At 46.0% G+C, this 119723-nt stretch overlaps 1 protein-coding gene across 7 annotated transcripts; it reads left to right on the top strand.

Annotated features, from left to right (window-relative positions):
• The first annotated feature begins 13633 nt into the window (after window positions 1-13633).
• Window positions 13634-111962, top strand: SCML4 (Scm polycomb group protein like 4). 7 transcript variants are annotated; one of them, XM_024552157.3, is made up of 8 exons: window positions 13634-13825; window positions 53591-53805; window positions 68155-68284; window positions 70736-70936; window positions 75167-75361; window positions 95825-96115; window positions 103888-104033; window positions 106618-111962. In XM_024552157.3, the coding sequence occupies exons 2-8, from the start codon at window positions 53650-53652 to the stop codon at window positions 106741-106743; spliced, it is 1245 nt and encodes a 414-aa protein (XP_024407925.2). In that variant the 5' UTR covers window positions 13634-13825; window positions 53591-53649; the 3' UTR covers window positions 106744-111962. The 7 variants fall into 7 exon arrangements, 6 of the variants coding, with proteins under 6 accessions (XP_024407925.2, XP_045044588.2, XP_045044589.2 ...); XR_006654179.3 differs by lacking the exon at window positions 13634-13825 and adding an exon at window positions 27380-27522 and having other exon boundaries at window positions 95825-96120; window positions 106618-106756; XM_045188652.3 differs by lacking the exon at window positions 13634-13825 and adding an exon at window positions 27388-27522.
• Window positions 111963-119723: the final 7761 nt, after the last annotated feature.

The following is a 119723-nucleotide window of genomic DNA, read 5'->3' as shown; positions in this document are numbered from 1 at the left end:
TTTCCATAAGCTGGCTCTAGTAACACTTAGGTGTCTTTAACTTCATTCAAAACAATTTTGTTAGATTGTATTGTGACAGCTGTCATATCAGCATGCATTTTTAAAAAGCGTATCAAAATTGGTGAATTTTTGTGTAGCCATTTTAATACTGAAGATGGAGGAAAATATGCAACTTTTTCGGCATACTATGCTTTATTATGTCAAGAGAGGTAAAAATGCAACTGGAACACCAAAAAATATTTGTGCAGTGTGTATGGAGGAGGTGCTGTGACTGATCAAATGTGTCAAAAGTTGTTTGTGAAGTTTTAATGCTGGAGATTTCTCCCTGGATGATGCTCCATGGTTGAGTAGACCAGTTGAAGTTGATAGCAATCAAATCAAGACCCTGAGAACGATCAACATTATACCATGCGGCAGATAGCCGACATACTCAAAATGTCCAAATCAATAAGGTTATTGTTAAAAACAAAAACTGGGTTTTTTATTTTATGGAAAAAACTGAACGGACTTTTTGGCCAACCCTAGTTTTCCCTACTTGGTTTGCACCGCCTCCCTGCCTGTGCCCACCCTGTGGCTTTGTTTGTTTGTTTGTTTTTTCTCCCTCTCTCAGGGGTAGGGAAACTCTGGTGCAGGTGCCAAAGTTGGTCAACAGGACATCACCAGCAGCCCTGGTGCCATACCTGCCCATCTCCTCATTTGTGGTCTTTCTAGCTCTGGTGAGAGCAGGGTGTGGCGAGGTCCCATTCCCATCGCCTTCAACCTGATTCAGGACGTTTAGGTGGGCAACAAAAGTCTTCCCCTAAGTTGTACATGCCTGTGGGTGTACTGCTCGTCCACAGCGCCCTCTGCAGGGCCCGTGGAGGTAACAGCACAGAAGTTACTGCTGGTGAGCAGGGACTTGAGTGGAGCAGGCAGGCGGATGAAGAAGGAGGAGAAGTGTACTTGGGTGTGGTTCTCTGGGTTACTTTGAATAGGGCACTTCTCTGTGCTCTGGAATACCTGGTAGTCGACGGGCATGTTATTGAAAGTTTTAGGATTTCTGCAAAAAGGTTGTAAGTTTGGTGAAGTCAATTTTATGTTGTTTTATGTTTAAATTGGATAAATGACCTTCTCAAGGGGCACTAAAATAATGTTTCTGACTACTCTTGGAGAGTTTTCTGCCTTCCCCAGGGAATGTAATCTGCCTTTTTTCTCTGGTTGCCTTCAAGATTTCCCTTTTGTCTCTTATTTTCAGCAGTTTGAAAATGGTATACTTAGGTGTGATGTCTTATTTGTTTTCAGCTTGATGTTTCTGAGCTTCTTGGATTTGTGGTTTGGTGCCTGTCATGAATTTTGGAAAATTCTCAGCCAATAGTTCATCCAATATATATGTTTTTTGACCCATTCTCTCTCCTTTCTCCTTTTGGTATTCCACTTGCATATGTATTAGACCATGTGCTGTTATATCACTTTTTGTATAAAAACAGAGATACAGCATGAGTAAAAGTATAAAAATAAATATCATGCAAGCACTAGAGAAAGCTGAAGTAGCTATATGATGTTAATATCTGAAAAAAGCAGACTTTAGAATAAGGAATATTATCAGGGATAAATGGTGATGCTACATAATGATAAAGGGATGAACCCTCCCAGAAGGCATAACAATGCTAAATATGTACATGCCTAACAGTAGTGCAAAAACTGCTAGAAGTAACAGGTGAAAGAAGCAAACCTACAGTTACAGATGGGGACTGCTAGGAAAAGGAGAGTATCAGTAGACATGGAAGATCTGGGCACTATCATTAGCCTACTTGACCTACTGTAATTTTTATTTACAGAATTCTCTACTCAACAACAGCAGGTACATATTCTTTTCAATTGCACACAGAACGGTCACTAAGATAGACCATATATTGGCCCATACAGAAAACCTCAACATGCTTTTTAAAATCAAAACCTCTTCTTGACTCCTCCCAGAGCAGCAGCCCATGGGAAAGAGGGTGACGTCATGTGGGGATTTTGAAGGGCCCCCTGCTGGGCCAGGGGCAGTAGGCAGGCCAAAGGATTAAAAAAGAGAGAAAATATCGCACAGTATGTTCTTGGAGCATAATGGAATGACACTAGAAATCAGTAACAAGGTATCTGGAAAATCCCCAAAGACTTAGAAATTAAACAACATGCTTGTGTATAACCCATTGGCTCAAAACAGAAGTCTCAAGGCCAATTTAAAAATACTTTGAACAAAACAAAAATGAAAATACATTATTTCTAATTTGTAGTGCTTAGAGGAAAATTTATAGCATTCAAAAGCTTATAGTAGAAGAGAAGTCTCCAATGAATAAGCTACTATTCTAAGAAATGAGAAAAAAATCAATTGACACCAAAGCAAGCAGAAGGAAGGAAATACTAAAGAGCCTAAATCAGTGACAATGAAAAAACATAAACCTTCCTACTTACCCTCCCCACCCCCAGAAGAGTCCTAAGCCCCTGCGTACCTCAGTGGGTGCAAGTAGAGACGGGAGGAGGAGGAGGCGCTCATCAATCACACAGGTCACATGGGGCATGTCAGCTAGCTCTCCCCCCGCCCAGGACCTCTGTGAACACTGGATGTTATAAATGCTTTAAAAAATACTATAAAAATATTTTAGGGGTATGTTTGTCATTTTTAAAGCTAATGTATGTTGAGAGATTATGACATGCCCGAGCAGGTATTGTGTAAGCACTTTTAACACATTAGTTCATGTAATCTTTATAAGAAACCTATATCTATCCCCATTTTACAGAATTAAAAACTGGATCGCATAGAAATTTAATAATCTTCCAAAAGCTACTCACCTATTAAGTGACAAAGTGAAGATTTGAATACAGTCAACCTGGTCCCAGAGCTCAGATAAAAAGATTGTTTTTGCTCTGCGACTGTAGGGTTCAGGATGGAAAAGATTGTGCTTGTCGCCTCTGTGCCCCACCCAGTGTCTGGCATACAATAACTCTGGATGGGTGTCAGTTGGTTGATTTACAACTTGAGACCATTTTAGGAAAAAAAAATGAAAAGAATCTTGGCCTATTAGAAAGGTGGAAATCTTTTTTGACTTCAAAGTTGCTAAGAGCCCTGGCTGGTGTGCCTCAGTTAGTTGGAGCATTGTCTCTTGGGCCAAAAGGTCATTGGTTCAATTCCCGGCAGGACACATGCTCAGGTTGTGGGTTCAATCCCCAGTCAGGGTGTGTACAAGAAGACAGCCGATTGATGTGTCTCTCTCACAACAATGTTTCTCTCTCTCTCCCTTCCTGTCTCTCTAAAAACATTGAAAAAAATTGTCCTCAGGTGAGGATTAAAAAAAATCAAAGTTGCTAAGAGACTAGATCTTAAATGTTCTTACCACACACACCCACGGAAATGATAAGTGTGCGATGTGACACTGGTGTAAACTAAGTCTACAGTGGTAATCATTTTGCAATACATAAATGTAGCAAATCCACGTGTTGCATGGCTTAAACTTACACAATGTTACAACTTACATGATTATATCACAAAAAAGGTGATGACTACATCTCTACATTTCAAACAGTTTATGAGTTATTGACGGTGGACAATATAGACGACCCTTCACTTCATATGTTGTGACACAGTGAGTGACAGCAGGGACAGGGTGTGTTTGGGGACTAAGCAGGGAAGGTGGGGAGGGAGGTTTCTCTGATAACACTGCAAAAGTTGGAGACGAGAGCGAAGGATTCAGTCTCTGGAGTCTTCACACCCAGTCTGTGAGTTGACTGTCATTGCTCTCAGTCTGCGGGGCCCAGAGAGGGGTCAGGTAACTGTCCAAGGCTGCTCTGCCAATGGGCAGTGGGTGTGGGGTCACCAGAGCAGGCCGATTCGCCACACTGCCTCATCTCTCCATCTCCCTCCTCCTACGCATCCCATGGAGGAGCTGAGGCTCCGATGGCTCCCCACTCAATGCCTTCCAGTCTTAACATGACTTTGCCTCCGGGAAACTTTTCCTGCTGCTCCAAAACTTCACAGCCTTAGATCATATTCCACTGAGAAGGGAGGGTCACATGGTATTGTTGGGAGGAGTGTGGCATTTATATCCCAGACAAATACCCACATATGTAGGACTTAGCAAGACACACCTACAAGGGCATGGCCAAGCTTAGGCAGACTCTAAGTGAGCCCTGGGATATGGTGGTCCTGACTCTCATTTTTTTTTTTTGAGAAAGGGGGAGCTTATGTTGTACAACGTGAATTATACTTGTTCTATACAAACTAGTTATACTAAAATACTGACTACAGAGGTCAGCCCCTGTTTGAAGGGTTAACCCACCTACCTGGGTGACCAAATGTTATTAGTGGGAAAGCTACTCCCATGCTTGACCAAAGAGATGGATGATGATGTATGTGGTGGCTGGGGCAGTGCTTGCATGACAGGAGGTGGCGGGGGGTGGTGGTGCCAGAAACAGCGAGGGTACTCCTCGAGTTGGTAAGCCCTGGGTTGGAAAACCCCTAGGTCTTTTGATGCGGTTGGAGGTTCAGTGTCTGGAAATTGGACCATACTTAAAGTGGTCCCTAAAGTGTAGTTTGATCAGTTAAGATGTTGATGAAGTGGCCTCTGGGTGGGTGAGACACAGCTCTGAGCATAAGGAGATGGTGCCCCTCTGTCCTGCGGACTCATCCCCAGGTCAGGTCTGAGCCCATCTGTCCGCCTTCAGAGTAGTTCCCCTACGAAAGAGTTTTCAAATAGGAGAGCAACAACATCCCCATTAACACGCTTTCCCCAAACAGTGTGGTTTCTTAACAGTATGTATAAATTGGCTTTAAGAAATTTATTTTATGCTTCTAAAATACTTCTTAAAGTACAGGAACAAAATTGCTGCTATCAAAATTACTTAAGATTATTTACATCAGCAAAATGCACTAGGAAGCTCCAAATCCCTTATTTCTCTAAGATGGCTAAATACGCCAAACCTGGCTGGAATAAACATGTAGGAGGGGGAAGCCAGCAGGGCCGCGGGTCTCACTTCTGTGAGCCCCAAAGGGGCTGGCCTGCCGTGCATCTTCCACCCTGATCTGTAATTTCTTCTGTTTCCCTTCTTTTAGCCTTTTTCTCTATTATCTTGGAAGTTTCCTTGACAATATCTTCTGATCTTTCTATTAAATTTTCTATTTCTACTCCCATACTTTTAATTGTAAAAGCATTCTTTTATCCCCTTAATGTCTTTTTTAAATAGCAACCCAGTCTCAAATTATTGATGCCATATATTATATTATGTCTTCCAGAACATTAATCATAATTTTTAAAATTTATTTTTTCTCCCGGAGGCTTGCCTGTTTTGATCAGATTCTTTTTCTTCCTGTTTCTTGGTTTTGGTCTCTGTCTTCCATGCCAGCAGCTCGAGTTTAGGGAGGCCCTTAGAACGAGAGTGTGCAGGCTTGTCACAGGTGGGCTTCACTGAAGGGGGCTGGGATTTTGCTGGGCTGACCCCTGTGACCCCCCACCTGTCAGTGTGTGCAGATCCTTTCTCCAGGCTGGTCAGTTTCCCCAAAGGGACGCTCCGATGCTGCCTGGGGGTGTTGACTCGCTGTGGATGAGGTGGGCGGTGCGGCGGGTCTCACTGTTACGGATGAGAATTTTCTGCGAATGCTGTTTTCCATACAGAACCTCTGCCCTCAGCTGTGCCTGCGCCCTCGAGAACAGAGCAAGGCTTCCTTAGGTCAAGGCTGAGAGGCCGTCATCCACAGCACAGGGGTGGGGAGGGGTCCGGTCTTCTAGTTCTTCGCTTCCCCCTCACTTTCACTTTTGGAGATTCCAGGTGCTTCCAGTTTCAGTGTCTTCAGTGTAAACCATGTGCTTGTTTGGATCCCCCACTTCAGACTAAAGGGTCAGTTTCTTGGATAACCCAGGTCAGTTCCCGCTTCTGCAAAGCGTCCATCTGCTTTGCAGCTTCTACACTCCTGTTGCTTATCAGCCCTTTTCCTTCTGTGTCTCATCGTGTACAGGGTGGGGCAAAGTGGGTTGGTGGGTTGTGAGTATGTGAAACACAGACTTTATTCCTGTATTTTTATTTATTAATTAGTGTTATTTTCCATATGAACAGCTGTACTTTTGCCCCACCCTGTAGTTATGCCATTTAGGTTTCCTCTTCCTTATTAGAGCACCTAATATATGTATATGTATGTATGTGTTTACCAGGTACTGTTCTAAAAGCTTAGCATTTTATCTCACTCATTTAATCCTCACAGTGGTATTTCGATCCCCGTTTACATAAAGATAAACTAACGCAGGGAGGGTAAGCCAGAATCCCTATTGCGAGCCTCTGAGGCTCACAAAAACTTGCACATCCCTTGTGAAATTTTCTTTTTCATTTCAGTTTTTGCTGTTCTCATCGCCTTCAGTATTTCTGTGAATGTAACTCGGGGCTGGTCTCCTTCCCACCAACCAAAGGAAGTCAGGATTCCTCTTGGGAGAGTCCTCCCAACTCTCCGGGTTTTGTACCTCTCCCAAAGAGGACACTCCTGGTTCAGGTCACTGGAGGGTCAGTAAAGGACCCAATCCCAGAGGGCTCCCTGAGTCTCCACAGTGTTCCCTGAGCCCCAAACAAGTTCTTTCAGCTTCCGCCTGGCCATTGTCCTGATCCTGAGGCCCGCCTGCAGCCCTCACACGGTGGAAGAGGACAGAACCAACCCTCCACCAAGTCCCTGAGCTCAGGGCCTGGCTTCAACCCCCACCCGACAGCACACACGCAGCTGGGAGACGAGCTGCACGGACTGATTAAGGTAATGCCAGGCCTCCACAACACTTCTCTTAAAGTGTGAATTATTTAATCTTCAATAACGCATCTGGAGAGTACTCATTCCAGTTGTCTTCCTCTCCAGAAGATCCCTCTCCTTTATTAAAGGATGCAGTGCAGCTAAACACAAACCCAACCTAGATGGCTTTAGCGCCTTTGCCAGCTGGCTGCCTTTCTGCCCTTTAAATCCCCAGTTTCCACATCCCAGGGAAGTCCTCCTATGCGGCTACCTATGTCCCCAGGCCCAGCAGTTTCTGAATCCCTTTGGTCTTGGCCCCTGGCTTCTCATGCGCTATCTTGGTTTCACCTGCATCAACCCAGGATGCAAAACTCAGCCTCTTCACCAGCTTCTACGAGAAATTCAACCACATCAAGCACTGCACACTTTCTGTGGTCTTTCCTGAAGTTCGTGTCTGAGAGCGCAGCAGAGGTGGGGGTCATGCGCACCCAGCTCACGGCCTCCTTCCATCTCCCCACCCCCCTGCAATCTGCTCTTCTCCCAGATCTCACCGCCCTGCCTTCTACTAGTCAGTCACTTGTTGCTCATTTTGCTCCTTTAGCAACCATTCCTCTTCCTTTTTGCCAACAGTACTGACATTATTCAGGTATCCACCCCTTCTCACGCAGCTCTTATGCCGGGTGGGTGTGTGGAGGGGGAAGCAGAACCTCCCCTCCCCCACCCCTTCAAAGGTGGATCATGTCAATCAGCATATCCTAGTGACAGTAACTGGTACAGGAATGAGTGTGGCCTAATTTTGGTCAATAAGATGAGAGAGATGTTGGCAGGTGGCTGTAGGAAAGAAGTTTCTTAGCTCCTCCATGCCAGATACCTGGAGCGGCTCTCCGTGTGGTGGATGCAAGTGGGGAAGTCTGCTGCCCAGAAGCAATGGCAGCCTTGTCGTGAGCATGAGGGAAGCCAGGCCTAGGATGCCTCAGGTCAGGTCTTCCGTGACACCACTGAGTGCTGGGGGTCAGCCTCACCAAAAGCTCACTGGACTCCTTGCCAATGAATGCTCTTTATTTTTAAGCCGATTCGAATCATTTTTGCAGTTACTTGAAACTATACTTACTTCTTTTTTTATGTTGGCCCCAGACCCAGTTTTCTGGGTTAAGTTTCTACCCCAAGTGGGATTATCAAAGGCAAGGTCCACACTTAAAGTGTTTATCCTTAAGGGGAACTCATCATTCAGATTCAGATGCAAGTTTTAGTTCAAGGACAAACGTGGTATTCTAGCCTTTTGGTGACTAAGGGGCCCATGTTCCAGAGCTTCCTTCAGATGAAGGGAGATGGAACCCTGGGCGATTGATGACTTTATTCTAGAAACTGAAACTGCAGGTGCCCCCCAACAGGCTATTTTCTAGATGAAGTTTTTAAAAATGTAGAATTTCTCTTAGCTGGGCCCTGTGTTACGGTGCTGTATTCTTCCTACAACCGCTACACACACACACACACACACACACACCCCTTTCTATACAAAAATTGGGCCCAGAAGCAGTAATCAGCTGTTATCAGCTGAATTTGCATATACTCTTTACTTCAACTGAAGTCTCTTTCTCTGACCCTTTGGAGGTACGTACAGGTCTGGCTGAGGTTCACTCTCTCTAGTTCCAGGAGTTTCTCAGCACTCTAAGGCTGATCTATGGTATTTAACTTTGGGAGAGTATTTTGGGAAGAAAAGGGAAACATAACAAATAGCCAAAACTGCTTGGAGATCCCCTGTGTGAATTTTGAATGAAGGTTTATTAGTTTCACACCAACATGGCACAAAGCAGAGGCGACCCTAAGGAGATAACATTTTAAAGAATATAATGGAGGAGGGAAATAGGAAACAGAAGTCATCCTTTCAATTTTTACAAATTATTATATGAAATGTTTAAGGGATTTATCTAATAAATAGAAGAAGATCAAAAACTATGAACAGTAAAATGATAACAAACTCACAACTATGAACAACTGAACCTAAAAAAACAAATACAAAAACTAAGCAAACAACTGAAATGGGAACAGAATCACAGAAATGGAGATCACATGGAAGGTTATCAGCAGGGAGGGGGAAGGGAGAATTGGGGGAAAAGGTACAGAGAATTAGAAGCATAAATGGTAGGTACAAAATAGACAGAGGGAGTTTAAGAATAGCTAGGAAATAGAGAAGCCAAAGAACTTACATGTGTGACCCAAGGACATGAACTAAGTGGAGGGAAATGCTGGTAGAGGGGGAGGTGCAGGGAGGAAGGGGGGAGGGAGATAAAGGGGAGAAAACAATTGGGGCAACTGTAATATCATGATCAATAAAATATACTTAAAAAAACAAATTAAGATTTTTTCCCCAGTGACTGCATCCAAAGGCTACCCTTTTTTTGGTGTGGGGGACTGAATCAAGTGTACAAAACCTATACTACATTGATTAGGTCACCTTCTTTAACCTCTAGGATCAAAGATTTCATTCATTTAGCAATAATTATTTGTTATAGCTCTAATTATTTCCTTCTACAGAGCAGACACTGAGTTACATGCCGGCGATTCAGTGGAGACCAAGGCTGGTTTCCTGCCATCTTGGAGTTTACAGCCAGTTGACCAAAGAAAAAGTCCCTCCTGTTGTCCCCCTTGGCAGTCAGGGCTGTCGGCACATGCCCCACCATACCAGCCCCGTTACCAGGTGCTGCCCACGGGAGGAGGGTCTCTGAGATTGCTGCCTCCCAAACTGCTAGGCCTTGAGACAAATATTTCCACTAAATCAATCCCTGAATATCCGCTGGGGCCACAGGCCCAGAGGCACAAAAAGAGGAGGCCCCATCTGAGAGGAGCCAAGGTTAAGGCCCCAGAGAACTTGGATGAGTCATCCTTTCCTTGGATGGGAGTGGTTTTCACTTCATTCAATCACCTTACCCCCTCCCCAGCAGCATGTCTTTAGCCCATGTCTTTACTAAAACGAGTCTGAGAATTATCAGCTCTGACAGGACCCAACAGACTGTGGGAGCCATTGGAGGGGAAGGACAGGGAGTCTGCCCTCATTCTGCATTGGCTCAGCTGAGCACCCTGCATTGGCTCAATGGCCTCAGGTGATGGAGGAGCCCAGGGTGGGGGACAGTAAGATGACTTGAGTGAGTTGGGGACAGTCTTCAAGCTTGCACCATTGGCTAAGGCCATGGCTGAATGTAGCCTACAACCACCAGGCAAAGGTTTTATTTTTATTTCATTGATGACAAATAAATTTAAGACTTAAGATTTATGAGAATTATAAGCAAATATGTTTGCAGATGTTATAAGGAAAAGTTCTGTTACTAACCAATCAATTCATGTAATTTTAAATTATCATAAAAATATAAATCTTCCTTTGTATAAAACATAAAAAAGAAAGATTAAGAAAATAAAAATTACACATAATCCTATCACCAACAGGTCATGTCTCTAGTATTACGTAGCTCATTATATTCTTTCAAAATAAGATTCTAACCTGCAATTTTTAGCAAGTATATATTGAGAACATCTTTTCCTGTCATTCCGTAGCCTTCTGTGACATTCTCTTTGGTAGATACACTGCATATTCTATGGTGTGGACACAAGATACACTTATTAACCTCTTTTTATTGGGTGTTGAGGTTGTTTCCTGTTTATCTTTACTACAAAGAACAGTCCTGGTTTTGATTTAGATAGATCCCTGCTTATGTAGTTTAACTAAGCTCTGGCCCCACAGAAGGCAAGGCTTTGAGTTGAAGAAATGGCAGGTTGGGGGAGCCCAGGGGTCTGTTCTGCCCTCCGTCTTTGGCAAAATGGTGATCATAACCCTCACGCTTCCCAGAACCCTGAAACTTCTCAAACTTTCAGGAACACTTAAGGAAAAGTCTGTGTTGAATGATGCGGCGGCAAAGTCAGGGGCCAGGTACGTGCATGTGGGAGACTGGTTTCCTCTGCTACATCGGGAAGGGGATCCTGGCCTTTAAAACTTCCCTGTTCTCTCCCCATGCTCTCTCCCCCCAGTTTCCACCCCAGCTTGACCGTGCAAAGCACTGGTTTGCCAGCTCTTATTCTGTTGGCAGAGATGGTGCTTTTTGCCTGTGAGTAGTCATGGGTGTAGCCACAACCGCAGCTGGGTTCTCCTCCAACACGAAGCACTGGTCTGTTCCAGCCCAGCAGGTAAAGCAATTCATTGAACTGTAGAATGTCAGAACCATAAGGGACTACAAAGATGATCTAGTCCCCTATCCCCCTCCCCCATGTTATAAGAGCAGTGATTTCAACAATGGCATTGGGTTACTGGCAGAGGTGGAACAGGAGGTAGTGCCAGGAAGCCATGTGGCCACATGATTAATTACTGTGTATTTGGGGACAGACTGTCTGGGTCAATCCTGTACCCGACACTTCTGAGCTGTGTGACCTTGGGCAACTTACTTAATATCCCTGAGTCTCAGTTTCCTTATCTGTAAAAGGGGAATGGAACTTACCGTACTTACATCATAGGTGGTTGTGAGATAACATATGAATAGGATATGTATGTAGTATTTCCCTGTGAAAGGTAGCTAGGATTACAGTAACAAGGGTTGTTTTTGCAATGGCATTGACTCCCCTGCCCAGGACACAGCACTCTCCACCCGATGCTTGGGTTAGAACCGCAGCTCACTACCAACAGCTGACAGAAGGATGACTCTTCCAATACAGACTCCTTTAAGTAGGTTTGGGGTTAGAACGCCCCCACATTAACCTGCTTGCTCCCACTGGCCACCTTCTTTTGCTAACTGCCAACCCAGCGGGCATTTGTGTGGAAAGAGTAGAGCATGCTGCCTGTGGTCTGCGACACGAGTGTAACCACAGGGCCAAAGAAATTTAAAAACCTTGTCATAGCCCAGGGATGTACGTGCAGATGAACACCTTAGCTCGGAAGGACCCCTTTTCTTCCTAACAGACCCCTTAGCTTGTATACAGCCATCCCACCACATTTCCTCTCTCTGGCATGTTTAACTTAAAATTTTTCCTGAAATGAAAAATAGTTAGGATTTTTTTAAAACACAGATTTTGTTTAAGGCCTATCTATAGTCCTGGTTGCATAAAGAAAGAAATCCCAGTAAGGCTGTCTATCTATGTATCTCTGTATCTGTCTATTTACCTATCGTGCATCTATTTTTTTTAAGCAAACCAGCTTTGGTTAATGTCTATTTAAGCCTCATTTTGTGGCTGACTCGTGGTGCCGATGCCTGCGTCGGACCACACCCAGCCTAAGGACAGGCCAGATAGGGCATCTGGGACGAGATGAGGAAGTGCGGACTCTGAGGATTGAATCACAAATTCTCAAAAAGCTGGGAAGAAAAACCCAAAACTCCTTTCTTTCAGACAGATTCTGTCAAGTCTTTTATAGGATTTGGGAAACATTTTGATTATTTAAGGAAGGTTTTTTTAACCTGAAGAAACATTTTCAAGTGCAGACTGGCTTAGCATCTCAGACCACTCAAGGTGCTCTGCTGGGTGTAGTGTGAGCTTGTGTCCTTGGCCATCGGCACACAACAGCCACTGTGGCCGAGACAGAGGTGCTGCCAAATTAAAACCCTCCACTGGGTCCTGTTTTCTTTACTCTCCTCTTCCTCTTGCTTCTTTCCCTCTGACTCCTTTGATGAAATTAACTTATATTCAATGACCAAAAGGAAAAGCGACTAAACTTGCCTTTCCTCACACAAAGCAAAACAATAAAATTAGATCATTAAATAAATAGCTAATTTACTTTTTGCTCAATAAATACAATGCTTTGACTTAAAAAATTTTTAATTTTTCCCCTTTGGTCATAATTTAAGCAGAGAGATTTTTTATTCTTTCTAATACGATTCCGCCTATATATGCAGAAAACCCTCAAGTTGTAATTTTATTTTTTTCATTCCTGGTAACCGTTCAAGTTGTGGCCGAAGCCTTAATTAGCCCTAGTTGGTGTTTACTCCTGGCTCAGTGTGCTTGCTGCTCAGCCCCAGGAGTAAGCCTGCAGGTGGCCACATATTTGTGGAATGAATATTTCTTCTTGTAGGAAATATGTGGGAATAATACCCCAGAATGGGGTGAATGAAATGGGCAATGGGGGGCCTTCCTCCACTTTACAAAAAAAAGGAGAAGAAAAGTCCCTTTTCCAGTGTGAATCGGTTTGCCACAGAGAACACTGGAGAGCGTGGAGGAGGAACAGTAGCCCTCTCCCGTGGAAGGACCCTGCCACCCCATGCGGGCCCCGACCACGTTCCTGGGCGTAGACGCACTTCTGCACTTACACGCACAGATCTGGAGCCCAAGTCAAAAAATGAACTGACCACATTTGTTGTATGCAGCCGTGGAGTTACTATGTATGACCCCAGTGTGTTCACCTGTGTGGGCACACTCCTCTGGCAAACACAGTCTCTCCTGAACAACGATGACATTAGAATATCCCTTTTTTGTCTTATTTGTCCAAAGTCAAACATTTACTCCCTCAGCTCACCAGTTATCTTGTAAGCCGGTGCTGGCCCACACTGCCGCAGGGCTGGGACAAAGAGATGATGTTACAGTCTGGTTTCTATGGCAACAGAGGAGGGGTAATGAAAACTGAAATGCGGGAAACACCCCTTCTGACAATTGTGACATAATTCAGTTTATTACAAGAACGTAACTACCAAAGAAGCAGAAGTGTCATCACCGGGCAGCTCATGTCGGCGAAAAGCTGCACTGCACATTTCTCTTAGGCGGGCTGCTAAGAGGAAGGAAACATGAAACGCACACACGCCTCGTTTTCTGCATGTGAAATGTGTGTGTTCTTTAAAAGCCAGTGGTTGGCTGGTTTTCCGGACATGATGTGGTTGAAGCTGTCACCGTAATGGAAATTCATTGCTGTAGCTATGGTAAATCGAGTTTTCTGCCTGTGCTGAATGCATTAGTCTAATGAGATGTTTGCAGCCGGGGAGCAAGGCTGCTGGAGCCTAACTGTGAGCTACTAACACACGGGTGGAAGATTAGCTTTTGCGGTACTCGGTTTGCAGGTACCGAAAGTCTTCTGTCTTCTGAGTCAACATTCCTGGCCTGGTAAAGAACCCGATCAGGGCTCTGGCGAACAAGCCGTAGGTAAGGGAGAGGCACAATTGGAGGGCGTGCCGTGGACACGGGATCCTTCTCTTTCTACTGTCAGTATGGCAGGCTACCTGGTTCAGTTTTTCTGGGTTGCATGCCTGCCTCTGTGCCGCTGCATGAACGGGCTGCACTGAAACCACTGAGGGCAGCAGGGAAACTTTAGCTCCTTCTACTCAAAAGACAACATTCGATTTCTTCATCAGACCTCAGAGGGGAAAGATGTAGTACAGAATTATACAGTTTATAAATTTTGGATATATACGTGTTCACTACTCTTTAACTCTGCATTTAAATATGTAGAAAGTTGTTTTTTTCCCCAAATGTAAACTCAAATAACTGGTTAGCTTTTTCTTTTTATGGTGATGATTTTGCTGTGCTTTGTTTTTTTAATTAAAAATGTTTTAGTATATCTTGGGATAAAAATATTGACCTAAAATTTAATTTTTAAAATCAGTGTGTGGTGAACATGCAAGAATGGGTTTTTGAATTGAATTTTATTTTTTGCACATCAGATGGAATATTTTAGGTGTCTTTGTGCTGGTGTTTCCGAATTGACCGGGATGGATGAGAATACTATTTACTGCTGGTTGCTGGCGCTGGTTAGTTTCGGGGAAAAAGAAAAACAAACAGGTGAACATGCAGTGTCAGGAGCAGTCTTCCTAAATTCTAATACACAGAGGCACCACCTTCCCAGGTGGGGTGTTGTGTGACTTGAACCCATTTGCACGTGTCCCTCCTAGTGGCACAAGGCTCCCTCCCCAGGTTGTTAGCTGAGCAGGAGAGGACCATGGAGGAGGGTGAGGTGCCGGCTTCACGTAAGTCATTTCACTGATAGTTGAGGTACTAAGTCAATATCCTTTCTGCTACCTGCCACAGTGAGGGAGAGGCAGCTCGTGGTGGTGTTTCTGTGCTCCGTGGTGGTACTCAGGAGGGCTAGCCGATCAGTACCTTCTGAGGAAATGGCTTTTTGGTTGGTCTCAGACATGGTGGCTTGGGAAAGAAATCCAGGAGCTTCAGAATCGAGATGTTGGTTGTGTCCTCTGTGTTTCTTCCTTTTCAACAAGAGGATCCATTTTTAAAGAGTGAGAAACATAGCTGCTTCCCCACTACCCCCCCCCACCCCTCCCCAAGACTTTTTTCTTTTTAAATAAAACAATATTGGGAGTGAAAGCATAAAAATAACTGTGACGGAATTTACAGTGTGGGTAGTTTACCGGGGTACCATACCTGTGCGGAGTTTGTTTGTTGTTGTTGCTTGGTAGAACTAGTCTGAAAAAATGAGGTGGGTATTTAAGCAAAACCACCAAGCAAAGATTATCTAGAAAAGCAATAGTGATCACGTAATCTCAAATAAAATATTAATATAGCACTGTCAGTTTTAGGGGAAGTTCTTTGGTTGCCTCAACATCTTTACCTTTTCAACATGTGTTACAGATAGTTTTAAAAATCTGAAAATGTTTTCTTTAGCTCTTTAAATTATGTATGTGGAGGGACTCTAATATTTTGGTAAATTGATCCATCTGCTTGATTTGTGGAATTATAAGAAAAGGGAAAATCTCACAAAAACCCAGTTCTCATATGCTTAACATGTTTACATTTCTTCCCCATGCCACAAAAATTACTTTTATTTTGCGGCAAAAAGCGGGGGAGGGGGGGGAAGTAAGTGAACGATAATGGATAGAAAAGAAAACAGTGAGAGAAACCAGGATAAGTTGCTTCCCGTCATTTATTTGCTTTTGGTGGTGCGTTTTCAGACAAGTGAAACCAGCGGAAGCAGTTTCGCTTTCTGGTTCTTGACTCCTGGGCGCTGGGGTCCTGGGTGTCCCCCGCCCCCACCCCAGCTGCAGGGGAGACAGGCAGACCAATGGCTGGAAACCGAACCAACTCAAGGACTGTCACCCTGCTTTAAGAACTTTTTTAATTGAAAATTTGAAAAAGTAATGACTTTTAAAAATGTTAAATAATATGTTTATTATGAAAATTCAAGCAATGCCTCAACGTACAAGGATAGACATTTTTAAACTTTTTTTTTAAGTGATGTAAAAATCAGTTTGTATTCAAGCTCTCAGAAAGTGGTGGCCTTTTTTTTTTTTTTTAAATTTCAGTTTTGGATCTCAAATACTTGAAATTCAAGGAACACATGACTAAAGTTCCCTTAAATCAAAACAAGAGGCGCTCAGAGAGAAACAAACTTTCTGAACATTTGTGGGGGTTTAGAATGTTTTGCTGGTCTGTTTCCAGTTTGCGTGCGGGGAGGACACATCACACACCCTCGCCTGGTGAGAAAGGGTAGAACCAGCGTTGGGTCCAGCAGAGGGTGAGCCGCAGCTGGGAACTCGTGCCCTGGGGCGGGGGCAGAGCTCCGTGGGACGGACGCCAGTCCTCCCCAGCCGGTAACCTTGGATGCCTCAGCATCGCGCTGACTCCAGGTGGCCCTGGCGCGCTTGCCTCAATCTTCGGGTCCTGAAGAAAGCAGGAGGTGACTTGCTCCCATGTGGGGATGAGGGCTTCAGATTCCACCTGCCTTCTGCTTTTCTCCCTTGCCGCTTCTCTTTCCCCATCCCTCTGTTTTTATTCCGGGATGTTGTTGGAGAGAAGGGGAAAAGAACAGGAAAAACCCTCTTCCCATCTAATTATCAAAGAGTGTAAAATTCAATCTCGCATTTTGGAGATGAAGTTTGTGAAACCTTCCCATTTGCTGTGATTACATGGGTTTCTTCATTTTGGTGGGCAAACTTGACATTTCTAGGAATGAGTTTTGATTAAGTGCCTTCTTGGATATCTTCCTAATCCTGCAATTTCCCAAAAGGCTAGTTTGAGCTTTAAATGTTTTTAATGTTTTTGTTGCCTTCAAGGGCAGACAGGTGAGGAGAGACCAGGGGACTAAAAACAGCCCCTGGGAGGAAACTCAAATGGTCGAGTACATATACAGTGTGACAGAAGCCACTACTCTGTCTAGTCAATTACTCTAAATTTTAACTAATGAGCCACAAAAGCCACACCATGAGCTTTAAAAAATTACCCCTTTATCAATAAGGTGATAATTAACTTGCTCTGGAATGAACAATTCTCTTAGCCCCGGGCAGTATGCAGCCTAGTAAGTCGTCTGGAATGCTGCCAATTTTAAACAATTGGTCTTTTGGCAAACTTACTGGATTTTAATTCAAACATCTATTGTGACATTTTCCAACATGGTTCAAAGACCATTAGCATCACCCAAATCCTGGGGGAATTTCTGAGGTTGAAAGAGTGGCTCAAATGTTTAGATTGCATTTAACTCTGTTGTTTCTCTTTCTTTATTTTCCTTTTCTAACCCCACCCCAAACCTCTGCATTTTCAAGAATGCCACACTCTGGTCTCTGCTATAAATCTCTGCTATAAGTTGCTGTGGCGAATCCTTCGTTTATTTGTTGATACGTGTATAACCAAGTTCCAGGGCTTTGGCTGCAAGTCCACGAGGTCCTAAGTGTCTTTGATGGTTGTTGCCTTCATCTCAGTTTTCGTTCTGGCAAAGGTTCATTCCTTAATATTTCTGCAAACGCTCACCGAGGTTTGTCAGATGCTGAGATTTAGATTGAGACTTGAAGCAGAGGAGCTGCGGCAGAAGGGCCATTTCGGTCACGTCTAGGACTATTTGAAATTTGGCTTATTCTGACCAGCACATACTAACGTCTGAAGAAGCATAGGAACATTGGGCATTTCGGAGCAGCCTGCTCCACAGTGAACCCCCTCAGACTCTCTCTTTTTCTCTCTTTCTCTGTCTCATTCTCTCTCTGGCTGTCACTGGTGGGTGGCGCTCAGGGGCAACCTGATGAGGGACACTGCCAATGGGCCCCAGTGCACAGCATCTGGAAGGCAAGTGGTGACGGGTACAAATCACCACTGACTTCAGAAGTCAGACCTCTCTCTCCTCTCTCTGGATTTTCAACGTTAGCATTGGCGGGCTCCTGCTTCTCTCAGCCCGGAGATTGGCTCGGCTGGGATGCTGGTGGCCAAGCTTTCTGCTGGGTGAAACTGGCAGTTCTGGGAATCAGGAACATCCCTGCCTTCAGGAGGGTGGGATAGAGATGAGCAGCGAGCAGGAGTTGTGCATTCTGGAATAAATACAAATTTTTCAATCAGAAGAGGCACTTTCCCACCATTGAGGAGATAAAATACCTCTTGCTTCTGGCAATGATTACTTTGTGGACTACTATTTTCAGACAGAGAGGAATTTATTACCCTGTGGCAGTTCTCACTTTGTGTCAAGCTAAAAAGTCATTCCACTAAGCCTATGTCACACCCTGGAGTAACAGGAGTGCATTCTGGGATGCACATTGCGAGCTTCCCTGAGGTTGCTGTTGTTGCTGTTCGGCCATTTGTGTGTTACAGAGAATCCGGTGGCACAGAACCTCATGAACTCCTCTTTACCCTCCCACCGACTCAGACATATTCTACCTAGATTTTTGTTTGGGGGGAGGCAGATGTGCATTTCCCTTTCGGCAGCTGCATTCTTGATCAGATAAATGGACCTTGGTCCCAGTATTGCTGATTTTCAAAAACGGTGGCACTCCCCTGCGGCCAGGCTGTGCCAGCCCTTTCCTCACACAGCGTCTGATACAGAGTCCAGGAGTGGGGGTGGCTGTTGGGGAAACCCCTGTGCCAGGGAAAATGTCAGCGCTGTGCTTTGACAGGTGGTGATGTCCGGGCAGCCCCGTGATGGTGACTCAGCTTTTGAGAGCTGAATATTTGGTAACAAAATTTTGTCTTTCTGGGCTGATCATTACAGAGCAAAAGTCCTCATCCTTTCAAAATGAAACAAAATATGACTTGAAAGTAACCCTGAAGAAATATGGAGGCTTTTATAAAGTGGAGACTAAATTTGGAAACACACACTGAACTGGGCAGAGCCAAGAATTACCCGGGTTGGGTCCCAGTCCAGCCAAGGGGAAGTGGCACTGGACACAGAGGTGCTGGGATAAAACTCAGAAGAGAGAGTTCCATCCCCCCTTCCAAATGAGGGCTTGACCGTGACTGTCCTCCCCATATCCTGGTGCAGTTCAGGAGGGGTATAGTGAGAGCCAACAGTCGCATATGGCTGTCAGCTTGTAGCCTGTATGGGCCATTTTCTTTTGGATCGAAGGAAAGATTTTCTTTTTCCCCTTTCCCAATTGTCCAGCAGTCATCCCGGGATGTCATTGTTCTGATGAGGAAACCAGGGTCGGACACCAAGGAGTGTGTTTTTCCCTTGGGTATGGAGCTAGCCCTCTGGTCAGGTGGACGTGAACACTCGAAGCAGCCGGGTCTGCGGGTCTGCGGCGGGTGCAGCCCTCCCGCCACTCGGGGGCTGGCCTCAGGGTTTTAATACTGTTCTGACGGGCAACTGTGGCCTTGGTGAGTGAGGAAAGGAAGAACTGAAGAGGAAAACACAGGTGAACACCAATGCCGGGGCTTCAGACTTTTTGTTTTGGAGACAGGGTCTGGCAGTTGTGTAACTGAAACATTTCTTTTGGGTCTAACCATTTGTAAACGATTACGATCCAACAGGAATTATCCTCCTTCTTGATGGCCTTCCAGACAAAGAGGCTGGCCTTTTTCCTTCGCAGTCCTTTAGGACTGAGTACCCTCACTATCGAAACCATGGTGATATCAAGGCTCAATCAAACAACTAGTGATTGAGATATGCTGTTCATCCCTAAGAGCATAACTAAAAAAATGTCACTGATCAGTAAGGAACTCCGCTGTGGGAACAGATTTCTGTCATTATTCAGCCTTCAGAAGCCTGTGGTCATTGGTGCAGGCTGTCACCATTGCTGCCTGTGCTGGGGAGCTTGCCGTGAGATTTGGGGTCAAGTCAGTCGTCTGTGTGGTTCCCCTCACATAAGGACCTCTCCCTTTCAGATGCCAAAAGATGTGCAAGTGTACTTAATTACGTCACTTTAACAGCTCATTTGCAAAAGCACTTCAGGTGGAACGGTGTAGACAGCTTTGCATGTTGGTGCACAAATTCCAAACCAAGCATAAAAACATACAAAAAACCTAACTTGTTCTAATGTCTGAAGTCACCACCCATGATGTGAAAATAGAGCTCTTGTTTTGAGTGTCTGTAACGTAATTAATATTAAGTACTTAACATAAATAGTGAGGGCCAGCTGTCTGGTGGGGTTACTGGGGTGCCCATGTGGAAATGGTTAATTGGTCCCACAGTGAGAGACTGTCTGTGTGTTGCCTTAATGAGACCAGGTGAGTGTAAACTCTCTCCAGGGAATGGAGTGTGTGACATATGTGACAATGTGTGGGGGCCAGCGATACGTGGTGGTGTAGAGGACCATCCTTCCTTTCTGTTGCCCTCCCTTTCAGTTGGAATTTGTTTAGCAGGAACTCAGTAAAGAAAAAAATAAATAAATAACAGAACTAAAAGTTCTTTGATAGCAGAGTAAGGGAAAAACATATTCAGAAAAGTTCATCTTGCACATGTTTTCTTGGAATTAGCCCAAATCCCTGTTAAGGTCAAGTGCTGAGAAATTGGGTTCTTATTAATTATCTTGAGACCAGAGTAATATAGAATAAACTGGAAGTATAATCATTTAAAAATATATACATTTCTGGGCACAGGTGAGGTCACTGGTTTTATGACTATATTTGGCATTTTCATGCCTGAAGAAAAAAAATTTCCATGCAACCAAAGACCGAGCTGGTCCTTGTAGGTTTCAAACAGTGGACAGTGTGAGTCACGTGACTTCCTGGACAAAGTTAAGCAAACCCAGGGCACACTTTTACCAAGATTCTGCCTGTGTATTTGGCATGGGTAGATTGATTACCAGTGCCCAGGGGTTTGCACCTCATCCCTGAGCATGCAGGTTTAGGGCAGGGTAGGAGGGTTTACGCCGGAACCGTGGGACCATTTTCTATCAGGCCACCCCTCTGTGGAAGCTGGAAGGTTAAAATTCTAGCCAAAATAATGAGCTGGAAGCAAAAATGTTTGACATTTGAAGGGAAAAGTTGAAAGCAAAAACCCATACTCTAAGAAATGTCTCTAAGTGAGTCCCAGGTTCTTGGATTGAATGGGTTTTGAAGGCTCTCTCCCAGGGCAAGCTGCCTGCTCCCTCCCGGGGTCTTTGAAGGATGCAGACGGCACAGCCTTTATCCTCAGGAGGCTTCTCTTCCACTGTTGTGTCTTTCCCTGCAGAGCTTCCCCAGCTTCCTCCTCCAGGAATGTCTTCCTCCCCCTGAGGGTGCGCTTTTGTCCTTGGAGCTGCACAGAATAAATATAAATGGAGAAGCCTGGAATTCAAGTGGCAGAAGCCAGTTTAAAGGCTACCAGTGTGACTGGGCAAATGCGGTAGCCATGCTGGGCCTCACCTCCCTGGAGACGGTACTCCCAGCAGTCCCCACTGCTGAGGCCCAGTGCCCCAAGTGTGGCAAGTGCTCTGTAAATACTTGTCGAATGAATGAGGGATAATGCCAGCATGGGTAGAGGCAGCATGGTGTTGTGGAAAGAGCATGCACACTCTTCGTCGTTACCCCTACTTTATTAGACCTTGGGATCTAATATTTCAGAAGTTGGTGGGTGGGCTCCTTGGATAATGTACATAAAGCTCAGGGAAACAGTCTATGGGAAAGGGCTTTGTAAGCTGTAACGTGCTGGGCAACAATAAGAAATACACGCTCCCATTTGTGGAGCATGATATGCTCAGGGCGGCAGAGGGAGGCACGAAATAGGCTTTACCTTGTTTATCTGACTTAATCCACACAGGAAGTCAATATGGGAGGGGCTATTTTTATCTTCATTACACAGTGAGGGAAACTGAGGCTCCATTGAGCGATTGTCAAGGGTCACATGGCCGTGTGAAGTTTGCTGAGCCTTTCCTTCAGTTTTCAAAAGCGCATGGGGCTTCCGTGCCTTCCACCTGTGACGGCCGCAGAGAAAGAGCTCTTTCATGCCTCCGACCCAGCTGCCCCTGCTCAGCCCTGCCAGGCTGTTCCCAGGCCCAGCAGGTTCCAGAAAGGAAATGATTCCCTGGTGTTTCCACTTGGAAAGACAGTTTTGATCCACAGCAAATTTCTTTTAAAGCAGGAGGCTCACGGTCCGGTCAGACTCCACCCTCATTTCCATGACAAATGTTTTTTAACTCCCCGTGTACAATCCTGAAGTGAAATTCCCAGATAATATAGCCCAGTCACAACTGTAATATAAGAAAAATCAGTGTAATGTCATAACTGAACCATAAAGATTGCATGAGGTCCACCCATGTTAGGGAGGGAGCTCTGCTTTACTCAGTCTACCGATTCAAATGCTAGTATCACCCAAAAACACCCTTGCAGGCACACTCAGAGTAATGTTCGACCAACTCTCTGGGCTGCCATGCCACGGTCCAGTCAAGTTGACCCATGACATTAACCGTCACAGGCAGTGTCCAAACCAACATTACAAAGCAGGTACCTGAGGATCTGAGGTTTGGTAAGCACTCCTTTGACCCTGTCTCTGTTCTGGGGGTTTGGAGCTGACTTCCTGGGTGGTATTGCTCAGTTCATAGGGACTGTGATCCTCTGAGACCTTCCCAGCCTTTCTCCTCAGAAAATTATCCTTCAGCTTTCAGAGCAGCTTTTAGAGAGTGTCACTGCTAGGGACACTAATTCTGGGGAGGTTTGAGCCACCTTTCAGTGGGCTGCCTGCAGCTCTGCAGCCGCAGCTCAGGCTCCCTGCTGGCCCCCACACGGGACCCTGAGTCGCAGCCAGCTCGGTCCCCTGGGGAGAAAACGTCTACCCTGGAAGTCAGGGTCCTCAGACAGCCTGTCTCGCTAACGTTAAGTCTGGCTCTGTGGTGACAAGGAGCTCAGCTGTGATGTATACAATATGACATCACAGGAGTTAGGACAGGGCCATGCCTCATGGCCATGAAGGCAGCTGGACATTTTCATGAGCCCTCTGGGCCCTGCTTGTTGAGAGGATGTTGTGCGGCACCATCAATTTCACTCACCCCCTGTCCACGCAGTGAATTTGTGTCCACACTGCCCTCAGAAGCAGGATAAAAATCTTTTGAACGGCAGTTTTATCTGTTTGGCCTCTTTGACCTGAAGTGTCACTGCAGAACAGAAAATCAGTGACAGGCGCCTCAGAGGGATTGAAAAGACATCTTTTTCTGGGGCTGATGGCTTCCAAGTGGGGCGGTTTACACAAAGCGCTGCAAGTCAGCGCAGCAGCCGGTGTGCCCTCGCACCCACCCCCACCCCCAGCTGTCTGAGCTGGTGGGGGCCCCACCCTGGGACAGGGTGAGTCATGCCGGACCACAGAGGGGTGGGGTAGGTTGATTCAGGAGTAATACCAGGCACAAAAAAAGCACAGAATGCAAAAAAGAAAAGCAAGTTCATGAGACAAGTGGTACCTAGTCTGACCACACATTGATGGGAAGGAAGCAGGAGGGACCTGTCTCCCGTGCTGGAGGAGGACATGTGTCCATAGCGCCTGCATTCGTTTGCCGGGCGGCCGTAATCAAATGCCAGAGGCTGGGCGGCTGGCACAACAGAAACGTATTTTCTGACAGTTCTGGAGGCTGGGAAGACCAAGCTCTCTTCTTTTTCCTGTGGCCTCTCCCCTTGGCTTCACAGTAAGCGGTCACTGTGCCGTCCTCACGGCCTTTCCTCTGAGTGCCTGCACCTCTGGTCTCTCCCTCGTCTTATAAGGACACCTATTGGATCAGAGCCCCACCCCTACGACCTCATTTAAACTTCATTGCCTCCATAAAGGCCCTATCTCCAAATGCAGACACATTGGGGGCTATCCAACATTCGAATTTGGGGATACATAATTTAGTGCATAACAGTGCTTGTCTTCAGTTTTATCTGGCAGCGTTCACTTATTTCCCTATAAACTATCAATAGTAAATGTGCCTCATAATGGTCTCTTATGACTTAGTAAATACCCACATTTCTTTGAATTTTAGGTCAGCCACATTTCTGCTGTACCCACTCCAGGGAAGTACTTCACAAAGCTTCCAACTCTGCCCTTGGGGCAGAGGAGGTCTGATGTCTCCAAATCGCCCCCACCCCGTGCATTTTTTAAAAGATTTATTTATTTTTAGAGAGACGGGAAGGGAGGGAGAAAGAGAGGGAGAGAAACATCAATCTGTTGCTTCTCACACACCCCAACTGCAACCCAGGCATGTGCTCTGACTGGGAATTGAACTAGTGACCTTTCAGTTTGCAGGCTGGTGCTCAGTCCACTGAGCCTCACCCTCCAGGGCTCCAAATCCCTTTTAAGTGGCAACTGAAATCTCCCTCTCTGTCCTCATCCCCCAGCAGTGCAAGTTCACTGAGTCCATTAAATGATGAAACTCAACAAGGAGGATTGTCCTGGGCGAGTTAGTCTGACCCCGAGCTCACGCTTGCTGACAGTGCTCCCTCTGTACATGCTACCCCCACCCCCAGTGGTCAGGGACGCCCTAAAATGCCTTGTGCACCAGTTGGGTGGGAGAATCTTGAGGATACAGATTCTATTAGAGTGAAATTTGTTAAATCTTCTTTTCATCCTTTAACTATATTTTCATCCTTTAAACTTTTCAATCTGGAATTTTCCTGTAATCCTTGAGAGATTAACCTATTGAAAATGCATAATTACTGTGGCCTGAAATTTAAAACTGATGTTCAGATGCATTGTATTGCTTCTGCATGAGGTAGTTAGCACACCTCATTGCAAGGAGACTCAGGGACTGTAAGTTAAATGCCTTGCTTCAGGATCAGGAGCAGGGTCAGGACAAAAACCCTGCTTTCCTGAACCTTAGGCCAAAGCCATCCGCAGCTGGCCTGTAAAGCTTTCCTAGAATCCCCAGTCTGAGGATGGGCAGTAGGTGATGCCTGAGCATGGAGAAGTTTGAAAACACGTTGTTTTTAACATATAACTCAAACTGTCTCCTTACTCATCTTTGATGGTGTGAATGGGGTTCAACTCCGGCCTGTCACAGTTCTGGTTGACATCCCAGGCACTGAGAGAAAGCACCAGTGTTTTTGGAGGGGGCTTTGTCGGTGGCTTTGTTTATTCACATATCATCCAATGCCGTGTGACTGAAGATTTCCAGTGGATTCTCGGTCCCAAAGTGGCAGGCAGTGTAGAGACAGCCCTGGTGAGAGGTGTGAGAGCAGGTGCCCTTGGCTTTGGGTCCCTCACTGAGAGAGATGGCATCAGGATTATTATGTGAGTCTCCAGGGCAGAGGTCCCCGCCCAAGTGTGCAGCCCTAGGGATCTGCCTCTTCAGTCCAGGAACAGCCCCTGCTTGTTAACTGCCCCGACCCCACCATGTGAGCCTGGGGCCTGCCATACAGAGAAGCTCTCCAGGTTTACTGGATGGATTAAGTATATATGGACGGAAAAAGGAATGGGGATTATAAGAGGAGGTTATGTACCCTAAGACTAAGTCAGCTAGCTCCCCAAGTTCCAGGTTGAAATTTCAACTTTTAATGGATATCTCCATGTACATGTTCCACAGGCACCCTGAGCTCAACATTTTCAAAATCAGACTCATCATTTGCATCCTTCCCCACATCATCTTCTCCTTTAATCTGTCTTCATGAAAACGCCTTTCTCATCTATCCAAAACAACAGTTTCAGAATCCCTCGCACCCTGCCTCGGAACTGAAAACCAAGTCCTACCTGATGCTACTTCAAAAAGAGTTTCCTGCACCTCACTTCTTTCTCCCTCCACCCCTCTGTTGCTCTGTTCAGGCCTTCCTTAGCGCCCGCACCTGGACCACTGCCATGGCACTCAGCCCCGCCTCTCCGTCTGCAGTTCCCCTCCATTGGCTCACCTCGTGCATTGCACCTAGGTGGAATTCCATTGCTTACATCAATGGTTGTCAAATGTTTGGATGGTGTTCTTCATAATAGCACACCTCCAATTATGTATACTCATAATTATATATACACAACTATATTAATGCATTATATATATGATAAAACATATGCAAAAATCAAAATGAAAAAGGCCACATGAGCCTTTGGCCATTCCCCATACATTCTCACAGCTTCTGTGTTTCTTCACTTCCTATTTTCATGTCCTGGAATTCTCTTCCCTCACTTCTCCAGGTGATAAAACTCTGTGTCTTTCAAAACATTGCTTTACATCACTCCCCTGACCCTGATTCTTCACACAGATTTCCTCTGTGTACCCCCTTTAAGTGATATTTAGATCCTTAACCTTCTCTTGTTGAGTAACTTCAGAATATTTTCAGGCAAAAAGAACGTATCAGGATGTAGGGCCATGTGGTTGCCAAGAACAAAATTGTAACACTAACATATCTTTCCTTCCCTGTCAAACATTCCAAAATGGTGGGGGTTTTTTTCTCTCCTCATTGAACTTTCCTATTCCTCCCAGTAAAATGTTTCCCCTGCGGATGACGTGGAAGCCTGCACCAGACAGCCACGAAGTGGGAGGGAAGTAACTGAGGGAGACTGCAAAAGGAAACACTTCTGATACCAAGCAATTGGGCTAATGTGATTTACACAAGCGTCTGGGGTGAAGTTGGTGTTCGGTTTCTCCCAGACCTGTAATTAATTCATGGAAATGCTGTAGGTTCACTTTTTTTTTGTTAGTAAACTAAGATAATAGAACTGTTATTTGAAATGAAAGCGGTGGCAACAACGTAGTCATTTCACAGTAGCATGAATGGAAGATAATTACAGTTTGAGAGAACGTCTCCATCCAGGCCAAGAATGAACACCTATGACTTGTCGTGGGACCGGGTGGAGGCAGTTGTGAGTGCAAGTTGCAAAGTTTCTGGGTACCACAGGGAGAAGGCAGGCATCCACTCCCCCACCCCCAGCCAAGGAGAGAGCTTAACTCACTTTGTAGATCTTCCAACCAGTGCCCTACAGGGAATTGTGCAAATAAATATGACAATAACATTGTAATGGGACAAGAAAGGCTGACACAGCACTTTATTAATTTGTGTTCAGCATTAGCAGGGAGCTTTGCAACCCCTGGGCAATGGAACAGGAGCACATTGGTCGACTGCAGGCATTTTAATTACAGGTCCTGGGAATATTTCGGTGCTGTGGCAGCTGAGTGAGACCTGGTCGCACAATGTTTACCCAAGCCGTGCTTTCCTTCTTGCCCTTGGCAGCCATTAAAAGGTCTTACTGGAGGCCAGGGGCTGGGGGAGGGGAGGAAAATGTTTGCTAGAAGAGGAGGACTCCTGGTGGGCTGGCGTCCAACACCAATTAGCTGCTTGGCTGTCAGCACCCAGAGCCCTTGTTTTAACAAAGTGGGGGCAAAGACGGACAGAAATGGCCTGACCCCATAATGGATCTCAAAGCATTTTTAAAAGGCTCTTTTTACTTTTGTTACTTTTTCATAATTTGGCTTAAATACAGTGCAAAAATAAAGACGTCATAAATCAGAAGCTGTTAGTACCACGGCCCCTGAAATTTATGGGTATTAAGCAGAAAATGCTTAGAAACATTTCACCAAATAATTTTCCAGTCCCCTAAGACTCATTTAAATGTCCTTGCCCTCCCTCCCCTGGCTTATGAATATTCATTCACTGACTGCCAGCTACTTATTGCACAAGAGCACCTGAGCCCCAGGGTAGGGGTACCAACTCTTTCTTTGCCATCGGACTGGCTGGTTGATCCTTATGGGCTGAAGCTCTGCCTGCCTACCAACACCTCATGGACGAAGAGCCAGGAACCATGAGAAGGACGTGGCCACCTCCCTCAGGTCAGTGAGGAGTCCATCAGCACCGAGCTTCCGTCCCCATTTCCTCCACCTTTAGCCTGGGGTTGGAGGGTGGGAAGCTTCCTTGGGAGATGGTGGGATTAACTGGAGGTAAGGGACACGCTGCGAGGCTAGGATGGGGACTTACTACTCAAAGCCAGACACTTCCATGGTGCTTCAGAGAGGCGAGTGCTGGCTTTGGAGGCCCAGGGCTAAGTCCTGGAGCACAGGTGCGGATTGGTGAGCCCTCCAGGAGCCGGCATTGTGGGGCGGAACTTCCTGGTTTACGCCCTGGATGGCAGTTATTGGGTCTTTCTTTGTTAGTGAAGAAGTAGAAACCAATTGGTGGTGTTCCTTACATTTGTTAGCGAACCTGACAGATAATTACTGAGCACCCCTGATGGGTGAGGCACATGGAGTCATCTGCTCCGGCCATGCAGGCAGACAGAGTCAGGTGAGAATGTCCCCAGAGTCCGAGGTGGATCACGTTCAGGAACCCTCCCTGCCCTCCTCCTGCCCATGTGCTTCCTCTTGGGGGCCATTCAGGGCCTCACCTCAACCCTCTGCCCCCATAGGTTGGGGTTAACTATTGTGCGGGCAGTTGCGTGTGGTTGTGTCTTCTCCTCCCTGAGGGCAAGCTCTGTGGTGCTGCCTCGGCGTCCGGGCAGCCCAGAGTTTGAATTGCAGCCTCGCCACTGCCGAGGTGGCCTAGTCACCTGTTTTCGTCTCTCTGAGCCTCAGCTCTCCCACTCAAAATGCAGACAGTAGCACCTATGTCACAGGTTGCTCTGAGGAGCGAATGAACTAACCCGTGTCTGTGGCCAGGCCCACGGGGAGTGCGCAGTACGTGGAAGCTGTTCAGGTTATCTCATTTAGCACATGGATTGTCACCTGGTCATTGTCCACGGGAACAAAAGCTCTTCAGGACTGTCCCTGAGTGGAGAAGGGGCCCTCTACGTTGAAAGCTGCCTGGGAAAACAGGCGAAGGCAACAGGCACAGGACTCTCTGTGGTGTCACCTGGCTGTTGAATAAATCTCCTTTCATGCAGCAGGGAAAGAAAAGAAAAGAGGGGACATCTCTTTAGACAGTCTTCTGAGGCCGGTGGAGACACGGAGATCCAGAACTAACTGTGGCCTTGTGCACGGGAAGCCCGGGCTCGCCGGCTCCAACCCCGCACGGGTCCCGGCTCGCCCAGGAGATAATGCCTGTCACTTCCAATGCCCGTGTTCTTATTAAAATTGGGGATGTTGTGTTTCAGAACCAGGCTCATTTCTCATCAGGTCTCATTGCCAATGTTACAGCTGCCATGCGCTCTTAGATCCAAGGGCCCATAAACTAACTCATCACATGTGAAAGTTCACATCCCTCTTTGCTGAGCTAAGTTGGAAAATTCATAGTTTAGAAGGGCACAGTCAAGTCGACAGTGTGGCATTGGCTGGGTCTGGGCATCATGGGGTTTTCAGGTACAGTTTGGCAGCTTTCACCTGATAGAGGCATCAGGGCCTGTAAAATCAGTGCAGGGGCAGAGGTTCAAGGTGCTATATTAAGTATTCCTGCAGTGGCATTCACCCCTCACCTTTTGAAAACGAGGTCATAAAACTTATAAGGTGTGTTGCGGGATAAGGCCACAGTCTCAATTGCCCTCCCAGTTAGTACAGCACGGTGTTGCGGAAAATGGTAGCAGATGTTTCTCATTCGTTCTCATTTTCTTACAATCTATTGACATCCCTGTATTTTAGGCACAGTCCTGAAATACCCAAAAAAAAAAAAAAAATTAAGATGTGGTCGTCATCTTCGCAGAACTGATGGCACGTTAGAGGGGCTGGCAAGCATTTTCCGTAAAGGGCCAGATATGAAAAGTTATAGGTTTCAGCGGTCACATGGGTTTGATTGCAGCACCCTCAGCAATGGTTCCACACCCTCTCCACACCCCTCAACTCTCTGGTCCCCACTCCCTCCCTCAAGCCTTTGCCACCCCCCCTTTTCTCCCTGTGCCCATTGTCCACTCGCCTGCAGGACGGCTAGTAATACACCCAGCACAGGCTCACTGTGAGGATAAACTCCACTGACATGTACAGAGCCCTCACTCAGGCTCCAGCTGCCACTTAAAAATGTTAGTCCACCTCCCTCCTTCCCTCCCAGATGAGTCTGAGAACAGAGCCCCTCCTGTTCCAGGAGAGCCCAACTACCTGAGCTCCCACTCTCACCGTTATTCTCTCAGCACTTCCTTTCCAACATGCAGCCTTCTGTCCGCCTTTCTACTCTTTGCCTGCACACACACTTAGGTCTCCTCTGAAAGAGGGATTTAAAGAAGAACACGCTGAGGGAGGAGGCGGAACCTCAATTTGATCTTATACTCTCCTCCAGCCACCATTCTTATTCATCCAATAGGCCTCCAACTGCCTTCCCTTTCCCATGGTCTCTCTTCGTTAATTTATATTTTTTAAAAAGATATTTTATTTATTTATTTTTAGAGAGCTGGGAAGGGCGGGAGAAAGAGAGGGAGAGAAACATCAATTGGCTGCCTCTCGCACACCCCCAACCGGGGCCCTGGTCCACAACCCAGGCATGTGCCCTGACCAGGAATCAAACCAGTGACTTTCCCGTCTGTGGGACGATGTCCAACCCACTGAGCCGCACCAGCCAGGGCTGTGGATTTCTTCCTTCCTCATGTTTTTTCCTTCTTGGAGGCATACTGTGCTGTGGAAAAGGAGGGTTTGGGGCCAAGCACATGTCTCCGCTGTCTGACTTTCATCTCAGCACCAACGTTCTCCTCCACGAATGGGAGCGACGAGGCCGCCCTCCTGCGGGGTTATGAGGGTTCAGCCAGGTGGACAATCAGAGGCACTGCGACAGGGCGTGATATGTGGCGGGTGCCACTCAATAAATCTCTGTTCTCTTTCTCCTCCACAAGCTGCTTAAGGAAGGTCGGGGGCCTCTGTCCTCATGGAGGGTAGGGAGAGGGTGGATAGGGGCTGTTTATTGTCCCCAAAGTACCAAACACAGTCCTTGAGGTGGGAAAATATGCCCAGACCATTTTCCCATCTTTGTTAAAACTTGGAAAAAAGGAATGTGGGATTCTAGTTATGAAAAACTGAATAGGTGCCCAGTTGATTTCAACAACGAATTAATTAATCTACTCAATATATACTTATTCAGCATCAGCTATAAGTTCACCCCTGTGAAAGGCCTGGGGGATATCAAGGGAGTTTCTGCTTAGGAGAAGCTCTCATTCTGGTTGAGGGTGCAGAGCCAGGCCAGTCCCCAGATTCCTGTTCACTGAGCATGAGCTGTAGGAATACCCACCAAGTGCCCGTGAATGCAGCACGGGAGTGGCCCTCTGCTGGATGATTTGGGGAGGGCAGCCTGTCAAGGAAAAGCCCTCTAAGCCACCTGGAGGGGTGACTTTGAGTGTGCCAGGCCGGAGGCGAGTGGGAAGGGGTTCTGTGCAGGGGGTTGCTGCTGTGCATCAGTGGAGCACGCCCGGGGCCCGACTGCAGAGACGTAGGTGAGAAAGGCAAGCTGAAGGGGCGATCTCACCTAATCCTCCTCTAGAAACATCAAGGCTCATCCTTCCATGTGGAAGGGAAAGTGGACTGCGCCACGTAAATCCAGAGGAGAGAGGCCAGAGGCCAGAGAAGAGATATTTCTGGGAGGTGGAGCTCAGCTCAAGATTAGGAAGAAGTCACAGTCGGTCAAGTCCAGCAATAGAGCAGGCCTCTACCACCCATGTGCGCAAGCAGGAACCAGGGCACGGGCCTCCTCTGCTAAGTATAGAAGGAATTCTATATTTGTGGGGGGAGAGATGCACTTGATTCCCAGCCCACACCCCACCCCCAGATCACCTCCCCCTATTGGCTGGCCTGTGCTGGCTCTCACACCTCAGCTGGGGAGGGAGTGGGGTTCACATCCAGACAAGGCCTGGTGTGTGCCTCAGCTCTGGGAACCCCAGAGAACCCCAGTTGTGCTACATTGTTGTTTTTCCTTTCGAGGAATAGAAAAAACAGGACAACTGGATGCAGAAATTTAGATGTGTGTGTGTACACACATATACACATATACATAGGTATAAACTATTGTCTTTTGATTTCAAATATTAGGTCTACTTAGAACGCTCAAACAACATACTGCAGCTTGAATCTGGCCCACGCCCACTCCTGTCCCCTCAGGGCTCCCCTTTGGACAACCTGCATCTGAAATGCTGAGATTGAAGCTGAGAAGCCGAGTCCTGGGCCGTCTTCACTCCCCATGGGGCCTGGCCTCCGACAAATGGGCATTCTGCCAGGACTTAATTTTGTAGCAAGCTGTTGAGGATTATTTATTTATTTTAATTATTTTTTGACTTATACAAGTTGTACATACACATAGCCATGTTTAGCATGAAAATTAGTCAATTAGTACAGAACCCACGCAGCTGAGCTCTCAGCCGAGCCTCTAGAGCAAGCCTTCAGAATGTGAGGCGCATCACTCCGCTCGGCGCCGCAATGTCCAGCGGCTCCGCAGCTCATCAGGGAAAGGACCGGTGCTCATCAGCTACCTGTAGGGCACTAGATGCTCTGCCCCCACTTTCTCTTTCATCTCATCTCCCCTCCCAGCCCCGCCACGCCCAATATCCTGGTCTCCTTGCTGTCCTCGAGCACATCAAGTGCACCCCCACCACAGGGCTCTTGCACTTGCTGTTTTCTCTGCCTGGAACCCTCATCACTCACAGAGCCCCATGTCTCACTCTCCAAGTTCCTTGAGGTCTCTGATTAAGTATCCTTTAGGGAGAGGCCTTCCCGGAACACCAGTGTAAAATAACACCTTCACTGCCATCAGTGACCTCCCTCACCTGGCGTGTTACATATGTTTGCTCGTTGTCTGTCTCTCCCCACTGGAATGTAAGTTCATGAGACTGGTGACCCTTTGTTTTCGTTCACACTACATTCTTCGTGTCCGGAACACTGGCACATAGTAGGTACTTGAGCACGTAATATTTGTTGAATAAAGGGATGAATCAGTGAAGATTATAATAAAATGTAAGAATTTCTTTTTCCATCCTTTAATGTGCTACTCACTCCCATTCCACACTTCTCAATTCTTAGCACTGTTACAGCACATCCTTCTAAAATTTCCCTTTGCATCTGCAAGAATACCTAGAGGCTTCTGCTTCCAGGTAGGATATAGGAGGGTGTGAAAGACTTTTGGTCGTGGGAAGCAATGAGAATGACCTGGAAAAATGAAACCATTCTTTTCAATGGGACTGGTGAAAAGTGGTGGATACAAAGAAATCTTTGCGAACTGCATTGCAGGGAAAAACCAGCCCGTCCTAGGTGTAGCAGAGAACTTGAGCTTTCACACCTGGGGAGTGGGCAGGTGGAGGGGGGTGTGGAAGCCTTCTGGAAGGCTGACTCTGAGTGCCCCAGGCCAGGGAGGGAGGAGGAGCGGGGACTGCAGGAGTGAGGAGCAGCGTGTGCAGCGCCAGTGCTGTCTGGGGACAGTGAGAGTGTGACGGAGGAGTGGACCTGCATATGACAGGGGATTTACAGGAAATCAATCCGGCCTTTTCTAACACTGCAGGCTGCTTTGGGGGGCTGGACTCTGAAGCTCCCCTGGGTTCAGTCAGAAGACCTAGAACGCACCAGGAATTCGAATAGGGAAGATTTAACATAAAGAATTGGTAACTGCACAAAAGGTGGCTAACGAGTGAGAGAGGGCAAGGAGAACTCTGAAGTAGTCACTGCAGGAGCAGAGACTATCCCTACAGCTGAAGGGAGAGGAAGTAGTGAGGAAACTTAGGAACTCAGCGGGGGGCCCCTGCAAAGCTGAGACCCAGACCTCCGCGGAGGCCGTGTTGACACAGGGTGCGAGCGCGCTGCTGAGCCAGAGACCCGCCGTCATCTCTAGGAAACGCCGCCGGACCCCTGCATGCTGACCCACTCGCCACAAAGTAGCAAAACAAAACACTGGAGGAGGGAAAAGTCCCCTCTTTCTCTTCCAGATCGCCGTATTCTCTAGTGCCCTCTGTTGACAGGGCCTAACATTCAGCCAGCTGGCCCGGGAGAAAGGTGGTCTGCAGAATCCAGCCCCAGGATCACAGAGCAGAGCAAAGGAAGGTGGGTCTGATGCTGACAAGCAATAAATAAATCAGTGGCACAAAAATACATACATTAAAAACCCCAATAAATTCATCTCCCCCTTTCTTTTTCTTTCTTTTTTTCTTTTTGGCTCATTTCCCCCTTTCTGAATCTTACTGAGACAGCATCAGTGCAGGGAGGGGCAGCTAAGCAGAGAAAAATCACGTAGCTTTAGGCATTCTAGTTTGTTGATTCTGGGGCCTTGTAACAGTTGAATTCAAAAGTAAACAAAAAACAGAGGAATCGAGGTGGGAGTTGGGCAAGCTGCGGGCAAACCCAATCTGAATAATGCTGCAGCTCAGTTCAAGTCCGGGTAAAACTAAAGAGCCATCCGACAGAGGAAACGCCTTGCAACCCTGGGAAAGAAACAAAACTAAGACAAAATCATGTTTCATTCTCCATTATTTTTCTACCCATAATTCCTGGAGTAAAATCTTTAAAAATAGATATGTAAAGAAGCAGAAAAATGTTACTCATGATAGAGAAAATATAGACAATAGGAACATATCTTCAGATGGCCCAGATATTGGAATTATCAAATAAATAGTTTAAAATAATTATTATAAAAATTTTAAATAATATAAAGAAAAACATGGATATTTTAGGAGAGAAATGGAAACTAAAAATAAAAAGGAAATACAAATTTTAGAACTAAAAGTAAAATATAAGGCAAAACACTTCTGAGGAAGACTAAAGAAGGCATAAATGAATGGAGAACTATACTACGTGTGTGGATTATAAGGCTCGATGTAGGTCAAATTTCAGTTCTCCCTAAATTGATTTATGGATTCAACCCATTCCCTATCAAAATGCCAGCAGGTTTATTACACTTACATGGAAATTTAAATATAAACTATGAAATAACCTTGGAAAAGGAAAATAAAGTTGGAGAACTCACACTACCTGATTTTAAGACTTATTATATAGTAAATCAAAGAGTTTGGTATTGGCATGAGTGGTCCAGGAACATTCAAATTCATATGGTTAATTGATTTTGACAAAGGTGCCAAAGCAATTCAATGGGGGAAAAAATGAGTTTTCTAAAAATTGTTTTGAGATAACTAGATATTATATGGGGGAAGAATGAATCTTGAACCTTATCTCACGTCACACCCAATACTTAATTTGAGATGACTCATACACCTTAAACTAGAATAAGCTAAACCACAAAGTTTTTTCAGTTAGAAGGAAACAGAAGAATAGCTTCACGACCCTAGGGTAGGAAAAAATTCTAGGAGAGGACACAAAAACTACTAACCATAAAACAAGAGGTTGCTATTTTGGACTTTGAAAACATTTTTTATAATTTGCTTATTAAAAGACACTATTTAAAGAGTAAACAGGCAAGTCACAGCCTGGGACAGAAGTTTTGCAGTTACTGTATATTAGACAAAGGACTTGCATCCAAAATATGTAATGAACTTCTACAGCTCAGTAATAAAAAGGCAAACAACCCAATAATTATTTGGGCAAAAAGTTGAACATGCAGTTTAACCAGAAGACACACAAATGGCCAATACACACGTAAAAAGGTGCTCATCACTTTGTCCCCTCACCCAGGCAATGCAGATTCGCTCCACCCACTAGACCTACCGCACTGGTATCAGGTGAAGACATGCAGCCCGTGGCTGGGAGGGTGAGATGGGCGACTGCTGGAGAATTGTCCAGCAGTTCTCGTAAAGTTAAACATGAACCTGCCCTGTGACCCAACCATCCTACTCTTAAGTATTTATCCAAGAAAATGAAATCGTATGTCCACAGAAAAAAAAAATACCGTACATGAGTGTTTCTAGCTGATTTATTAAAAAATCTTTAAAGTGGAAACAATCCAAATGTCCACCAACAGGTGAATGGATGGACAGGTAGCGGTGTGTTCCCTCTGTGGGATGCCGGCGACCAGCCACCAGAAGCTAGAAAGAGGCGCGACACAGATTTGCAGATTCTCCCTCGGGGCCCCCAGAAGGTACCAACCCTGCTGGATGCCTTGATTTCAGACTTCTGGCCTCCTGCACTGTGAGACAACACATTTCTCTAGTTCTAAGCCACCAAGTTTGTGGCAATTAATCAGGATAGCACTAGGACACGAATACACTCCTCAACCAGGTTATCAAAGAATGCAGTTCTCAGTACTCAGCCATCTGTTTGGCACACTCAGGTAGAGATTTTAATCAACAAACTAAACAAAATGTGCTTAAAAAATGTATGCCTTTTCTTATACACGTTGGGTAACACACAAAAGGGGGAAGTGTACACACTCTTTGGCTACTTCTCATTGCTCTTTTCTAATGGACCAATAAATCGTGGAGACAGTTCTCTGAGAGCACACGGAGAAGCCAGACTGTGCCCCGCTGGGCTGCTCAGGGAGCAGGAATTAGTCTTTCTAAAGACTGCACCGTATTCCAGGATATGGGTTTACCATGATTTATTTTGCCAGTCCAGTTCAATTAGATGAAGGTTTATTAAATGCCTCATCCTGAGCACTTCAATTTAAATCTGCTCAATCCAATCCAGGGCAAACCAATTCAGTAAGCATCCAGTGAGTGCCTTCTTTGTGCCAGTCACTCTGCTGCAATCACATTGGTTTCATCTTAATTGGCTACCTCTGCCCCTCAGGTCTCATAGCAAAGATACTTCTTGAAAATCTATTATGCAATATAACAAGAGACTGATAATAAGACTGTAATAAAAGAGATTGATATTGGGATGGCTCTGATGTCCTTACTAAATTGGGCTGCTTAGAATTTGGGATTCTCCCCAGGTAGACAGGAGTCACTCATCCTGAAAGAAGTGGCAGAACAGATGAGAGCAGAGAGAACGGGATCCCATCTGGTTCACGGCGGGAAAGACAGCCGCCTAGAAGCAGGCGGGAGGAGCCCGAATGGTGTGGCCTGCAGTTGTTCGGCTTGTGTTAAGTATTCATTCGTTGTCTCACATGTTTCCCAATTATTGGCTCTGTGTCTCATATGCGTGCAGGGGCTTCCCGTCCTGTAGAATAAATAGCCACTGGCTATAATACACGGTGTCTCATTCAGGTCTTCTTGCTGCTGATGTAAGGAAGCACATTAAACTATTATTCTCCTGCTTTTGAGTTAGGCTGAATCTTAGATAATGAGAATTCTGAGTAATCATCCTTGCAATTAACTTGACACAGTGTGAGAGTGGACTATGCAGGAGATGGAAATCATTGGGAACCGCCTTGGGAGCCGCCAGCTATATCCTGGCTCTGCCTTGCGGTGCCACATAGAATAATCTGTCCCTTCTCCAGGCTAAATGCCTTCAGTTGTTTCAGCTGTTCCACAAAGGAGAGTTCCCAAGTGCCTTTCTCCCTTCATTTTGGATCCAATATTGACTTTCCTTCTTGTCCCCAGAAACAAGTGTAAAACTCCAGATGTCCCATGAACAATGGCACTATACAACCTACATTCCCATGAGCTGTTTGGTGACATGGCCCACGTCATAGCCTTCAAGGAGACTTGTCATTAACTACAGTTCCTAGATCTTTTCACCTAGGAAGCCCTTCCTGTAAGTCTCTCCTGTACACCTGGAAATGACATTTCAGCTATTCTGTCTTTTTAAACTTTCATTTGATTGGGTCCATCTGGCTAAAAACATTTTGAATTTTACTTCTACCATCTGTAGCATTAGTGGCCCCTCCCAGACTTGTATCATCTGCACCTTGATAGGCCTGCCTTCTAAATCTTCATACGTGTCCTCGGGGAGAACACAAGGAAAACTAGACGAGGGGCATGCCGCCGGAGACACCCTGCAGATCGCTGCTGTCATTTGAGTCATGCAACTTGGAACCTGGGTGGTGTCTCTGTGCTTACGATTCTACCCCAAAGTAATACCCTCTGCTCACATGTGCCATCTGATCCGGGAAATTATCTTGGGAAATGTTGTCACATACTTTGCAGTAATCAGGGTAGTCCATAGTTACAGCAGTCGTCTGATTTCCAACTCCCGGTGCCCCTCCCCCGCCTAGTAAATCTAGTCAGGCAAAGCCTTACGCTGTAGGGATTAGCTCCCGGGAGCCAGTGTTCCAACAGTGACTGCCACGTTCGTTGTTTTCCCAGAACTTACCAACCTAACAATCAATTCTGGGACTGGTTATTTATGATCAGAATCCAACCTGTTTTGAAAATTGGGATTAAAATATACCCTTCTGTTCTTCCGGTACATCTCTCTTTTGTGCAATTTCTCAGAAATTTCCAACCACAGCTCTGAGACCCTCTCTGTGAACCCCTGCTCTGGTAGCAGGGTGTGTTGTTGTCGGAGCCGGGAGAGGTTGAAGCTCACTGTGGTGAGCAGCAGCTGTCAAAACCTCAGCTGCCACCTGGGGCTGCCATTCTGGCATCTCGCTGCCACCTGTTCATGCCCTAGTCTACTTTAAGCAGTAGGTTAATGCTGTCCTTGTCCTTGATCTGAAAAATAAAACTCCACCCAACGACACACCCCTGTACTTTAGTGCCCTTCGGCACCCGCAGCTCCTCCGCACTTTGATCGCCGCGGAGACTTTTCTTCCTGGCTCCTGCACGCTGTGAGGATGCAGGGTTCGTCCCAGACCAGGCGTGCCTGCCGCCTGCACGCGCTGTTCTACTGGTGCTTGTCCTGCCGCCCCTTTGCATCTCCAGGGCCTGGCGCAAATGCCTCGCACCTAGTAAAGCGTTCAATAAATATTCATATAGCTATAGATTTTTAAAAGGTAAACTTAGAAAGCTAATTAAGAATTGATTTAACTGCTGTTGCACAACCTCAGGAGAACTTTGAGAAGGGAGAAGATCTGGAGAATCGTCCAGGAAGCCTGTGCTTGCTGATTGCTAACCCACTGGAGAGGGAGCAAGACAAGAGTCATTTTTTCCTTTTTTGACCTTTGCTTTAGCAACTAAAATGTGGAAGGCCACAATTGTACCTTGTATCATTCCCCTCCCTCCTTTTCTTTTTGTGAGTCAACCAAATCGTGCCTGCTGAGGACTCCCCTGTCCGCAAGGCGCTGGGAAGTCAGGTACGTTTTCACGCGGTCCAGATCCGGCAGTGGCGGCGGTGACATCGCGGTCTCAGCTGGGGATGTCACGTGAGGCTTCTAGGGTTTTTGGCCTTCAGCAGTCCGCTTTAAAAATGTAACGTCTCCCAGCCAGAAACAAAAGCCCTGGGAGATGCCACCCCTTGAATCTCGCAGCTAACATCTTGTTAACAAGGTGCTGGTGGAGGGAGGCTGGGCTGGGTATTGGCCACACACCCTCTGGCAAGACAGGGAGCCCTTCTGAGCTGTGGGGCACGTGATAATACTTGCCTCAGAGGCTCGTAGTGAGAGTTAACAAAGGAATGTAGGTATGTCTGTGTGCTTCATTAGTTTGTTTAGTATTTACCCGCCATTTGCTGCCTTGTTGGCCCTGTGAGCTGGGCCCTGTGTGTAACTGTCTGCTGGGGGCTGCGCCCGAAGCACGGGGACACAAGTGTGAGGGCAGTCACTGACCAGGGCTGGAAGGATTGGGAATCCTGCCTCACGGACAGTTCAGGGAGGACCCCAAGATAAACTCGGCTGTTCTGCTGTGGGCTGCTGGGCTGGAGGGCCGGCCCACAGACGCTCTGTATTTGTGGTTGGCCAGCCCTCCCTGTTAGACTGAGTGTGTGGTATGACTGCTTCCCCTTCTCAGGCGACTTGCCAGGGTCACCAGGCTCAGTGCCATCCTGGGAGACTGAGGCTGAGAAGCTGCGTGTTGACACCACGGACATGCACAACATGCCAGTGTGTGCGCATGTGTGTGTCTGGTGGGGTGTACTCGAGCAGACACAATGACCCGTAGATGGTCTGCTGCTCTTCCCTCCTCCCGAGAGTGTCTGGGTTCATGTTCACGTCCCTGGTGGGCTCTGCACAGGGACTGGCACACAGCAGGCACCCAGAAAATATTCGCTGAAAGATGGGAGGGATGGGTAAGGGGAGAAAATCTGTTGCTGGCCAGCACTTCTCTTTTGAGGCTAGAAAGTTGTTTTTGGCCCTGGTCTTGTAGTGTTGTGAAGGCTACGGGGCCGCCATGCTGTGTGGTGTTCGGGATCACTGGTCAGAGAAATAGTGACCTGCCCTCCGCCACCCCATCACGTCCCTGGTGGGCTGATGCTGTGATGGCATTAACAGGACAATGAGAAGCCTTTGTGATCCTCCTTGATGAGAAGCAAATTAGGACTGCATTTGGTTTTCCTGCCTTTAAGTTAGGAAAGAACGACAGAGGAGAGTTTTCCTGTACTCCTTGTTCCAACCCCCCTTCCCTTCACCCATTCTATTCCCTGACCCAGTAATAGTTTGCCGTCCTCATATTGGAAGACCCAGGGGTTCTTCTTTGCAAAGTGGGGAGAGTGGCCCAGTATGCAGCAGCCACATATACGGATGATGGATGGGGACAGTGTCAGGCACCAAGCACCCTACCTTTCCTCCCAGCATCACAGCTTCCTCGAGACCTCTGAAGCCTCCCCATGCCAGGGTGGTGGTAGTGCCCCCCCAGCCCCCTCCATGAGGTAGGTGTAGTCTAGCTGGGAGATAGGCTTATTGTGATGCTCTGCAGGAAGGGTGTGGAGCGTGGTTTTCTCCAGATGCATTTGTGTGTATTTCTTTAGCTTGGTAAATAAAAAATAAATGATTTTGTATTGTGTTGTCTTCGGGGTCCCTGCAAACAAATTGGTTGGGAAATAGAGTTCTTATCAACTCTGTCCTTTGCAAAGGGAACAAAGACAAGAATCATTTGGTTGGGATACAGCAGCAATTTGTATCAGACAGGACTTTACAGATTACAATGGGCTCTCATGGTCATTTTCTCACTGGGTCTTCAAGGCAGACTGGGGACGTGACCCTGGCAAGTACTGGCGTCTCATCTGATAGGTCAGGACTCCGGTGCCCACGGGTCACATTGCTGTTCCTCACTGCTACTCAAAGCCGGCTCTCCTGATCCTTGCTTGCCGGCTCCTGACCACTTTCTCCCCCCACTGGCCTCTTGGCCACAGAAACATGGTTCTTAGCTATTGGGGAAGCAAAGATTTCAGCTACTAAACATGGAGAGACAAAATCAGTTTCAAGATAACCGTGCACTTGCTCTTGACTTTCACCTCTAAAATGCATCTCTCCTTGACTTGCCCATGAAGGGAGGGCGTTGATTCCTGGGTGGTTCGCATTTGTTTTCTGCTGACGGCTGTATCGTGTGCACATGGGTCCAAGGTGGCGCACCTTTCTTAGGCAGTGAAACAGTGAGTTCTTCGAGGACAAACATTGAGTTGCTAGTCTCTTTACATAGTGCTAGCAAGTGCCTTAGATACTTCAAGGTTTTGCGAAGAGTATCATAATGAAGATATCATAGTTACACATTTCTCTACTTCAGCCTGAATAGATTTGCTTGACAATGTTTGTGTTGGAAATGTTGCTGCCTAAAGAAGCGCTGGGTGAAGTCCTTGAGGAGTTCACATATCCCCAAGGCTGGTGAATGGAGCCGTGCTGTGTGAGGCATTGACTTAGAGGGCTGTGACTGGTGTTATTAGAATCTCGTGGTTTTAATGTTAAAGCTTTAAGAAGTTTTCTTGGCAAAGTGTTTTAAAGGAATCTAGGTGTACAATCGGTTTATATTATAAAAAATCATCTTGAAAAGGGATTCTCTTTGTAGATAAAAATTGAGTCAGAAACAACCAAAACACCAAACCACCACTGCTTTCTCAAAACTAAATGTGAAGTATAAATAGAGAACAAAACAGGAAGTAGCGGTTTGCAAAAAAAGAAATACTTATAGCTGCTCAAAAATGTGCCTTTCCTTACAGTGTAGAAAGTGAGTTCAGAGACTGGTGACGAAAGTCACCGGCTCCACCTCCCAGCAGGGACTCGCACCTGCCAACAAACGTTGCTTCATTGCTACCTGCAAAACTTTTCATTAATCTTTTAAAATTATATGGACCAGTCCGTATGCCATAGGCACTGACTAAAGAAGTGTGTTCTCCTACCTCTCCGGCATCACGTGCTCTGCGAATTGATCGGGTGGCCTCAAACCCCCGAAGCTTTCACTCTGTCAGTATCTTCCCTTTGTATCCACAGGGACTTGGGAGGGTGGCTTGAAGGGTCAGGCTCCCTCCCATCCCTTCTAACCAGCTCCATTGCCAGTGCTCCCCCATGCACCCCAGGGCTGATCCCGGGAGTCAGTGGCAGGATTTGTGCCAAGAGCCCCGTGGTGGAGTCTGAGTCCTGCCCGCTAATGTGCGACCTCACAAAAGCTCTCCGGGGCTCAGCTCCCCCACTGTAAGTCCAGGGACAACAACGCTCATCTTACAGTGTCGTGAAAACTAATAGAGACGAAGTAGGCGGAGGCCCGTCTCAGAGCACGAAGTACACTGTGTCTTATTGGGGAGGCCTTCTGCTTGGAAAGTGGCTAGCATGGGACAGACTTCTAGGCCTGATGGTGACAAACGCCTTGGCCTGGCTCTTGTTGCCTCAGTGCTGGGGATGGGGGTGGATTCTGGAAGAGGGCATGGGTTGCTGATCATTCGTGCATTCATTCTCTCAGTCATTATGCATCATTTGTTTGATAAACATTTGGTAAGTCCCTGAGATGTGCCAGATGCTGAATTAGGTGGGGTACATTGACCAAGACATAGTTTGTGCCTCCTTCAAGAAGCTCACATATATTAGGAGAGACAAGAGAGGATGCAAATAAACAGAATGGCCGGAGATTCTCTGATCAAAACTGTTCCATCGCAGCTACAGGGAAGGATGTTGAATATAAACGTTCTGTCCAGGCAGAGCTGTGGTGGAGGAGTCTCTGGCAAGCTACCTCCTTGCGGAACAGGTCTTTGAAGGTGACTTCTTTTCACCGAACTGAGGGGAAAGGCCTCACGTTTCAGGCAGAAGCTGCTGCCTTTTGGGGAGCAGATAGAGCTTTCTTTTGAAGAGCTGAGCAGATCCAGTAATGGAACCTGTCTGCCTCCACCTTAGAGGAAACCATGAGTGGGGCACTTACCTCGAGTTCTGCCCCCACCTCTGTTCAAATTGGAAGCAGGTCAGTTCCATGGCTATGGCCAAGACCACGAGTACCTCCTGGAATGAGAGAAGAGCAGGTGATGGGGGGAAACCCCAGGGTCTACATATGGGGGTTCCCTTCAGCGTGGCTGTCCTCTGGGATCTGTAGTAAAGGTGGAGGGTGCAAAGACTCCCTCAAGGAGCACCAGGTGGCAGGGACCTGGAGAAGGGCAGAGGAGCTGGCAGGCCCCTCGCTCTGACTTGCCTTTCGTTGTCCTGTGGCCCCCAAGAATCTCAGCCCCACAGGACCTGTGCTCTCTGAGTGTCCTGGGCTCTTTGGTCCTCATCCTTGAGGTGCTGGTTGCCTCAGACCTGTCCTCCCACCACATCCTCTCTCTCCTCCTCTGCAGAGCAGGAGGGAGGGTAGGGGACGGTCTCCACTCTGGCACCCGGCCACCTTGCAGGCCCCCCATAGGTTGCACGGACAAGGCTGGCCCGCAGTTCATCTGTCTTCACAGAACCCCTGTGAACCTCCTGGAACACGACAGCATGGGCGGCCTGTGAAGAGCTGCTGCCAGGCCATTTGCCACTTGCCGCTGTCTGTCTCAGAGGCTGCTCTAGAACAGCATCTCATTTCTTCCTGGTGCCGATGAGCCCGGGGGCCTTGCCTGGCTCTCCCTTAGGGGGCAGCTGTGGGCTATGAAACTGCTTCACTGAAGCAGGATGACTCCTCAGTCCCAGGGTACCAAACCTCTCGGATAGCTGTCACCTGGCCCCTTTCGTTTCTGTGTCATCCTGTAGGACAGAGTAGGTCTCTTCTTGCTTTTGCCCTCTATGCGAGTAAGAAACTATCTAAATCTAAGAAGGGCTTCTTGCCACTTTGTCTACAAATCTGGGGGTTTTGCTCGATAAGGAGTTTAGAGATCCAGACCTGTAGAGACCGCAAGGCTGAGGCCCAGAGCCAGTAAGCGGCTTGTCTCCATCTCTCAGCTGATTAGGAGTGGAGCCAGGACGGGGTCATTTTCACCAGCACCTAATACAGTGCCTCAGGTGCTGCGAACACCCACGGCAATGGTCGCTGGTCCGCTCAGTCAGGTCTTGGGGGTTCTTAGGCATCCTGGTCAAGGCCAATGCACCCAACTGTGTTGCATGAGGTTCTCCTGCCTCCCACAGGCCAGTGCAGCTGGCAGAGCCGCCCACCCACTAATCTCTGGAGTACCAGGCGGAAGATCAGGTTTATTGATTTGTTTGTCTATATTTTTTGAATACACACAAAATACAAAAGGTAGGAAATAGCATGCAGAGAAAAGTCTTTTCCCTTTCCAGCCCCTGGAACCCCAGTCCCCGCTGCCTTCCTCCAAGATGATCGCCACTGTTTTTAAACACTTCCAGAGACTATGTATGCATGCGTATGTATGTGTGTGTATGTAGCACATATCTTCCTCACTACCATATGGCAGCATGCCACAGATGCCACCGTGTAAACTTACACCTTGATCTTGAAGATCTTTCGCTCTCATCTCTCTTAGCTTTGATTCTGCTGACCGCAGCCACGGCAGGTTCCTCCGCACAGCCGGTGGGTTGGCACGTGGGCTTGTCCCCAGGTATGGCCACAGACAGGCAGGTCCCATCTTTTGAGACAGCAGGAAGGATAGGAAATTTCCAGAGAAGGCTTTCTTACAAGCTTTCCATTCTGCTGGGTCATTAACTGACCTGCCTAAAGGACAGGCAGATGCCAACCTTTTCCATGTCTGTCTGTCTGTCTGGCCCTAACTAGGAAATCGCTTTAGCATTTAAGACACTAGGTTTGTAATGTGGGAAACAGTCACATGGTGACGGAAGAGCACAAACAGGAGACTGGAAACTAGCCACACTCCCTGCAGTTGCAACCGCCCCTCAGCTAGAGGGGCAGAGGGAGGAGGTGGGGTAGCAGAGGGCAGGGCCAGGTCACCCAACAGGGTGTGGACCACGCGGCTCTCCAGTGGGAGCTAGCAAAGCAAAGAGAAAGGGTGATCGCTTCCCTTGCTTTACCCATGCCAACCCCACCCTCCAAACTCAGATGAGCACCTCTCTTTGGGCAAACCCTAACAGCCAGCTGTCACAGAAACCTTGGAAAACAGCTTGAGGGGGTGAGGGGCATCCCCTTTCACACAGAGAATTGCAGGGACAGGGTGAGGGATGGAGCTGAGAGAGACAGGCCCAGGGCCAGCCCGCAGGAGTCTCTCGAGGGCTGTCTTCTGCAAGGACATCACCTCCCGGGGAAGGCCCGTCAGTATGGGGGACATGATTTAAAGGATAGGGGTGGATGCCTGAAACAGGAAGGTGGCAGCTAGACCCTCCTGGGCCTGGCACCCCTTTCTCTTGCTCTCTGAGGATTACGTTCTGAGCAGCAGCTCCAGGCAGGCGGGCCCAGGTGTGGCGCTGGAGTGAGAAGCAGCTTCTCTCTTTTTCCTGTGATGTCTGAGGGCACAGGCAGGCCCCAGCAAATAGGTAGATTCAGGGTACAGCTCAGTGGTGGCCAGCCAGTGAATTAGTCATACCTCTGATATGCCTGTCTCTCATACTTTCAGATGTTGCAACGTTTTTCCAAATCCTGCGGGTTGTAATGGGTGTTTCCCGCACAACACTACACATAGTCTCTGCTCTTGGTTCATGTATCTCTCCTCCTTCCCCTCAGATATGAGTCTTGGCTCTCTGTCACCCTGGCTGCTGCGCCCTGACTGGGTGCAGGAAAGGCTTCAGTACTGGGAGGGGACTTTCATACGTTCAGCTAAAGGTAGAATGGGTTTGACATGCTTTTAGCGTCTCCTTCACAGCAGATGGCCCATTAGGGGGAGGCAGGATGCCCTGCACCCTATCGAATGACAGAGTTCAGAGTTCTCCCTGTGACGGACGAGGCAGCTGTGTCTGGACTCCTTTGGGTACCTACTAGGCACATCTGGAACCTCATCTCCCAGGGGTTGAGAGGACAAGTTTGCACATCACAACTCCTCTGAAGACATGTGAAAGACTCATCACCCTTGAATATTCTATTGGTCCCACTTTTTACCTGGTTATTATTTGGGACAACTGGGGCTTTTCGATCCTAAGTCACTTCCTATTTTTCCGTGATAAGTTGGCTTGTTTACAGTTTCTTTGTACTCACCCATGTCAATGTGGACAGGTAGAGACAAGAGCATATCAGTACTTAACAGAACAAAATAATTACAGATAAGCTTTCCCTACTTACTCAAATCAGCAAAAATAAATGACATTTTATTCTACCTACCCTTCTTTTGTATTAAAATGATTACAACTACAGTCTGGTGCACCTTACCACAGTCTTCCGAGTCTCGAAGAACTCATAACCTTTCACAATTGTTTCAGCTCATTGTATTACCATTGTTGTTGTTGTTAATGATTCATAAATTGTTACAACTTGCTTCTTTGTCCTATTAGCACTACCCGCCATGTTCTTAAATCATTCTTGTTCTTTTAAGAATAAGACGTTGAACGTGAATCCTGATCTTTCTCTTTCCCCAAGATATGGAATCAATCATCTCTCAGGAGTCCTGATGTTATTTGGGGTGGAGAACAGTATCAGAGGGCAAAGTGTGAGCACTAGGTAGGAGTGAGTACAGAGGGGTGTTGGCTTTGGCTTCTGTTGGCCCAATTTTCATGTCAGAATTGGGGAAAAATGTATATAAAGGGGCTGCATTTTCTCCATTTAACAGAATATATTGCTGTCCCTCTTCTTCTTAAGGTATGAAGGTTTCATTGACCATCAAAGTGTTCCTTTATATTGATATATTTATACCCAAAATTAAAAAATATGAAGGTGCACCTCTGGCCTCAGCTGTGAGCTGTTCCTAGATGAGATGAGCAGACTCCCTGGTGAACGGCGTTGCCACAGGTGCCAGGTGCACCCTGCGGGCACAGTACCGCACCAGGTGCTGTGAAGAGCAGAGTGACATACGAAACATGGCCCCTGGCTTCCAGGAATGTACAGAAATCACTTACGTGTGTGAAACAATGAGAAAGTGATGCAGACCATTCACTTAATCGGCGCTTGTTGAACCTGGTGGTGCAGGCAATAGATGGCGAAGGAGTTGAGAGAAGCGAGAGATCCGTGTGAGCAGAAGCAGGAGGACGTGGGCCACCTTGAAGAATGGTTGAATTTTAGATAGATGTCCAGGTGCATTCTTATCACTAGAGACCACCTCACCTACAGACCTAAGCATCCCATGGAGCACGAGTATGAGGGTGCATACAAGGCTGCGGACAAAATAGTCACACCAGCGACACTGGCTGACGGTGTATTCAACATGGTGCCCAAGAATGAGAGAAGAGAGGGTTCTCTCGTACTTAGGAAATGGCAGTTGAGAAAGAGCATTACAGCAAGGTCAGGAGCCCATTCCATGCAGTTCACAGGAGGAAATAATTTAGAGTCCATTAAGGACTCTAGAGGTCCTTGTAACTATCACTTCTTAGTGCTTTTGGAAACAACAGAAAGCCATTGATCCTCCTTCCAGTTGAGCTGACCCACCCCTTCTCCCTGCGCCACCAAACCTCCCTGCATGTACTTGTCCTATTGCCAGCTCTGTGCATCTACCTTCCTCTGCTCTGCCAGGGAAAACCCTACCTCTGCTGTCGCCTTCTTGTGCTTTCCTGTCCCCACTCCTCCTGACCCTGCTAAGAGAACCAATTTCTTCCCTCTCATAGCATTTCATATGAAACCTCTGTTATAGAATCTATTTCCCATATTATTATTGCCTCTATATTTGTCTGCTTCTCCAAAGTTGGTGACTACGTTAGGAGATGTGTCTTATTTATTCTCATCTGCAATCCAAGTGTCTAAGCACAGTATTTGACACTCAATGCATGATCAACAAATATCTGTTGGACGAATTAATGAGAGAATGAGTGAATGAATGAGTGGATACGTAAATACATGCCTCAGGATAATTCCTAGGTGACTCAGTGGCATTGGTGTATGCTTTCAGAGTTGGTAATCCCTTGTTCTTTACCTTGATAGAGAACCATTAATTTATATGCATTAAATTTGCAAGACCAATGGGTGAAATGTTATCTCTAAATTCATAGACCGGATCTTAGGTTCTCTTGGTTTTAGTTGTAATATTTGCCTTGTTTTGATAAGAAAAGGGAGACTTAGGAAACCAGCCGCAAATCACTTTATTTAATATGTCAGGTCAACATTTGATGACAACATAGAAGTGAAACTTGGAGATCCAGAGACTTGATGACTAGGCTGTTCTAGGGACAGAATCTTCTAATGTTTACTAAAGTTCTGTGCTCTGAGTTGGCTTCCAAATCTGACCTGAACTGAGGCAGCCGTATTCACAGAAGTGCACAATTGAAGGCAGAGAAATTCAGAGGTATCACGTACACCTCCAGGGCTTTGACTGTTCTGAAACGATTTATGTATTTGGTTGTATCACATTGTGTGTCCATGGCTAGGGTGTCTTTGGACAGCGTTTGAGGTCTGTGGAGATGATGGGGGAAGGATAATAACCCAGCTGCCACCAGGTCCTCCCTGGAGGGAGGTGGTATCAAGGAGGGTGAGGGTGGTGAGCGGGTTCTCTTGGGGGTCCAGCGAGGCACCCCTGTTCACCATCTGTTTATAGACATTCTTTTTAGCTCTGAAACAATCTTCTCTGATATTTTTGGTGATAAAGTCTTTTTTGCCTTTTTGTTGAAAGTTGTTTGGGATATTAAAGCAGGGGCCAGTGAAGTTCTGTGGACGAGGAGCTAAAACCATTAGAAAACAAGGAAACAAAAGGCCGTATAAGAAGCACACATTTCCAATAGAAGCTTCCAGAGAATGAGAATTGTTCACTCATTGTTAATTTTCCTTTTTATACTATTTTTCTACCTATGGTTTAAAAAATTGAAATAGTGAAAAATGGTATAAAGAAGAAAGCAAAAACATCTTTTTAATATTTTACTGCCCAGAGACAACCCCCAGCAGCCTTTTGATGACTGTTTTCCCCAGACCTCTTTCTATGCCTAAACATGTGCGGACTTATGTACAACTACATACAAACATATATGACCACAATCATACTAGGTATATTATTTTCACTCTTCTTGTATACATGCATATATGTGTACACACACATATATACTTAAAATTAGAAAGTATTCCATGTTACGAATGTGAATAACTTACTAACTTAAGGCTGTTTTGAGAGATATTTTGATTGCTTCCAGTATTTCACTATTATAATTAATATGCAAAGAATACCCTTAGCCATATATCTTTGTGTTTTTCTCAGATTATTATCTTCTTAGGAGAAGTCCTTAGGAATAACGTAGCTGGATCAGGGAGTGTGCATGTATGAAGTTTTTAAGTGATTTTCAAGTTGTCCTCTGGAAGGGTCAATGGTGAGAAGGAGTGCCTATTCCCCGACCACCAGCAGACTGTTTGTTGTTCTCAGGGTCATTCACGTTCATCAGTCTGAGAACCACCAACGGTATCTCAGCTTACTCCTTCGGGAGGTTGCCAGCAAAGTTTAGAACACTTTCTTGTGATAATTGACCATTTCTTTCAGTTTCTTCTCTCTCATTTTTGTAAATTATGCCTGTACTCATCTTTTAGAGAGCTTATTTTTATTTTAATAATTTGAAGAAGTTCTTTGTATCAACATTTTTTTGTTCCATATGTAGCAAGTAGTTTCCCGAGGTTTTCATTTATTTTCAACCTCTTTCATGATTTTACTTTCACTGTATGAAATCCTTTGAGTTTTATATAGTCATGTCTATCAGTCTTTCCATCATACTGAGGTTTCCTGAGCTTTCCATCAGCATTAGAAAGTCCGTTACCAGGTCATCTCAAGAGTATAAAATGCTCATCTATATTGTCTTCAGTACTTCATGTTTTTAATTTAAAAATATATTTTAGTCTTAGATGCCTCTAGAATTTAGTTTGCTGAAATATAGCTAAAATTTTAATTTTTTCCTAAGTGCCAGTTGTACACAAATCATTTATTCACCTTTCCTGTATTGATATAAAATGATTCTAAAATTCAAACAAATGGAAACTTAATATCTGTTTAATTTCTGGGCTAACTTGTTTATTGGTCGTATTACTTATTCCTGTACCGTACACTTGCCATTGTTACAGTTTCATAATAATATATGTTAGGAACCCAGAGGGCGAGTCTCCCCTGCTGGCTTTTGTTTTGTCCTTTTCCTTAAGTGACTGGATTTTTTATGTGATTGCATTTAATTTAGAGAATAATTTAGGTAAAAATTCCATTTCAAAATACATCTGTCCAATAATAGAATAATTTTTTTATTTACTCAAGTCTTTTAGTACAAGTAGGATTTTTAAAAAATATTATTTTTTTCATTTAAGTCTTTCTACTTACTAAATCTATATGAAGAGCTGTGAAGGGTCTGAGGTTTTAGCCTCCGCAAGCTAATAAGTTAACCTGCCTCGATGTCATGGTGCTGGCAGAAGACAATCAATTCCTAGGTCAGGGGCACAGCAGGTGAGATAATCTTCATGCCCCGATCTGCCTCCCTTGTCGGGATTCCATGGCGAATGCTGCACATGCAGGGGTTTGAGTCACAGCTGGGGAACTCTGAGCTTCGGAAACAATAATGAGAGGTCAGGCCAAGCTTCCTTGAGCTAACTGTTGAAGAATGAAGCTTGAGCTAACTGTTGAAGGGGAGTATCTGAGAGGGGAAGACAGAGCATTCTGGGCAAAGGGAACCACACATGCAAAGGCCTTATACTGAGAGTCTATAAATATCTGGGAAAAAAACCCAACATCGTGGCGACCTCATTATCTTCTGGCTAATGATGCTGAAGAGAATTAGCCTGTTTATTTTTCCCATTGTAAATGATCTATTTGTTTTGCCTAAATTCTTATAGATTTTATCTTGTTGCTTTGAAGTATGTTATTTTATTGGGATGTATTGCTATTCATTTTTAAAGAAATTTTCATAAGATACAGAGAGCCTCTTTATTCCGGAAGATGGCTCCTTAATATATCTATGAGTATTTCCCTTTTCTATTGTTTTGACCTTTTCTTTAAACATTTGATAATTTTTTCATAATTTTCACAATTGTGGTCTCTATTTTTCATAATTGTGTTCTCCCTGAACATGTTCCACCTGCTTTGTTTCCACTGCTTCCCAAGATTCCAAGAGTAAGGACGCTTCCTGATTTTCAGTATTGGTCTTTGCTACTTTTACTGTTTGCAGGTCATGTCATCCTTTTGGAAAAGGAGGTTTAGGGGGATCCCGAACTTTTGCCACCATCTTTTCCAAAGTCCGTTACTGAAACACCATTTTGTAAGTGCTTTCCCCAACTCTTTAAAATTATTCCAAGGAGACATTTAAAGGATTCCCATGGTTAAAATAACCTCTTCAATTTTTAAGTCTCCTATCTTGTTACTTAAAAGTGTATTTATTTGCCATACGGAACTGGGACATAGTATGTTCCTGATTAATGGTGGAACTATGTGATCACCCAGGTGTGGTGAATAGGAGAGACTATAAGAAGACTTCCTATCTCCAAGTATTTCCCCATTGCTGAGGTACCTCATATGCTACCAATAATGGTTCATTGTTTCTCTATTAGTATAACATTTGTTGAACAGATTTAATTATCTGGAAAGGTCCTTCATACTCCTAAGATGGATATCTTCTATGGAAGCAAATGAAAAGTAGCCCAGGTCCTGGTTTTTCCACCCAGTAGGGAGAGGAAAGTAGGAAAACAGAAAAACCCAGTTTAAAAGATGACATTTTCCCAAGGAAATATTTTTCTGACATATTGAGAAATTTGGGGATAGTTAAATGTCTTTTTGAGTGATACAAACTTATAGGATAAGAAGTGAATTAATTTGTTACCCTTCCTTTACTCTTCAAAACCTACTCAACAAGAAGAGTGTTGTGAGGGGTTAATCTCAGTTAGTACGGTATCCTAGCTCTCCAGTGACAGAAGACAGCAATGACCCTTCCAGAGGACCTGAGATTCAGTGGTATCCCTGATCATGGGTTTGTTGGCTTTTGATCTTGATGTTAGTTGATACATTGCTGACCTCCTTGCTAGAGGCAAAGTAGAAAGATAGAGAAACATGCTTCAGGCTAGGAAAAATTCCTATTTCTGAAGTCTACAAACAATGATGAAGGAGAAACTTGATTATGATAGTTCAAAGTGGGACTCAGACCAAATTTTACGTAGTAAAAATCTTACTGGGTAAATTTGGTGGTTCTTCAATGTTTTTGGATGCACCATTTTTGAAAATGAATATTTTAGATGTTTGTTGATATTGTGGAGTACAGACATGAAGTCTAGAAAAGCAATAATGTCGATGGGTTTATCTTCATCAGCGTAATCCCTTGACTCTAAAATGTCTTTCACTGTATCCTATGTCACTATTTCATGTGCCACTAAGAAAGAAAAAAGGCTCCATGTAGGATTCTGACGTGCATGCAGTGCACCCTAATCTCAGAGATGTTCATGTGTGAAAACCTGCATCTTAGAAACAATGAGATGTGGTATTTCTCCTACACTGACAAAAGCAGGGAGAATTTATATTCTCAAGAACACTGTCACCTATCTGAACTATTTAACAATGCTTTGTGCTTTAAAACTGTGTTTACTAGGTCTGATACTTGCAAGAATAATCAAAATTGTTGATAGAATATGGTTAGTGTTCAGAGAACTGACAAAGTGAACTTACATTCAGAAAGGATGCCCAAAATTTCCCAGATCAAGCTTTTAAGACTTTCTATTATTGGGTATTTTCCTCCTTGAGCAAAGCAGCTGGGTTCCTGCAGTACTGCCCAGTTAGGGTGTAGGGACTGCTTCTCCCGTCTTTCCCAACTCTTCCTGCCACCTTTTGAACAAGAGCTTCTCATTTCCACTGTTAGGTACCACTAATTCTCAGAAATTGACTTTATTACCTAACATCATCCCTGAGTTAAAGTCAAAAGTTCTGTCTCATTTGTCACATTCCAGAACATTGCAGGAAATCTAACCCCTGAGCTCATGGTACCAGCTATGCTCTCTGGGTCGGGGATGACCAACTAGCTCTTGCTGAAATATTTGGCCAACTCTACTTGAGAAGCTTATTATTAGTATCTTTAATGCTGAGAATATTACAGTATGTGAGGTGTCTGCTTGGAGGAAAGGATTTGAACATGGTAACATTTACCCAGAGTCCTACTGTCTTTGCCATTGGTAGCACTTTAGCACTTGCCTTCTACTTTTCCACCAAACACACTTTTACATAATAGAGACCACATTTATGTATAATTTGCGTGATGCTTTGTCGCTCACCCTCATGTTAATAAGAATGTTTTTAAAGGCTTCTAACTAGTTGATTGTTTTATTTTGTAGATAAATCAACTATTCCCCTCTTGCTTCTTATTTGGGCTATATCCATTTTACGTTTGCAGTTCTAAATCATGTTCAAATAAACATTCCTGTATGTAAATCTCTCCCCACAATGTGACTGAGGGACACAGTTGACTCTGATAACAGTTAATTTATACTGTTAAATTTCTTTCATGGAAAAAAGTTCATAACAATTTATAACCAAACCAAAGGAATAGAAGTGAGTATGAGAGAATGGTTGTGTTTATTTAATACTGTTATTATATTGGTTCAAAGTTGAACTAACTGGGGAAGCTGAGACACAGACAGATAAAGTGGGCTTGTTGCAGGTGACACTATGCATTGTATTTGGAGCTGGGAATCTATTGTCTTGTCCACTAGCCAGTATCTTTCCTACCTTACTGAAGTCCCGTGGAAATTTGTTATCCTTGAAATTATACCAGGAGCTCAGCTCAGCAGCACCATAGAAGCTCCCGCTGGTGCCTGGCCCTCTCCTGTCTGGTCTTCCCCTGCACTAAGGGGTGGTATGACCAGAATCGCCAAGCCAGATCCGTGTTTGCCTTGCACACCAAACAAACACTTTTGTTTTTGTTTTGCTTTGTGTCTGGACTAATTCTTAGCACCTCTTCTGCCGGTGAACGATTTGTCACTTCCTTCTGTAAGACTGGCACCAGCAGAAATGCAGTCTCAGAGGATCCCTGGGAGAAAGCGAGGCCGACCCCCACTTCACTCAACACCTGTGAAGATGGCAGTTCATAACCTTTATTCTGCTTCAGCTGGTTCTTTACCAGCGGTGAAGATCCCAAAGAAAAGAGGGCGGAAACCCGGGTACAAGGTACGGCTCCATGATCTCCTTTCTCTGCAGTGTTATCGGGCTGGGGCACGGGTGCTTGCGCAGAACTCCAACTGCAGAAAGTGAGGAAAGGTTGGGAGCTGGGTAGACACGGGGCCTGTAAGTTTCTGTCACTGGAGCTTGTGCCGCACGAGGCCTCACTGTTTACCACGTGGTACACAACGCGTGCTGTTGCCGTCGCTCATTTTCACAAGCGGAGAAAGCGAATTACACCAGATGGGGAGAGTTGTAAGGCGAGCAGATTTTAGGGTCAGAGCTAAACACACATTACTCAGCCTCGCATCTAAATTAATGTTTCAGACACTGAGCTTTCCCCCGACTGTGCCTTTCGGGGCAGCTCTCAAAACCGCTTTCCAGAACTCATTCGTCATTTATTTTAGTAGAAGCAGATGATGTTCCCGAGACATTTAAATTAATAATGCGAGCAGTCTAGTGTCAAAGGACACAGAAGAGTTTTCCCAGATAGAGACACAACAAGGGACTCATCCTGAAAATGCTGGTTGTTAATTCATAGTTTCCTGCTTATAAAAGGTGCTGATGTCAAGTTTAGCTCCAAGGAGGCATATCAGGCAAAATTAAAATCCCGTGACCCTTTTAAGAATTAATGACTTGGAGAGGCTGGGGGTGGAGCATAAATTCTCCAGTGTAACTGCAGTCACATGAAGCAACCAGCCCCAAGGACTAGCTTCTCCTCCGAGATGTTTTTGAAGAGGTTCCTGGAGAGGAAAGACTGAGCTTTTCTCCACAAGCCTTTCGGGCATTAGAAAATGAGCCACAGAAGTTTTCCTTCATTTACTTGTCTTGAAATAAAGAGCTTATGTTTCCATTTTGAGATCTGAATGCTCCGACCAAAATGCAAATTGGCAATTAACTCCCATAGATTTAGGAAAATGTATGGAAATTATTTCAGGTCAGCAGAAAGACGAGGCTTCCGGAAGAACTGGTTATGAATTCAGCCTTTATCCCTTTGGTTCTCTGCAGTTCTTCCAACTGCTGGAAAAGAAAAATGGTAGGTGGGGGGAAGTGACTCAAAGTTATTTGGGGGTCATTGGTTTTAGTGAAAGGTTTTGGGTGAAGTCTTTTGTCACTGGTTATTATTCTAACAAAGAGGACCTCATTTTCCTCATGGGCACAGCTACTTTGGAATTGTGTCTCTGAAGCTGGCACAGGGCTGGTCTCTCTGCTCAGCTACCTGTGCAGTTGCCGGGGTCTGGGAATTGCATCTGGAAGGCTGGAGCCGGGCAGCCTCTCTGTTTGTAGAGCCAGGGAGCAAATCCAGGAGCTAAAGAAACACACTGCAAACTTTTTTTCTTCTGTTTGGCCTTTCTCCTACTCCCCTGGGAGCCATGACCCAAGAATGAAAATTACTGACAGACACAGCATTTCTGGGGCCAAGAAAAATGAAAATTCACTCCACGGAATGAACTCGACTTTGCAGTTTTCCTGCCTCCTACAAAGGGCAGTTTTCAGTGCTCCTAACACTCAGAGACACCTCAGGGCAGGAAGGAAGCTTTTGGGATGTTTAGCAGACGATGCAGGCCCTGCACAAAGCAGGCAGGGCCCATGCCTGCTTTGACAATTGGCCACAGCTCTCCTTTGAGTCCATCGCCTGTGTATTTGGGAACATGAGTGGGAATTATTCCAGCCCAGCAGCTCCCAGACAGCTTTCCGAGCATTCGAGAAGAATGGCTTCAAACCACATGCCAGTCTACACGAAGTTCCAACCCACTCGTGACATGAGGAAAATGACAACCATTTAACCATCTTCATAAAGCTAAAATGATTTCACTGAAAGGATTATCCTTTATTCTGAAATATCTAGTTCCCTCTATTTTGGTGTTAAAGTTTATTATATCTTATAAAGTGTCATATATTGTCAGGATTTGCTAATTTTTAAAAAGTCCTATTTGGCAAAATAAAGTTGGCAAACCATTCAGCCTCTCCAGTTTTATTTGAGAATGTCTTAGATCCTGAGGCCTCACTTACCATTACCAAAAGGGTTTTCATTGTGGAGAAGCCAGCAAGGAGACTGTACGGTTTCCTTCCATGTACCAAACGCCCACTCATTTGGCAATTTCAACAATTTGGGTCACAGCTGGGGAGCCAGGCTGTTAAAAATGCTGAGCAAGCAAAATAAGATATTACTTGGTCTACTCTTAAAGGTCTCGTATTTTAAGAAAATGCTGTTGAGCCCTCCCTCAAAGTTTGGTTACCTATACTATAGACACATTTCTTACAAACTCAATTATAGCCGTTTATTAACAGCCATAGATTTGAAGGGGAAAACGTTTTGGGGGAGAAGGCTATGCACACACCTGGCCACCGAAGGGATAATAATAATAATGTCATAATTCTATGCTAACATATTAATAATATAGAACAATAAAATATGTAATATTAATATTATAAAACAATAAATAACAATTTTCATACCAATAACATTATGATATATTTATACTAACAATATTATCATAATAAAATAAGTGTCTGAGTCTTTGATAGTCTCGTCCCCAGGAGATTCCAAGAACTTCTGGTTGTGCCAACCTTGTCACAGGTCTAGGGTGGTTGATGTTTGTCACTTCTTGCCTGGCACAGTCCCAAGTTGCTCTGTCAATCACTGTGCTCCTGCACACGTGGAGACTGTCTCTGGTCCAAGTAGGGAACGAGCTTCTCCTTTAAGACTAACTCAGGTGGCGACATCTAACCCTTCTCTGGGTCTTGAGAGTAACATGACTGAATTATAGGCAGAAAAGGGAAAGTTCAACTGGCAGCCAGATGTCAGCGCTCCAGAGTTCATAGGTCATGCCTCCTCCCAAGGCCCATCTGGCATCTGTCTCTTGGCCCCAGCTGACAGCCACATTGCTGGCACATGCTCACTGCTGTGACAGCATCATCTGATGGCTTTGCTGTGCTTTCTTGAGCAAGTCAAAGGAAGCAAACACCTCTTATCATTGCATTTTTCCTGCAGAGCCGTACTCTGACTGCCACAAAAGAGTCTTCTTCATTATCAAACAGAATCTTTACATCTCATTTGCAGCATCTGCTACCAATTTAGGTTCTTCATTCAGAGACTTCCCAAGGTCAACAGGTAGATTCCATGACAAAAAATAAGACCATGGAAGACTTATTTTTTTTTAAAGATTTTATTTATTTTTAGAGAGAGGAAAAGGGAGGGAGAAAGAAAGGGAAAGAAACATCAATTGGATTGTTTGCCTCCTGCACACCCACAGCTGAGGACCTGGCCCAGAATCAAACTGCAGACCTTTTCATTTGCAGGCTGGTGCTCAATCCACTGAGCCACACCAGCCAGGACTATTGAAGTCTTTTCAAGAGGTAAAGAGTGAGGATCTACACCAAGGAAACACTAGCTTCCATTCTGTAGACACAGATGACTAAATGTCTCCATGTAGTGGGATTTCCAGTTTCTGTGTCTTTATAATTAGAACTCTGATTTAAGCAAAAATTAAAAGTACTGGATTTTTGAAATGGCCATTTGTCCCCAATACATAATAATAACTAATACTAATAGCAACAATATGTAACATTTATTGAACACCTCTAGGTTTGAGGCTTTAGGCGAATTTGACCCCTGATAGTTTGATTGTGACGGGCATTGGAAACATTGGAAAAATTCAAATTTTCTTAACTCCCAAAAATCTCAACTAAGAGAATGTTCAAACTTTCAACACTTATTTAAAATGTGTTTTCATTAGAAACGTTGAATTGGCTTTAATGCTTCTTTGATTATCCAGATCTTATATTGTGTTAGAATCATATATGAACACTAAATGTAGCTTCCTAGTGGGCCAGGGAAGAATGAATATCTAATAACTTCCTGTGTCTATTTTCAGGGGCCCCCTCTTCCTGAGGGTAGGTGGGGAGTGCCACCTGTGGTCCACAGTGGACACGATCACACAGGCACAAGGCAGGAGCCATTCCCTCTGGCTGAATGGTGTGCCACTCTGAGGCAGGGACTGTCTCTCCTTTGGACTTCTGTTGCCCCGCACCCCCAGCCCCCACCCCAGGACTGCAGCAGGGTCAAGGCCTGGGGTCAGCAGTAGGTCGGAGCAGTGGTATGCCCGTAAATGTCTCCACCATCCTGAGTGGACCTCCCAGGTGAATGCTAGTTGATGTTTTGACTGACATTAAGGAATAAGACAAATGTAAACAGTGAAGTTGTATGTTGGAACTTCTTTCATCTGTCAAGGATGTGGCATCTTTGCTGAATTGGATAATAGTTTTGAATTCAAAATACATTTCATTTTTGTATTATTTCCAGCGTAACGGCTACAGACAAGGCATACTTTTAAGTTTCAACTGCATTTTAAACATTTTCTTAAATCTATAAATTAATAAAATAATAAATCCAGCCCTAATTTGTAGCATTTGCCAATTTCCGAAGTCTAAATATTCCCAATATGGCCAATTTCAAGTCACCAATGTGACGTTTCTGGACGCGATTTTGGGAAAAGATGTGCCGGAACACGCCGTTTGCGTCTGTATTTCCATGATTCCACACAGACGCAACAGCGGAATGATTCGAAATGGTGTGTTTTAAATATCTTTTACCCTTGGTTTTAATATACTTTAGTTAATACTCTAAGTATACATACATTTGTTTTTAATAATGGCTACATTTAACAATTAACTCGTGGCGTTCCTGAAAGCCTAACGATCGTCTCAGTGAACCCATATAAGCTGGCTCCAGCTCCCTCTGCTCTGAGTTCTGCAGCGCACGGATGCCTGTAACTGGAGTCCCATGTCCCTTCTTCATCCGCAGGGCTGCCTGCTTGGCCCCGTGCCTGCTGATACATACAACATCCCCCTTAATCGGTGTCTGTAAGAAATCACACACAGCATTCCTTGAAATGTGTGGTCTTTACCAAAGACTGCTGTGGTCACCAGATGCAGAGGATGAGATTCCATTAAATAATTCTCACAGATAGATCTGGGTTTTTGAATTCCACTTAATCTACTGGTAGAGTTTTTGTTTTTCTTTTTTTCCCCTTTCTCTGACTACGCATGGAATTTTCACTGCCTCCTCTTTCGGCTTCCCTCTGTCAGGAGGAAATCAGACCATTGTTTCATCTCTCCCCCAAATGCAGGGAGGAAAAAGTACCATCAGACCCAGAAGCAGGCTGACTCCTAGCAATGAAATTAGCTCGATGGCTACAGACTTGTTGTTGGAGCTGATTTGTATTTCCAACAGGCAGGGTTTTAGACTAAACTCTGAGGTTAAACACTGTGAGGTGCTCAGATTTCCCTATCTCTGCTCCCCTCAGCATCCCCTCAGAACCCTGAGGGAGTTTGATGTGGAGGGAGAGGGAATCTGAAGGAGGGACACGCCCCCAAGGAAAGCTGTGGGCAGGGACATGGACAAAGCTGCCCTTACCACACAGGTATGGGGAGAAGAAGGAAGGGAGGGAGAACATGATAAAAAAAAATCTGGCATATTAGTTTCCTAGGGCTGCCTTAACAAGAAAAGAACAAATTGAGTGGCCTGGATAATAGAAGTTTATTGTTTCACAGTTCTGGAGGCTAGAGATCCAAGATCAAGTTTGTTGGCTGGGTCCATTCTTGCTGAGGGCTGTGAGGGAGGATCTGTCCCAGGCCTTTCTCCTAGCTTCTGGAGGCCTCGGGCATTCCTTGGCTCTGTCGTTGGTGTCCTCCCTGCGTCTTCCCATTGTCTTTCCTCTGTCTGTGTCTGTCTCTGTGTCTAATTTTCCCCCTTTTTAAAATAAGAACCACAGTCGTATATGATTAGGGATCACTTTAAAGACTTCTGCTTCACTTGGTCATCTGCAAACACCCTGTTTCCAGAGATAACACTCACAGGTATTGGAGTTAGGACTTCAGCATCTTTGGGGGACACACTTCAACCCACAGTATCCAGTATACTAATAGTCTGTGTCTTTTAATTAGGCATTTAGTCTATTGATGTTTAAAGAAATGACTGGCAAGTTTGGATTTAAATCTGTGTCTTGTGTATTTTATTTGCCTCACTCATTCTGTGTTCCTTTTACCTGTTTTTCTGGCTTCTTTCATATTTCTTAACTTAATTTCTTCCCTCCTCATCGAAAGTTAAACACTCTGTTTTCTATTGTATTATTGGTTGCTCTAGAAAGTATAGCACACGTACTTACTGAGGTTTTATAAAGTTAACCTCACTGTTACTTCCTCCTGGGTAATAAAAAGACCTTAGGACATTTTAATTCTCTTTTGCTTTTTTAATTCCTCAGGACAGAATTATTTTTACATAGTCATTTTCACTTAGATTCACTTGTGTATTTACCACTTAACAATTTTTTTTCATTCTTTTTTGCCTACCAGACCTTCCACCTGTACTTCTGTTCACCTGAAGTACATCTTTTACAAATCCCTTTATTATAGGTCTTCCAGTGATGGATTCTCTAGCTTTTGTTGTCTGTAGTATCTTTATTTTGTTTTAATTTTTGGAAAAAATAAGTTTTCTGGATGTAGAATCCTAGCTTGTTGGTTATTTCTTTGCAGCATGTGGAAGATACTCCATGTGTTAAAACTTCTTGTTTTTGCCATGTCTTTTAACCTCTCCTCCATGATTTCTATATGTTTGTCTCTGTGCTGCTTCCTGGAAAATTTGTCTGACTTATCTTCCAGCTCACCGATTCTCCCCCTAGCTATGTTTCATGTACATTAAATCTGTCCATTTAATTGTTAATTTTAGTTATTGTGTTTTCATCTGTAGGAGTTAAATTTGTTCTTTTAAAAATTTGCAATGTTATTTTGTATAGTTTTCTCCAGGCATATTTTCAAGCCTGTGCTTTGTATCTTTACCCATAATATCACAGTTGCTTTTATCATATAAGTCTGATAATTAAAATTTTTAAAGTGGTGTGGGTTTTTTTTTTTCCTGTGTTTTTTATTGCTCATTCTTGCTTTGGTTCCTTGCTTTCTTGTGTATTTGGATATTTTAGACTCTGTTATTCATTGACTTAAAAAATTATTTTAGGGACTTTTTTGAGACCTTTTTCCAGAGATGATTTGTGTTTACTTTTCCACGTACCTGGGAACATTGCCAGGCTGGGTAATTTTTTTAACTAAATTCACTGTCTGTCTGAGGTTTTCTTGATTGCCCAAGTTCTATGAATTTGGGCTGCAAATCTGTGTGAGATCCAGCTATGGCAATATCGTCTGAGGAATTTTGCATACCCCTCCCCCAGTTTCAAACAACGTTTCTCATAGTTGGTATGGGTGGGGGTAGGCAGGACAAGTTCACTCTTACTCTGAGCCTACAGCCCTTTGGGTTAACCCTGGGCTCCGCAGAGATTCCCAAAGCCTAGGTCTCACCTACATTTTGGCCTGATTATTCTTCATATACTGTCAGCTCCTCTGTATTTTTATTAATCTTATATTTCACTCATTATTGGCAGCATGTTTTCAAACGATCTATATAACCTAGTTTTCTACATTCCCAGAAACAGAACTCCAAAGAAATTTAGGATGCCACATTTCTTCCATTCCAAATATGGCACTGACCCTGGTTTTGTCTCAAATTCTTTAAGGTTTTCAAAAGTAGTCCAAGGCAAGGGGCATATACAACATTATTAGTTGAGAAAGAACTTATAAACCAAGAACTCTACTCCATTTGATGGCTTTGGAAGATGAAGCCCAGGGGCACTGAGTGAGTAGCTCAGAGTCCCGTGTGAGTTGCTAACAGAACCAGGATCAGAACCCCAGCCCTGTCTCAGAGTCCTGTGTCCTCGCCACTCCCCGCCCTGGGTCAGGCAGTGTGAGCGGGTGACTGTTCTCAGTGCCCATTTTCCAGATGAGGAAATGGGGAAGCTCTCCTTCTCTCTGTGGCCTTACCTGGAAGTTCTGCAGAAAAGTCCTGTCCCATTCTCAAGTTTACTGCTTGAGAATTGAAACTTAGAAATAAGCCAGGATTATTGCTCTCCCAAGGTTAACTAAATCAGCAACTAGTAATATTTAAAACAATATTTTAAAACTAATGTAATAAAAACATACTATCAAAACAAATTTATGTGAATGAATCTAGAAAATACCCTTGATTTTGTGCTTTCTCTCACCTAGCACCTTAATCCTACCTCCAAAGTACATTCTGAATCCAACTAATTCTTTCTGCCACCACTACTTCCACCCTAGATCAGTCACCTGGGCCATGCGACAACCTTCTTACTGGTGTTCCTTCCCTACGTGCCTGCTCCCACTCATTCTCTTATCCTGAAAAAACAAAACCTGGATTGTATCTTTCCCCACGTACAACTCTCAAATTGTTTCCATAGCTCTTACACTAAAATTCAAACTCCTTAATCTGACTATTATTTACTAGTGTAATAAAGTACCACAAACCAGGATGCTTAAAACAACAGCTCTCGAGGCTAAAAGCTTGAAATCAGGTTGTTGGCACGGCCATGCCCTCTCTGCAGGCTGTAGGGAGGGTCCTTCCTCGTTTCCCCTAGGTTCTAGTGGGTGCTGCCAGTCCTCGGTGCTCCTCGGCTGTAGGCGCACCACTCCATCTCTGCCTTCATTGTCACATGGCATTCTCCCTTTTGTGTCTGATGCATTGTGTCCAAATTTTCCTTCTCTGGTAAGGACACCAGTCATTGGCATTAGGGCCCACCCTAATTCTGTGTGACCCCATCTTAACCTGATTGCTCTAGCCAAGACACTATTTCCAAATCAAGTCACATTCCCAGGTACCAAGGTTTAGGACTTGATCATATCTTTTCTGGGGGGACACAACAATGCAATCTACAACATTGACTCAGAAACCCCTCAAAATCCAGCCTGACCACCTATAAACCTCATTCTGCATCAATCTGCCTCTTGTCTGTAATTCCATCTACCCAACCTTTTTGTTTCCTTGAGGAAGCCAAGCTTTAGGAACTTTACACTGGCCACTCTGTCTTTCTGAAAAGTTCTTTCCCTGGTCACCACAGGCTCTCTCTTGCTGTTCAGATCCTGATGTAAATGTCACCTCCTATAAGGACCCACCCTAATCATGTGGTCCCTTTTCATCACATCAGCCTATTTTACCATTCAGAGCAGTACTTTCCACAACTCGACATTTTATTGTGTGTTATTTTTATTTGTCTCCTCCTACTACAATATTAGCTCACTGAGAACAGGGACCTTATCTTCTTGTTCACAGCAGCATCCTCAGCACCTAGAACAGTTCCCAGCACATACTAGATGCTCAATATTTGTTGAATAAACAACTGCTTCATGGAATGAATAATTTTTTTCTCTTTTTTAGATTTAGCTTAAATGATGAGACTTGGAAAGGACAGCCACTGCTTAAACAATAATTAGGAACCATTGCAAGATGTATTGGGAGCATGTTTCTCAGAGGGGATCATCTGCAAGGTGTGAGGGAGGGGGTGGGTTTGCAAAGATCTGTGAAGATGTGACTCCCATTGACAAGTGTAGAAAAAGCAGGAAGGTCCTAGGAAAGATGAGCAACTTCCCCCTCCTGCCATGGCTGCATAAGCTAGAAACTTGGAGCTCATTTGCATTTCTGGAATTTCTAATAGTAGCAATAATACTAATGGCAATAATGATAAGAAACATTTATTTAGTTCTCACTTTGTTTAATTATCCCTATGCTTAATGTTCACGATAATCCTTACCACCTCCCTGCGAGGGGCTGTTGTTATCCTTCCCTCACAGAGGAGGAAAAGGCTGGCTCCGAAAGCCGAAGGAACAAGAGCGAGGAGGGTCAGTGAGCACTGAGCTGGACTTCGAACCAGATCCCAAAGCTATCGTTCCACTGCCTGTGTCCACTGCCACCCCAAACTTCTTTTTAAATTTTGTTTTGTTGGTTCATCCTCTCCTGCTGAGCAGGCAGCTTCCAATGTTTTCACGCTCCCCCCACCTCTGATTTTCAGTTTCTTGCCAACCTCTCAAATACTGTTGTTAGTACTTTGTTTCTGCCACAGTATTCCTAGGTAAATACTTGAACTTCACATCAACTGACCCCTTCTCCTTTAGGGTCCCCTGGCCACACATTCAGCGGGCAACCCGACCCCCTCCCCAGTCTTTCCAGTGATTCTCTAGAAAATGTCTTAGAGAAGGTCTTCCCCTGAAAGACAGCTGGAGCAAGAAACTCTCCAGGCCCTTATTTTGGATCTGTCAACAGAAAAGCAAGATGAGCAGATCCCAGACTCCCAGTCCCCTTTGGGGACATGCCACTCCTCTCTTCTTCCCACCACGATACTTCAACCAGGCGAAGCACGGCCCTCCAGCCACTGGGAACCACGTTGTGGGTGAGGAGTTGCAGACTCATTTGATCGAGGTTTTGAATTGCAGGTAAAGGTGCCAACTTTGCCAGCATCTGTACAGCAGCTGTACAGGCCTTTGCAGGCCAAGGCTTAGCTCCTGTATGTCAGAGCCAGGCGTCCTGTGCAGCAGACCCCTGCTGACCTAATGCTGCCAAGAAAGAGGCCTCTGCTGCCACCTTCCTCTCCATCTTACCCACTTCATTCCACCAGCTCCCATTGCTTGATATTTTCAAAACAAACTGTATGTTAGAATCACTTTAGATTTGCAGAAGAGTTGCAAAGATAGAGAATTCTCATTAAGCACACCTGGTAGCTCCTATCGTTAACATCGTACACGGCTGTGGTACATGTGTCACAGCTACTCAACCATCAGTTATACATTACTATTAAATAATGCCCACGTTTTGTTCAGAGTCACTAGTTTTTTCCTATTTCTTTCCAGGATCCATCCAGGATACCACATTACACTTAGTCATTGTGACTTCTAAGGCTCCTCTGGGCTGTGAAAGTTTCTTAGACTTTCCTTGGTTTTGATGATGTTGACAGTTTTGAGGAGTACTAGTCAAGTATTTTGTAAAATGTTCTGCAATTTAGGTTGGCTGATGTTTGTCTCATTAGACTGGGGTTATGAGTTTTGGGGAAGACTATTTCCATCACGTCCTATCGAGGGTATGTACTATTGATATGGTTTATCACTGTGGACAGTGACCTTGACCCCCAGCTGAGGTGATGTTTGACAGGTTTCTCTACTGTAAAGTTACTTGCCCACCCCGTTTCCATACTGCCCTTTTTGGAAGGAAGTTACTATGTGCAGTCCACACTTGAGGAGTGGGATGTTATGCTCTAAAGTTAAATTATTTGGATTTTTTATGCATAGGAGAGTGCAGTCAAGATATTTATTGCACACTTTGAGTTATACTCTATTACTACACTCTTTCATTGCTGCTCGTATTGCTGCAGACTTGGCCATTGGAAGTTCTGTGTCCCTATGACCTCCCCCATCGTTGTTGTGTGTGTTCAGTATTTTCTTACTTTCTGGCACAACAAGGTGCTCCAGACTTATCTTATGTACTCCCTGCCCCAGCCTAGAATCAGCCATTTCTTCAAAAAGCCCTGGTTCCTTTTATTAAAGAATAGCATTAGAAACCAAGGTAGGAACAGTTTGTTTTACTTTGTCCATTTAAAAGAAAAACAAAGCAAATAAACAATTTTTAAAAAATATTTTATTTATTTAGTTTTAGACAGAGAGGCAGGGAGGGAGAAGAGAGGGAGAGAAATATCAATGTGTGGTTGCCTCTTGTGTGCCCCCTACTGGGGGCCTTGCCTGAAACCCAGGCATGTGCCCTGACTGGGAATCGACTGACTACCCTTTGGTATTTTGTTCATAGGCCAGTGCTCAATCCACTGAGCCACACCAGCCAGGGCAAATAAACAAGTTTTGTTTTTAAAACCCAATCAATGACAAAGACACATGCCTTGCCAGAGCATAGCATGGATGGTTTGGGCCTCACAGGAGCTCCATTCCACACACGTGAGAGGCACCGCCATTGGTGCCCACATCCTACCAAAAGATGCTCCTAGCAGTGGGCTCATATGTGTTTGAGGACCTTTCTAAAATCATGGGTAACTCTCTTTTCTAGGGTAGGTTATTTTTAATTCTTTGTATTATGCAATGAGGTAGAAATTTTGGAATGCTAAGTCAAAGGGTATCCCTACTTATGACTTATTCTCTTACTAAAAGGATATTTTTGAAGTCACATACCACCTATACTTGCATGAGATTTTTTTTCTTTGTTCAAAAGCCCCAGGAGTTGTTTTAGAGGTTGGATGAATAGAGACGGTTTCCTTTGCAACCAGTTGAATTAGTCTAATCCCTTTCATTGTTTCTGCTGGGAAGAAATGGTGGTCAGAGGTAACAGCCAGTTATAATTATTGGCTGTTACCTCTTGGAGGGGAGGTACTTCATTGGAGATGAGTTCAATGGGCAGATCTCTCTCTCTCTAATAAATATTAAAATTTTGAGGAAAAATTATATGTTAGGGTTGGTATGAAGTTAACATGAATGGTAAACAGCATTTGGCTAAGTTTTCGCTACCATCATCATCATCATCATCGTCTTCTTCATTATCATCAATCTGTCTAGGGAAGATGGATCACAAGGATATCGGTGTCATCTACTTAAAGGCCACAGCAGGGAAGATGACAACTTGCCAATCCTGTTTTTTCCCACCAGCATTGTTGTCTGTGCGTAGAGGGCTCCAAGGGCTTTAAGCCTATGTAGGAGGGTTTAGCCAAGGCTTTTCCAGAGGCTGTTGCCCACAGTCTCCAGGGACTGTCACCACTAGCCTCCCCATCACAAGGAGTGTAGAGTGGGATATCAGTCCTGCAAACACTGTCCGGGGACCTTTGGTGCATGACCTGGGAGAACATCAGTGTGGGCACAGCCCTCGGCACACTCAGCAGGTGAGGAAATCACACCAAAGTCACGGTGACAGAGTCACAGCAGGCTTCGGATCCATTCCTTCTACCTCTGAGGTTTCTTTTACATTATTTTTATAATATTTAGGCATGTATTGCTACCTGATAGGTCCTCTAACATTTCACATCCCAACCTCAGAAGAAGATGAAATCTCTGTTGTTAATTGTAGCTTCCAATTACTAAAGTCTCTTGGGAGAGCCGGAGATGGTGTGCCCACACAGCCTGTGCATCCAGGGCGCTCGTTTTTGACTGATCTCAGTTTAAATTCATTTAAATTTCCACCCATTCCACTGTGTGCTAAGCAGCCACTCTCCATCCCCTCACTTCCCCCACCCCCCTAGTTCATTAACACACCCTCCCCTGTCCTCACACCCAGCTTCCAGCACCACTGAGACATTAGAAGCCTTTGGAAGAGGTCTCTGTAAGCTCCCACCACCACAGCCACCCAGCCCAGACCCAGACCCAGACTTTTATACTCCACCTTCCTTCCTACTGCAGCAGGATGAAGGGTTCATGGTTCTCTCTAAGGCCATCATCCACCCCCTTATTCGCCAAATCTCATGCCCTCTCATCTCCTCACAATGCTGATGTCAGCAGGTCTCCATGCTCTCCCCTGTACCATGAATTTCTCCTCTCTACTGGATTACTTCCATCAGCATTTAAACATGTTTCCCATCTTAGAAGCAAAAACTAAAAGAAAACCTTCAAAAATGTTAAAATTGTGGAAAAAAACACATGGCATAAAATTTACCATCATAACCATTTCTCAGTGAACACAGTTCAGTAGAGTTAAGTGCACTTGCATTGTTAGAGGTGAAGAGGTGAAGTGATCGACTTATTTTGGGATGGAAAGCTAAGACTAGAAACTTGTCTGCCAAACCTTGGGTGGAGAGTGACTTGTTGGTATTGACATCATTAACCAGTAGTCTCCTCCTCAATTCATCACAGCATATGTCAGCTCCTCATTTGTGATTTCAAGTGAGACCTTCAAGGTGACTGCTTCTCACTAGCAGAGAATGCACACCCACCACACCCAGGCTGCCCTCCACAGTCTCTGGAGGGGGAAAGAAACCCTGAGCAGTATTTGCCCTTTGAAGAAATGGCTCCTGCTCTCCTTTGCGGAAGGATCCAGTTATCTCTGTTAGCAGAAAGCCCTGCGGGATGAGATGAGCTGCAGGGTCAGCCTCTGGTGGCCGTCAGGAAAGCACTGTCTGCAGGACTCCAGCGAGCGCAGGGGCTCAGGCTGGAAACGGTCCCCTACCCCTCATCCTGCGCTCAGAGTGCTTGTAGCTCCAGCCACTCATTCTGCTATGTGCTCCCACCACCTGACAACAGTCATTTCTTGGGCGGCTCCGCTGTAAGGGTGGGGTACGAAGCTGACCTCTGAGTGTAACCTTGAACATGAATCTTGAATGTGGACTTGAATCTGAAGTTCAGCCTCCAAAGCTGCACAGTACAAAGGTGTGGAAGCATGCTAGAGTAGCCATGGTTAACTGCCATCCAGAAAGTACTCCGGCAGGGTGCAGAGAACATTCCCAGATTTTCATTGACCAAATGGGCTCTCTCTTGCAGCTCAAATCTCGGGTACTCATGACCCCTTTGGCCCTCTCACCTCCGAGGAGTACACCGGAGCCCGACCTCAGCTCCATCCCTCAGGACGCAGCCACCATCCCCAGCCTGGCAGTCCCACAGGCTCTCACAGGTAGGTCAGGCGAATGAACGCCAAGGCTGTGATGGCCTGCCCATCATCTGAGAGTTACTTTGTGAATGAGAGAGCTGCCACTGAGACAGCTCAAATACAGGAGTGAGAGTGTCATCCAGATGGCAGCTAGGACAACCAGATTCTCTGAGAACACAAGTTCAGGTGTCTCACAGCTTGGATTATTTAAAACTTGGTTTTCATGCATCCTGAGTTCAGCTGGTTGCCTTCAGGTAGGACTAGAAAGGGTAGTTGGTGGCCCAGTTTTTTCTTTCCAGAGTCAGGTTTTCTTTGTACCAATAGTGAAGACCTTGAAGAGTTTCCATCCCTGTGTTTGTACTTCCAGGTTTCTTAAGGAGCCTAATCTCCCTTAATCCCAACTGGCACCCTCCAGTCCAGTCAGGGTAGCAGGCAGCCCAGTGTCTCTCATGGGACATCCTCCAACAAACAGTTCCACTGTAAGAATAACAGCAATCAGATGTTTCACACACGCACACACACAGAGCGCCCCCCCCCCATCACAACCCCACTGCCCTCTCCCACCACACCTAAATTCCGTCGTTCTCCTCCCATTGCTCTTAGGTAAAGACCAAACTTGTTAAAGTGGCCAACGAGGCCCTGGAAGTTCCCTCCTCCTGTGATACAGCCCACTGCTCTCTTTAGTCCCTAGGGTCCACTACAGCACCTTAGCATCGTCTCACCCTCCCTCTAGAATGGTCTTTTCTCTGGTCACCCAATTTCCCCCTCGATCCTCAGCTCAGGCATACCTGCCTTCTTCATTTGCTTCTTGCCAGGGTCTTCAGAGAGTCTCTCTGAAGAGGACAGCAGCCATTCTCAGACCTGGGGATGGTGGTTGGGGCCAGGGTCTATTCCCCACCTGTCAGGATCCGGGGTCCTTCCTGAGTCTGTGTACTGAGGGCCTCTCCCAGGGCTCTCCTAGTGCCCATCAGTGTTTCCCTGGCCACTGTCCTACATCAGTCCCTGGGACTCTCTGAGTAGGTCTGCCTCCCTCATGGGGCCCTAAGCTCTGTGAAGCCAGGGACCTTGTCAGTTTAGTTCATCATTTTCTCCATGAGGCCTAAAATGGCATCTGACATGAAGGTCTCTTATTACTTACATATCCTTAGTCATCTTGATTGAGTAGAAGGGAAGGCAGCCTGGTAGACTGAGAAGAGCGTAGGCCTTGACATCAGAAAGGCTTGCGTCCAAACCCCTGCTGTACCAACAATTACAGGCTTTGTGAGCAGCCATCTAACCACCTGAAGCCTCAGTTTCTTCCTTAGTAAAGAAGGAATAATGCCTAATTCCCAGGCTTGTCTTAAGAAGGAAACAAGATAAACTATATAAAGTGCCTGGAGTATAATAAGTGGTCAGTGAAAATGAATTTTCTTCACCTTTGTTATTACTGTTTTATAGCCCTGTTGGTCTCCTCTTAAAGTCTGTCCTTAGCACTCCTGTGCACTGGTGGCCTCCAAGGCAAGATGCTCCTTCTCTGGGGTGGGGCGAGGGGGAGGGGGGCAGACAGAAGAAGAGAGTCAGTGTATAGAAGAAAATATGATACCTACTATTAATATATATTTTTATGTCATCCTTTAAACATTTCTTTTTCTTACCCTGGCTGTTGTGGCTCAATTGATTGGGCATCATCCTGCAAACTGAAAGGTTGTGGGTTCAATACCAATCAGGGCACAAACCTAGGCTGTGGGTTTGGTCCAGTCAGGGCATATGCAAAAGGCAACAAATTAATGTTTTTCTCTCACATAGATTTTTTTTCCCTCTCTCTATCTCCCTTCCTTCCTCTCTCTCTAAAATTAATAAGCGTGTCCTTGGGTGAGGGTTTAAAATTTTTTTCTTTGTCTTGGTTATGTTTTAAAATACATATGATACATCAATACAGATAAGAATGTATATAACCTATAAATAAATAAACACATTTTGGAGTATGTTCTTTTTTACTGATGGGATACATCACTTTACAAGTGTGGAAAACCATTGATTGGGCTCATCTAAATAGGTGGCTGAGTGTTTACTTCCTCTGAAATTGTAAATAGCACTCTCTTTAGAAGCTGAATACATGGGTTTTGGAGCAATCAACATCATCTTCATGTTCTTATTCAACACAAGTTAACAGAAAAGCAGTGAACATTATGTGTAGCCTGACAGCTCCCTTGGAGAACAGGGAAGATTTCACGTGTGAACATGCCCAGCATGGAAACGCATCATCCACGTGGTTCTGGGCTCCCAGCTGTCTACCATTCAGCTCTCAGTGCACCACAGGGGCCCACCTGTCCTGTCCCCAACTGGGAGACCATCTTGAGAACAAGCCCCGGCATTGGCTTCTTTTCTTACTAAGTAGGAAGAGTCAGTCCCACTTCTGCCTTTTTTTTTCCAGCTTTCCAAGGTCAGGGCCAAGGGGGCACTGACACTGGGCTCTGTGGGTCTCTGTTTCCACAGTCTGCCTCTACATCAACAAGCAAGCGAACGCAGGGCCCTACCTGGAGAGGAGGAAGGTGCAGCAGCTGCCCGAGCACTTCGGGCCCGAGCGGCCCTCGGCGGTCCTGCAGCAGGCGGTGCAGGCGTGCATCGACTGTGCCCACCAGCAGAAGCTGGTCTTCTCCCTGGTCAAGCAGGGCTACGGCGGTGAGGTGGTCTCAGGTAAGGCCCTGGGACAGGTTTCTGAGGAGGGCCACGGTGTCTCTGAAGCAGAAAGCAGTCATTCTCAGGCTAGGGGACAGTGGTTGTGACCAGGGGCTGGTCTCTATCTGTTGGGTTCCAGGGCTCTCCCTGAGCCTGTGTGTGGAGGGCCTCCCTCAGGGATCAAGGAGAAGGTGCTTCAACACCTGGACAAGAAGACTGGACATCTGGACCCTCACTCTTGACTCCTCTCTTTCTCCCACCCTCCACTCCTAACCCATCAGTATATCCTATTGCTCTAACTTCAAAAATACCCAGAATCCAGCCACCTTTCACCACCCACAGCAGCCACTCTGGTTCTTTAAAAAATAAGCCAGATCATGCCCGTCCTCTGCCCTAGACCCTCAATGACTCCCATGTCACTCTGAAAAACAGCCCACGTCCTCACAAGGGACTACAGGCCCTGGGTGCCCTGGCCCTGGCCACCTCTTTGATCTCCTGGTCACGTCTCTCCTGTTCCCCACCTGCTCAGGCCACAGCTTCCTCCTTGCTGTTTTTCCTGTGTCCTCCACTTATGCTTGTGCCCCAGGGTCTTTGCACCTGCCATTCTCTCTTTCTGGAAGGTTCTTCCCCAGCTGTCCATGTGACTTGCCCCTGGACTCCCTTCAGATGTTTACTCAAATGCCTCCTTCCCAAAGGGCCCTTTCCCCACCTCCTTTTCTAAAATGTCAGCCCTTGTCACTCTCTGTTCCCCTTTGCTCTGCTCCACTCCTTTCTCACGGCACTAATCACCGTGCAGGGAAGTGGGGAAGCTCACGGTCTCAACTCCACCTCACAGGGCAGGTTTTTTTTTAAACAAGAGCCTTCAAAGTCAAACCCTTCTCTCATTGCCATTGCCTATCTCCAGTTTCAGCCCCAACCCAACAGCTTCCAGAGGGAGTGGAAGTTGCCACCACAGTGAGAGGCCGAGTCAGGAGCTCTACACAGTAGTTGTCACCACCTGCCCTCAAACCCTGGAGATGTCTTGACTCCAAAGCGACAGCTTAGTGTCTTCTTGGGTTCAGCATCATGGATACAGCCTCCATATCACCAAGGAAAGCAGAAAAGCTTCCCCCGAAATGGGGCTGTGCAAGTGACCCTGCTGGCTGGCCAAGAACGGGGAGACAGGTCTCTAATGGGGCTGTGTCCTGAAGAACTAAAGTAGAGCATTTGATTTAACTCCAGATCCCCAGGGCTTGGGACCTAGAGGGGTGTCCAACACAGCTTCTGCAGCTCTGATTGATTTGGCCCACCTTCTAGAGCTCCCTCTGAGTGGGAAGTCGGGTCTGACTTGCTGGTAATTGATGAAAATAGAAATTGGCCAGGTCTGCATGCACGTGTCTGATCCAGGGTGACTTTAAAGAGATTTTAGCAGATGTGAGCAGAGATAGAAATACTGCACCAAGAGAGGCCAGGAGGAGAGACCTGTTGTCAGGCCTTCCAAGAGCCCCTTGGCCTCTCTTCTCCTGGTTTCTGTCTGGCAGCCAGGTTCTCAGCCCTGGGCTGCAACCTGAGATCAAACCTTGTCCTTTTCCTTGCTAAATAACAGGTCTCAAGACACAGACCTGGTATAGGAGGAGAAAGCCCTTCCTATGCTGTGTGCCCACCCTTATAATTGAATCTCACCTGACTGATTCTTTATGGGTCCTGCCCCACAAAGCTGGGAGAGCTGACCCCATTCCCCCTGCTTTCCTGCTCAGCCTTTCTATGGCCTCAGGGGCCCTGGAGCTGAGGAGGAGTTTCTGCAGGGCCTGGAATGGTGAGTATGGGCCGAGCCTTGCCAAGTTTCCCTTGGCCGAAGGATTCCCAGGAAGGCCCGCACTGAGAACTTGGTCTTCATGTCTTAAAGAATTCAGTAGCACTGAGGGGACTCCAAGGGTGTTTAGGGAAGGACCCAGGGACAAATAGCCAGACTCTCCCATTCTCCACCGAGAACCTGATCCTCGGGGCACTGCTTTCCAAATGTTCCCATGGCAGAATACATAAAGAATGGTAACCCTGGCGCTGCCACAATAGGCTAAAGGAACCGAAATGCCACGGCTGGGTCTTGGGCCACCCCTAGGGCTCCAGGGAGCAGCCCTGCAGTGCCCCCCCCATTCCCGGCACACCTTAGCCGCCCTCTCCCCCAGGGGCAGACTCTCTGGTCTCACAAGTCCCATGCCCTCCTCCAGGAGGTATGCTGTTCCCATGTGTGTGATCTCCCAGGCAACTCCAGGAATGTATGCTCACTGACTTGTGGGACAGTCCTGGTGCCCCAGACCCTCCTGCTGTGGGTTCAGTTTCTAGCACACCCACTCTTCTAAGGTATTGGAGGCCAGTAGCAGTACCCATACTAAGAAGGAATTTCTAGAGCATCTGAATGGCCAGGATGGCACTCTTGGTGAGCATCTTGGGCACTCATTGGCTGTCTCTCCTGTCAGGGTCACCTGGAATATTAAAATAACAGGCAAGTCCACTTAGAGTCCACATGAGCTGGAAAATCCAGGCTCTCTCTGCAGTTTCCTCATCTGTAACATGGGGCAACTTTGTGTCCACTCTCCTTGTAGGACAGCAGGAGGCCTAAGTGACGTGAAGGATATAAAAGCTCTTGTCAAACTCTAAAGAGTTACACAAAAGAAATGGATTATTTTGATTTCTAATTAAAATGAGTATTTTTTCCATTTGTTTTCATTTTGAAATCATAACTAGCTCTGATCGCCTCTGCCCCACCCCCCTCACTGTCTGCCAGGCTTTGGGAGATAAAATGTAAAAAACCAGGCTGCGTTCCAGGTGATGACACTGAGTGGGGAGGCCCAGGTGGGAGCAGAATGTCCTGTTTGGGAGCTTCTGTGTTCCTCACACTGGGGCTGGCATGCAAGCTTCTTGGGGTGAGAGAGGGTTGTGAGGAGAATTACAGAACAGAACATTCTGTGGGCTGGAAGGAACCATATTTCTTCTAAATTCTAGTAACTCGATAGAAATCAAGTTTAATCTAGCATTCTTGGGGAGAGATTATTGTTCTTTTATAAAGATTCTTCCCCAGAGTGCTAGAATGAACCCTGAACTCTGTTAGGCTGAATGAGAGACTTCAGTACACACTCAGGTTTTTTCAATATATCTCTATATCTAGATCTATCTATCTGATCTATTTATTATTTATTTATCTATCGATCTTTAGCCATGTCTAGATATAGACATAATTATAATGGAATAGTATATACCATATATTTGTTAGCTCTCTTCAGAAAGGCCGCAGAACTACTGACACCCCAGTAGCAATGAGCACCTCCAGGGCCTAAATCTTGGTTTCTAAGTATCACTCTTCAATAAATGGAACCAGGACTGATGCAGAAATGGCTGCTTTTAGGACTTGGACAGGAAAAACACAAGATGAACCTGGAACATATTGGAGTGTCAGTAACCAAAGGGTTGCTAAAAAAGGGGGGGGCATGTCATAGGGACACAGGAGTCAACCTGCAGGCTCTCAGAGACAAAAGCTTCAACAATTTGAGGAAGAAAATAAATAACGTATTATTGGGTAACTACAGTACAGAACAAATAAACTGAGTCTGTACTGATATTAATCAATGGCTGAATAAATAAAGGAGAAGAGACAGTTCTTCCTTTTGGAAGAATTTCAAATGATACAGAGACTCTCCCCTCTCCAGAAGGTAGAGCTTAGTCCTTCCACCCTTGAATGTGGGCAGGACCTTGTGACTTATTTGTAAGGCAATGAGAAAATGGAGAGTATAGTGGAGAAGTGTGGCAAATACTGTCTTGGCCAGGTGAAGGTAACACCCCAGCGATGTCATGTAGATGTCGTGTGTACCTGATCTGATGCAATGAGGAAGGCACTTCCCCTCTGTGGTCTTCCTCCCCAAAAACTTATCATCCCAGTCAAATTATGAGAAAAACATCAGACAAACTCAAATTGAGGGATATTTTACAAAATGCTTGGTCAGTATTCTTAAAAACTAGCATGGCCATGGTAAACAAGGAAAAACTGAGACACAGTCTCAAACCAGGGGAGACTAAGGAGACATGACTACATCACCCACTGTGGTCTCCTGGATGAGATCCTGGAACAGAATACGGGGCATTCATGAAAAAAACAGGTGAAATCCAAATAAAGCCTAGTTAAAAAAATGAAACAAACTGAACAAACAGAAACCTCTTCCCCAGGGCCAATGGACTCGTGCTCCACCCTGAGTCACTGTCTCTGTGATTTTCCAGTCTCGGCATCCTTTGATGGGAAACAGCACCTGCGGAGTCTGCCAGTGGTGAACAGCATCGGGTACGTCCTCCGCTTCCTCGCCAAGCTGTGCCGAAGCCTCCTGTGTGATGACCTCTTCAGCCACCAGCCCTTCCCCAGGGGCTCCAGTGCCTCTGAGGAAGCCCAGGAGAGCCAGGAAGGCAGGATGGAGTCAGGTAGGCTTTGTCCATCTATCTTCCCCTTGCCTGCAGGTGGTCCGTGGTGTACCTGCCCTCCCAGGGCAGGTGAGGCTGCTGCTGAGCAAGCTGCTACTTCTCAGAACTCTCCTGCTGGAGGCCCATGGGCTGCTTCTCTGGAAGCCCTGGGAGTAGTGAGGGCCAGCTAGAACCAAGGTTACCTAGATGGACCCCATCCAGGCTGCAGTGGGAAGGGGTCGCTCCATTACAGCTTTTAGGCCTCTGTTATTAGAATTTAGATGAGACAATATTGCACATGAGTGATTTCTTCACACTCCTCTAAGTAAGACTCTAATTAAGGCATTTACTCACCATTGTTGAGTAGTTGAAAGACTAAGAAACTAAGGAACTAAGAAATCCTGAAAAAACTAGGGCTAAGAATGGATTACATTGGTCCTGCCTGCAGACCTCAGATGCCTACCCATGTTGATAAAAGATGTACTGGTGTCTATTGCTGCAGGAATTTGCCCGGGCCATACATCACATACGTCTTCCAGTGAGAGCTGGTGTTTCTTTCTCATCACAGGATGGAAAGGGACCCAGGGGCTGAGTGCCTCTGATACCACCAGCCCCAGCACAGCTCAGCATGGGAGAGTGGCTGGTGGGAAGGGCACCAAGGCCATGCAGACGCACTTACCATGATGGGTCTGCCCAAGGGGACAGATGCTGACAGGAAGTACCCCTTCTCCACTTTGCAGCCCTGAGTTACCAATCTGCAAAGAATTAGGTATGACTCCAGGTTCCCAAGGATAGACAGAAATGTTGGCTTTTTTTTTTTTTCTTCAGAAGCAGTGTTGTTGATAAATAAAGAACACATAAGCAGTGACACTGGAATCTAGTCATGAGGTCATTCTGCAAACATTGGCTGAACCCTCTTCTGTTCCAAGCCCCGGGAGACCTTCTCTTGGGATGAGACGAACACATGAGCTTAGGAAAGTTTCTGTGGTATTGAGTGACCATTACAAATAATGGAAAACGGATGCATCTGTAGGCATGTGCTCACAGACAGCCTGAGAACATTCAACAGAATGATCATAAGAGCTGTATCTTAAGCCTAGGAAGATAGCAGAAATAAATTTAGGGAAGAATAACCATTCTGTTGTTTTTTAAATTTAATTTTCAATTTTAGTTGACGTACAATAGTATATTGGTTTCAGATGTACAACATAGTGATTAGACATGTATATACCTTAAGAAATGATCAACCTGCTAAGTCTAGTACCCATGTGACACCATGCAGAGTGATTACAATGTTACTGACTGTACCCTTGCTGTACTCTACATCCCAGTGACTAGTCTTATAACTGGCAAGTTGTGCTTTTCAATCCCTTTCCCCTTTCTTTACTCATCCCCCCAAACTTCCTCTCATCTGGTGACCACCAATTTATTCTCTGTATCTATGAGTTTGTTTCTGTTTTGTTTGTTTATTTTTTTGTTTTTTAGATTTCACATATAAGTGAAATCATATGGCATTTGTCTTTTTCTATCTGTATGTCACTTAGTATAATGCCCTCTGGGTCCCTCCATGTTGTCGCAAATGGCAAAATTTCATTCTTTTTATGGCTGAATAATATTCCATTGTATATATGTACCACATCTTTATTTATGCATCTACTGATGGACACTTAGGTTGCTTCTATATCTTGGCTACTATAACTAATGCTGCAACGAACATAGGGGTGCGTATATATTTTTGAATCAGTGTTGTGGATGTCTTCAGATACATATTCAGAAGTGGAATTGCTGGGTATTATAGCAGTTCTACTTTTAATTTCTTTTTAATTTTTGAAGAACTTCTATGCTGTTTTTCCATAGTGGCTGCATGAGTCTACATTCCCACCAACACTTCATAAGTGTTCCCTTTTCTCCACATCCATGCCAGCACTTGTTGATTTATTGAAAATAGCCACGCAGACAGGTGTGAGGTAATATCTCATCAAGGTTTTAATTTGCATTTCCCTGATGCTTAGTGATGTTGAGCATATTTTCATATGTTCATTGGCCATCCGTATGTTCTGTTTAGAGAAATGTCTATTCAGGTCCTCTGCCCATTTTTCGATTGGATTGTTTTTTTGTTTTTTGTTTTTGAGGGGGGCGGTTCAGTCATATGAGCTCCTTATGTATTTTGGATATTTACCCCTTATTGGATTTATCATTGGCAAATATTTTCTCCTATTCAGTAGGTTGTCCTATGTTCTGTTGATGGTTTCCTTTGATGTGTGAAAACTTTTAATTTGATGTAGCCTCATTTGTTTGTTTTTGCTTTTGTTTCCCTTGTCTCGGGAGACATATCAAAAAAAAAAAACATTGCTAAGAGCGATGTCAAAGAATTTACTGTCTGTGTTTTCTTCTAGTAGTTATATGGTTTCAGGTCTTACATTTAAGTCTTTAATCTACTTGGAGTTTATTTTTGTACATGGTACATGAAAGTGGTCTAGTTTCAATTTCTTCATGTATCTGTCCAGTTTTCCCAATGCCGCTTATTGAAGAGACTGTCTTTACCCCATTGCATATTCTTGCCTTCTCTGTCATAGATTAATTGACCGTAAAGGTGTGGGTTTATTTCTGGGCTCTCTATTCTTTTCCATTGATCTAAGTCTCTGTCTTAAGGCCAGTACAATGCTGTTTTGATTACTGTAACCTTAAAAGAATAGTTTGATATCAGGTAGTATGATACCTCCAAATTTGTTCTTTTTTTTTTTGCCAGATACTTGGTTTTTATTTTTTAATATATTTTATTGATTATACTATTACAGTTGTCCCATTTTTTTCTCCCCTTTATTACCCTCCATGCTGTATCCCACCCCCCCACCATCATTCCCGCCACCTTAGTTCATGTCCATGGGTCATACATATAAGTTCTTTGGCTTCTCCATTTCCTATATTATTCTTAACCTCCCCCTGCCTAGTTTTTCCTACCATTTATGCTTCTTATTCCTTGTACCTTTTCCCTCATTCTTCCCCTGCCCCCTCCCTGCTGATCTCTATTTCTATGAATCTGTTCCTGTTCTAGGTGTTCGCTTAGTTCATTTTTGATTTTGTTTTTTTAGGTTTGGTTGTCGATAGTTTTGAGTTTGTGGTCATTTTACTGTGTGTATTCTTGATCTTCTTCTTTTTCTTAGATAAGTCCCTTTAACATTTCATAGAACAAGCCTTGATGATGATGAACTCTTAACTTGACCTTATCTGGGAAGCACTTTGTCTGCCCTTCCCTTCTAAATGATAGCTTTGCTGGATAGAGTAATCTTGGATGTAGGTCCTTGCCTTTCATGACTTCCAATACTTCTTTTCAGCCTCTTCTTGCCTGCAAGGTTTCTTTTGAGAAATCAGTTGACAGACTTCTATGAACTCCTTTGTAGGTAACTGTCTCTTTTTGTCTTGCTACTTTTAAGATTCTCTCCTTCTGTTTAATCTTGGGTAATGTAATTATGATGTGCCTTGGTGTATGTTTCCTTGGGTCCAACTTCTTTGGAAACTTCCTGGACTTGCTGGAAGTCTATTCCCTTTGCCAGATTAGGGAAGGTCTCCTTCATTATGTTTTCAAATAAGCTTTCAATTTCTTGCTCTTCGTCTTCTCCTTCTGGCACCACTCTGGTTTGGATGTTGGAATGTTTAAAGAGGTGCTGGAGGTTCCTAAGCCTCTCCTCATTTTTTTGAATTCTTGTTTCTGCATTGTGTTCTGGCTAAATGTTTATTTCTTCCTTCTGCTCCAGATCGTTGATTTGAGTCCCGGTTTCCTTCACGTCACTATTGGTTCCCTGTACATTTTTTTCCTTTATTTCACTTTTCATATTCTTCCCTTTTTCCTCTATTTTGTGACCACACTCAACCATTTCTTTGAGCATCCTGATTACCAGTGTTTTGAACTGTGCATCTGATAGGTTGGCTATCTCTTCATTGCTTAGTTGTGTTTTTTTCTGGAGTTTTGATCTGTTCTTTCATTTGGGCCATATTTCTTTGTCTTGGCGCACCTGTTATGTTGCAAGGGGCAGAGCTTTAGGTATTTGCTAGAGTAGGGCAACCCATGCTGATGCGTTGTGGTGCTGTATGTGGGGGAGGGGTCTGAGAGGGAACAGTGCCACTTGCTCAGCTCTTAGCCAGCTTTCAGTCACTTCCTCCATTACCCACAAGCAAATTGGGCCCCTCTGATGCTGATTCTCGGGTGAGTGGTTTTGTGTATGCCTTAGGACCCTGTAGGTCTCTCCAACGACCTGTCCTGTGAGGGTGGGAGTTCCTCCTGCCACCTCAATCCCCCACAGGTTTTTTCAGTCGGAGATTCTGAAGCTTTATTTCCCTGCACTGGGACCCTGGGTTGTGCAGTCTGTCTCACTCTCTAGTTGTTTCTCCTGGCTTATCCACATGCAACTGTAGGACCGCCTGGTCCTCTAGCTGCCACCTTGCCACCAGTCCTCTCCGCCTCTCCTACCGGTCTGGATGAATGTTTCTTCTTTAACTCCTTGGTTGTTGGACTTCCATACAGTTCGATTTTCTGGCAGTTCTGGTTATTTTTTGTTCTTAAATTTGTTGTTTTCCTTCTTTTGGTTGTGTGAGGAGGCAAAGTGTATCTACCTATGCCTGCATCTTGGCTGGAAGTCTGTTCTTCTTTGTCAATATTGCTTTGGCTATTTGGGGTCAACTTAGATTCTTAGCATAGATTTTATCAGATACTGTCAAGAACCTTGTCTACACTTTTACTTTAATCTCCCTGACACCTGGGGAACAGGAAGAAATTTAGCCATGACAAGGAAGGATACTGAACCAAATATGGCCTTTGTCAGCAGATGCTGTATATTCTATTTTTCCTGGTGCCTCTATATGTACGATATGAGTTAGGAAAAGTCTTCTAATCTCTCAGCTTCCTAAATGAGGGGTTGGAGTTGCTCATGTCTAATGTTCCTTCTGGTTCTGACAGGATGAGTCTGGCCTCTCCTTTAAAATTTAGTTGACTCAGACACATATTCTAAAGCAAATGTATCTTCTAGTGAATCTAGCAATGAGAGTAGCAGAATTGTCTGATTTTACCTTTCAAACTCTTGAATCATTGTTTCATTGAATAACCAATGACTCATAGGACATAATCATAAAGCCTCATAATCCATGTCTTCCATTCTCCTTTCTATGTGTCTTCTGGGACCAGTTCTTCCCTGTCCATGAATAAATTTTAGACAAATCTTGTGACTTTTCTGGCTCCTTTCAGGTAACAAAACATTCTCTAGTCAATAATTGATATGTCCAGGCCAGTGTGATAATCAAACCTTAAATTTCACTCAAAGCTATGACTATTCCCCATCTCCAGCTCAGTCCTTGGCCAGTTGTGTGCAGCAGCAAAGGAGGGTATGGTTGGCTTCTCTCCACCCCCTGCCCCATCTTGTGTTTTTCCCCTTCTCATACCTAGTAATAATGATTTCAAACCCTTCATGATCTGAGTGGGCCAAGGAGGAGAGGCAAGAGGTAGGGGAGTTTTTACTTTACTAATCCTCCTGTGCATTGACATCATGCTCCCCAGTTCTGGCAGGTGTTTAAAGCTGACTCTTCATCCTGTGGGCTCTTCTGTGGATCTTTTGATGATTCTACCATCTCTCACTTGCACTTTCCTTGACATGGCCAAATGCACCTCCCCCCTGGCTGCTCACTTACAATTCCTTCCATAGCCTGAGGTGCCTGTGAACATTTCTGCTGAGGCCCCCTTGTGCCTCCAGTCCATCCTGTGGAAAGGATCTAAGATCTCACTTTAGATATCTCCTCTGATGGTCTGCACCCAGGCCTCAGGAGCACTCACACATTATTTACCTAAACTAACCAGGGGCGTGCAGGCTGATCCCGCAGGCACCTCTCCTTTGCTCTGCCATCAGAGCAGCCAGGCTTTTAGATTTCTCTTGGGAATCAATAATCCATTGTGTCTTCCGAGTTCCAGGGACAGACAGCAAGCTATTTGCATGGCCACACTGAAGCCCTTGGGAACCTACTGGACAGTTCTCTCCATAATTCATCTTCTGTTCAACCTGTTTCTCAACCTCCATGGTTTCTTTTGTAGGCTAGAAGTGCGTGGTCATCTATAGGTGTAGAACTGGCTTTTTCCATCCTCTCTTTCTGCAAGAACTGTACACTTCACTCTGGTATGGGGTGTCTCTTGTAGCCTCAGCCAAAACAGAAACTAAGATAGTTTCATTTTAACATCCTGCCCCAGGAGCCCCTGGTCAGCTACTTTTAAGTGATCATTGAGAAAATTCTTGTCTTGGTTTCCACCTTATTCTTTCCCCTTCCAAGCTTACCATGTTTTCCCCAAATCATCCATTTTTCAACAACAAACATCAGTTTCTTTGATAGTTCCTTATGTGCCATGTCTTTGCATTTTCTTATTGTCTGATTAACTGTCCATTGGCAGTACCCTAATGAGTGCTGACAAACCCTCTAACTGTGTGTCTGCAGGTGGACTACTTCAGTTTTGACGGAACAACCTCGGGGCTGAGCAAGACCTGAATAAAGTTCTAGTATTTTCCCTGGAGTAGCACAGCTGCCTCACTGTTTCCCTTTCTACCCGAGTGCTGGTTTCATTTGTAGTTGGCTTGGCTTTGGAAGTGATACTTCTAATTGTTTTCATGAGACCTACCCTAGCCCATGGCTGCTTTGAAAAACTTAATTCTCCAAAGTAGCCAACTTCATGGAAATTTCTCGTCACGCCCTGGGTGTTGCAGAACAGAGTGTTTGTGTCCGGGAGCCTCAGGGAGGGTGGAAGAAGCAGCTGGGGCACAGTACGCTCTGAGCGGCCTTCTTGTCACATGTCTTTCCCATCAGTTCTGCTATGGGGCCTAAAATGACACCATTTAGGAATTTGCCTTTAGATTATGACATTGCCTGTTTAGGCTTGCCTTGTCAAAATTCCCTTAAAGGCTGACATGTCAAATTATTACTTTATGCCCTGACCAAGTATCTCAGCTAGTTAGAGCGTCATCCCAATATGCTGAGGTGGCGGGTTCGACCCTCAGTCAGGGCACATATCAATACGAATCAGCCAAGGAATGCATAAATAAGTGGAACAACAGATTGATGTGTCCCTCCCTCCTCCCCTCCCTCACTCTCTGGTTACAAAGGGGAAGGATTGGAGGTCTTTGTTGATTTTAGGATTCATGTCTGTCCATAGGATCACATCATTCCTAAACAAGATTGTACAACCTTGAGCTCATTTGAACCAGGTCCTTCTCTGCCCTGAGGTTGTTCAGTCAAAGCTAGAGTGGCCCAGGCCTGCCGACACCCGTCAGAGGGTCTGGCAGTGCTCATTAGAGCACTTCCAGGGGAGTTAATCAGACAATAAGAAAATGCAAACCATGCCATATGAGAAACTATGGTGTTCGTGGTCAAAAAATGGATGACTGGGGGGAGACATGGCTTTCTGTTCCAGTTTAAAAAACAGCAGCTCACGTAGACTTGTTCTCTGTGGTCCTGAAGCTAGCTGTGACGTAGCCTAAAGTCTTGCCACTTAAACTCGGGTCAGGAGCCTTGTTACCACCTGAGAAAGGGAAAAGCTAATGCCACCCCCCCACCCCCGCCTCTTCAACCACAGATCCCAAGTGTTTTGAAGACACAGCAAAATTTCAGAAGCATGGGCTTAAGAAATACTGTTTTACATAGAAAACTTGGCAGCTGAACAATGAGGTAGAACTTTCAGAAGGTACCTCCCTAAGGAGTCAAGTGGAGTTGACATTGTAAAGACCTTTCTGAAGTTAAAGCCATTCAGAAGTAGAAGGGGCTGCTTGGGTGGCAGTGGTCTCCCCCTTGCTGGTGACAAGTGCAATTGTCCACCTGTAATAACCAAAGGGGAAACTCTGGCAATCCAGAGAAGTAGGAGCAAGATGCTCTTTCTGGTCCCTTCCGGGCTGAGAGTCACATCTGCAGTGGCAGAGGACAGCCCTGGTCAGCAGGAGGTCAGGGTGCCCAGAAGCCCCAATGAGGGTCCCTCCAAAGGTGAAGGTGAGGACACGAAGACGGAGGGGCTCACGTTACAGCAGAGAAAGGGCTTCTTCCAAATTTCTTCCTTAGGCCTTTGAAATAACTCTCACCAAATGGTCTTTCTGTGTCCAGGGAAAACTAGGCTTCCGACCAACTCAGCTGCCTGAATTCAGTCTGGAAGGTAGGGTTCTTGGCTTGAGACCAGGAACTTCAGTCATTTTTCTCCAGTTCTATTAACTGACAGCCGTATGCGGTTCGTGCATTAGGAAATGGAACGGTCCTCTGAGTACTTTAGGAGGATGGAGGCAGAAGCACGGATTCGGTAACACTTGTGGTCCAGGTAGAAGTCATGAGATGGTTCCGGGGAAATTTTTACCTTACCTTTGAATGTTGAAAAAAGATCTCAATTATAAGTCATCTTTAGCCAAACTTTAACTTTCTCAAACTTTAATGTGCTTGGGAACCACCTGGACATCTTGTTAAAAAGCAGAATCTGGCTCAGGAGAGCTGGAGAGGGTCCTGAGAGTCTGCATGTCCAGCAGGCACCCAGGTGATGTGGCGCTGCTGCTGGCTGGGGACCACGCTTGGAGTGATAAGTGTGGGCTGGCTGAGTCCTGCTCATATAGGAAAATGTAGCTCAGGCTTTCAGTAAAATAAGTTCACCTCTGCTAAGATGATGCCCCCTCCTAGTGTTACCACAAAAGACAACCCAGTGTCCGGTGGAGGTGACTGTGGGCTGGAGAAAAGAGAGTTGTGAGGGGGCTTGTGTATGTGGGGAGGGGGTAGTGGAATATATGCAAATCCAGGTGAGAAAGAGGAGGTTTGCAGAGCAGGAAGGAGGGTGAAAGAAAGGAAAGAATGACAACAAATTTCTCAGTGTGGTCTGGCTGGCCACCTGCAGCAGGGTCTCTGTTCCCCAAACCCTTGCTGACATACCCACAAGGGCACTTGATTTTGCCTGTATTGCTGGAATCTGGGCCTAGATCTCATCTCCCCTCTAGATAGGCCTGGGGCGAGGGCCAAGTAGTCCCCAGCAGAGCCTGAGACATCACGAAGCATAGTAAATGTTTACTGACTTCAATTCTATGCAACACAACAGAACACATCGTCTGCTCACCAAGAGTAGGGAGATCTGGAAACCACAGATGTGAGAGCTGAACTCTTCTGCAAGATCTAATGTAGACATTGGTTTCCTGCCTTTTGAAGGTTGAACATGATGGGAACAAATTGTTTACTTTTTGTTGAACAGCTCTTTTGATACACAGATGGTAGGGGTGGGAGCTAAGGAAGGGCATTTGTTGTTGAGGCTTGATGTTTTTGTTCCTTGGCTGGTGGTCATGGAGCCAGGCACCAGAAAACGACTGGAGTAGCAAACACTCCCAGTGTGTTCCATTATGGGGGACCCATACACCCAGCATTTAGAAATCAAATCTGTTTCCGTGTGCAACTACAAATTTGTCTAGTATCACAGCTCTACAGAGAATGACTGTGTAGAAAATATCTGTTTCCAAAAGACTGTTTATTCCAAAGAGGAAAGAGAGTTTACCCAGTGGCATAAGCTCCTTGATATAGAAACATCCACTGAGTCCGTTGGCAAGTGTTTATTGGGCTTCCCCTGTTTGTGATGCACTGAGGCCCACAGAGCTGAGGCCGCACGAAAGGCAGCAGCAGGGAGGACAGTGAACCCACGTCTTCTCCTCTTCAGCCCTTTGCTCTTCCTCCCAAGCCTGTTCGTCTGTAGGGCCCTAACCACTTAATGGGTGCAGTATGTGTTTTGTTTCCCAGCTCAGAAGCCTGATGGCACAAAATGGATGTTCACAAGTGGCTTGTGGTACACCTGTGTCACTTCTTCTAGCAAAGATGTAAAGAACAAAACAACCCCCAACTCCCATGTAGCAAAATCTAGGCCAAAAATGCACTCCAAGTAGGTCGGTTCTCTGTTCTCATTCTGGGTTTCCTACCTTGGCCCCAAGGAGTGTTTTGTCCTTGTCCTTGTGCCCCAGCTCTATCCTGGCTGGATGACATCCATGGGCAGGCAGAGCCCACCACTCTAGACACCAGGAGGACTTTCTCTCTCTACCAAACCCACACCAGGTGGCCTACTCCAGATTCTCCGCAGCTGCTCCTCTCCCGGTGCAGGCCGGTGACGGGAATACTGCAGAGCTGTGCTTGTCTTGTCATAGCCTTGGGCCACGTGAACAAAGTGAGCTGTCTGGTTCTCAGGCCAACAGTTGGGAAGGAGTCACTGGGAAGGAGAGCAAAGTATCAGTGTCAAGCTGAGGCCTTAAGAATCCTTGCAGAAGGTTTTGATGGAAAGGTTTAAAATAAGTGTGTCCACAAGTTCTGCAGCAGATACTAAGGCCTCATGTATCTTCAGACAGACAGGTCTGGGAGCAGCCCAGCTGCACTCCTAGCACGAACAAGGGAGCCTCTGCCAGTGCAGGGTTGCTGATCGGAGCTCTGCCTGCGTGCCAACAGGATTCACGTAGGAAAAGCTGTTATTATGTTTTCAATGATATTATTCATTCAATTGTAATATTGACACATATTTAAAGACACCGAACCAAAGGGGAAAAGATACAGTCTAGAGAAGATCCTGGCTTTTGTAGAATTTAAAATAGATTTTTACAATGTTCACTAATTTATTACATTCCTTTGCATTGTAAGGCTTAGGTTCTCTTTTGAGTCCTGTAGATACTGAGGAAGCACAAGATAAGTATTCAATAATTATTGGTTAAATGAATGAATGTTCCAATTAAGTCGTTGGAGCCTCCCAAGGTACTTTAAATGTGGAACAAAGAGCATGATATTGAATTATGTTGACCAATTTGATAATATTATAAAAGGAAATGTCTTTATTAAAATGCAACAGAAAGAAATTAAGATAACACTTCTCTTTTCCAAGATCACCAGTAAAATCATTTTGTGGATTAAAGATGCCAACACCCAAAACTTGAGGCACAGAATGATGGTGATGCCGATGCCCACTAGGCTCTTGGCTGTGTGTGGGAGCTCTTGACTGTGTGGGAGAGCTCCTTTTTTGAGGGAGTGTGGAGGAAAAGAAGAGCCTGTAGGAAGAGGCCATATGGACTCTTCCTTCCTGCAGGGCTGGTCTCAACTGGCCTCAGGAATTCTCTGAGAGACACCCTGCCCCTGCCCCATGCACTCTCTTCTGGGAATGTGCTCCTTTGTCCACGAGGCCAACTGTGCCTTCTGTGACACCCCCACCCATCAATCTCCCATCAGTCTCCAACTGGCCAGATAATGCTGGGGACTCCTGACTCAGCTTCAGGAGGCCTCTGTGTCTCTGGCCAAAGAGTTTCCTGCCTGTGATGGAAGAGGAGATGTAGGGGGTGGGCCAGACCTCTAAGGAGATTCAAGGAGATGGCAACCAAGTTGTCTGATTTATGCATCGGACACAGAAAGCACAAGGACTGATGGGAACAAAGGACCAAGTCTATGAGATGCAGGCATTCCCAAAGCTCTAGGGCCCACAGTAGCTGTAATTGGAGACTCTCTCCACTCCTCTGGGCTGTTCCCCTGGACTGATACCCTGAGCCCCCGTGGTGAACCCTAAAGTAGTATCTATCACTTATCCATGCCACTATCTGCTGGCCATGCATCAGAACAAGGGTAAAATGCCAAACCATGCCAAGAGGAACTGAAGCAACCTAGGAACCCAGTAGGCCTCTAAGATAAACTTCATGTACTCTCTCCTATTAGTGGGCAATTTCTAGGTTTCAAACCTAAGCCATAAACCCTTTGCAGAAAACGATCCCATCAATATCCTGGCAGAGAACTGGACAGCTATCGAGCAGATACATCCTAGCTGCTACTGAATTAATAATTACAGCTTCCATTCTGGATATGCAGAGTCAAGAGGAATAAAACAAATCTCCTTTCCCCATCTGTATTAGTTATCCATTACTTCGTGACAAATTACTCCAAAACTTACTTGGTGGCTTAAAATAGCATGTATTATCTCATAGCTTCTGTGAGTTAGGAGCTGCGGTGCAGCTTAACTGAGTCCCGCTGGCCCTGGGTCTCCCACAAGGTTGCAAGGACCTCAAAGCTCAGCTAGGGAAGAATCCACTTCCTAGCTCGTTCATGGGGTTGTTGGCAGGATTCCGTTTCACACAAGCTGTTGGTTCCTTGCAATGCAGACCTCTCCACAGAGCACCTCAGAAACGCGGCAGCTTGCCCTGCAAGTGTGAGGATTACTGGGAAGTACCACGAACCTCCCAAAAGTCAGGGTATCTGGTTAGAACCGAAACTTACCAGGCATCCGCTATTCCAGGGAGTCCAACATTTCCCTGATTAAGAACCACTTTTAATTTCCCTAGAGTTCTATGAAAGACCCCAAAATGTGGGGGCTATTAAGAAAGCAGGACATGACTGTGGAAGCCCCCCCTTTCCCCCTCCCCCACCTCTTGGGAGTTCCCAGGAGCCTTGGGGTAGGGGCTTGGCAAAGCTGCGAGTAGAGGGTGACTATGAAACCTGCTCTCCTCTTGAGAATGAAAGGCCATCCATTATTCCAAACTGCTGACTTTGGGCAAAATTGCCTTTGGGCAACATTTCCACAGGAAGAAATCAACCCGTAGACTTTAGGGCAAAGTCTTAGGCAAGCCAGGAATATTGGGCAGGTAAACCAGAAAGATCGAGGAGGGCTAAAGAAGTTCAGCTGTCAGGCATTTAAATTCTAGTTGGTTTCTGTGCATCTCGTTAGGGAATAAAGGATATAAATGTACTGAAATGGACCAGAGAGGTCATAAGGTTGATTCTGAGGGCTGAGGGAGCTGAACTTAGTGACAAGCCGAAAGAGAAAATCTATACTGGCCAGAGACCAAGTTAAGGGAAAATTTAATTGAAGTGGGTGAAATGCTAAGCCTCACAGGTGGTGTGACCTGGTGCCCTTTGAACCGGAAGGCTGGGACGGAGGCCACAGGGGGCCCTCAGGGAAAGCACGACAGGGGACAGGCTTATCTGAGCAAGAACGAGGGGCGGGACTGCCTGAGCAAAGGAAATCTGCAAACCTCTCCAGAGCCTCAGTGAGAGGCAGCTCGAGGGCAGAGAGGAACCCTGCTGGCTTCTGCCACCAAGCAGTCCTTTAGAGCTCTCTCTGCCTCCCACGGCACTGAGCAGGTGTGGGGCACCGCTGGTGCTGGAGAGGAGAGCGTGTGAGGCTGCTGGTGGCAGAGACACAGCCACTCAAGGTAGGAAACAATGCCCCATGTGTCCCTGGCTCCGAGCAGGGGAGGCACAGCTCTGCGGAGGAGGCCGGCTGTTTGTTGTTTCCTGGGGCCGCCCCTCCTGCCCCCTTCCTCTTTCTGCTTCTCTCCTGGCAGGCCTCTTTCTCTGCATTCCAGAGCTTCCTGGTCGTGCTCCTCCGTGGTGGCCACAGGTGAAGCCAGGGTAATAGTTACTCCACAGCTATTGGAGAGGCAGTACTATCAGGCTGATAACCTTCCTTCTTTTCTAATCTGGCTTTCGGGGCTAGAGGTTTGTGGTGCTGCTGTCTCTTTAAGCAGCCCAGACAAGCCGGTCACACATGGAGCCCTGTGGACACTGACCCAAGGGTTTCACCTTCTTGCCAGCCTGGGGAGGGTTGTGTGGCCTGCAGGCTGAGCAGACCTGCAGGCAACTGATCGCAGAGTGGCACAGGCTCCCAGCCTGGGGGAAGGCGGCAGGGACGGCAGTAGAAAGGCTTTACTCTGCGCAGTTGCTCCTGCAATTAGGAGGTTATGACGCACATGGGGAGATAAAGTTGGGGGCGGGGAAGAGTGTGTGTGTGTGTGTGTGTGTGTGTGTGTGTGTGTGTGAGGGAGAGACAGAGACAGAGAGGGAGAACGGGGAAAGAAGAGTGTCTAAAGCTCTGTAATTTGAGGGTAACTAGTACATGAATAGGTATTATTTGAGAACAATTTTGCTGATGGAGTTATTGTTGCTTTTCGGAGCTTCATTTGATTAGAGAATCCAAGTAAAGTGACAGTTTAATTTTTTAAACAAACTATATAGTCCAAGTTCATTGAAGTGTGAGAAGTTACTTGTGTCCTAAATGATGCAGCCGCACCATTTAGGTCGCGCCAGCTGTGGTTTTATGCACGTGGCCCCTTTCCCCTCTCTGTGGCATCCCCGCCGCTTTGAGACTCTCTCTCAGGCTCCTGGCTTTCTTCTTCTTGTCCATCTGCCTCTTCCCGCTTTTCTTCGGAGGTCCTCCAGGTGCTCACATCCGACTCTCCAAATCTACAGCAGGAATGGGCTGCAACAGGCGCCCTGGAAGCGTCTGCAGGAGCCTCTGTAGGGATGAGGGAGGGGGGGAGTCCACACACTCCGGACCCTGGAGCTTGTTCCCCAAACAGAGAGGCTTAGACATGGTTCAGGTTCAGAAGCAAGCGGGTCTCCCTTGAGGCTTGAGTGGGTCTGAACTCTTCTAGAGTGTTCTGTGGCCTCACTAATGGGCAGGCTGGGGGAAATCATCATCCACAGATTAGCAATAGTGAAAAAGGAACATCAGGCTCTCCTGAAAGTTTCCATGACACTGAACCCTGAAAAGGTGGCAGGCTTCCTCGAACGTGCCATTTCGCACTTGACTTTCTATGTAAGCATGCTCGTGTGACCATAGAAAACAGATCATTCCTTTTTGTGGAGGAAAAATTTAATGATTTTTAAGTGGCATCCTTAGTCTCTAGGATAGAGGCAGGGGGTTATAGAAGGGAAGTATATAAAACACCTTTAGCTTACCCTGCTTGGCTGAGCTGGTGGACTCCACAGTGGTCAAATGGCCTTAAATAGAGCCTGGGTTGGATGCTCTGGTTTAGTGAGAGGTGCCGGGGTAATGAGGCAGCTCATTCCAGATGAGGAGGGATTTTCTAAGGACCCAGGAAAAAGGACCATAAATGGGATTTGCATGTGTGCACACAGAGGTCGGATCCGTGCTGGGCACTCGGACTGGATGATCCTAGGTCTGCTGGCCCCATCTGCTGTTCGCTCACCAGTCAGTCACAGAGCTGCTTGAAAAGTACAGTTCTCTCTCCAAGTACAGGTTTGGTCCTTCCTTTTCCCAACTTTAAATAGCAGTTTTCAGTACAAAATATTCTGCACACCTGTAGTTTATCTACCTGTATGCTGCATGCCTTACTAGTTTTGAATAGGATAAAGGGTAGGTGTCAGGTAGTCATCATTCTAGCTGACTCGAGAGGAATTGGGCTTAGATGGAAGAAAGAACTTTTAGGCAATGAGATTTGTAGCCCAGTGACCAAAACTGCGAGAGTGGTTATCAAATATCTTTGGCTCAGTTCCTTACCTTGTCTTCCTTTCTAGATACCACCTGCCTGAAAAGAGGGGTGAGGGATAGCTCGATGCATTCCAGGGTTAATACACCACCTTCCCAATTTTTATGTTTGAATAACACTATGAAAGTGTTTACTGAAGATATTCCTTTAAATGAGTTCATTTCTTTTAACTTTAGACTTCAGTCATCTTAAGCAATGATCCCACATCAGTGACATCGTAGTTTGAGGGGCTAATTATATATTATTGATGCATACTGTATGACAATAAATTATATGTATGACGATAAAAAAATAATGTTCACCTGTTGTTGTGTCTTCCAAAAAGATATATGTTCAAGCCCTAACTCTCGTACCTGTGAATAAGACCTTCTTTGGTAACAGGGTTTTGCAGATATAGTTAAATTGAGAGGAGATTATGTTGGATTATGTATGGGCCCTAATCCAATGACTAGTGTCCTTATATGAAGCGGGAAATTTGGACACAGTCATAGACACACAGGGAGAGCACCAGGTGACAGTGGAGGCAGAGATTGGAGGGATGTGTTGCTGGCAACCCCCAGAAGCTAGAAGAGGCAAGGAAGGTCCTCCCCTGAAGCATTTGGAGGGAGCGCGGCCCCACCCGGACACCCTGATTTCAGACTTCCAGACTCCCGAACTGTGAGAGACACGGTTCTGTCTCTTTAAACCACCAAGTCAGTAGTTTCTGCAGCCTTTGGAAACTAATACACCAGAGTACCCCATAAAATCATCCCCTGTCCCACCAGGGGGACGCATATAGCCCTGAGGGACACGCGGGGCTGGGTGTTCGTGACGGCCCTTTTCAGCGCTGTGGTGGTGGGGTGATGATGGCCTCCATTGTAGGAGTCAGGTATGATGTAAGCACCAGCGCCCCTATTTGTAAAGGTGAGAGGGAGCTGTTTTCATCTGGTTCGAGCAGATGCACTTCATCAGTTCTGAACGGCACCCTGGTGTGTGCGCCTGACCCTGATGTTCACTCCCAGGCTTCCGGGGAGCTACAGGTCGTGCAGAGCCACAACCGGGGCTTGGTGACGTCTCCAAGGTTGTCTACCTAGCTGGCACATCCTTTGCTGAGTAGAGGGCTAACGCTTGATGCTCCCTTAAGGAGGTTTTATTTTCCAATGAATTCATTTGGATCATAGCCCAGAAGCGGGCTTTTATTACCTTGATCTCATCTCTGGTCATCTTTTAAACCAATCACGTCCGTGTTCCCTTGTTCCCATTTCCGCACGTTGTCATGAGAACAACCTTCCATCTGCGCCCGTGTTTTCCAGCTATGGTGTGCACTGGTGAATTATCTGCATTCTCTACCTTAGACTATCAGAATTCCATAGACATATATTTAATTTGGATTTAAAATATTTAATAAACAGTAAATGTTTTAGTTCAATCTTTTTTTCATTGTTTATCATGCATCTAACATGAAAAATTTATATTTAATCCTTTATAATATGAATTTTTTAAAAGATTTTATTTATTTACTTTTAGAGAGAGGAGAAGAAAGGGAGAAAGAGAGGGAGAGAAACAACAATGTGAGAGAGAAACATTGATTGGGTGCCTCTCATACGTGCCCTGACAGGGGATCGAACTTGCAACCCAGGCATGTGCCCTGACTGGGAATTGAACTGGCAGCCTTTCACCTTGTGGAACAATGCTCAACCAACTGAGCCACGCCATTCAGGGCTATAATCTGAATTTTAATGCATATGCTGCCTCACTGCTATATTGGCCCAAATGTCTACTCAATAAATATGTATTGAGTGCCTTCTGTATGCCATACACTGAGCTATTTCCTCATGTATCCCAGAGCATCTGCCACTGGGGATATGAAATGGATTGGTGTCCCAGACTGTGAGAACTTTCCAATAAAGGGAATGTAATAACAGTCTTAAACCACTTACTGGCTTAGATGATGCTGGCCCATAGTAGGTGCTCAATAAATGTTAGTTTTCCTCTTCCTCACTCCATTCAAGAAGAAGCCAAGTATATATCTGTAGCCTGTTCCATTTTAGAATCTTACCACTGATGTCCTCTGACCAGAGGGAAGAGACACTGTAGAGCCCATCAAGGTGAATGTGCAGAGTTCCAGGTTTTTGAAGATAACTTGCTGTCCTCCATTAGCCACAAGGCATGAGGCTCAGAGCGTGCACACCCTTAGGCTGCTCAGTGTGCTCATGTCCTAGTGGCCAAAGCAGTGTTTGTCGGACTTGACTGTATAACGCTCTCAAGAATGTGTTCACACCTAACACTAGGCTTCTGTGATGACTTTTTTAAAGTATATTTTATTGATTATGCTATTACAGTTGTCCCATTTTTTTCTCTCCTTTACTCCCCTCTGGCCTGTACCTCCCCTCCCACCAGCATTCCCCCCTTTAGTTCATGTCCATGGGTCCCACATATAAGTTCTTTGGCTTCTCCATTTCCTATAGTATTTTAAGCTCCCCCTGTCTATTTTGTACCTACCATTTATGCTTCTTATTCCCTGTACCTTTTTCCTCATTCTCCCTCCCCCTCCCTGCTGATAACCCTCCATTCCTATGATTCTGTTCCTGTCTAGTTGTTTGCTTAGTTCATTTTTGTTTTTGTTTTTTTAGGTTCAGTTGTTGATAGCTGTGAGTTTGTTGTCATTTTACTGTTCAGAGTTTTGATCTTCTTTTTCTTAGATAAGTCCCTTTAACATTTCATATAATAAGGGCTTGATAATGATGAACTCCTTTAACTTGACCTTATCTGAGAAGCACTTTATCTTCCCTTCCATTCTAAATGATAGCTTTGCTGGATACAGTAATCCTGGATGTAGGTCCTTGCCTTTCATGACTTGGAATACTTCTTGTCAGCCCCTTCTTGCCTGTAAGGTCTCTTTGGAAAAATCAGCTGAAAGTCTTATTGGAAGACCTTTGTAGGTAACTGTCTCCTTTTCTGTTGCTGCTTCTAAGATTCTCTCCTTCTGTTTCATCTTGGGGAATGTAATTATGATGTGCCTTGGTGTGTTCCTCCTTGAGTCCAGCTTCTTTGGGACTCTCTGAGCTTCCTGGACTTCCTGGAAGTCTATTTCCTTTGCCAGACTGGGGAAGTTCTCCTTCATTATTTGTTCAAATAAGTTTTCAATTTTTTGTTCTTCCTCTTCTCCTTCTGGCACCCCTATAATTTGGATGTTGGGACATTTCAAGATGTCCTGGGGGTTCCTAAGCCTCTCCTCATTTTTCTGAATTCTTGTTTCTTCATTCTTTTCTGGTTGGATGTTTCTTTCTTCCTTTTGGGCCACACCATTGATCTGAGTCCCAGTTTCCTTCACATCACTATTGGTTCCCTGTACATTTTCCTTTGTTTCTCTTGGCATAGCCTTCATTTATTCATCTAGTTTTCGAACAAATTCAACCAATTCTGTGAGCGTCTTAATAACCAGTGTTTTGAACTGTGCATCCGATAGGTTGGCTATCTCTTCGTCGCTTAGTTGTATTTTTTCTGGAGCTTTGAAGTGTTCTGTCATTTGGGCCATTTTTTTTTTTTTGTCTTGGCGCATCTGTTACTTTAAGGGGCGGAGCCTTAGGTGTTCACCAGGGCGGGGTAATGCTGGTCACTGCGCTTTGACGCTGTGTGTCGGGGAGGGGCCAAGAGGGAGGAATGGCTCCTGCTCCACTCTCCACCGGATTTCAATCTTTTACTCCGCTACCCACAATCAAACTGGGCCCCTCTGGTGCTGGTTCCCGAGTGGGTGGGCTTGTGCACGCCCTAGGCCCCAGTGGGTCTCTCCAATGACCTCTCCTGTGAGGCTGGGAGTCTCTCCTGCTGCCCCAACCCCCATGGGCATTTTCAATCAGAGGTTTGAGGCTTTATTTCCCTGGGCTGGAGCCCTGGGTTGCGTGGTCCGCTTTGCTCCCCACTGTTTGTCTGGTTTATCTGTGCACGAGTGTGGGGCTGCGGGGTGCTACCCATTGCTCTGCCTGCCCCGTTCTCCGCCACTCTGAGTCCGGCCCTCTGGGTTTATCTGCGCGTATGTTGGGCCACAGGGTCTGCTAGTGCTTGGTCTGCCTGCGCCATTTGTCCCACACTCCGCCAGTCTCGGTCCTGCCACAGCAACGCAAGTCCTCTCTGCCCCGGCTGCCCATCTCCGCCCCTCCTACCAGTCTGGATGAATGTTTATTTTTTATTTCCTTGGTGTTGGACTTCCTTGCCGTTCGATTTTCTGTCAGTTCTGGTTGTGCGAGGAGGTGCAGTGTGTCTACCTACGCCGCCATCTTGGTTCTTATAAGACAGTTTTAACACCCTTTAGCTAGCACCCTCTATCCCCTCAATCCCCATGCCCTACACAACCACTAATCTACTTTTTGTCCCTATAGATTTGCCTGTCCTGGATATTTCATATAAGTAGAATCACTTAGTGTGTGGTCTTCTAAGCCTGGCATTTTTCACTTATCATAATGTTTCAAGGATCAGCCACTGTAGCAGTATCAGCCTTCCATTTCTTTTTATGCCTGAATAATATTCCATTGTATGGATATACCACCTTTTGTTTAACCATTCATCAGTTGATAACCATTTGGATTGTTTTGGCTATTATAAATAGTTTTTCTATAAACATCTATGCACAAATTTGTGTGTGAACATGTGTTTTCTTTCTTTCTTTCTTTCTTTTTTTGGTATTTACTTAGGAATGGAATTGCTGGGTCATATGATAGCTCTATTTTTAACCATGTGAGAAAGAATGAGACTGTCTTCAAAAGAGGCTGCACCATTTTACATTCCCACTGTCAGTACATGAGGGTTCCAGTTTCTCTGCAGTATTGCCAGGTGAGGGAGGCAGTGACGGTGGGTAAAAGAAGAGAGTGCAGGGGGATTCAGATAAACAGGGAGAGGCAAGAGGGGCAGAGACATGGAGGGGGAAAGATCTTTGTTCGAATTTTATTTCTAAGTCACCAATCATCAAGATAATGACTTTTCCTCTGCACATGGAAGGGCACATCTCCCAATCCCTATAGGAGTAGGCTTTGTGGTGAGGCAGGGGTCTCCATCTGCTGAGGGGTGAGCTGTCTGGGATTAGGCCATGGGGCCCTCTCTTCCTCATCTCCTGTTCTCACAGAGAGTGGAGCATCTGCTGCTGGGGAAGGTTTGCCAACACTAAGTGCCAGGTGGCCCCTTGAACTGCTCTCTGATCTCTGCTTCTCTGCCCTGCTTTCTTGCTTAGCAAAAACAGTCACCACTGAAGAGTGCCTGGTGAAAACAGCGGGCATGAACCGCTACAGTGTGGACCTCTCCGCCTCCGCCTTTAGCCACAGGGGCTCCTTGCCCACCTCCTCCTCGTTGTACTTCAAGAGGCAGAACTCTGGAGATGGCCATCTTGGGGGAGGCCCAACCACCACCACCAGTGGTCCTCGCACCAGCCCCATGTCCTCTGGAGGCCCCTCAACACCTGGGCTGAGGCCCCCAGGCTCCAGCCCCAAGAGAAATGGGACTTCTCTTGAAGGAAACAGATGTGGTAATGTAATGCATGCATTGGCTTCTTCCCTATGACTTAACCTCCTCTGCCCATGCCCTGGGGCAAATGCATGAAGGGAAGGAGGGGACTTAGGCTCTTTGAATATGGCAACACTAGGAAATCAGAAGTTTCCATAAGCCTCCTCATGAATTGTTATTCTTGAAGACAGCTGACCTTTGATAATAAGCAAAGAAAATGATATATTAGTGTAAGCTAGGCTGTGGGAGTAAGTACACTCCAAAAATGTACAGTGACTCAAGTACAATAGAAGTTTATTTTTGTTCAAGAGATCAAGGTAGGCCCTGACCAGGTAGCTCAGTAGGTTGGATATTGTCCCATGCACCAAAAGTTGTGGGTTTAATGTCCAGTCAGGACATATACAGGAGGCAACCAACGGATGTCTCTCTCTCACACTGATGCTTCTCTCTGTCTCTCTCTATAAAATCAATAAACATACCCTCAGGCGAGGATTTAAAAGAGAATAAAAAGAGAGACCAAAGTGGCTGTTCCTAGTTGGTGGGTGCATTCCAGTTCAGGAACCCAGGCTCTGTTCCTTTTGCAGTTCTGCTCACCCCCGGACTTCCATGCCCCAAGCACCGAGTGGGTGGAAAGGGAAAGAGTGAGTGGAGAAGGCACACATACTTCCCTAGAGCCCAGAAGTGGTCATATCACTTCCACCCATGACTCGGCAAGAGCCGGCCATTTTGCCACACTTAACTCTAAGGGGGTCTGAGAGGCATAGACTAGCTCTGTGCCAGGAACAAAAAGAACTAGTTGTTAGTAAAGAGTTTTCCCCTGCATAGTGGGCAATATCGTGGGATACAAACCCATGAGCAGAAGCAGAGTCAAGCAAAATTCCCACAGTACTGGCTGTGGTGCCACCTCTTTCCCACCCATTATGGAGCACTTGTTGGGACGCAGTGTGTGAAAGGGGTGTCATTGCAGGGATAGCTCAGCATCCTTTCTGATTTTTTAAAAATTATTTTTAGGCTTCAGTATTTTGTTAATGAATAGAGGCTATAGAACATAGAGATAATCACCTTGGCTGTGGGGCCAGATGACCTAGGCTGGAATCTTGGGTCTGCCACTTTCTGTTTGACCTTTTGCAAGTCTGACCTTCTCTGTGCCTCAGTTTTCTCACCAGTAAAAGTGGAATAATAATAATAGCACCAACCCATAGGTTTGTTGGGACGATTAAATAAGTTCTCGTGTGTATTTAGTACAAAGAGCTCAATAAATGTTAGTAGTCACAGATCATGTGAACACACCCCTGAGCAGAGCACAGCCCGTGAACTCAGCAGCTGGGAACTGCTGCACAGAGAAGGCCAGGCCAAGGAGGCAGAGACTCTTCATCTGGCCCCTCCAGAGCCGCCCAGTGGGCCGGCTGTCCTTGGCCAGCCACGTTTCTGCTCTGAGCCTAATCTTGCCAGAAGCAGCCCTGAGAAACCACAGCATTTAGCCACTTTGTATGATCCAAGGTCCTCCACACACTCCCCTCAAAGAGCCTCACCCATCCTGGACGAGCCTCTGCTGCCCGAGGATGGAGAGGGAAGCAGGGACCCCTTGAAGGGGAGGCAGTGGTGAGGGGCACAGCATAGACTCCCTCAGCTGGGGGCTCTTGCCAAATGTAGGGCAACCCGTAGACCACTCCCCAACACTGTCACGCAGGGCCACCGGCCAGGCAGAAGATAAGAGCAGGCAGAGTGCATTTTTCTAAAGGGAGAGCCACTGTTCGTCTGATCTCCAAGAACAGGGGAAGGGAACAAGATCTGGCACAAACCGAAGTCTTAAAGTAAATGAGGATGATGCATTTATTTCCCAGGTTTATCCCCAGAGCTAGAGTGGCATCGGGCATACAGTAGGTGTTCAATAAACATTCATTGTCTCTGTGCCTGCCCCCTGCCCCCGGCCACCACGGTGCCCTGTACCATCCTGTTGTCTCTGGTTGTCACGTCCTGGTGTCCCTCCTCCCCTTCCATGTCTCTTTCTCTCAACCTCTTCTCCACAGCCCAGTTCCCATTTGCTCAGGGTGGTGATCACAGGACACCACCCTGAATGAATTGACTTACCACCCTAAGAGTGATGCTTTTTTTTTTAAAAAAAAGGAGATGTTTACTTTCTCCAGCATTCAAGTTGGTAAAACCTCAGGTCCTATGTCTTAAGTATAGGATTTCAAGCAATAGGAGGAAGACACGATTTGGATGGAGAGAGCTATCACTTGCGGTAGAATTGTCCGCCCCATCCCAGTCCATCTGGTCTCCCTGAATGAGGGGACTCCAGGACCTGCCAAAGGGGTCTCAAGGGAGGTCAGCTCCCTGAGTCCCTTGCTGCCTCCTTCAGTGGAGCCCTGGGATGTCCTCGCACCCCAGTTTCAACCACCCTCCTGTCCTTTCTTTTTTATCTCTACCCTAGCCCTTCAATCTCCCGGAATTAGACCCTGATCAGCAGCCTGAGTAATCTGCCAGAGGGGAGGCCCAGACCCTCACTCTCAGCCAGCTCTGAGAAGGCCCTCTCTGCCAGAGCCCTGGCTGCACCCCCAGGAGAGCCCACTAGCTCAGGACTTGTGCATCTCAGGATCTTGGGCGAGATCAGAGGAACGGAGCCTTCCAGCGCCTGCTGCTTTCCACTCTGAGCAAACCAGTAACTACAACCTGAATGTCGATGGTCTCTTTTACAACTTAGAAATATTAGTGAGAACTTGGCCTGATACCCTGAAAATTAGAGTTGTTCACAGTCAACAGCACCCCCTAGAGCTGTAGGATGTTCAGAATCACACAACCACCCAACCTCCGTGCTGTAAAGCTGCTGTAGGATGCAATAGTTGAAATTCATTGTTGGGCCTTTGTGATGCACTGAAGAAAATTTAAATTATTTACCCTTTGTAGGTGCATTAACTCTTTAATGCTCCAAAGATTTCTCCTAATTGGTGCCTTCTTCAGGGTGCTGTATGGAACCATAGATCCCGGAAAGAGACAGCCAGCCTTGTACATTCTCAGCATGGCCACGAGGGAAGGGGGCGGGGAGAATGAGCGGACAGAAGGCAGTGCTGGTATCTCTGAAAGAGGTTTCCCCACTCTGCTTACATCTCCTTGGCTGGAATTTTAGTCACGTGACCATGGGCTGCAAGGGAAGCTGGGGAATTCTTAGTTACTTACCTCTTAGTAACCACAGTCCCAGCTGGAAATCCGGGATTCTATTACAAAGGAAGAAGCTGAAGAAAGATGTTGGGTGGGCAGCTGGCTGTCTCGGCCACGCCTCACAGTCGGACCTGTTGGTTCTTTCCTGCTTCCTCCCCTGGCACTTTGTTTCCTCTCTCCAGCCCCATGACAGGAATAAAACTCACAGCTTTGTGGGGTTTCTTGCTCATATTTGTATCCTCTGCAGCCCCAGAAAAGGGGCCTGCTTGTTCAGGGCAGATGTGTATACTAAGTAGCTATTTACCGAGCACCTGGCCCTCAGAGGTCTGGGGACAGAGAAGAGGGGATGGGAGAAGAAAGGACTCTGAGCCCTCATTGCCCAGGCAGGGCCTCTTTGCATTTGCAGAGTGGAGTTCTACGTGTGCTTTGCTTGAACAAAACTTGCACAGCTAGACACATGTGGAAACTGTGGAAATAAACCGTGCTGAATGGAGTGGCATTGTGTAAAAGTAGGGGAGAAAACCACTGGCCCCTTACCCATTTGTCACCTACCTGCCTGCTGTGGGCCCTCTGGAGGCTATTACATTTTCCCTCTGCCCACGGAACTGCTCAGTATTGCTCTGAAATTGCATCCCAAGTTAAAGCAGTTGGTATTAAGGAATCATACCTCTTTAAGAGGGTTTGACCCACATCCTAAAGCCTGGAAGGAACCTAGAAATGGATTTTCCCCCATGGTGCTAATCAGAATGGATTAAAACCACAGAAGCCAGAAAATAGCATGAGGCTGCAGGCAGGAGAACAGATATCGATGACATGACAAACTTGAATACTTGCCCTGGCCACCTGCTGTCTTGATATATCACACCTATCACCTCTGCCAGTGGCCTTGGAAGGAGTGTATTCACAGGACGTTTCCCTGTTTTATTTTGCTGATACTCTGGTGAAAATTTGAGAGCTCTCTCCTGTCTCTCATCCAAGACATAATCACTAAGAGCTACAAAGAGGTTTCAGATAACAAAAGCATCCTGACTCTTGCTTTTAACAGGACATGCTATAGAATTCCCAAACACAGCTAGGTCCAAGCTTCAGAATCAAGAAACAAAGTAAATCTGACACTGTTGTTACCGCCTAGATGCTTCCCATGGGCTGGAGTTTGCTTCCATAGGGTCCGGCATCGGGTGATGGATAGAGGACTCAGCTGGAAGAAGAAGGGGACGGTGCTCTTTGTGACGTGGGCGGAATGTCTGAAGGGATGGGAAGGCCTCTTCGTTCAGGAGGAGAAGGAGAGTCGGGGGGACTGTGACTCTGGTTGGTCCTGGCCAGCAGATACTTACTGAGCGCAATGTGTAAGGGGATCTGCTCAGGTCCGAGGATGGAGCTGTGTGCAAGACAGACGTGCACCCCGTTCCAGAGAGACGAACATTAACAACCGCACACATTTCATTACAACCGGGACTATTGCTCCTAAGGAAAAGGATGGATGCTATGAAAGAATCAGACAGGGAGGGGTCGCTGAGCCTACTGTGGGGAGTCAGGAAAGGCTTCCCGGAGCAGGAGCAGTGGAGCCAGCTGCACGGGGAGCAGGAGCTGGCCAGGGAGGGGCAGTGGGGAAGAGGGGGGCTGGAGGCTTCCGGGCAGAGATCAAATTGCTTGCCCAGAGGTCACAGTGTCTGTGGAGGCAGAGAAGGAGTCTGGCCCAGCCCGGCCTCACTTCAAGCCTGTGGTTTCTCCTTGTCCCTGGAAGCTCCCTCTCTTCTCATACAGGCAAGTCAGCTGGTCTTGAAGAAATAAAAGAAAAACCTGATTGAAATCTTTTAAAATTAAAATGATTATAATAGAAATAATGAAAAACAACACTGTTTCAAACTGCCTGATGTTGCCCAGATTGTGGGCTCACCTGGGCACCTTCTGCACTCTTCATGGCCTTGTTTCTAGGAAGGGTGCATTCTATGGGGACCAGATAATCAGGAGGAGCTGAGAACAGATCTACCCTCCCCGTTGCCTTCACCCGTCTCCTCCCAAACCAGCTCCAGCTGCCCAGAGAGTCTGAGGCAGCTGAGGAGATTCACAGGCAGCCTGAGGAGGGGCACCAAGGGGTCCCTTTCGGACACTGATGGGCTTTTCTTCAGATTCTTCTTGTCAGTCTCCAGCCCGAAGCTATGGTACACGTCCACTTGATTCTTACAATACTCTTGAGGAACCAGTTGAAGAAACTGAGGCCCCTAGAGAATGATCAGGGCCAGGACAGGGACCAGAAGCCTGGCCGATGACTCTTCATTCGGTGGCTTTGCACTTGGACACAGATGGAGCCCTCAGAAGTGTGAGAAGCACAGAGACACTCACATGGCTGGGGGGCCACAGGGATTTCTGGCTCCCAGCTCACTGCTTATTCCATTCTTCTTGTGACTCTATTGTTAGCTGAAAAGTTTTCTCTGAATTTTGAATGCACAAAAGGAAATTGTGCATGTGCTCGTGAGGATGTGTGAGACGGAGAGAGACCCAGGGACAGCAGCCCAAGTGCCTGTGCTGAGAAAATGTCGGGGGTTGTTTTAAACCCTGATTCATAGTTGTTCTGTTCCTGGGGAATATGAGTTAAGCTTTGGAAATGACAACAACCATCTTCAATCCACTAGCAATTACACATCCACTCACAATTGGCTTTCACTTTTCACACGTCTTGGGCAGCCCCCAGTGAATGGACACGGCCATACACAAAGTTCTCTGCACCAGAGAATGCCGCCTTCCTAAAGTCACTGGGTGAGCGCTTGCATGCTCTGTTCTTTTAGGGGCCAGGTTTTTTCACATCCGTCACATCTTACCAACGTCCAGTCATATATATCTGCCTGGCCTGGCCTGGCCGTGCCAGGCTGCACCCATCTGTCTCCCTGACTCCTTCACAGCAGCGGGAGGCCAGGGCAGGGGACGCTGGTGTATTTATGGTCTCTGTGAGCAGAGACCACTGCAGAGGCTTTACAAACCTGCCCCTGGGCAGTTCCATTCCTCTTCCTTCCAGAGCCAGTGCATGTGCTTTGGAACTCGAGCAACTCCCGAGGTGTGGCGGGCTTTCTGCTGCTTTCTGTCTTGTGTGACTACAGGGCCCCCCAGAAAGGCCCCATCTGGGCCTGGCTGCGGCCTGTCCAGCCTGAACAAGTGGAAAATGCCCGCAGCAAGCACCAGGCTCCAGGAGGGGAGCCACTTTCATTGCACGACCATCGCCCGAGCACCTCCTCTGTAAAGACAACACTCCACCCTTGCTCAAGCCCTGCGCCCTGACCTTGCTCAGGGGAACTTGGGCTCCCGTGGATGAGGCTGTGAACAGGTCTGGCATCTTTCCTTTCTATCAAATACAGGAAATTAGATTTGACCTCTGCTCTGATCCCACTAAAATCATTCTTGGCACCCTAGACTTCCAGCCTTTGTAATCAGAATGTCTATTATCACCCAGATTAATGCTGAAGCTCTGATGGGGTGGGATCCAGAGGTGAACACCATTTTGGCGATGCTTCGTCCCCATGTTGAGTGCAGGTGTCTTTAAAGGCAGTGGAGTCATCTCTAATATGCACACATCAGCATTCAGATGGCTGCAGGGGGCATTAACAGCTTCCCAGCAAAACGCCCAGGGCCACACCACCTTAGGGGCCCCCTTCCCAGTCCAACAGAGAAAGGCAGGGGAAATCTCAAAGTGAATCCAATTCTCAGCCAAACTGCATGTATTGAGGACAGACTCGGAAATGTGATGCTCTGCTTTTCTCAGCACTGATGGAGAACTGTGCTCTTCTCAAGCACCTTTGCAAAGAGGAAGGAAAAAGGGACAGTGGAAAACCACTACACCCCAAGACTGAGAAGAGACACAGATGCTAAGGCTTCTCCCCTTCCAATTTAGGATTATTCTGCAGGAAAGTGGCTTCATTGTTCAGCGCCTACACTTTTTTTCTGGCCTGAAAATAGGATTAAGGATTAGCCATACAAGGCTCTTGTATAAGTTATTTACACTGTTTCTGCAAAGTACACGTAATCATTTTACATGGAATAACCCAGTTTTTACAACCATATATGCTTAGAGCCATGGAGGAGCCAAAGATTACAGACCCTGCAGTGAGTGGCGAGCGTCTTCCCCACTTTGGCCAGGACAGAAGAGAGAGATGCTCAGTTGATGTGTGTGGAGTGAATGGGGGGAAGATGAAGGAGGTCACCTCAAGAGATTAAAATCTGACTGATGTTACAGACAAGTATACACATAATGGAGATGTGAAGCAGACCGGAAAGCATCTTAAGAGAAGAACAAGATTCAGGGATAAAGGTGAAGGAAGGTGACATTCAGCGGGCCAGACACAGGACTGCTGCCTGGGAAGGGGTCTCCCTGGGCTCTGGGGGCAGGGGGAGCTTCTGTGGGAAGGAGGGAGGGTAAATGTCTCATAGACAGAAGCAAAAGCACCAGCCAAAGGTGGAGAAGGGAAGCTAGAGGAACGCTGAGTCACAGCTAGTGTGCAGACATGCACAGCCTTTCTCCATCAAAGGAGGTCAGTTGGGCCACCACCTTGGATTCCAGGGACAGGTGGGGGCAGGTGGCACAGGTAGGAGTGAGGCCCTGATCCTGGTGTCTAATGGTCTCACTCTCCTTGCTCACCCACCCAGCCTCGAGCCCTTCTCCAGACAGGCAGGACGCCAGGCGGCCACGGAGCAGGAACCCGTCCACCTGGACCGTGGAGGATGTGGTCTGGTTTGTGAAAGATGCTGACCCGCAGGCCCTGGGGCCTCATGTGGAGCTCTTCAGAAAGCATGTATGTGTGTGGTGGGCCCGGCCCGGGAGGAGTCGGGGTGGGAAGAGGCATGGGAGGAGGGTGAGGTTCAGGGAGCTTAGGGCTGGGGGAGGGGAATGGCTGAACTAAGTTCTGGGCGACACTCAGGGAGGCCAGTTGGAACTACAGGCTTCTCAGAGCACAGCAACCACTTAGTTTGTTTTAAAGGGCTATTTATCCCATCTGTTCCATCATTTTGGCCTTTAACAGGAGTGCCTGTTTTCCTTCCCATCCATCCATCCATCCATCTGTGCATTCACCAAATATTTATAGCCTATCTACGGCGTGTCGGGCGAACCGTATTAGGGTCTAGTCCTAAGCTATTTGTGGATTAAATGAGAAGATGCACACGCAGAGTGTAAGCGTGGTGCCTGACTTGGAGCGAGCCTCTGGTCAGCAGGCATTCCCATCATTGTCTAGGAGATTCTGAGATATATAAAGACAGTAAATGAAAAAAAAGTAAGAATTAATACTTTACCTGCCAACCTTACTATGTAAGTTTTCCACTTCTGCTATAATGAGTTACCACAAATATAGTAGCTTAAAACAACACATTGAGAAAATTTTTAATTAAATTCATTGGGGTGACATTGGTTAATAAGATTATATAGTTTTCAAGTGTACATTTCTATAATACATCATCTGTATGTTGCATTGTGTCTTCACCACCCGAAGTCAAGTCTCCTTTTGTTATCATATATTTGACCCGCTTGACCCTCCTCTACCTCCCCCCAACCCAAAACAACACAACTTCGGTAATTTAGAACTCAGTGGGTCAGAAGTCTGACCGGGGTCTCATGGGCTGAGGTCCAGGTGCCGTCAGGGCTGACATTCTTTCTGGAGAATTTTGGGAGAACTCATTTCCTTGACTTTTCCAGCATCTAGACCCACCCTCATTTCTTGGCTCGTAGCCCCTCATCCTGATCCTCAAAGCCACAGCATTAAGCGGGGTCCTTCCACGTTTACGGACCCTGTGGTTGCATAGCCTCCTCCACCCCTGATCATCCAAGATACTCTCCCTGTTATAAAGTCAGTGATTGGCAGCCTTAATTCCACCTGCAAACATAGTTTCCTTTTGCCAGGTAACCTAACAGATTCATAGGTTTCAGGGATTAGGATATAGCCATTTTGGGAAAAAAGGAGAGGGAACATTCTTCTGCCTACGGCAGTTACCATTAATTTTTTCCTGCCTATCATTTTATTTAGTGATCCTGTCGTAGAAATCATACTCAGATCTGGGGAGGATCCTATCTAACCCGACACTCACATTTTATTAGGGGTGTATTTGACCTCACCTAACAGTGGGGCCTTGGGAGCAACGACCACAGGGTGGGTTATGTTTAGACAGAGCTGGGTGGGAGGAGCCTGTCTCTCTTCCAGAGTGATGGGCATGGTGAACATCTAGGGGGTGGGGTAAAGAGAGACCTCACGCAATGAGGCCTTTGGGAGGGCTCACAGATGAGATTTGTGCCCTCCGACATTTTGCCAAGGACATGGAGAGTGTGACACGGAGTCAGCGCTTCATCAGTAACTGGAGGGCTGGCGAGGGGAAGGAGAGGGAACTGCAACTCAAAATGTCCATCTCCAGTGACCTGAAAATAACACTAGGTTAATGAGGAAGCCCAGCCCTAGCAGGTCCACGAGTTCAACAGGATGAATGAATGGGAGCAATGCTGGGACCTCTCGGACTGGCATTCCTTTAGTAGTTCTCTGTGCCAAACCCTGGGGTTCAGCAGGGGCGTCCTATAATTGTATGCCACCCAGCATTACTGACAGGGCGCCCAAGACACCTGAACTCCCTCACAGAGTGTAATTAGCAGTCTAGTAATCGGCTGAAGGCAGGTGGGCTTAGAAACAAGAGATTAGGGTGATGGGTGGAAGCCAGGGCCTTACACCGGCACCTGGAATGGAAAGGGAGCCCCTAGTTTCAGGGTCTGGTGGATGACCCTTTGTCTAAGTTCAGGCCACTATAACAATGTGCCAGAGACCCGTCGGCTTCTGAACAATACCAACTCACTTCTCAGTTCTGGAGGCTGGAAGCCCACCATCAGCCTGGGCTGCTTCTGGTGAGAGCCCTCTTCCGGGCTGCAGACCGCCATTCTCTTGTTGTTCAAGGACACTGCTCCCAGTCACAAGGGCTCCACCATCACGGCCTAATTATCCCCCAAAGTCACCGCCTATCGGAGGCTAGGATGTCAACACATGAATGGGGGAGGGGCATACATTCTGTCCATCACACACGTCTTGCTCATTTAGCCCTAGTTTGATGAGGAGGTGAACATCATACATGGGATATTGGGACCATGTGGAAGTATGATTCTTTCAATCAGGATAGAGGAGGAATATGAAAGGGCCGGTGTGTTAAAGTACCCCAAGGAGATGATGGGAAGAGAAGTGTGTAGTATTTTTGCTTTGTCTTCTAAAGAAGGCCTGGTCTTCGGACTAAGAATGTGCATCTGAGGAGATCCGTGTTCCGTCCCTCATCCCCTGACGCCCTGAGCCGCAGCCACTGTTGGTTTCCGCTGCTGTCTTCTGCATTTCCTTTGTTCTGACCCTGTCCCTCCAGGAGATCGATGGCAACGCCCTCTTGTTGCTGAAGAGTGACGTGGCTATGAAATACCTGGGCCTGAAGCTGGGACCTGCACTGAAACTCTGCTACCACATCGACAGACTGAAGCAGGCCAAGTTCTGAAGGTTTTTAAAAGACAGGAGCCAAATCCAGACAGCGCATCTCAAGTTTATCTTCTGCCTTACCAACATCCAGCCGCCATCACAAAGTAGATTCTCTTCTTAAAAACAACAGCCCCAGAGATGTGGTCTTTTTATAAAACTCATGCATCTCTGCCTTTTCAAATATTTAGCCCGGTCCTTTTGAAAGGCTCCTTGGTGTTAATGATTTGCCAAAAAATGACAAAAATGCCTATTATCTGTAACATTCCTGATAGGGTGGTTGCTGTTAGAGTGGGTCCTATTTTTACAAAGGAAGATGGGGAACCGAATGCTCTTGCCCAAGGAGAAGAACCCTGGGGGGTTCCAAGGATGTGAGCAGAACCTGTGTCTCTGCAGGCCTTGCGGGGACGCCCACCACAGCACCCCCTGTCTTTGACTCCAACCCACGGACCTCTCATTGTGAGCCTTGCCTGATTCAGCTCTAGAAGCTGTCTTCTAAGATAAATGCCTCACCTTGCACTATCTGGAAAACTTGAATTCTTTTGCTCTCTGAAGGAGAAGAAAAAAATCTTTTCTATTCCCAGTTTTCTGAAGTACTGTGTTATCCCACTAGAGGGCAGACTGCCAATGAAATTTCAGGACTCACTGCTGTAGCCTGAGGATTCGGTACTCAATAGATGGGTTAGGGTTTCCGTGAACAAGATCTAGCCCACACAGATGTAGGGAATTTATTTCACGGTCAGCACCACAGATTGTGACTGGGGAAGACCCAATTACCTCCCAAAGGTAACTGGAAAGAAATCGTCTCCTAGGAGGTTCTAGTTCATATCCAATCATTATTACTGACTGAGATGTATAAGCAGCAAGAGCAAGAATTTGGAAGTACATTCTCCCCAGATGGGCCTTTGGAGTTTCTTCCCTTCCAGAATCCTCACTGAGGTGTCAGTATGTTGGCACGCTGAAGAGTCTTAGTGACATTTAGCCATGGGTGTTTCTTTAAAAAAGAAGAAAAATGTCTCAACTAAGCTTTGAAATGTGAAAGTGTTGATTTCTAGTTACCTTGCTAGATTATGTAGTTGTATGTGTGGCTAATTTTTCTAGTTCTCAAAAAATACACAGACATGCTATTATTGGGTTTAATTCCGTTTACAAGTAGGTTTTCCTTCTTTACCATGGACTAATACAAAAAAAAGTTGATTTTCTACCCCTTTGCAGCTGTGCCAGGGAAGGACAATACCTCCACAATTTACTGGGCAGAAGAACAACTTTGTCTCCATTCTTCTTATCCCTATCCTTCCTCTCTTTTCCTCTCTCTTTTTTTCCTTCCTTTTTCACGGAACAGAAAACACACCTTCCAAATGAATTCACCTTTGTCACGGACCTATCTCTTCCTTAAAAAACATCCGTAGTGTTGGCAGCGAGGAGATAAAGACCAGACTCGCCATCTGGAGAGTGAGCATGAAAAAGAAGCTCAAGCGCTTTCCTTGGCCCAAACACAAGTTAGAAAAGGCACAGCTACCTGCGGGATGCAGCCTGCACAGGGGTCTCCGCTGGAGAGTGGACAGGGTGGGGTTTCAGCTCCCCCACCTCCGCCACCAAGGGCCAGTGTGCAGGGCGTGGCCTCTACAAGCCTGAGGGCAGCCCTGGGTGGATTTGCAGGTAGGTCCCCCGTACAGCGGTTAGGACTTAGATGACGACCGTAAGAAATACTCCACACCATGCTATGTGAGGTCCGGAAACTCCAGGACGACCCGTTTCTCACCCCTCCCTTTCTGCTCAACCCTCTGAAACTCGTGGTGCCTCTTCCATCAACATATACCTCATTGAGAGACTTTCAGAGTTTCCTACCCACCCTCACACGAGCACCTCCCTCACTACACAAACACAACACCGTGCCCCCGAATTAAAATCATCCTCACACAATGTCAAAGAGACCCTTTGAGTAGGTTTCAGGGGAGAGAGATGTTCCCATCTCAAGTCTCAGAGAAAACTGGACCTCGTCCGTGTGTTACTGCTCTCACGGAGGTGCTGTCTCACTTTGCATTAAACTTTAAGCAGGACAGATTGCCGAAGCCACGATATTTAAGGTTTGACTTTTTAAAAATCTTGTGACTCTTAAAACGAATGCTGCCGTTTTGGAGAATAGCCCAGGGAGGAAATTCTTCCTTGTCTGTTTTGCGCTGGAATGCAATTAGCCAACCAAATTATTGTAGCAATACTGCAATTATAATTAATTTTCACCCCTTTCAAAAATCTTGTCAAACCAGGCAGCTAAAAAGCTTAGCAAATGCAAAACTTGCCAGGCCATTTCCTCTAAACAGCCCTTCGAGAGTCAGGCCATGCGTGTCGCTCCTGTCTACATGTGGGCTTGCTCGGGGGCCTCGCGTGTGTACAGTTAGGGTGGCTGTCATTCCGCTACAGTAGCTTTGCTTCAGATTGTGACAAATAATGCTATTCGTTTTGCGTAATTCCAAAATAGAGATAGTGTGTGTGTGTGTGTGTTCACGTCCCATTCATTTTCAATTATAGTTTTCTGTTAAACACTTAAAAAAAAAATCTAGAGACAAGTCTATTGCCTAATGAGTTTTAAATATTTCCTGAAGCACATTATTCCTTTGGTGAAGACTTCAGGTAAAAGATGTGGGGGTGTGCGTGTGTGTGTTTGTGTGTTTCCTGACACTGTAGTTGAAAAGCCTTAGGAAATGGCTGGGAGTATGTCAGCTGTTGTATTTGCTTGGTTCTTTAAATATGCCTCCCCAGCTTTGTAACACAAGAGACAGAACCTGCTCTAGGCTGTTCCTACTAGGTATACCCTCTAACGCCAGCAGGGTGCGCCCTGGAGGCAGCTGGGGGCTTCTCTGCGGACCCAACTCAGGCAAAGACAGGCTCACTGCTACTGAGGGGAGAGGCCTAGCCAGGGAGAGCTGTGGGCAGGGAGTCCCAATCTTCACACCTGTTCACTGCCTGCTAGTGCGTACACCGGGCTCCTATTGTTTCCCTTCAGCAGGGCTGCTGAGCTTTTCTCCTTTCAGTAGGAAAAAGGAGTGAAGAGCTCCTCAGGAGAACCAACTGTGATACTGAAATCCGTTGCAAAGGCCGAGCTCAGGCTGGTTTGCTCGGGAAGGAAATCAGTGAGGGAGGGAAGACAAAACTATACATTTCTTAGGAAGACAGGAAAAGAGCTCCTCTTCTAACAGTCCCAACCCTTTAAGCTGCAATAACCTATTTTTGTATTTTACATCCTGTATGAAATATTTCTTGCTTTTTAAAAATTAACATTATTTTAAAATTGTTTTTGAAATTGTTTTAGGAGAATTTTGGCATATCTCTGAAGACAATTGGAAATGCCCAGAGGTGGCTAGGGACTTGAGTTTAGACATTGTCAGGCCTTGAACGATGAAACCATCATGCTTCCCTTCTGCCAGGCCTTCCTGCGTGGGGGCTGGAGAAGGGCTCCTCTGCAACGGCGATTAGGGCATTAGACGACTGAGGACATTTGGCTCTTTTTCTTTTAATCTCAGATAACAAGACATGGGGTTGTGCAGGAGTAGAACATTTTTTTAAACTGCAACATTTTGTTAAGGAGAAGGGTGAAAACCTGCCGGTGGGTTTGGTTTATTTTTTGTCATAAAGACACTGCAAGACCTGAACGGAGTTGTCCTGCCGTGTGCGTGTCCCCTCGGCAGGGGGAGACTGTGCTGACAGGCAGGCCCGGAGGTGAACCCAGCAGGTGGTCAGACAGGTAGAGGCACAGGCATTCCCGTCGACGTCTTGTGATGTCACTCTGGCAGCAACACCCCGCTACTACACTCAACACCTGGCACCCGAGCTCTGGCCCGACCCCTGGCTGTGCCACCGGCCAGAGCACTGGGACCTCAGCCTCCAGGGCGTCCTCCCTCCTAATCGAAGATGATTCCTTCACAGGCGATTGGAAGCTGGATTTTTGGAAATGTAGCATTTATTTGAAAGAGAATCGCTCTTATTTATCGCCACCAGTTAAATATGACGGAAACATGTCTGCTAACAATTTGCTTTGTGTAATTTGTTCTAATGCTAATAGGCAACAGCTGGGACACTTCCTGTGGTGAATTCCTGTGTGGTTACAGTGGTATGATCACACATGGACTTCACCAAAACGCTGTGCTTGAGAAGAAAGCTCACGCCGGCTCTCCCAGGCTTCGGGACAATTCCCCTGAGTCGCAAAAGCACGTTTTTACAGGAGGATTTGCTTTTCTTCACTCCCTGCTTTCTCACGCAGGGCCCTGGACCTTAAAGTCCTACAGAAAGAACCTGGGGGTTCTCCTCGCACTTAGCACTGAGTTTGATTTCCCTCTGGGGGAAAAAACAGCACACAGAGCTTCAGAAAGACACCTTCCTCCAGGTCAGTGTGCTGTACCAACGTCGATATTGAGAGGATGGGGCGTGAGATGAGTAGAGACACGCTCAAGAGCCAAGAACTGGCCTGGCAGCTGATTATATAATGATGTCAGACTGTGTGGGGACAAAGCATCTTTCTGCCCGCAGGGTCTAAATATACACTTTGACTTGCTCTGAGCTGCCAGCCCACCATGCTCTGTCTGCTCTGTAGCTTGACCGACTGACCTGAGCCTTAGAGGTGGTCCCATGCCCTAGAGGCTTACTGTAAAGACCGACAGAAATCTTCTGTTGGAGCCTACTCTGAAACACAGCCAAAGCCTTGCTTCTCCAAACAGCTCGCTATGAAATCGCAGACCCTCCCTGGGTGTCATTTCACAGCAAGCATGTGTGACAGGAGGCTACCTCCATCATCCGTGTAGCATCCTCCCGTGTCAGGAAGGCTCTGCCTCCCCATCGAGGTACTGGAATGCCTTCCCCACAGCCCTGAGAAGTGGCTCAGCCTGACCACTTCCCGTCAGGAGGAGTTCACTCCCAGAGGAAGTGGTTTATTTCTTTGTTGGACAGCTCTGGTTGTGAAAAAGTTTTTTCTCAGGGACACACAGATGTCTGTGAATCAGACACAGACGTTTGAGATGAAGCCAACTCTGCAATCTTTCTCTTTTTAACGGAGCTTGTCCAGGCAGCAACCACACCTGTAATACACACTGACATCGGCAAGTAGATCCCAGCTCTGCTGCATTAGGATGAGGGAGCAGACACTCGATACAAATGTGGCCACTAGCAAAATTTTTGTGGCCTCGTACACACACACAGAAAGGGTGGCCTGGAGAATTTTCAGTGCAGTTGTAAATCTGGCTTCACATAAGCATGCGATAACGTTACATAAGTTTACGTGAATGAATCTCTAAGGCCATGTGCCTTCCAGTTGTTAAACTGGGAAAAAGTGCTGTGACCCATCGAAGCCCTGTCTCTTAATTGTACTCATTGGTGATACAATGAGCGAAGGAAGCTTTAGTTTAGAAAAAAGCAGGTTATGATTGGTGATAGGCGAGTAGACATGGTCTTTTGTGAATTTATGAAAGTTACATAGTGGATGAACCCCCAGCCCAAGTTAGATGCCACGCTTGTGTGTGACCGAGCGTGAACTGGAGTGAATGCCACAGGGAGTGGAGACTGGGGAAGGTTCTGGAAGGGATTGCCAAAGGAGATTTTGCTTTCGAGAGCATTCTATTTATTCAGAAGAACTACCTAGCAATGATTTAGAAATCAGACCCCAAAGTACACCAAGTGTGTAGTATGTGTAGCTTACTTAGATCAATTTCTGGAGCACAGTCTCTATGAAAATACTGAGATCTCGGTACTTGGAACAAGTAGATACTGAGATCTCCAGCACTTTGGCTAACAACCACCATATAAAAGGCATCTCATTAATATTCATTGGCTGACTGAATAAATGAATGCTTGACCAGTTTGCATATTTTCTCCAAAAAGCCACTAGTCCTGTTTTGAACCCCATTATCTTTATTGAAAGGAAATTGCCAAAGGCACAGACCAAGAGAAGGGCACAAGACCTTACCCTTTCCACTGGCTCTCCAGGCACTCGAATAGGTCAACCTCCAGAGTCACCAACTTACATTTCACTCCTGTCTTTTTGTCTTAAAATCTCACATTCTGATTGGCCTAGTGCTCTACTGCAAGCATTAGAGAGTAACAATGGATTGTTTACAACTTTAATTTTAAAACTTCTTTTCCTTTTCCTCTCAATCCATGATGCCTCTCAGAAATGAGCAATTTCCATCAGCTGGTTAACTGCAGGAGGGCACACGATTCTCTGAAAGGGGCAGAGGGCACTTTCCGTGAACCCTGCACTCCCTGTATCTCGCTCCCCTGGGGGGGCAGGCCAGCCCAGGTGGGCTGCCCGGAAAGCTGCTCTCTCTCACACCTGCTGAGGTGGGAGGTGGGGCGACTGAGAATGCGCAGCCCACAGGGGATGGGTGGATGAGAACTTTCCTGGTCCTTTTCCATTCTTTACTCATCTCCTCCCTGGAAAGCAGATTTGAAAATATCAGGGGCTTCCCTTTTCTCCCCAAACAGTTACATAGAGATTTTGAGCATAAAGTCATATGACCAAATGTTTTTCGTAAGCACACCAAAACTTAGAGTGTTTTACCCTCAAAGAAATCACCTCAAAAGCCCGAGGGTGTGCTCCAAGGATGTTGTCATTGTTCTGAATATTTTTAGTACATGTCCTTTGGAGTCATCTTTAGAAGCTAGGACACATTCTTTTCCAAGCATTATTGGAAGCCCCTTGTGCTCATGTGAGGGTGCGCTTTTTCTCTCTGGAGCAGGCCAGGGCCACTGGGGTGCGTGTGGTGGACAGCACAGGTGAAAAGTGATGTGCCTCCATACCCATCTGCTCGTCTTTTCCTTGTGTGTTTCCTTCCCGGGCTCAAATGGTTTGCACAACAATAGCTGCAATTAATTTGTTAATTTAAGTATCTGAGGCAGGTATCAGTATAAAGAGCTGCGATGTACAGACTACTTTGAAGGGCGATATCATGTGGATATATAACATTAACCAAGTTCATTTTAAAGTAATCTCATTCTGTATCTTTAGGCATTGTAAGCCGAGGATACTGTGATGTTTGAAATACACAGAGACAGCCTTCATACTTAGAGTTCTAGAATCCCAGAGGAATTGGGAGGATGCAGCCTTGAAGGACACCTGGAGAGTTCACCTCCTATGTAGAACGTTCTCCACCCTATCTCCCATGGGTCCCACACTACGTGGTAGGGGCAGATTATGGTGCGATGTAAAAGAAGCAAGCTCTCTAAGTTACCATATGCCCATCTCCTCACTGGGAAGATGAGGGCCGTCCAGATGACCTTTAAAGGCATTTCCAGCTCAGTTACTTTCAGCAAAGGCCAGTGCGGCTCTTGGTTCCTTGCTCTTCTGTTTCATGACTTCCAGGTTCTTCCTCTCCTCCTGCCTGACCTCATCTAGATACTTTACCCTCTTCTCTCGCAGGCCCATAACTCCTCCTCAAAGCAGTACAAGCAGCACCTTGCTGTCTCTTCTCATTATTTTTTACTTTCCATTTCTTTCTTTCCTCTTGTTTCTTTGTGTCCTCTTTTCTGTTTTTCTCCATTCCACTAACTCAGATGCCTTTTGGGAAGGAGAAGAGATAGGGAGAGAACTAAAGAATTTGCAGGTTGTCTCCTCTCTCCCTGGCCTGGCAGTCCTGACCCCGGCCTGCCCTCCACTGTCTTGCTGTCACCTGCCCACAGCTTTCCTGGGCTCTGTCAGACTTCCAGCCCAAGCTCCATTTGTTCTTTTCATTTCTGAGGTCTAGTGCTCGCAGTCTGTCCTTGAGTTTGGGAACAAGAGTGTTCTTCCTTTTAAATGTTTCATTCTGTGACTCACCCTGACAGTTCACAAATACCCCTCATCAACCTTCCTCAAGCACAAGCCCAAATGCCCGTCCCACTAGGTGTCCCTCCTCCTTTAGCCCTGAACGTCAAGAGTCTAGTGACCTGGAGCCAATCTGACATACCTCTTGAGAAGCATGAGTTGTTTTTCCCAGCTGTGCTGCCTCCTACGACCTGTGTGGGGTCACTCTCATGTCCAGTAGCAGCTCTGGCTGCTCTGTCGTTCTTTATAGAACATGTAGCTTTGTCCAAACCCACTTAGAACTGACTGCACCTATCAGTGACCAGGCCAGGCTGGAGCCTCATTTACATGAGGAGGGTCCAGCCAGGATCAAAGATGAAGGCTAATTACAATGTCAGAAGCATTTCCGGGCAAGGTTTTGTTTTCGGACTTCACAATTCTGCTGTGCAGTATTAAGTGTCTTGTGACCGAGCAAGGGAAGAAGATGATGTATTTCCCAAAAGAAAATGTGGTTTAGAAGAGGGAAAAAGGCAGCAAAAATTTGGAAAGAGGATGCTCTATTTCTGGCCTTTACCCAGCACAATCACACCCCCTCAAGGTCTTTCTAGAAGTCAAACTTGTTTCCGTCTCAGGAACAGAAAATGTTTCTGCCCAAGTGTGAGAGAGTTTGGAATACTTTGATTTCTTTCATTATCCATTGTGTTTTAAACCACAATATTGAATTTGCTGTCATTTTTTCAGCTATATCTTGGATCACTTGAGGATTCTTTTTTAGATGAGCTCCTCTCATCCAGAAATTTTGAAATATCAGTTACTTCATATAGCAGATATTCCCATCTTACAAACTCGGTCGATTAGATTGTTTCTCTTCTGTAAATACCTAGAAGTGATTTTATTAATATAAAGATTTTATACTTTAAGTGCATTTGTAGATAAATTTTACTTTTTATTCCATACATACAAGAAAACAAAATAAATGATGTTAAAGAAACATTTCATCTTAATTGTCTTCTGTTGCCTTTTTCTCCTTACATTAACAGTAAAATCTTTTTGCTAATTAAGTGCCACTGTAGCTTCATGAAGCGTCATGAGGCCGAAAGGTTTTTGTGTTACTAGCCATGCTGGGCTGCGATCACCTGACAAGGCTCTTGCTAAGTAATGAGGGCATCTCAGTAAGTGAAAACCCATGTTCTCTTAAGTTTCTGAGGTTGAAGGCTGATGATTGAGATGTTATGCCTTTTGTTTGGGAGCTAAGGGGTTTCTTTTCAGATTCTTCTTTTAACACCGCCTTAGTCAATCTCATGTTTCCACCTTTTTATGCCACCTCCACCCCTGATATGCCCAGGCAGGAGGCTTTCTGGTCTCTGTGCGTCTGGGAGAGGGGCAGCGGCACCCATTCCCCAGGATGCTTCTGTCTTTAATGGGCACTGCATGGAAGAGCCGGGAACCCAGGGTGCAAACAGGTCGCCTCCTCATCTCGGGGGGAGAACAACAGGGTTGGCCACATCTTCTTTCTCTACCGAGATGGTCTCCCCTCTCTTCTAAGGAAAGGTTTTTAAGGAATGTGTGTGCGCATACACATGTGCGTGTTTATGGACGGGTCTGGGAATCTGAGACAAGGGCCACCCAGCGAAAGGCTGCACATCATTTGCTTGTCTAAGGCATGTGTGCGTGAAGGGCCTGGTGTATGTGCTGCTGGTGTTCTCATTACTTGAAAATCCATTGTGCTTTCACTTTTCATGGACGCAATGTAATTCTGGAACCTTACTTCAACTCCACGATTTATTTAGAAGTGCTGCGGGGGTGTGGGACTCTGAGCTTAGGAAATAGTGTAGTGTTAGGGCCTAGTTTTTAGTTTTTGTTGTTGTTTTGTAAGTACCGGTGGATCTAATTTTGCAGACCAGAGATCAGTGAATAGAACTCATTGTAATGGGAAACAGCATTTACATTGGAGAGAAAGAGCCATAAACTCTGTCACCTGGGGGAAGAGCCTCTCCTTAATTTTTGCTCTTTGCAAGCATGATGTAATCAGTGTTCCCTAATATTGGGACAATCCTCTCACCTCGAAGTTTTCCTGTGTAATTGTGTCCCATAATGGGAAACTACAATAGGCAATTTGGTTCTGTAATTCAGTTTGCAAAGCATGCAAACATAAGATAACCAGGTTAGATGCAAATAGGCATTACACTAAGGTACGAAAACCACGGGGGAGAAAAGATGCTGTGTCCATAACTTAGAAACAACCTGAGTTTTATTCCTCATGTGCCTCAAAATGTAGAGTTTGTTAAAGTATTTATCCTCCAGTTGGACTTCGTCACGTACCGTTTATTCAGATGCATTATCTGCGTATGAACATACACATATTTCTACTGCATATACTTACAAATATCGCATTTGCAATAAGCAGGCGCCACGCGAAGAATGTTCTTCAGGAGTTGATGTGCTCATTTTCTCTTCTTTTACAGTGTACAGTGTTTTAACGAATGGACTATTATATATAAGACACCATGTCAAAATGTGCTTTTAACTTTTCAAAGCCTTTTTGTTATTGTTTGTAACTTTTTCCTTTGGGTCAATTCTTTCATTATTTAGAGGCCTGTTTTTAATGTATTCCTGTAAACAGTGATTGGTGGGCACACTACAGTCAGATATGTGCAGCTTCATGAAATGCACACTACTGGCCTTAATGGTTTTAATATTTTGGTGTGTTTGTTTTTAATTTTTGATGTAGGTTTTTTTTTCTAGTACAGTGTATCCTGGGCCTGAGAATGATTCGGTAAAATTTCTAAATCTTAAGATTCCAAGACAGTGCAGTATCTTCTGTTCATGTTGTAAACAGTATTTCTGTATTTTTAGTAAAGAATGGAATTTATATGAGCCTGTGTATGTTTTACCTGATCAACTTTTGGTGTTCATTATTTCCCTAGACTAGTTCTCTCCAGGAGAGAGCAAGGAAAAGCCTTTCAAAGGAGATCCTTTGAGGCCTCAAAGGCCTGGTTTGCAGCTGCCTGGGCGGCCTGCAGGGTGGCCAGGCCAATAGGCTGGCTCAGGAGTGACCTGTTACAGGGGCCCAGGGCTCTCTACAGATTGACTACACTTCCTGTCTCCCTGACCTCCCTGCTTGGGCCTGTGACTACAAAGAGGCAGCCCAGGCAGGGCAGGAACCTGACATTGGATCAGCGCCCCCAGGTGAGTAGCAGCCTAGGGTCATCATCTTGGACCAGCGTCTCATCTGGAATCTCCTTCCTGGTCAGTCATCAGGGATAAGGGCCATCTCCTGTGGTGATCTGGAAGATTAAAATAAATTGCAATACCCGGAAAAGCCTCTCAAATGGTGTCTATTGAATCTGGAATCCTGTTCCAGGCTGTTTATTCCCAGCAATTGACTGGGACTGTAGCAGAAACCATGATTGCTCCTGGTTTCTGATCCTGCTCCCAGCCTGACCAGTTCCCCACTTGGAGGCCTCCATCCTGACCCTGGGGTTGTGCCGTGATCCTCAGCAAAGGCAGTGGGTTCTCAATGAAGCCACTGGGGGTGGAGGCAGGGACCCTCCTGAACCAGTGCCCACTGAGCTAAGGCCAGCAAGGAACACCTGGGACGGCTCAGGGAGAGTTGGGTGCAGGCCTCCAATGCCTTCTCTCACTACCTGTCCTTGGTTTGCTTAAAACTAAATAGACCTGGAAACATTGGCCTTGCTATTTGCCCTGCCCTGAACAAAACCATTTCCAAGCTTATCTCTCCCCTCTCTTCCAGCATAGGTCCAAACTAGGTGGCCTTTCTCATATGTCCATGAAGTCTCTGAGCCACCCGGGACACCCACCTGCAAGTGCCCTCGAGCACCCAAGTCCTGGGATCACTTCTCTGAGCCTCGTCTCCTCCAACAGTTAACACCAGCTCAGCTAACTCAGCTTCAATGATCTTGTCTTTGTTGTTGTACTAATTACATAAGGCCCAGAGGGAAAGAAATCTCAAAGTCAGTGTTATATATACTCCTGTCTTTTTTTCCCTGTCAAATCTGAACATAGATTTGGCCACCTGAACACTGACCTGGAGAGGAAGGGGGGCCCCACGATGCAGGGAGGATCTGGTCCCGGATTAAAGCAATCGTGTGGTGTGAAGCAGGTGTCATTGAAGGGCAGGAACAGCACAGCTAGCATGCACGGTCACATGTGAAGCTGGCGTACAGGCATGTACACACCTGAATGTGTGTATGTACATGTACTGCCCCACCTCATTTCCTGTTTCTTAGGGCCAGGAGGTAGATTGTGTCAGAAGCCACAAACCTGGGTTTTAGTCCTGCTTTTCCCACTGAGCTGCCGAGGGCAGGGGGCAAGTCACTTACCTATCCAGACCCCAGGGAGTTGGACTAGTGGAGGTCCATGGTCCCCCATGTCCCCACCCTGGCCCCCTCCAATAGCCCATGGATCTGTGGCTTAGCCATAGAACAGACCATTTAAGACTGGACTCTATTTTCCATGATCTTGAGAGCCCGGAGCTGGTAGAGCCATTAGGGGCCCATCGGGAAGAGAGGAGATTATTTAGCTGAGACCAAGATGACGGCCTACCTCAGGGATCTCTCTCCTAAGAATCTACAAGGGAAAGTAGTTCTTAAGAACAGAATGGAGTTGATTTTCACAGGCTATTTGCCAGAAGGGAGAATTTCCTACATCCTATGTGAACCGCTGTTGAAGAGCCACTGTTCCGTTCTAGGAATCTAAAGCGCCGTCACACACGCTGGGCGTGTGCAGATCTCGCCTTCTGATCTCCGGTTAAGAACGTCCATTCATTTCAGTGCTCAATGAACTTGCATATTTTCCCATTACCCTTTTCATAAAAAAGTCATTTTTTAAGTGGAATTGCTTTTTCTCCTTGAACTCTTTACCAAGGTTGATTCAATATCCACCTAGGAGTGGCTCCTAATTTATCATTAACCTATTAGTGGAAGCAATAAAAAACACTGAAAGGCAAAGGCTACTGAAAGGAGAAGTGTTTCTGTAAAACCCCCGGGTTGGGAGGTGGGGGACTAGGGGATCTGACAGAAGCTCTGTTGCTCTTTTCAGACTAACAGGTTTGGCAAGAGGTTTCTGTTAGCAGCAGTTAATCAGCGAATCCCATTACTTAATGAGGTTATCACTCTTAGCAAAAGCTGCAAATTACAGTTTCTTTTTCTCCAGGCTGAAGATAACATCCTTAAAATTTTGCATTTACAAGTAGTATCTCCTTAGCAGAAAAT

The sequence above is a fragment of the Desmodus rotundus genome, chromosome 11 (genome assembly GCF_022682495.2).
Source record: "Desmodus rotundus isolate HL8 chromosome 11, HLdesRot8A.1, whole genome shotgun sequence".
NCBI lineage: Eukaryota > Metazoa > Chordata > Mammalia > Chiroptera > Phyllostomidae > Desmodus > Desmodus rotundus.
This window is presented reverse-complemented; position numbering and strand designations above follow the sequence as displayed.

Bases quoted from the DNA above. Each gene is read 5' to 3' on its own strand.
- SCML4 (XM_045188652.3), top strand. From the start codon at position 27,474: ATGGACGAAGAGCCAGGAACCATGAGAAGGACGTGGCCACCTCCCTCA. The intron at 53,806-68,154 runs GTACGGCTCCAT...TCTCTCTTGCAG, and splicing joins GGCGGAAACCCGGGTACAAG to CTCAAATCTCGGGTACTCAT. The intron at 96,116-103,887 runs GTAATGTAATGC...TCACCCACCCAG, and splicing joins TCTTGAAGGAAACAGATGTG to CCTCGAGCCCTTCTCCAGAC.